We start from the raw sequence: 144,179 nt of genomic DNA, 5'->3' as shown, positions 1-144,179 counted from the left end.
CATAGTCCATCGAACCTTCCTTCTGGAAAAAAAAACCTCTTTCCAACCCCGCCCCCGCATAAATGCGCAGACTCGTTCTCCAGAAGAACAGCCCATGCCTTAAAGCCCCACATGAACACATGAAAGAAAATACATGCATCTACATATTGAACATAAACCGTCTTTAGACTTGTTACAGAAAGTTACAAATGATTTCTATTTCAAATAAATGCTGTTCTTTTGAACTTTTTATTAATCAAAGAATCTTTTAATACACTGTTTTCAACATTGATAATAATAAGAAATGGTTCTTGAGCAGCAAATCAGCATATTAGAATGATTTCTGAAGGGTCATGTGACACTGAAGACTATAATAAAAGTAATGACAGTTGGAAATTCAGCTTTGCAACAGAAAAAACACATTACGCAACTATAAGGAAATATATTAAAGGGCCCCTATTATGGATTTTTTAAAATGACCTTTCATGTAGTGTGTAACATAGCTCTAAGTGAATGAAAACATCCTGCTAAGTTTTAAATCTGAAAGTGCACCGTATATAAAGTTATTGTCTTTCAAAAGAAACTGTCGACTTGGAGTCAATGAAATTAATCGTTTTTCAAACGAGTCATAAGCTGTTTCGTTGACATCAATACAAAACATTAGCATACTGTCCGTCCACTTATTGCGCGCGCAGACACCAGGGAAACTTGAAACCCCCTCAAACCGGCAGCTGATTCCTGTGGATACTGGATAGCATCATGCCGAGAAGATGCTGTGCTCTACAATGTGACGGTAGAGCCAGTTTTTTTCACTGCCCAAGGACGAGCATGTGAAGAATCAGTGGTTAAAATTCTTTACAGCCATATAATCCTACACTTTTGCTGTGTTCCCTTTATTTTACTGGCGACTGCTTCTCAAATCTCATAGTTCAATGCAGGATTCGCAAACCGCTTACTCTTGAAAGATTTTGTTCAAAATACTTAGTTTTGAGTTTTATATTGTGTAGGTCTCCAGCTAACTGGTTAACTCACATTATTACTGTCTTGGTGAATCTGTCCTGCTGATCAGTTGTGGGGCACTATTACCTAAAACTGAAGGATTGATTTGTTTTACCAACGTTTATGTTACATGAGTCATTCACGCTAGAGCTCGGCTAATGTATACATTACATACAAGCACTGTTATTGATACAGTTTCCTCATGTTCACTGCAATATATTAGAAAAATACTCAGAAAATAAATTATTACAAGTAAAATAATCGGTTTGTTGACATGCATTTGTTAATGCTGATGCTGAGGAATTACAGTTGCAACATCTCATAATTTACCTCAAACTAAATAGTGTATCACTGAGAAACGTCCTGCTCGAGTCGTCCTTGCGATGGAGGTTCAGGTTGAATAACTAGTTCTTCCTAACTGTTTTATGATCGTGCTCGCATTGATATGGTAAAACCGACGTCATTGTTCATTACTTTGTTTAGTTTATGGTGTAGGAAGCCTCAGGACATGCAGAGCTGACATTATGGCAATGGGCGTTTTTGTACACACACGCACGTTTGAGAATCATTGAAAATGTGTTGATGTGCAAATGTATATTATGAGAAAATTAAACAGTTTTTTTTACCTTTGATGCATGTAAACCTGTTGTAGGAGACTCCAAAACAACATTAGGAAACTTTAAAAAAGCATAATAGGAGCACTTTAAAATAGAAAACAGTTATTTTGGTGGGTAACATTTTATTTTAAGGTGACGTATAGTTACACGTTACTACATGTACTAGTCATAACAGTAACTACAAGTAACTAACCTTAAACTAAACCCTAACTCTATAGCAAGTACATGTTAATGTAATATTACAAAGTACTTATTTGTACTGTACATCTCCGATGCCCTTAAGAACAAACTAGATCAAGGCATTTATGTAGACATGTTGTTATGCAAACATTTGGACCTACATTGATGCCGTCCTATCTCTGCTTACCTGTAAAAGGCAGCATTTGTTTTATATTTGAGAGCGCATGGTTGAAGCACAACCTCCACTGAGGCCTAACACACTCTGCAGCACAATCACAAAAGCAGGTTCATGGAGCTGAACTAACGCCATGTTAACGTGTGTCCTGGATTATGCAAGAGAAGGGGGCGAGTTCGAACTGAAGCACTGGTGGCTGGCAGCTCTCTCTGTTAATGAGTTTGAGGAAGGAGAGGGGAGAGGCCGCATTCTGGAGGCTGAAGTTCACCTAGAGACTATCTGGAGGTGAAAGATAGGAGAGAAGCCCAACTCTTGGCTATCAAGGACAGAAATACACTGCCTAAAGAAGGTAGGCAACATTCTCTGGCAATTACAGTATTTTGAACTATAAAAACAGAACAACTATTCATTTCACGGACTTTTGATAGAGTTTAGATGGTTTATAATGTATAAACGGCATGCTTTATCTATGCAAGAGCTTGTGCAACTCCTTTGTGGTGCCATTTTATGGTGGAATGTTCATTTTGGGCTAAGGGAAGTCAAATTAGAAAATCCACAGCAATTTCACTCTCAATTTGCCCTGTTTCCCATGCATCCTTCATTATTTCATTCACAAAGGCTCTACTGTTGGGTCAAACAGAGCACAACAAACCGTGCTGACTGTAGTAGACTAACAGTGAGCCACTGTACATCTCAGTAATAAACTCACACTTTTTATGGTCTATTTAACTCTCGAAAGATCCAGCCAGCTCATTGCTGCCAGGGCCTTCTGTAACCTATACTTCACTTGCCAAATAAACCCAGAAAAGATGGTCTGTATTGATGCTACAGGCAACATCAACGCACTGAAGGAACTTGCTGAGATACCAAGGAGGTTCCATGACCAAAGAGGCTTTAACTAGATCATAGCACAGGAAACATTTAACATAATTGCTGCACATTTATTTTTAAACCTTTTGTGCAATTGTCACTGCATACTTGATTCATTCGGTAATTATGCATGGACTTTGGAATTGTAGTAAGATAAACTAACTGTCAAAAGTTTGGACACACCTACTCATTATTTATGATTACCCTTTTCCACATTTTATTATTAAAGTAAAAATATCAAACCTATAAAAAAATCACACAAATGTAAATATGGAATTATGATGCCAAAAATGTTTAACAAATCAAAATCAAGCTAGATATTATTGTATCTTCTTTTAAACCATGCTGGGATGCTTTTTAAACATTAATGTTGACATGCTTTTCGTTCTCTATCTGCTCCAATACATCCATTTAAAAATGAACTACTAGTTTTGTACAGCAATTATGTGTAGGCAACTTGCCTATAAAAGTAAATTCAAGTATTTCAGCATTAGACTTGGTCAAAAGGTTTATAACATCTTGAGAAATATAAATTACGTCAATTGTTTCCAGACTTTGACTGGTTATTAGTTGCATGTAATACCACAAAAGCGAAAGAGTTAAACAGTAATACATTCCAGTCCAGATTAGAGCATGTTTTTCTAGCTCTTTGAATTTAAGCTTCAAATCAGGGTTATTTTGGTTGGAGATTTCTTTGTTGTTGTCTGGAATTCCTGTTAGAAAAGGGCTTGTAGTATTAGCATAACAACTCCATGACAGTTCTCTAGTTTATTTTTCACTCAAAATTTTAATCCTGTCATCATTTACTCACCCTCATATTACAAACCTTGACAAAAAAACATCATCAAAATTACATGACGACAGGGTTTTCTCTGACAGGTGAAATATCCTTTAAAATTCCACAATCATACAAGCTGACTCATCTTACTAATTGCCAATATCTCATAGGTAGATATTACCTCAGGCTTTGGAGCCTCTTCTTCTCGTTAAATATATATACTGTATATGGTGAGCAGATTAGATATGCAGTATGCAGAGCTAAAGTGTAACTGATGAATTTCTAAAAAGGTCTTATTCTTGGCGGAATACAATTCTATCTGCTCCAGCGAAGAAATACAGACTTCGCTTGGTAAACTTAGCAGGAAAAAAAATCAGGCAACAGACATGGAATTCAACAGACCCTGGAAAATATAGAAATAAGCGCATTTTAAAACCAAATGAAATTTAAAGACAGACCAGAATTGTTTTAAATAAATAATCGTATAGTGTTCTTTATATATAACCCCTGAAAAACAATAGTAAAAGAATATGGAATTCCCTGGTATATCAGTTGATTTTTAAGTTTTAATATAAATAAAGCCATTAAACATCATGCCTGGAAAATTTTATATGGTGCTTATAATTTTTTATTAAATAAAAATGTTTTTTATTGAGTGAAAAAAACCCGACTCATTGGTCAGAAGGAAGAATTGGTCAGTATACAGTCCACAGTCATGTCAACACATCAAAGTAAAATGCAAAGGACAAGTATGTGCAGCAGCAGATGGGCTGGGGGTGAAGAGGTAAACAATACATCTGTTTCGCTTTATAGCTCAGAATTCATCAACTGGGGAGGGGTGTGAGATAGACACATCATGCATGTAACTACAGATATGACACACCTGTATGCATATCACCTGCTCCTGCCATATATGGCTCTGAGTGAATGAACATAGAGAGAGATAAAAGTGCAAGGGTTGTAAAGTAGAGAGAAAGGGAGTAGTGCAGTCTCCACCACTTTCTGTAAACCAGCAGCACCTTTGCCTGTCTGCGTCCTTCTCGATTGCTCTGGTGGCAGGTGAGTTCCTCTTTCTCTCAATCTTTCCACTGCAGAAAAGACCTTTAGCTTTGACGATGCTCATTAAAGTGATTCATTAGCCAAGCAGACTGTAAAAGTTGACCCTGCAAAAGAAGAAAAAAGGAAAACCAACTGTAAATTTGGTGAATAATACAACATTGCTTCTTATTTAGAATATAAGTTTATTCAGATTTTTATTAACCATTATTTTTAATAACCCTTTAATATTAGCTGCAAAATATATTCCTGTCTTAGAACATTAAATATATTTCATAATATCTATTGGGCTACACTTTATTTTACAGTATGTGTACTTACAGTGTACTAACCCAAGAAAGTACTGGTAATATACGGCAACTACATGGGTTAAGGTTAGGTTTACCTAGTTATTACCCAGTTTCTATAATAAGTGCGTAGTATGTACATGCGGAACAGGACTGTAAAATAAAGTGCTACCATCTATTGAATCAATTAACTGATTCATTTGAAGCATTTGACATATAGGGACAACACATACATATACATTTAAATGTAAAATATTCTCAAAAAGTTTAAGTCAATGTCTCAATGAATATCTGATGGAGACCAAAAGCGTCCATTGTATATGCTGGATTTATGCTTGAATAACTTGACAACATGCTATTTTTGCCTATATTACATTGTTACTCTCGTGTAATGGAAATCATGTTCATTATAATTTTGTATTGCATAATCTGATGTGCTTTGGACTGAAGGTTGGATTGGCCGTGGTGGGCAGTTTACAGGAAGAATATTAATCAAGGTTATAGGGAAGGAGGTGGAGATGAGACATGTACACAGCACTGTCAGGCCTGATCAAACATCGGGCAGTTACATAAAAACTCTGCACACTTTCCTGTTTGTTCTGACACACCGCATCTAATACTGGAGGGCAGATAATTCATAATATGCTGTTGTAATTGTAACAGCAGAGAGGAGCCATTATTGCACTAATGACATAACTTCAAGATTTAGTTAGGAAATATGAACCTTTGCACTGAGCAGAGGGTTTGTGATCAGTGCAATCTGCTTACGCTAGAAACAACTATACAATCCCTAATAAAACCCAACCATCCAATCAAACAAGGGAGATTGAGTCATCTGTATTATCACATCATATCAACATCTGCAAGGTATCAGGGAAACATAAAAAGATGTAGATAAGAAAGCTCATAAATTTGGGATATGCAAACAGAAAATGATCCTTTAGGGTGTGTGCGTAGATACATAAAGGGTGTATACTGTATGTATGAATGCATGTATATTATTTGTATATCAACAATAACCGACTCTCTGTACACAATCTGACTTTTTTACATCAGTTTGGTCCTGGAGGACTAGATCTGCTATGCTGCTGCTGTTGATTATTGTTGCTGCTGCAGAGTAATTATGGAATTGCTACTGCTAATATATATGTAAGATATCTTGCTGCAGCATAAATAGAAATATATAAATCATGTAGCAAATTTAGGCAGGTGGAGCTGAGGGAGGTGGAGGGTTTCTGATAGCAACCCTAACTCTAACTCTGATAGCGTGCTGCTGTGGACTAGCCTACAGCAAACACTAAACCAGATTTAAATGTTGAGCAAGCAATCTTATTGGCTGTAGGATCAGCAGAGGCCAATCAGCTTGTGCCATGTGGTAATAATGTGATTGCTTGCAGATGACTGAACTATACACTGTATGATTGATGAATACACATTAGATTGGCTGAAAGACATCATTAAATTACAATAGCTTCTCATGTAAGAGCTGTTATCAGGTGTGATGACCCCACATGATCTGATAGTAGCTTCCTGCCTCATTTGTTAAACACAACAGAACAGAAATTCAGTTGTCCGAAAATAGATGATAGCGATCAAGCATTAGCAAGGTTTTTTTTTTTTTTTTTTTTTTTTTTTTTATCATTACGGAACCAGGATGTGGAAATCAAATCAAATCAAATCAAATCAAATCAAATCCTTTTATTGTCACACAACCATATACACAAGTGCAACAGTGGGTGAAATTCTTAGGTGCAGTTCCGAGCAACATAGCAGTATGACACGATGTGACGAAAACAATTACAGCAAACATCAGATTACATAGATTACACATCTAATGTGCGCACAATTACTCACAGTACCATATACACTAACAGAACAATAAATAATATACAATGTACAATATACAACAGTTTACAATATACAACAATATACAATATACAACAATTTACAATATACAACAGTATACAAAAATACAAAAAGAGGTAATTATACATAGAATAGATACTCGTAAGGTGCAAATATATATATATATATATATATTATGTAAATGCAGTAGGTTATGTTGTGCTGTGTTGACAGTTAGAATGTTTATGGTTATTGATCATGAGGGATCAAGAGTTTAGAAATCTAATTGCTTGTGGGAAGAAGCTGTCATGGAGTCGGCTGGTGTGTGTCCTGATGCTGCGGTACCGCCGGCCTGAGGGTAGCAGTGAGAGCAGCCCATGGCTCGGGTGGCTAGAGTCTCTGATGATCCTCCGAGCTTTCTTCACACACCGCCTGGCATATATATCCTGGAGGGAGGGAAGCTCACCTCCGATGATACGGCTGGCAGTGCGCACCACCCTTCGCAAGGCTTTGCGGTTACGGCTGGTAGTATTGCCAAACCAGGCAGTGATGCAGCCAGTCAGGATGCTCTCGACGGTGCTGGTGTAGAACTGTGTGAGGATGTGGCGGTTCATTCCAAACTTCCTCAGCCGTCTCAGGAAGAAGAGGCGCTGATGAGCCTTCTTCACGACGGCCTCAGTGTGGACGGACCATGTGAGTTCCTCTGTGATGTGGACACCGAGGAACTTGAAGCTGCTGACTCTCTCCACCGGTGCTCCATTGATGGTGATGGGGCTGTGTTCTCTGTCGTTCTTCCTGAAGTCGACCACTAGCTCCTTGGTTTTGCTGATGTTGAGGGAGAGGTTGTTCCTCTGACACCAGTGCGTCAGAGTGAGCACCTCCTCTCTGTAGGCCGTTTCATCGTTGTCGGTGATCAGACCTACGACCGTAGTATCATCAGCAAACTTGATGATGGAATTAGAGCTGTGAGTTGCCACGCAGTCATATGTGTACAAGGAGTACAAGAGTGGGCTGAGAACACAGCCCTGTGGGGCTCCAGTGTTGAGGGTCAGTGATGAGGAGATGTTGCTGCCTATTCTAACCACCTGGCGTCTGTTTGACAGGAAGTCCAGGATCCAGCTGCACAGCAAGCTGTTTAAGCCCAGAGCCCGGAGTTTCACATCAAGCAAGGAGGGCACTATGGTATTGAATGCTGAGCTGTAGTCTACAACCAGCATTCTCACATATGTGTTCCTCTTTTCCAGGTGGGAGAGAGCAGTGTGTATTGTAGATGCAATAGCATCATCAGTGGAGCGGTTATTGCGGTATGCAAACTGCAGTGGGTCCAGTGAGGAAGGTAGAACAGAGCAGATGTAATCTCTGACTAGTCTCTCAAAGCATTTACTGATGATGGGGGTCAGAGCAACAGGGCGCCAGTCATTTAAGCAGGTGATGTTGGTTTGCTTCGGTACAGGTACGATGATGGACGTTTTGAAGCATGTGGGGACTACAGACAAGGAGAGGGACCAATTGAAAATGTCCGTAAAAACACCAGCTAGTTGGTTCGCGCACTTTCTGATGACGCGGCCCGGAATACCGTCTGGACCCGCGGCTTTACGGATGTTCACCCGACGGAAAGATCGGGTTACATCCGCTACAGAGACGGAGAGTGTACTAACCTCTGTAGCTTCAGCCGCGAGAACTCTCTCCGCGAGGGGGATGTTAGTTCCCTCAAATCGAGCATAAAAAGTGTTCAGCTCATCTGGGAGAGAGGCAGTGTTGTTCACTGTGGGGTTTATGTTTCCTTTATAGTCCGTAATGCTATTAATTCCCTTCCACATGCTTCTAGAGTCGGTGGTGTTGAACTGTCCTTCAATCTTGTCCCTGAATTGGCGTTTTGCTGCTCTGATAGTTTTTCGGAGGGCATAACTTGCTTGTTTTTGCTCCTCCGCACTCCCGGAGTTAAAAGCGGAGGTCCGCGCGTTGAGTGCTGCACGAACATCGCCATTAATCCATGGTTTCTGGTTCGGGTAAATCCGTATTGTTTTGATCGGAACAACGTCTTCTACGCACTTCCTGATGAAACATGTTACGCTGTCAGCATAAGCCTCGATGTCGTCATCAGAGGCCGACCGGAACATCTCCCAGTCCGCGTGATCAAAACAGTCCTGAAGCATAGAGTCTGATTGGTCCGACCAGCACTGGATCGTTTTGAGGGCGGGTGTTTCCTGTTTCAGTATCTGCCTGTAAGCGGGCAGAAGGAGAACGGAAGAGTGATCCGATTTGCCAAAAGGTGGGCGGGGGAGGGATTTGTAGCCATCCCGGAAAGGGGAGTAGCAATGATCCAAAACCCGGTCCCCTCGTGTGTTAAAGTTTATGTGTTGGTGGTATTTAGGTGCTATTTTCTTGAAGTTGGCTTTGTTAAAGTCCCCGGACACAATGAACGCGGCCTCAGGGTGCGCGGTTTCCTGCTCGCTTATTTCCCCATACAGTTCCTTTAGTGCCCGGTCTGTGTCGGCTTGTGGGGGAATGTACACAGCCGTGATAATGACCGCTGTGAATTCCCTCGGTAGCCAGAATGGTCGACACAGAAGCATGAGAAATTCCAGGTCAGGAGAGCAGAAAGACTTGATAGAATGTACGTGCCTCTGATCACACCAGGATTTGTTGATCATAAAACATACACCCCCACCTCTGCTTTTACCTGAGAGGTCTTTAACTCTATCCGCTCGGTGCACTGAGAACCCCGCGGTTTCGATGGCCGAGTCTGGAATCTCAGCAGACATCCAAGTTTCTGTAAGGCAGATAATGCAGCAGTCCCTCGTCTCCCGTTGGAAAGAGATCCGCGCTCTGAACTCACAGAGCTTGTTGTCTAGAGACTGAACGTTTGCTAGCAGAATACTGGGAAGCGGGGGTCGATTTGCACGCCGTCTTACTCTGACGAGAACGCCGGCTCTTCTTCCCCTTCTCCGGCTGCGTTTCCGCGGCCAAGCTGCCCATACAAAGGGCTCCGCTGCCGTGTTTGTAAACAGCGGGGCATCACTGAAGAAATGAAAGTCCGGTTTTCGGTGTTCGATTGCGGAACCAATGTCCAAAATGAGGACAGAGATAGTGAAAGGGAGGATAGGATGGAAAGGATTTGGTTGATACTTTAGCATGAAAAGCAATGTCTTTGAAACAGACACTATCCCTCACTAGCCACATAGTTTGCAGTATATTTAAACAGAGGGGTAGTATACAACAAAGTCAAAGTAAACGCAATATAATAAAAATTTTATAGTCCCCTGACTATCATAAACCATGTACAACTTCTTTTAGAACATTATAATCGTGTGTTACCTGGGCCAATGTAAAAAAATCTTCATATAATAAATAAAAAAAGTGGACTGGATAACACTTTTTCTAAAAAGTAGAATCTTTATTGTTAAATTATGAAAATCTGTGCTGATTAAATCAATATATAGTTCGGTCCAAAAAATAGGTATTTTGAATGTTTTTCAGTAAAATATTTAAATATAGATATTTAAATAAGATATATTCGTTTGAAAACCAAAAATATACATTTAGATTTGTTATCAGATAATCTATTATTAAAGTTAAAAATAAATAAATGAATTAAAATTAAATAAATATTTTACATAAAAATTAAGCCTATTTTAGGAAGATTTTTAAATTTTGATATTTTTTTATTACAATTAAGAACCTTTTATTCACCAAGAATATATCTTGAATTAAGTTTTTCATACAACATTTCATGTATAAATGTCGCAAAACAAATCTAAATATATTTAGTGAGGTTTATACTTTAAAAAATAAAAAGAAAGAAAACATGGGGGGAAAAAGAAAAAGACTAAAAGAGAATAAAGAGCGTCCTCAAAATAAACTAAAAAGATATGGCATTTAAAACAATTTCCTTCTCAAGTAAATGTATCTTGTTATAAGGATGTTTATGGAAAACAAAACAGACATACTGGTTGAGAAAAAAATATTTGCAGTCAACAGGGTTCGAAGTATGTGTTCACTTCAGCAGATAAAGTGAAGTATTGTAGGTCTTGATCACACTCGGACATCTCAGCCACACTTAAAGATAGCTGCTCTAGATGTGGGGGTGTATTTTACTACACATTTGCATGATATATGACATGAGGCTTTTATTTCCTTTCCTGTGGGCGGCTAACTATTTTTCTTCTGCTAGTAAGGTTTCAAATAGCTTTAGGGTCTGGGTTTACTAATGCATGATAAACTGAAGAGAAAATGCATGAAACTTTAGGCCGCACCCTCTTTTGCCTTTGAATGACACTGAAGAAGCCTAACAAAAAATAAATCATTAAGCAAGCATTTATAGAGACCATGGCCATAAACAACAACGCCATATTAAAGCTTTGTGGGATTCACATATTTCATTATTAGTTCATAAGTTTCATTGGGAATCTTTGCTTTCCCTTGCAAGTCTATGTACTGTAATATATATATATATATATTTAATGCATAAAGAGTAAATAATAATGTTCTTTTTATTGAAAACTGTAACTTTTACTATAGCATATACTTTGATATACGGTGAGGTCAGATCAAGGAAATTGGGTAGATACAAGAAAATGGGTATGTAAACAGCTTGTAGCTTTGTATTAGAGAATCCTACTTGTGTAAATTTGTCAATTTCACACAAGCATTTATCAGGAAATCATTCATGCTATGTAACTCTAGGAAACATTTTGTCTCACTGAATTCAAGTAATTCCTATCCAACCCTTCCTTTTTCACTCTTCCAGGTATTTCGCTGAGACTTTAAGCTGGCACCATGCCACAGGACCAAGTCAAGACCAATGTTCCCAAAGTCCTCAATAAAACCACACCAGGACTTCAGATATGGAGAGTGGAGGTAAGCAGGAATGATAGACAGCACAGCTACTTTGTCAAATCAGTGCATTCAGACACTGACATCTTTAGCAAATTACTAATCAGTCTTCTGTTTAATCAATGGTCAGAACATGGAGCTCGTGCCCTGTCCATCTAAAACATATGGACAGTTTTTTGAAGGAGACAGCTATATAATACTCTACGTAAGTACCAGTGCTAAGAGCCCTATAATTAACTCAAGTGCTTTTGAGCTGACAACCTTACGGGTCAATGAACGAATGATTGCACTAAAAAAATAAAAAATCTCATTTTCAGACTCACAAGACCAGCAACCACTTCTCCTATGACATTCATTATTGGCTGGGCAAGTCCACCTCCCAGGATGAGCAGGGAGCAGCAGCGATATACACCACGCAGATGGATGACCACCTAGGGGGTGCTGCTGTGCAGCATCGTGAGGCCCAGGGCCACGAAAGCGCCACCTTCCAAGGATACTTCAAACAAGGCATCATGTAAGCCATCTTGGATTACCTTGGATGAATATAATCAAAACATGTAAACATCACACTTCACCCCAAAATCAAAAACAAAACAAAAAATAATAAGGATTAGTAATAAGAAGACATTTTATTTTTGATCAAATAAGTTTAAGACCAATTCATGGCAAATAAATAAAAATAACATTTTGCAAAAACAAATAAAGCCAATTTTTTAGAAAGATTTTGTATTTTGACATCAAAGGGTTAGTTCACCTAAACATGAAAATGTCATTATTATAATCTTTTTGATAAAATCAGAGCTTTCTGTCCCTCCATTGACAGTCTATGTAACTACCACTTTCAAGCCCCAGAAAGGTAGTAAAGTGTGACCACCCTACATATGGTTAAGGTTTCTATCTTGATTTATTTTATTTACTTATTTATTGTGATTTGATCCAAGTATCTATTATGTATTTCAACGTATTTATGAATCCTGTGATTCAGTGTCTTAATGACTCTGAAGTACAATGTTCATTAAAAGACAACAAAGAGGACCTATTAAGCAACCACTAACTATTGTCTCTCTCTCTCCTCTCTCTCTCTCTCTCTCTCTCTCTCTCTCTCTCTCTCTCTCTCTCTCTCTCTCTCTCTCTCTAATTTACTGCTAAGATCTTTAACTGCTTACAGTCCTCCCGACTGCCCTGGGACCTGAAACAAAAGATATAATAAAAGTAATCCATGTGACACCAGTTATTTACTAGTGAGTACTTTGTTTGCCTAAAAAAACATAATTGACCACTTTCTTTACAAAATATGAATCTACATGCACGTTGTGTTGACGCAAGAGCATACTCGTTGGTGATTACTATTTTGTAAAGAAAGTGGGTTGTTAATTATGGGTCGTTGTTTTTTTGCGCAAATAAAGTACACGCGTCACTTCATCAAATTGAGGTTAAAGGGACAGAAAGCTCACACATTTCATCTAAAAGATCTTCATTTGTGTTCCGAAGACAAACGAAAGTCTTACAGGTTTGAAAAGACATTTTAATAATAAAAAAAGACAATAAAGCACTGTCAAAATGCGAAAAACTTTAACGTTCCTAAAAATACCATTCATTTATCTCTAATTTATTTTATACTTATTTTTGTGGAGAAATCTGACCCTAACATGTTCTTGTCAGGAGTCATTCCTTACTGTAGTTTATGGTGTATAAATGACGTTTTCAAGGGGAGTTCCAAATAATCATGTGACTCACACAGTGTATATATTTTCCTTCAATAAGTTCCGCAAACAAGCTTCTTTATTTTAAGGTGCTTTGGATAAGTAAATTACTTTAGAATGCTTCTCTTCTTTTAGTCACGAAGAATAAAAAAATGGGGAAGATTACAAAAATAGACTTCTTCCATTCAGTTTCCAGTAAGTGATAAACTTTGAGTGAGTAATGAGTTACAATTGATCACGCTGTTAATCTCATTATTCTAGATACAAAAAAGGTGGAGTCGCATCTGGGATGAAACAAGTGGAGACAAACACGTACAACATTCGCAGACTGCTGCATGTGAAGGGAAATAAGCATGTGGTTGCGGGAGAGGTAAGAATAGCCCCAGTCAGATCACAATAGAGGAACTCAGACCCACTACATCAATACATGCAGTGGTGTAAAGAGTCTCCATCTAGATCATGTGACTTTTCTTCAAAAACCAACCACCAACATCATGCCTAAAATATTAACACCCACTTAGGAAAGGTTTAAAATCATCCAGTCCATGTTGATTTTAAACACATTTAAGTGCCTCCACATGCCATGCATTGTTTTATTTACTAATTTCAAGATGAAGAGGAATGGAATAACATGGGCAAACTTACATCATTTATATAATATCTAAATGACTTCAGGAATAAAATCTGTATAAATATTAACATAATATGCATGCACATAATGAATTATTAAATGAATTGTATAAATGTATAAGTATTACATAAAGATTATGTCTCCTGTACCACCCTGAGAGGCAGTTATAAGCAGTGTTGGAAAGTTACTTTTAAAAGTAATGCGTTACTCCTTAAAAAAGTAACTAGTTGCCTTAGTTACTTTTTATGTAAAGAAATGTTATGTTACTTTTGTGTTACATTTTCTCTACTGGGCTGGGCTTGCTTGTTTGTTTGTTTTTTATCTACTTCTGGATTGCACAAGAATAGGACGCAGGAGAAGAAAGTTCAGTGAAATATTAAATGTGAAGTCATCATTGCTTATTAGTATGGTTACAGTTGAAGGTATTTTACAAACAGAAAGTCTTTAAAGGGATAGTTCACCCAAAAATGAAAATTCTGTCAGTAATTACTCACCCTCATGTTGTTCCAACCCCGTAAGACCTTCGTTCATCTCCGGAACACAAATTAAGATATTTTTGATTAAATCTGAGAGCTGTCTCACTCCTCCATAGGCTTCTTAGGGATTGAAACTTGTTCCCTGAAAAGTTATTAAAGACATCGTTAAAATAGTCTGAGTGAGTACAGTGGCTCAATCTTAAGTTTATCAAGCGACAAGAATACTTTTTGTGTGCAAAAAACAAACAAAAATAACGACTATTTCAACTATTCATCTCCTTCTCTGTGGGCCTCTAGTCAGTTCACGTAGTGTGATAGCGTAGAGCTTCTTTGTTGTACGTCACACGTAGGCTCACTTTTGGCCGACGCTGGTCAAAGTAATCTGATTACATAACTTGTGTTACCTGTAATCCCCCAAAAGTGTAAATAATGAGGCTCAATCCCTCTGTGTTCAGGTGGAAATGAACTGGAACAGTTTTAATAAAGGTGATGTGTTCCTGCTGGACCTGGGGAGCCTGATCATTCAGTGGAATGGGCCCAAGAGTAACCGAATGGAGAGGTTAAGGGTAAACCATTAGAACTGATTTCCTATGCAAAAAAGCCTAATTTAGCAATGTAAAGAATCACATTCTTGATGCTGAAGGTTTATATTACCATATATGCACAGTAAGCATACTGAAGGCTTTTTATAGGGAATGAACCTAGCGAAGGACATCCGTGACCGAGAGAGAGGTGGACGAGCACAAGTGACGGTAGTGGAAGGAGATGACGAGAAATCTTCAGAGGATGCCATGAAAATGATGAAGCAGGCATTGGGGGAGAGAAAAGAGATCAAAGATGCCATCCCAGATCAGATCGTTGATGAGAAACTGAAGACCGCCATTAAACTTTTTCAGTGAGTTAAATTTGAACCTGTTTTAAGTATAGTCTTGCTGCAATATTTTGTTAAAAAAATATGCGCTGCAACTAAAATAATCTTGTGTGAAAAGTATTTCAGATGCTGAGGGGAACCTTGTAGTGCAGGAGGTGGCAGTGAAACCGCTCACACAAGACCTACTAAAAACTGAGGTATGACTAACCCTGACCTTTCAACCAACCTACACACCACAGCATAAAACAATTCTGTACAAAGGCCAAGTTGATAGCATAAGATTCAGTGATGTATAATGTCACACTTACACCTATGTCAAAGTGTACAGTTGCATTTCACTGATCACAGCTGGGAGGGACAGATGTGATGAAATAGTCTGGGTCATAAAATAGTGAGCCAAGGATGGAGTAGTTAGAGGAAATGGGCTGAAAAGAAAGAGGAATTTATGACGTCAACTGATTTTTTTTTGTTTCAGATGCAAGTTATTACACTATCGTGTTTTGATACAAGATTATGAAGACAAACTTATTTTTTTCTTAAAATAGCATGCACCAATGAATTGTGCACAATAAGACCAAGAACATGACTTCAAAAAGTAAATAGAATCAAATCTGATTTCATAACTGGAAATGAAGTAGAAAAAAAAAGAAGACAAAAAGGAGAAGAAACAAGCAAGTTGTACTGTATGCAAGATGAACAGCTATTCAAATGCAAATTGAGTGTATAATTGTTATTTTGGTACACAAGAGGCATGGTTGTTGTTACATAGCATAAAGACACTGCTAAGTAGCACGCATTATAAATGTATGCCAAGCGAAATCTGATTCCTGTTGCAGGACTGCTATCTGCTGGATCAAGGCGGAATAAAGATCTTTGTCTGGAAGGGCAAAAAGGCATCAAAAACTGAAAGGGCAGAGTCTCTGAAGAAAGCAGAGGTGAGTCCAGACCATTCAAAAACACCAATGAAGCACCAATCAAATATTTTTTTTTACAATGGGCCTCATTCACCTACTGTGTATATAGACGTATTTGTGCGTAAAAACTTGTGTGAATAACGTCAAGCAGAAATTATGATTTATCGTCAACTAGTTGATCGTACAAGTCCTTAAAAGCCAAGTCTTTAAGTTATACAATTTGTAGATGATAAATTAGCTTGGTTCGGGATTTAATTGAATTTTTTTTTTTTTTTTTTTTTTGCTTGGGAACCATTTATGCGCACATTAGAACAATTCTACAGTTATTAGTGAATAATGCCAAATATTTCTAATCTTAGCATAGTTTTTTGCACCAAATATTAATGTAATCACATAGCAAATTATTGTGAAAGACACACTTCATCTTCTATTGTTCTAGGCCTACATAAAGGCAAAAGCATATCCTGCATCCACCTATGTAGAGACTGTGAGCGAAGGAGCAGAATCAGCAGTGTTCAAGCAACTCTTCCAGAAGTGGACAGACAAGGGACAGACAGTTGGAATTGGAAGCACACACAGCCCAGGGAAAATAGGTGAGCATGGTGTACTAGTGTAAAGACAGACACTAAAGAACACTACTACAGCAGCAGAAGCACTGGTAAAAACAGATCTCCAGGAAATAAAAAGAGACAACGGTTCAGGAGCTTGTAAAAATAGTGAAATATGTGTTATCTTTGTAATAGTTAAAAAGGACAAAACAAAAAACAGTTCTGCAATGCCGTGTTTGGGAAGTTACTTTAAAGCTCTTAGCTTGTCCAGCTAGAGATTAAGTTTAAATACAGTCAAGGTCATCCTTTGAAATAGTTGTTATAGCTATACTACAATTTGCAAACGAAAAGTAGCTAACCATATGTATGTGTGTTTTTAAAACAGCTTAAAATTGTCCACTACTGCATAGCTACTTTTAGTTGTCATCTTTTCAACACTGCTGAAATGACAAATACTATGCAGAAGAACTTCTATTTTTAGAATTAGGCAGTGTTCATAAAGGCTCTCATGTTTAAAAAAAACAGCTGTGGTGAGACGCTAATTAAAAAAAAAAAACAGTCCTCTACCCTGTGTACATAGGCCAATCATAAAAAAATAGCACAGACAAAACACAAGAATGCATCCTGCATAAACACCACCCATGTATTCTACATGACTCTGACTTTATTCATTTTATGATTGATTTCTGTAGCCAAGGTTGAGCAAGTCAAATTTGACGCCACCTCTATGCATGCAAGACCTGACTTGGCTGCCCAGCAGAAAATGGTGGATGATGGGTCAGGTGAAGCCGAGGTCAGTGAGATGACCTTTCATTGCCTTTCATGCGTCTTAGTTAACAGAAGTCATTACATAAGTGTGTTCATCCCTCAGGTGTGGAGGCTTGAGGACAATGAGCTTGTCCCTGTGGAAAGGAAGTGGCTCGGCCACTTCTACGGGGGGGACTGTTACCTTATTCTCTACAAATATGAAGTCAGCAGAAAAATATACTACATTCTGTACATGTGGCAAGTAGGTGTATCTTCCTCCCTCATTTTCTCACTTCCTGTACACTACCTTACAAAAGTTTGGGGTCGGTACATTTTTTTAATGTTAACCAAGGCAACATTATTTAAATTGGAATATTATTAGAATAATTTAAGGTAACTATTTTCTATTTCAAAATGTTTAGGGGCGCCATGCAAGCACAGCAGAGCTAACAGCCTCTGCATATCAGGCTGTGATTCTGGACCAGAAGTACAATGGAGAACCGGTGCAGGTCCGCGTTCCCATGGGAAAGGAGCCCATGCACCTAATGGCCATTTTCAAGGGCAAAATGATTGTTTATGAGGTAGGTCTGTCAAACTGTTCCTCTCTATAAGAAACACTTGGGCATATCATCTGTTGTAACAATGGAAACCCAAAACAAAAACACACTTCCTGTTTTAGGAGTGATTATTTCTGTCCTTAAAAACACTATCAGAAAATAAATAAATAAATAATAAATTATATATATATATATATATATACACATATACACATACATACCAATATTTACCTTTGACAGTCCCACCTCAATTGTTTTGAAGGCACCACACATTTTACGCTTTTCAGGAAGGTAGGCTGTAATAAGTGCAATGTACAAAAAAAAAAGCTTGTCATTGAACCAATATCCAAAGCTGTTGCACTTCTTACTTTTTGCTATATACTGTGTGTGTGTGTGTGTGTGTGTGTGTGTGTGTGTGTGTGTGTGTGTGTGTGTACAGTGCTGTTGCACTTCTTACTTTTTGCTATATACTGTGTGTGTGTGTGTGTGTGTGTGTGTGTGTGTGTGTGTGTGTGTGTGTGTGTGTGTGTGTGTGTGTGTGTGTGTGTGTGTGTGTGTGTGTGTGTGTGTGTGTGTACAGTGCTGGTCAGAATTATTTGCCCCCTTTTATTAAGTAATTTTTGCAACCTCCTTTTTCCAAGCTAACAGCTCTGAGTTTTCTCCTATAATGCCTGATGAGTTTGGAGAACACCTGACAAGAGATCAGAGACCATTCCTCCATACAGAATCTTTCAGATTCACAGATCCATATTTGTGCTTTTTCTCTTCAGTTCACTGTCCTGGTTGCAAAAAGTATTTAATAAAAAGGGGCAAATAATTGTTCCCAACGTGTTTTGGAGAAAAACATTTATTTCATTATGTGATTTCCCCCAAATTTCAATTATTTTACTTCAATGAAAATTTAGATTTTTGCTAATTTTTCAAATAAAATTTCAAAAGGATTAACAATGCAGATTTATTTTTTACAGCCATCTTTGATCATATTTACCAAGGGGGCAAATAATTCTGACCAGCACTGTATATATACAAACACACACACACACAAACACACACACGCACACGCACACGCACACACACACACACACACACACACACACACACACACACACACACACACACACACACACACACACACACACACACACACAGTATATAGCAAAAAATAAGAAGTGCCACCAGGTTGCCTCCTTAAAGATAGAACTTTGTCCCATATCAAATCAAGGTGCATATTAGGACCTAAGGGGGTCATATTATTGTCTTAAGACACTAATATGCACCCTTTAAGGGTAGATAATGATATGATGCAAAAGTGTACTTCTGAGGATGTTGGTTCAGTGACAAGCTAATTTTTTTTTGCACATTGCACTTATTACAGCCTAACTTCCTGAAAAGCGTAAAATGTGTGGTGCCTTCAAAACAATTGAGGTGGGACTGTCAAAGCTTAATATGGAGAAGTAGGAGTGTTTTGGAAATAATTGTTGCTGCTAGAGGTGCAGAAAAGACCCACTTATCATACATTTCTCACAGTGCATGCTAACTCATTTGTTGTTGTAATTGAATACCAGGAAGGAAGTTCCAGAGAAGGCTCTTCCTCTTCTCAGCCACCAGTAAGATTGTTTCACGTCCATGGAACGAATGAGTTCAACACACGTGCCACTGAGGTGCCTCCACGTTCATCTTCTCTGAACTCCAATGATGTATTTGTGCTCAGCACAGATAAGTGCTGCTACCTGTGGTATGGCAAGGTCGGTAGAGTTTAATGCTAAAAACATCTAAAATATTTAAAAAGATATTTCTGAAAAAGTATACGGGAGCACCAGTAATGTCTTACCTGTCTGTCCTAAATACTTGACTTTAACATTACCATGCAGGGCTGCAGTGGAGATGAGAGAGAGATGGCCAAATCACTGGCAGATATCATCTCCAAAAGGGAGAAAAATGTTATTGCAGAGGGTCAGGAACCAGCTGACTTCTGGGTAAACCTTGGTGGAAAGTCCCAGTATGCCAACAGCAAAAGGTACAGCAACAATTGCTCAATGCACACATGTTAATGCACACAATAGTATGGCTCTGTTCCAAAATCTGTTGAGCTGTTAATTGAAAAAAATATATATTTCTCCATCGGTTATGTCATTCCCAATGCTTCATGGGATTATAGTTCAGTGAAATGGAAAAAATACTTCCGGAACCAATGCCACAGAAAAAGTTGGCGGGCACTGTTGCACTCTATAGCACTCCTCACGTGATGAACAAAAGAGACTGGACAGTTGATTTCAATAGGGTTTAGCATTATGGCATGCATTTTGCCATTGCTTTCATTGCAAAGGAAAATATATTTATGTGATTCCACGTAGACAGTTTTGGGACACAGCCAATAAGTTTCTCCCATTCTCAGACTTCAGGAAGAGAACAATAGTGTTACGCCCCGGTTGTTTGAGTGCTCCAACCAGACGGGTCGCTTTATAGCGACAGAGATTACAAACTTCAACCAAGATGACCTGGATGAGGATGATGTGATGTTGCTGGACATCTGGGATCAGGTGAATGTCAGGGTGGTTGTCTCTCTGTGCAATTGTTCATATCTTTTCCATACCACTAGAAATCACAGCACAATTATGTTCTGTTAGGTGTATCTGTGGATCGGCAAAGGTGCCAATGACAAGGAGAAGCAGGAAGCAGTGGTTACAGCACAGGAATATCTGAAGTCCCATCCTGCAGGGCGTGACCTGGAGACACCTATCCTAGTGGTCAAGCAAGGGTTTGAGCCACCTACCTTTACAGGCTGGTTCCATGCCTGGGACCCACAAAAGTGGAGTGTAAGTAGCTGACATGAGTTTACTTTCTTTCGGCATGACAACTTATTTTAACAAGTGTATGGTACAGGTGATGAATGTTTTTTTATTGTCTTTTAGGGTGGGAAATCCTACGACCAGCTTAAATCAGAGCTTGGAGATGCAACTGATCTTATCAAAATTACTGTGGTAAGTTCTTAATAGTTTTTATGGGCTTAAATGGTAAAGCGTGACGCTAGCAACGTCAAAGTCCTAGGTTGAATTACCTAGGGAATGCAGGAACTGATACAAATGTACAGTAGCCTATAACTTGAATGCTCTTTAAATTGCTTAGGGGCAACCAGTGCCTGCAAAATGCATAAATGTGAGATGTGAAGATATTTTGACAACTTGTGCACAGGATCTGACCCAACCAACCTCAAACCAAACCAACTCAAGTAACTCAACTCAAGGAGGTTTGATACCCCGTCCTGTCACGCAAACCTTCCCTCCAGAGAAGCTGGTGAACACTCAGACAGAAGACCTGCCTGAAGGAGTCGACCCCACAAGAAAAGAGGTAAACTCGAGTTTAATTTGTTGTTAATGAGGTCTGATATATGTTATGAGTGCCGAGAATTTTTACGTGAACAAACACATAGATCCGGATAATTGATGTGTGTAGCCTAATGGCCTACTGGTAGAACCTATGCCAATCGTGTCAGAGGTTCGGGTTTTTTTTCTCTCATCAAAACCGAATATGTTCATCAGTGGTTGTATATCAAGCAGGTACACCTTTGTATCCATTTTGTTTAGTGATTTCACCGGAACGAATAGAGAGTCTCCGCAACGGATTGAATCAGAAACAACAAGCCAAAAAGACAAGAGGACAGGCCCTGTCTTTGAAAACAATGAAAATGTAACATAAAATAAAATGGGTGGATTGGGGGGATGTGTAAAAAAAACAAAAAACTTGCATCACAATAAGTGTATTGTGATTGTCAAATTATTTGGTAACTAAACATGATTTTATTAAGTTTACTGGTATGCTACTGTTTTTATTATTGCTTAACACAAATTTCACAATTTCAATTCAATTCTTGTGATTTGATTCTGATCTTGATTCAATATAAATTCCTTTGGATAAATAGGTAGCCTACAGTAGATACGTTGTGTTAATTGTTCTCCCAAAAAAAGTAATAAAAAAAATCACCTAATGCTGTAAACATACAGAAAGCCCTGTCAGCTGGTATTATTAAAGGTTAAAACCAACTCAAATTAAATATAATGCGTTTTTTTATTTTATAATGCGTCTAACTAACATGCGTGCTATGGGTCATTAAAAGGCATCCTGAGGTAAATGTAACGTTACGTGACATATGTTGTTCTCCAGCTGTTTTATGGACATCTTTCCGCGGTTGAAAAACACTGATCGATCGATTTTATTACATCTCGGTAAGTTTGTAGTAAAGAGTAACAGATGTTCGGTTCACGTGCCGCTTGAACTGAGATCTGCCAGCATTCTTTCACGTCACATTTACAAGCGCCAAAACGTTGTTTATTGTTTGAATTTTGTAATAAAATTGACAGAATCTGAGACCTGAGAATCTGTTTCATATCGATAGTAACCTGCTCTGTCTTGTCTGTCGGTGTCAGTGTCCTCTTTGCTTCGCGATTTTTCTCTGCGTGCGAAAATGGATGTGTGGCGTGAGAGCGTGTAAAAAGTGACAGAATTGTGTCTCTCACAGTGAACTCGTGAGAGTTGGCAGACCTGCAGATTCAGCTTGTAGCCTAAATGTTTTCGGCGGGTGTGCTTCTGCTGCCGCGGTTTTGCTCATTTGCCATGTTGTTTGTGTGTCTCTATCATGGCCAGCGCTGAGCCCGGTCGGAACTACGGGAGCCCAGATGGGAGCGTCGGCGGTTGTTAAAGAGAAAAATCGATTTTCATTCAAAAAAATCGGCGTAAACTACACATTCGAGTTAATCGATAAAATCGGTTTATCGCCCAGCCCTAGCCGTGAGATGTTTCAAAAAGTGGTGGGGACAATATCGACCCTGGCTGAAAGTGGTGGGGACATGTGTCTCACCCGCAAAATACGCCTATGGTATAAGAACATTTTATTAGTAAATAAATAAACACTATAAATGTGAATACTATCTTTTTGGAGAATGACAAAACCGTCAAGAATATGTCTGGGCCATATTGCACCTAAGAAAGAAAAAAAATAATTATATATATGTATATACAGACATACAACGGTATATATTATACATTTTTGCTAAATTTTTTGAGTGAAATGTGACCTGAACATGTTTTGGTAAGAATGATCTATTGATAAAACTAACACACACCTCTATCATCTATACAGGACTATCTCTCAAACGAAGACTTCGCCCTGATCATGGGGGTTTCTCGGATGGATTTCTATGCTATGCCGTCCTGGAAGCAACTGAACGTGAAGAAACAAAAGGGCCTGTTTTAGGATGGAAAATATGGTACAGATTGTACACAAATACAATCCTGTGCTACAAAACAGACTTCCTCTTGCTAGACTGTATGAATGCTAGTAGTGGTGCCATGCGAAAACACTACAGTCAGGATAATTTCTTTTTTAGAGTTTTTAGATTTATATGTTTACATAATTACTTTATTTAAATATATTTTTGCACATGCAAATTGATTTATTTGAAATTGCTGTATTTGAAGTTAATGTTATAAAGCAGAATTAATTAGTACCAATAATTTAACAACATGCAGAAAATATAGCTAGGAGATATGGGAAAATGAAGTTCGTAGGTCTTTTTTACACAGCGATTATTGAAGCTGCTTTGTGAACTTCGATTTTAATCTTTCGTTAATGCATCTCAATGGGATACCTTCAAGCACTGACTAAGAGCTGCTTTTTACACAAGTGGCTTAAGCATTACAATAAAATGTAATATATTTGAGCCAAGATAAATGTTTTTATGTGAGGTTAATCATGTATAGTGTTAATTATTGGAGGAGAATGTATACTGTCTAATGTGTAATTTCCATTGGTATTAATCATTTACTGTATACAAGAGGCACACCACCTGTCTAATGGAAAAGTCAATAAACAGAAAAAGACCTCATTGAAATGGAAAATCTTTTGTTGTCTCTTTGCTAATGCAAATATTATACATGAACTCATTCACTTATGTCAATAAGGCAACGCAAAAACCTTTTTGTGGCCCCGAGCAAACCATTTGCATTTTAATCTAACAAAACAGCAAAACTTGTAACAAGTACAGTACTTATTTAAATAGCATAGAGATCAAAGCTTGAGAATGGTAGTCAAATTATGACAGTTACTCAGGAAAGCTATCCTGCTTGAAAACCTCTCTAAAACCAGCAAATGATCTCAGGCTGCTTTAAGTTGTTATGGGATTGTAGTTAATGCAAAGAGTTTAATCAGGGACGTAACTTGAAAAGCCTTTGAAAAACATAGGCAATCAATGATAGAATTACCTCAGACACCTCGTAGTACAGCAGAACAATGATTAAAAATAAAAATAATAATAATACGTTTTATTTATATAGCGCCTTTCCAGGGCTCAAGGATGCTTCACAATAAACAAGCAACAATAAAGGCAATCGACAAATACAGCAGACAAAACAACAGTAGATGAACGTGCAAGTAATAGAATACAATCAGAGATAAAAAAAAAAGTAAGAATTATGACATTCAGAAAATAAGTGAGTTTTGAGCATGGATTTAAATTCAGAAATAACTATTAGATTAAATATATAAATAAACATTCTAACATAAACTAACATATGATTCATAAATACGTATATCAGGCCTGTCAACTCTCATGCAATTGACACTGTTCCCATGCCACAAATCCATTTCTTTGTGCAGTGAAAAATCGTAAGTCAAAGAGGACACTGACAAACAGACAAGACAGAGCAGGTTACTTTTGATATGAAAAACTCTCAGCTTTCAAATTCTATCAATTTTATTACGGAATTCAAACAATAAATACAATAAAATAGCGTTTTGGTGCTCTTAAATGTAAATGCTCGCTGTTCATGCACATGAACCGATCATCTTCTTTTTACTACTCATTAATCGTTAATAAAAAGGAATGAACATTAGAAGGTGTTGAAATACAGTAAAACTTAACGAAATGTCTCAGGTAATTGATCATTCAGTGTTTCATTCAACTACGGAAAGATGTCAATAAAACAGCTTGAGATGTCACATGCTACATTAACCTAAAGCCTTGATCATTTAGGTTGCTAGAAAAATAGAGAGGAGTATTTGGCTAAATATATGCACTATATTCCATATTTATTATATTTTTACTCATTATAAACACATTATTAACGTTATTATTATAAAAAACTGCATAATATTATAATTTGAGTTGTCAATTTTAACCTTTAATAATAATATCAGCAAAGTTATACATGAATTTTGAGCACTTCCCATTCTTGTCTTAGGACAACTAGAATTAACTTTTTTGATCCACTTCAAATGTTGACTACTGTGCATAATAATGAGAACACTATTTTAATAAAACGTTGTGAATTCTTTGGGTTTAGTTGCTGTGTTTCAGTGCGTTGTTACAGGAAGAGCGCATCCACAACAGGAGTTGCTAAATTCACTACGTACATTGACTATGTAACTTAGTTCAAGTTAATCTGTGCGTGATTTTGTGGAAATATAAGTCGATTTATTATGTTTATTTTGTATTTATATGATTTATCTTATATAGGATGCGTTCCATTTAGCTAATTAACCTTCTAGCAAAACGCTTCAGTTTTTCATCAGCTCTTCAGCTTCAGCGTGTGCAGCTTTTACAGCAATTATGTTATTTGAAACAGTAAGATCAAGAGTTTACTGTAATATTAAAAATGTTTAATATTTTTTTCAAAAATATTGATGCGTTATTATTAATAACTAGCACCTTTATTGTTCTCTTATTCTTTACCAACAATATTGTTTGATTCAAATAATTTCCTTATTGTCCGTGTAGAGGCTAATCCATTGTATTTATCCATGCCACATGCATTTTGTTTCTAGCCTGTCACACATGTGGCTTCCTCAGGTACAGACTGAAGACTCTGATTATAGATACAAACTCAAACTTTAATATTAGTATTCTGGAACAAGCTGACAGGCAGGGAAAACACACATAAAAGCAACGGAGATTGTACAAAGACTGAAAGAAAGGGTGCATCTTAAATAGCAAACAGAAACAAAGCAAACAGATAATTAACCAGGCGGGAAAAGAACAAAGGAAAACAGGAACCAAAGAAACCAATCAAAACACAAACTGAAAGTCCAAAGATGCATTGACACTTGACATAGCCTAAATAATATTTTATTTTATTTTATTGTAAATATGTTTTTTGGTAACGCTTTACAATAAGGTCTCATTTGTTAATGCATTAAATAACATGAACTAACAGAGAGCAATAACCTTTGTTAATAGTATTTAATAAAATATGTGCGCTCATATTAGTTCACAGTACATTATAATGTTAACAGATATAACTAAAAAGGTCTAACTACAGTTTCCGATAAGCAGATGAAGGTTTACAGCGCGTTCGGTCTTTTCAGCTTGGCAAAGTAATTTAATTCCAATTTAACTTTTATCTGACTCCATTTTATCTCAACCTCGTATTTAGAATGGCAATTGGTTATTTTCATTCATATAATAGTTTAGCTATGCATTTGATTATTCCATTTAACTCTTTAGTCTTCTTGTACTCGTTCATTTGAGTGTCAAAGTCGCACAGGGTACTCATACCGGCAGTTCATTTTAAATGCGGGCCCACAGTCACAAACTCACCAGTCTAGGTCACTAGACAGAGGTAATTTACTATACGGTTTAGAAGGACCCCTTCATGCTTGCTCTATCTATAAGTATTTTGTTTATTCCCCATAGATCTGTATACACTTGAGTTAAAGTAACACTATCACTAGATAGAGGTCATGACCACCACTACAGATTTAAGCCAGCCAACGTTACTTCTCCGATAGTAGCTTTGGTTTGGTCATGCCATGGTTTCCCACTTAAACTTAGCTAGAGTAACATTACATTAAAAACAGGCAAGGTTCACCCATCATTGGAAACTGTCGTTGGACCGATTGTGTAACTTTGGATCTTAAATGTAGTGAGATAACATTAACTAAGATTAATAAATCCTGTAGAAGTATTGTTCATTCATTGTTTTAATGCTAACAAAGTGAAACCTTATTGTAATGAGTTACCTTTTGTTTATAAAGAACGTTGGCCATAGGGGAGTCAAATTAATTGAATAAGTTAAGGAATCTTACACTGGTTCAGATTAGGCTACTGTATTGTATACTTTTGATTTGTGTTGACGTGTTTGGGATATGGCTTTTAATGGTGAGCCTTTTGCTTTTGTAATCAGGCTCTCAAAGTAAATAAAATTTTGATTTAGATTTATCGGCCAATATTATCGGCTATTGGCTTTCAAATACAAAGAATTATCGGATATCGGTATCGGCCAAAAATTTCATTTCGGTGCATCCTTATCAGAATCAAATCACAAGCTTATGAATTGAAATTGTGATACTGTTTTGCTAAGCACTAATAAAAACCTTGGCCAACCAATCATTGTACCATGTAAAATGTATAACATGTTGATACTAAACTAAATATTTTTAACTAAATTCTGTTATATTAAAGGTTTTGACATTCACAATACACGTATTGTGCTGCAAGTTTTTTTTTTTTTTTTTTACAAACCCCCCTATCCAACCAATAACACCCACCACTTTCCATAATTGTCACTCCAAGCTAAACTCAAAAGTACAGGCGATATGTATAATCCCTGTTGTGATTGTTTGGCTTATTTTCGTTCAATCATTTCTCTTTTTTTGTTGGTTTGTCTGTTCGGAGATGGATTCGTTGTTTGGAGGTTTGTTTGGGCGAAGCCACTTTTACCTCATGATGCACAAGTGGCCAAAGATTAGTTTAACTGCGTCAGCTTCTGCATGAGCAGAATTATTGTGATCTGAATTTTATCCAAAAGAACTGCATTAAAAAAAGTCTAGCATAATGTCTCTTAAAAGGCTAACGTTTGGAGTTTTCCATTAAAGTCTTCAATTCAGGGCATGTTTACATGTGACAAATTGTAAAAATATATTAAAAGGTGTGTAGGCCTACTCAGAAATAGTTCCCTCATTCATAAAAGCTTTAGCACTAAATAAATAATTACAACAATCAGTCTGTTTATTGGGATGACCGTTTCATAGAAATAAGACAGAAAAAAGTATTATTTTATATAAGCATATATTTATTAATTTATTTTTAGTAATAATAATAATAATAATAATTCTAATAATAATCCTATTGTTTTCCTAAGGATTATTATTAGGGCCCAAGCCCTGAAAGGGCGCAGAGCCCTATTGTTTTCCTAAGGATTCTTCTTCTTCTTCTTCTTTTTATTATTATTATTTTACTGACTTTTGGGCACTTTTGGGGCCCTTAACATGCTCGAAAACTCTTGAAACTTTGCACACGTGTCAGAACCCGCGGCCGTCAGGGCCGGGCTGAAGCTGGTACTCGGGCGTGGCAAGGGGGCTTGACAGCGACCCCTGGAATGGGTTTTGAACACTTGTCCATATATCAAACACGCTTGCTTATAGCGCCACCATCTGGCAGCAGGAGGTGTGTCACTTTCAAAATGCTTTTAAATCACCCTCTTATTTTTACCCGATTTTCTTCAAACTTTATGTGTATAATGTAAACACACGCCAGATGTAGACCTGTGAAAGGATTATTGATATCTTAAATAATGTTACCATGGCAACGCATCAAACTTTAATATTCTTTTTGGATGCTTTTGAGACTCTTAACATTCTTCAAATTGCATGAAACTCGACAGACACATCTCATTTATTACCTAGTAGACATGTGCAAAGTTTCAGAAACGGGCGTGGTAAAGGGGCTCAGTAGTGCCACCTTTTGACAAAAGTGGGGGGGGTTAGTTTTATCTACAGTAGCAAAACTCGGTATGTATATTGTACTCTTCAAGCCGGACAACTTTCTAATTTAAAGTCATTAGCTCCGACCAACAGGAAGTCAGATGTTTTGCTTTGAATGTGGATTTTTCAAGCATTTTCTCTCCCTCTCTGTCTCTCTCCGTCTCTGCCTCTGCGTCTCTGTGTGTGTGCGTTAGATTTGCTTTTATTCTTGTTTTTCAAGGTTTCGGGGACTTTTGGGGCCCTTAACGTGCTTGAAAACTCTTGAAACTTTGCACACAGGTCGGAGCCCACGGCCATCAGGACCGGGCTGAAGTACCCGGGCTTGAACGGGGTCTGAAAAATTGGTCCATATATCTGTAAGGCAGTGTATTTCCTTGTCCACAAGATGTCCCCATAACGCTATTATATTAAAACCGATTCAGGTGCCTTTAGCGCTATTTGTGCCTCTTGAGATGCCGTAGCGTTGATACGTGAGTAGTGCGTCATTTTTTTCCTCAGTTCATGTTGTCAACGCTATAGGTAAGCCATTCTCAAGGTCGGACATCCGGGACTTTTACTCCCATAATGCACTGCGCGTGCATAGCAACGCGGCGAAGGGTAAAACAAACAAGCGCCCGCCATTAAGCAACACGAAAGCGGAAGATAAAAGCGCCGAGAATCATGCCTAAAAACTGCTGTGTTGTTAGTTGCACAAACAACAGCGTTTCATTGAGGTCTTTTTATACATGGACATTTCACATCTAGGAGAGTGACAATAGACCAGAGCAAAAACACTGACAAATTGCAAGTAAATGATACAAATGCTTTCATGTCAATCTTCACGCCTTTTAGTATTTCACAACTTATACAATGTCTAAGAAACAATTTCTCATTACAAATGTTAAAGTCTAGCTGTTGTCGTTAGACACTACATTCAATAAAATTTAATCTGATGACTGGTTAATGCAAAAAGTGAATATAGGGTATGCACATACCATTTTACTTTAAATCTAAATACAAATGTAATTTAAACATGACTGCAAGTGTAGGACACATGGTATGTACACATGGTGTTCATACCAGGGGATTTGATGAGGTAATTATATATATCTGGATACTCGAGCCTGGGCCATGCCTTTGGGTTGTTCTCCCAGGACTCAGCTGGATGCCGATAGGGACAAGATTGCAATTCTAAACCTACAAGCGACAGCTTTCTGTGGTACCTTGTCAATGCAGGCGCTAGCAGACTGTCTATATATTGATAAGACATTCTGTAATAGAAGAAGAAAATCTGTATTCATATAGCTGCTAGCGCCTTTCACAGACATGTAACGTTAGCTAGTCACAAAGCGCGTTACGTGAGTGTTTTATTACATTCACTTCAGTTCTCACAACCGACATACATTCGCATACACAGATATCATTCATCAATAATACAAAGTAGTCCGTTAGTATCCATAACTGACATAATCCACAGCAAAACTTCTGTGAATAGATACCTTTTTGATTTTCCTCTGGCTTTGCCTTAGGTTTGTTTTACCCTTCGCGGCTTGTTGCTATGCAGGTCACATGATTTGTGACGTAACGCCGACCAAGAGAATGTTAATGGTAGTGGGAAAAAGCTATGTAAAATATATTTGTTATTATCACACTAAAGTTCAGTGTCCTGGGATATTTTGTGTTTTAAACTACTAAAGACCTAAATTTAGAGTAATGAAGAGAGTTAAAATGTTTTGTTTTTCCTTTTAAATGTGATCAATGCATAGTGGCTAATGCAAAGCTATGTATGATAATATAAGCAGCACAAGCCTGCAGTTGAATTGCATGTGCATTGAAAGGTACTTTGCTAGTTTAAAACTTAAACTGAGTTCATGTTGTCAACGCTATAGACACCGTGGTGTGGAATAAACGGTCAAGCCACGATCCTGAACCTCTCTGAGTCCCCGCCTTCTACCACCACCCACGAACATTCATAAACACAACGCAGAGCAGCAGCGGAGGTGCTAGAGGCCAGTGAGCACGCAGAGAGAGAGAAAGAGGGTTACATCTTTGGTGCCGCGGCCCGGATTGTGGCACTGCTAGACCGAAGAGGAAGATAATTCTACAGCCAGTGGTTTGAATGCTGAACTATATTTTATGAACAAACTGGAATTCTTTACTGAACTGGTGCTTTTGGGGATTTATATCTGCCATCACAGTTATATCCTTTAAAGTCTGCTGGGAATCTTAACTGTTATTGAACTGTTTTAATTTCAGTAACTAGCTGTGATGTAAAATATATTTGGTAGGTTTATGGAAAAAAAATTATATATATATATTTTTAATATATATATATTTTGAGATTTGTGAAATTTATCTAGGATTACTGTGCATCTGCTTGATACTCAGTAAGATTTAAGTTCTAACTGACAAGCCATTTTAGTTGATGAGTTAATGAGTTAAGTTTTTGGAATAAGTGGGTTTAATTTTTCATTTGGCTGATCTCACTGAAACGCATAGCTTATTTTTGGACACTTTTATTTGTCTAGGACTGTATCATTTTACATATATTCAGCACCTCCACATAATTTAATTACACTGCAATTTAACCTGCTTGCACACAGTAAATACAGTTGGATTTTAAGATGTCACAGACCTATGCAACTCACCACAAGACATACAGTGCTCCTCCGCCAGTGCATCTAGTCTCCTAACGCCAGCGGGGCATGTCACCATTGGCCCGCCAGCCCCTACGAACTTGCCCTATGCTGACCAGTATGTGACGCCAGCCCATGCACGAAGGCTGCCAGGCCCTGGGGCCTCAGGGCAGGTACCACCACTTTGCTTCGACAACAGCCCCGATGCAAGACCAGGTGGCCAGATAGATAGGACGGTTGATGCCTCTGTTCGCAAACGTAGTAGACATGGGCCCTCAGAAGCTATGACATGGCAAAATTCTTCACATCATGTCTTTGTTGAGATGCCAGTTATGCAGCAGTCGCTCAAACCCTATCCAGTTGCCGCGCCCCACCCAGCCCAGCCTATTAGGCCTGCCCCCCAGGTTTACCCTAGTTATCCGTATCCTCCTCCTGTGCCTGTGTCGAGTCTTCAGAGCCCACCAGTGATGAATACTACAGTTAAGCACGCAGCTGCTGAGCAGGCCTTTCAAGTGCGTTCCCTCGAGGGCACATTTCTCCCCGCTCCAGGTCCAGGCTATAGTGGAGCCACTCCGTCACTCCCATCTGCTTATGCATGGGCTCCCAACATAACTCTACACAGCCCTCAGGTAGCGTTAGACCAGGCAGCCGCTGATGCTCCTACGGAGCTGTCTCCTCAACAGACGCTGATCCCAGCTTCCCATATCAACATGCATGCTGACGCTCGTTTTCCAGCCCCCCCTCCGCCTGCACCTGCTAGCCAGTCCGCCCACCTACACATGACACAATTCAGGCCTCCTGATCGGGCAGTAGCAAACCACATCCTTCCTATGACAGCCTATGGGGGTTTCATGCAAACGCATCAAGTGAAAAATGTCCAAGTCTTCACTGGAAATCCAGACTGTAAGATATTGGTGGAAGACTAGATTCGCGACATGCAATATCTCTTGGAGGCAATAGAACTCCCAATGCACCTTCGCTTCTCCACTGTTGTGCGGCACCTGGGGGGTGAAGCCCGAAATCTCATCCTTAACCTACCTTCACATGATCAGACCCCAGAGAAAGCACTGGAGGAACTGAGGGCCGAATACAGCGACACGCGAGGCTCCTTAGACCCTCTGGCTGACTTCTATGAGCGGAACCAGTATTCAGGGGAGTCTGCCTGTTCTTATGCTATAGCACTGGAGGCAAAGTTGAGAACAGTAGAGGAGAAGCAAAGAGGTGGTAAGCACTTCCTGGATCGAGATAGCAAACTAACAAGGCAGTTCATGAGAGGCCTTTCCGACGAGGAGGTGTACACCAGAATCGCACCAATGGCACCCAGGCTCTTGGGCTTCCGAGAGCTGCAGGCAGAGCTGCGAAGTCTAACTAGAGAAACTAAGAAGTTCCAGACGCGGAGTACAGCAAAGAAAACGTATGCTCAGGTGCATGTAACATCGGCAGGTGGTGGAAACACCAAGATAGATAGCCCAAAACACACATCTGAATTATCCGAGCCGACGGAAATGGTAAAGAAATTAGCCCTCGTTCAGGAAGAACAAGTGGCTAAGCTGTCACAACTAGAGTTGAGAATGACCTCTCCTCCCCTTTCCTCCCCAGTAGCTGTCCAACCAGCAAAGGGAAGAACCGGCCAGAATCCAAGCTTTGTCTGTTACCGGTGTGGGGAGCCAGGCCACACGGCCAGAGTATGCCGAGCAGTGCTTCCGGATCCAAGCCTAGCTGGAGCCCAGCATCCTAAGGTTCCTGCTGACGGACACATGCACTCTGCTCAACATTTAAACGCTTAGTACCCATGGCAGCTGGGGCGTCCATGGGTACACAGCAAGGGCCCCACCCACCGGTCGAGAGGAGTTCCACTGAAGGAGGGGAAACACCCCTAGTGGGACCCAGGAACGAAGGAGATGTAGAAGTCAATGGAAAGGCATGCAGGGCTCTAATTGACTCTGGCTCACAGATCACCAGTATTACGCACAGCTACTGGCAGAGCCACCCAGCTCTACAGAAGAAAAAGCTACGGCCTTCTAAAATACCAATAGAGGGTGCAGCAGGTCAGACCGTGCCCTACCATGGTGTTCTACACATCGACCTGAAAGTACTGGGGAAAGAGCTCAAGGCCGTACCTGCCTTTGTTGTTCCTGATTCCGACTATCGCTCTTCAGTCCCTCTGTTGGTGGGAACCAATGTCATTCGAGCCTCCCGAGACCATCTCCGAACAGCCTATGGCCCGCAGTTTCTGTACCAGGTCAAAGAGAAGCATTCAGGGTGGTACACAGCTTTACTGGAGTTGGGGAGTGCCGAGCAAAGTGAAATGCATAACGTTGTAGGTCCGGCGGTTTACAATGGTCGCACAATAAACATCCCTGGTGGAAAAGAGATGGATTTAATGTGTAGGATTAAAGAGGGCCCCCAAAGGAAGGTTTATACAGCCCTGATAGAAGGCCATCCCTCCTTACAGCTCCCCCGGGACATCCTGGTGGCTAAAGTGCTTGCAAATGTGAAAAGAGGTTGTGCTCCAGTTAGAGTGATGAATCTTTCCCAGCAAGTCGTTACAATCAAACGACACACAAATCTGGCCAGCGCAGTTCTGGTGGACAAGGTGGTGGAGTTCCCAGACAAAAAGCATGGTGAAGCTGGGAACAGAGGTGCATGTCTCAGCCTGGACCAAGTGGTGACTAGCTGTGGGGTTGACCTAAGTAAAGCCGCGGTGGAAAGTGAGGACCAACGTGCTCTACTTAAGGATCTGCTGGACAAAAATGCAGATGTGTTCTCCCAGCATCCCCTGGACTATGGTCACACCACAACTGTACAGCATGAGATTCCCCTGGTTGACCCGAGGCCTTTCCGACTGCCATACCGCAAAATACCTCCCTCCCAGTGGCAAGATGTGAGGCGGTTATTAATGGAGATGGAGGCAGCAGGAGTCGTTCGCCCCAGTAAAAGTCCGTATGCATCCCCCGTGGTGGTTGTGACCAAGAAGGATGGTTCACTTCGATTGTGTATCGACTACCGGAAGCTCAACGCCTGCAGCACCCGGGACGCATTCCCTCTGCCAAGGATAGAAGAGGCTCTAGAGGCGTTAGGGCAGGCAAAATACTTCTCCCCCCTTGACCTTACATCGGGATACTGGCAGGTAGAGGTCGCGGAACATGACAAGTACAAGACAGCATTCAGCACTCCCATGGGTCTGTTTGAGGCCAATAGAATGCCGTTTGGGCTGCAAAACGCGCCCTCTACCTTTCAAAGGCTGATGACCTCCTGTTTTGGGGACTTAAATTTCACCCATCTACTTATTTATCTTGACGATATTATTATTTTCTCAAAGTCCTTTAATGAACATCTAGAGAGGCTCCAGCTGGCTTTTGATAGGCTTAGGGAGCATGGTTTAAACCGAAACCCTCCAAGTGCCAGCTTGTAAGGAAGGAGGTGCAGTACTTAGGTCACTGGGTGTCTGCAGAGGGCATCAGGACAGACCCAGAGAAGATCAGTAAGGTTAAGGATTTGGAGAGACGTACTAATCGTATGGAAGTGCTGCGGTTTTTGGGGTTTGCGGGTTACTATAGGAGGTATGTTAAGGGCTATGCTAACTTGGCTGCTCCGTTATACCGCCTTACCTCCGGTGACCCTAAAAAAAAGAAAAGAGGGATCCAGAAACGCCTAGGCCCTGAACTGCCATTTCTGTGGACTGCCGACTGTGAGGAGGCTTTTCAGTCTATAAAAGATAAGCTGATAAGTGCGCCAGTGCTTGGTTATCCAGACTACAGTCAACCCTTTCTGCTGCAGACCGATGCTTCAGGGATGGGGCTTGGTGCTGTGCTAGTGCAGGTACAAGATGGGGTGGAAAGGGTAATTGCGTATGCGAGCAGAGGCCTGAGCCCACCTGAAACGAGGTATCCCGCACATAAGCTTGAGTTCCTCGCTCTCAAGTGGGCCGTGACGGATAAGTTCCATGACCACCTCTATGGGCGCAAGTTCTCTGTTCTAACAGACAACAACCCTCTGAAATATGTAATGACCTCAGCCAAACTCGACGCCACAGGTCAGTGATGGGTTTCTCATCTGTCCATATTTGACTTTGACATCCAGTATCGGAGGGGACAGGACAACACCAATGCGGACACCCTCTCGCGTATGTCCAATCAGGAAGTGGCGGAGACCCTGCAGTCATGCCCGCAGCAGGTGAGGACGGGTGGACCGAGACACGAGGAGGCACAAACCATCCAGGAGCCTGGGGAGGTCTCAGGCAAGGAAACAGCGGTCACAGAGGAGTCTACAAGCGGTCAGTCCCTGGAGCCCAGTGAGGCGTATGTGGATGTGGGGATGGAGGCCCTGTCTGCTATGACCACACAGGAGCTTCGAGCGGGACAGAAGGAGGACACAGTTATCGGTCCTATCCTCCACTTTAAGAGCAGGAATCACAAGCCGAGCCACAGCGAGATGATGAAAGTGGGCGCCACTGGGAGTCTCCTCTTAAAAGAGTGGAGGAGGTTAGTGGTAAGAAAAGGGAACCTGTATCGCAGCTTCAGAGACTGCCATAAAGGGGTGGTGGAGCAACTAATACTGCCAGAGAGGCTGCGTGAAACCGTCATAACAGCCCTTCACAATGACTCAGGGCATCTGGGATTTGAGAGGACACTACAGATGATAAGGGAAAGATTTTACTGGCCAAGAATGTTTCAGGAAATCAAGGCGTGGTGCGAACAGTGTGAGAGATGCTGCCTTAGAAAAACTCCCACGGTCGACGTCAGGGCCCCCCTTGTCAGTATCCATACCAGTGCACCCATGGAACTGGTTTGTGTGGACTTTTTGAAGTTGGAGAAGTCCAAGGGTGGTATGGAGAATGTACTCATTGTTACAGATCACTTTTCTCGCTACGCACAGGCCTACCCCACCAGGGACCAAAAGGCAGGCACAGTTGCCAGGGTCTTGTGGAGGAATTTGTTCTGCCGTTTTGGTTTCCCTGCTAAATTACACACAGATCAAGGGCGTAACTTTGAAAGTGCAATAGTGAAGGAGCTATGCAAGTGTATTGGCACCACTAAAACCCACACCACACCCTACCATCCCCAGGGCAACGGGACTACCGAAAGATTCAACCGTACCCTGATGAACATGCTGGGAACACTAGAGCTGCACCTGAAGCCCCGGTGGCATGAGCATGTGGATTCCATGACACACGCATATAACTGCTCGCAACATGACTCCACTGGATATAGCCCGTACTACCTTATGTTTGGTAGACACCCAGGCTCCCAGTGGACCTCATCTTTGGGTCCCCCACAACAAACCAGCCTTGTGAATACAGCGAATATGTCCAGACCCTGCATGACTCCCTGTCGCAGGCCTATGCCCTGGCTAATCAGACATCTCAGCTGGCAAAAGGACAGCAGAAAAAGTATTATGACAAGAGAGCTAAGGGTGAAGACTTTAGTTCAGGGGATAGGGTCTTAGTCAAGGTCTGTCATGTAGATGGGAGGCAGAAGTTGGGAGATCGATGGGAGAGATGGCCATATGTTGTGGTAAAGAAGCAACCTGGTTTGCCTGTGTACGTGGTGCGACGAGAGAATGGGGGAGCGGAGAGGGTGGTTCATAGGAACCTTTTGACGCAGTGTATGTTTCTCCCAGTGGAACGAGACGAAGGAGCGATCGTAGAAGGAAGCGTGATGGTGAGATATGTGGGACAGGAATTGAATCAGAGGCAGAAGAGGGAACAAGGGGTGACTGTTCAGAGGAGGTCCTGGACAGAGTCCTAGTTGGAACACCAGATAAAGAGGAGGAGCAAATGAGCACAGAGGAGGTTGACATGTGGACAGAAGAAACAAGTAGCGGGGAGGGAGTGCTTGCGACTGGTAGTGATGCCACCCGCACTCAAGGGCCCAACCCCCCAAGAAGAAACCCGAGAAGGAGCCGGCATTCCCCAAATAAGCTCTCACTCGAGACCCAAGTGGTGAATCCAGAGAGTGACCACCAAAAGATAGAAAGAGGGAGAAAGTTGTGGCTAAAGTCCAGAAATAAGAGGAGCAACAGGGCACACGTGGAGCCATACTGCATGTACCCTGACAATAGTTAGCTACCCACGCTTATTACACACATCATGTGCTATACATTCACTTACAACACATTTATTGTTTTGATTGTCATAGATTAGACCACCTTGAGTTTTGGTTAATTAGATGGCTGGGACGCCATCAATTACAGAAGGGGCGGATGTAAGGCAGTGTATTTCCTTGTCCACAAGATGTCCCCATAACGCTATTATATTAAAACCGATTCAGGTGCCTTTAGCGCTATTTGTGCCTCTTGAGATGCCGTAGCGTTGATACGTGAGTAGTGCGTCATTTTTTCCTCAGTTCATGTTGTCAACGCTATAGGTAAGCCATGTTAATGGTAGTTGGAAAAAGCTATGTAAAATATATTTGTTATTATCACACTAAAGTTCAGTGTACTAGGATATTTTGTGTTTTAAACTGCTAAAGACCTAAATTCAGAGTAATGAAGAGAGTTAAAATGTTTTGTTTTTCCTTTTAAATGTGATCAATGCATAGTGGCTAATGCAAAGCTATGTATGATAATATAAGCAGCACAAGCCTGCAGTTGAATTGCATGTGCATTGAAAGGTACTTTGCTAGTTTAAAACTTAAACTGAGTTCATGTTGTCAACGCTATAGACACCGTGCTGTGGAATAAACGGTCAAGCCATGATCCCGAACCTCTCTGTGTCTGAGTCCCCGCCTTCTACCACCACCCACGAACATTCATAAACACAACGCAGAGCAGCAGCGGAGGTGCTAGAGGCCAGTGAGCGCGCAGAGAGAGAGAAAGAGGGTTACATATCAAAAACGCTTGCATGAATTAATATGAAACTCAGTACACACATAGATCTCATTGGGCCGAACAACTTTCCCTCGTTTTTACGCCAGCCCAACAGGAAGTCGGCTATTATGGGTTGTTTGGAGAACGCTTGCTCTGGAATTTTAACTTCTCCTCCAAGGCAATTCATTCAATTGTCACCAAACTCGGTCAGCGTGAAGTCAAGACATTGAGGATGCTAAATTGCGGACGGATTTTTAATATCTCGAACGGTTTGGCCGTGGCAAGGAAATGAATTTATGACTATAAAAGAACACATAAAGTGTGTTATAACTTAGTTAGTTTTACCTACAGTTACAAAACATGGCGTGTATAATGTTCTCGTCAAACCGAACAACTTTCTAATTTACAGTCATTAGCTCCGACCAACATGAAGTCAGATATTTTGGTTTGAATGTGGATTCTGAGCATTTTCTCTCCCTCTGTCTCCCTCTCTGACAGAGAGAATGCACCCTGCCATTCTGGGTGTGTGTGTGTGTGGGGGGGGGGGGGGGGTGGGTGTTTGGGGGGGGGGGGGCTCTTCGAGTGATAGTTTAGTTTAAACACAAAATCATACATAGGGCCATACTGCCCTCTTGTGTCCAACATTATATTTACATATACATATATTTGGTATGTGACTGAGGATATATTCCCACCGGTAAATTGACGTGTGACACCAGCGAGAGCTTTTAAAAACGGACGTCCACACGGACATTGATAATGGTGGCGCGTGCAGAGCGCTCGATGGAATTCCTTTAGAAGTAGGAATGAACTAAAAAACTTTCGCTCTCCTCTGCTCGCTCATCGCCGTGGACGCGCACCGTTATGAATGCCCGTGCAGCCGTTAGTTTCATTTCAAAATTAGCGCCTTTTCTGGGGCTGATTGCTTGAATTGTGAGTTCAATAGCCTATTATTCTTCATGGAAAACACAACAACAAAAGAGTATAATGACAGATTCGCTTAAATAGGCGCTTTTACACAAAATATTCCTTCATCTATTCAGTCTAAATAGCGATACATTTCGCTCTATTCGCGTTTGGTGTGAACGCAGCATAGTGAACAGGCTGTGATGTCAAGATTGCAGAGCTGTAGTGTGTGTGTGCGCGCACGCGCGGCGCGATCGGAATGTGTGTGTGTGTGTGTGTGTGTGTGAGAGAGAGAGAGAGAGAGAGAGAGAGAGAGAGAGAGAGAGAGAGAGAGAGAGAGAGAGAGAGAGAGAGAGAGGCACCGGCGCGATCGAACTGTGTGTGAGTGAGAGAGAGAGAGACGCGGGCGCGATCGAACAGTGGAAACAAATACATACTCCGTCATTTGGTTCATACAGGACATCATTCAAACTGCAAATTGTTTACTTATATTTGTGTACACTCGCAATAAAACACAACATTGTGCTTTTGTCACACTCTAAACTCTTGTCAAACTGTAACCTACAACTGTCACCCAACCAAAAACACACACGCACACTGTTTTAAAAGCAAAACATATTTATCCAACCCCATTTCAAAACAATAATCTTAAGATATTATATTGTATGCTATGTGTTGTGAATACACCCATGTTAAACATTACAATTTACTTCCATTGCATATCATAGAACACATAATCGTAAAATAAAATTACATTAATAAACCTGTACAAAGACCTCCAGATAAATACTGGGCTTCTATATTTACACATTTAAGTGCTGCAAAACATATTGAGCTATGACATCCTAAGACATTAAAAATTATTCTATATTTAAATTATCTCATATATGTTGCTATTCACGATCATAGGCCTAGTCCCAAATGGCACACTTCATATGAATTTTCGGTCTTGTGTAGTTATTTCATGTGTCCGTTAAATCCATGAGACTGTAGGGTGTCTCATTTTTCATTTTAGGTTTTAGAAGGTTTGTCATGCATACTTTGTGGTTGATATATGCCCTCGATGCGCACTTTTGCAGAGCCCACACTGATGCAAGCTCTACAGTACACTTCTTTTCGACAGTCAAAGCAGGGTTACGTTTTTGCACGTCGTGCACAATGACCCTAAAGGCACCAGGGTGGCGGCTTGTTTATATATATATATATATATATATATATAGCTGCGAGCAGCGATGAAGGGCCAAAGCCGGCATAGGTAACTAAAGGCACCGGGGTTGCGGTGCCACCGGCTTGGGCCCGTAATCGCTGCTCGCAGCTATATTTGTTTGTTTGTTTTTGTTTAAAATGTCCTTTTAAAGATGCATTTAATATTTAAAAAATTTAATGAATTATCTTTTTCTACAGTACGCAGACATTTCTTTAGAATTTTCTCTTTGATAAACGTAAATGTCATTACCATCAAGGCAGGAGTATAAAAACAAGAATTTGTTCATTCATGTTTTTATGGGCAGCAAATCAATTTAAGTATCATATAGCCTCCAAAGTGCAAACGAGATGAGGTCATATGCTGCAAGCTTTGGGATTTAAATCTGTATTTGCCATTGGACGTCCCATGACCACCTGATCTCTATGTAAACAATGATACATGTATTGTATGGATTACAAAGTTCAGGTTTTACAGGTGTTACAGGTGTTTAAGCACTGAACACTCCTTTAAGGAATAAAGGACACTGAACACTTTAAGGAACACTCCTTTAACTACACCCATTTCATCTGTACTCTCTGTTATTTGCTATTATTGCTGAGCAAGAGTTGCTTTTTGTTCTTACTGCTACATTTACATTTCCTACTTTTCTCTCTAAACAGCTCAACAAAGCAGCAAGAATGAGTACTTGTTCGGGCCCAGAAAATGCCAAAGTTGTAGTGGTAGGTTCAGGTTTTGCGGGTTTGGCTGCTGCAGCCAAGTTAGTGGAGGCAGGATTTGAAAATGTCCTGGTTCTTGAGGCAAAGGAAAGAGTTGGAGGTCGAGCGCACACCACTAAACCGTTCAGCGAGAATGTCATTGAAGTTGGAGCTAACTGGATCCACGGGCAGAAAGGAAACCCTCTGTTCAAGATTGCGAAAGAGGAGAACCTGCTATCTGAGGGACCTTCTGAACGCAAAAACATGTGTCAGCCTCGTTCTGTAACTCCTCAAGATTACTTTTTCAAAGAAGATGGGAAGCAGGTCTCCACAAAAGTTGTAGATCAGGTGAGTTCGTGCTTCAGCAAGCTCACCGACAAAGCTGTTGATGATGAACTCAAGAGCAGGCACAGGAATCTAACTCTAGGTGCTTATCTGGATGATGCCTTTAGTGAAGCTCCTTTAGCGGCAACAGAAGATGGCCGGCAAGTTTTTGAATGGTGCAAGAGGAATGAATGTACAGATGAGGCTTGCTCTAGCCTCTATGAGGTTTCTGCATCTCAGCTTAGCAATTACACTGCTCTAGAGGGAGAGTTTTTTAATACATTGGGACCTGGTGGCTATCAAGCAATCTTGGATGTTCTCCTGAAAGATCTGCCTTCGGGAACTGTCCAGTGTAGTGCACCGGTCAAGAGCATCCATTGGGACTTGGTCAAAAAAGGCAGTGATGAAGATCAAAGGTATCCTGTTAAGATCGTCTGTGAAAATGGACAGAGCTTTGAGGCAGATCATGTGATTGTCACCGTATCTCTGGGGGTTCTCAAAGACAAAGTGACAACCATGTTCGAACCGTCCTTACCGGAAAAAAAGCTGGCTGCAATTGAGAATCTAGGCTTTGGGATAGTGGACAAAATTTTTCTGTTTTTTGAGGAAAGTTTCTGGCCAGACGACTGTTCCGGGGTTCAGCTGGTGTGGAAAGAAGGGCCTGAAGATAAAGATGTTTATGAGTCTCTGTCTGAAGGAGAAACCTGGAAAAAGACATGGTTCAAGAAGATCACTGGTTTTGATTCAGTGGCTCGTCATCCTACGGCTCTGTGTGGCTGGATCACAGGTAGAGAAGCTCTATATATGGAGAATCTTCAGGACAGTGAAATCGGAGCTATCTGTGTGAGGTATGGTGACATAAATGATGGATTATATGGTATATGATCGTTTACTATGGTCAAATATCATGCCTTTCTCCATATATAACAAACTCTGTTTTGTCTTTAAAGGTTGCTCAGGTCTTTCACAGGCTGGTCAGTGCCAGAAGTCTCAAAGACACTGATCACCAGATGGGGTTCTGATTCCCACGTCCGTGGCTCCTATACATTTATTCCTGATGGAGTCAATGGAGTGAAAGCACACAAGGCATTAGCGTCACCTCTTCCCCCTAAATATAAATGCAGAGGCAGAAAGGTATCTCTTAATGTCTTGTATAAGTGTTATTTGGGTTATATATGCATATATTTAGTATGAGCCAGTGTTATTTTAGTATTGTTTATTTACTATCCTTGTATTTGCAAAATTTAATATTTAAATTTTATAATAATGTTTTCACTTTTTTAGATTTTTTGTTTTGATCTTTTCTTTTGTTTTTTAATATTTTTTGTCATTTTACATGTTAGTGATTTTAGTACTTCAACTTATTGTACATCAATTATTATAATTTCCCTTTGTTTTATTACAGCTTTATTTCAATGAACATAAATAATTTTTAATTTTTAATTCAACAAAATTATTTTATTTCTCTCTGTTCTTGAAGAACCTTCAGGTGTTGTTTGCTGGAGAAGCTACACATGATAAATTCTACACCACGACCCATGGAGCGTACCTCACAGGCGTCAGAGAAGCAGAAAGACTCATAAGCTATTACGCTGACTGAATACAGTACCAAAATGAAAAGAACATACACTTTGGTTTCATGAAGATAACATTTTACGATCATATAACATTTTATAGACTTCTTCTCACACCCTTTAACACTTCCACATGTTCTGTGTTTAAATGACCCATAGGTAGTTTATAACTGCCTGACACACAGATTCATAAATCCGAATGCTTACATCCAACTGATCACATTCTACATGTATGCATATCTCTGTCTGGTTAAATGTTATTACTCCAACATTTGTTAATTCTGGTCATTTGTTTAACTGTTATTTCCCACACACCAAGCAATGTTAAATCATTTTCTAAAACATGTTTTTAATTATTTAAGTATATTAATTAAATGAAGTAAATTAGTGGTTCTCAAACTGTGATGCATATACAGTAGGCCTACCCTTGGGTGGTATGCAGCATGATCCTGGAAATTTACACTATTTAAAAAATCTTTCTAAAATTGCTTTGAATATATTTTGGGGGTAAAAGTTGCTCAATATAAAAGGACTTTTGCAATGAGACAGCGCCTTGATTAAAATAAATTGTTACACTGGGAAGCACAGGAAATGGAAATCAAAATCTCAGGCAATATTATAATCGTCACATCAGATACACGCAATTATTGCATATTAGGCTATAAAATACGCTATATATTAGGCTATTATATGATATTTTTATTTCTTATGCATCTGTTGTGATCATTTAATCATTATTTTAAATCCTTTTATTTAAAGCATTTTAAATTATCATTGTGTATGAAATATGCTATATAAACTTGCTTTCCCTTGCAATCACAGTCAAACTTTGTATCCAAATGCTGTTAATTTGATAAACTTTTGTAAACCCAGACACTATAGTCGCAATGGAAACATCCATTGCGAAATAAAATATACACATGTGTGTGCATCCATCACAGTTCATAGAGATCAAAAAGAATTGATAATGGTAGTCAAATTATGCCAGCCTATAGTTACTCGGGAAAGATATATAGAGTCGCTTAACAAATATGCCTCGATTATTGAAGGAAAAAGTGCCTTATTTGTAATTTAAAATGATGGTGCTGATGATTTTTAGAGCCCCCACAGGTGTAGGATTTTACTGCTTTCATGGGAGCTCATACTCTCTCTCTGGGAGCTCAGCTCCCACTGGCTCCCACGTAATTCGAACCATGGGATTCGTTGTTTGGGGGGGGGGGGGGGGGGGGGGGGTTGGCGTACAGGTAATTTCATAAACAGTTGATCTTAAGTTTGGGCGAAGTCACTTTACCTCAGGACGCACTTGACAAGTGGCCAAAAATAATAGTTCACTAGCGCCATCTTCTGCATGAGTCGAGAATCTGTATTTCATTCGGGGGGGGATCGTGTCATGAATATTTTATTAATTTATTTTTGTTTGTTTGGGGGTTGGACCAAGTGTCTTTTTAAAAATGTATTTAGTTTTATGTTTTATTTTCCTACAAAGACATTTAATTTTAAATTTGTTTTGAAAAAAATATTCGTTAATGTCGCCGTCTTCACACTGTCATTACCAAGGAGTCATAAGAAAACAAATGTTCGTTCATGTAGTTTTACCAGAGAATGTCTAATAAGGGGAGAATTGGCACTGTCTGGTTACTTCCGGTTTCTGGATGGGATGCAGTAACCATAGACTGTAAAAAAATAGGCAGTAACACGTCTCTGTCCATTCGCAGGCGAGTGCAGAATGAATGTGAGTCTATGGGGTTTCACCCCCAGAAATCCACTTTTCTCAGGATGTAATTTTTTGTCAAGTAATTTGAAAGTTGCATTCAAAAGGGGGGGGGGGGGGGGGGGGGGGGGGGGTGGGGGGGGCTAAGATAACACACTCAGCTGAAAATTTCATTTTTAAGTTCACTTATCTGTTCTAAAAATCCGTTCAAATATGCGATGACGTCACATAATAGCAGAATGCTAGCTGTTCCAGCCAACAACGACCTAACCTGTAAGCAACCGAAAGGACATAAGTACTCGTTCATTCGACTTTTGGTCTATAATCTATATTGAACTTGCGGAATCAACAATAAAATCTACGTTGATTCAACGACAAGCATGCCGAGTTCTGTAAAAGTACATTGTAATTAACGTAGATTTCGCATTGTTTGTAACGTTAATTTCTTGTTTACTCAATAATAACTACAATTTCCGAGTTGGATCAGTTTGTTTGTGTTTCATATTAATATAACATTATGTAAAACGTCCAACTGTTTACGAATCAAAATCCGGACATACTGTGATGCATGTTTGAATTATCATGTTAGACAAAGTTAGTAATGTAATAGCCTCTATAGACCCCGAATTTGCTTTTATATTAGTTAACCTTGTTTACGTCACTTTACGACCTGCAACATATCATGACTGCACACATATAACGCTACTTTACTGTAAATCAAAGATTTGACGATGGATTATGTGGGAAGTAGATGTCTATGGGAAGTAGTAGTCTACCTCCTACCGTGGCGATTATACTCTCAGCAATGGTGAGATCTTGTCGGATCCCTAAGCAATACCTGACAATCTTTGGATTTTGGATGACAAGAAGTGGCCAGCAATTGTATGGCCTGATATATATATATATATATATATATATATATATATATATATATATATATATATATATATATATATATATATATATATATAATTGTGTAATTCAGACACCAAGTGTGTATACAAGAGAAATGATTAGAGCGTAAAAATCCCTTGATGCATACAACTACGTGCTATGTGGGCGTGTGCAGCGCGTCAAATACTTTGATGCTGCACCCGATTTTTGCGTGTTGAGGTCAGATGTGCTCCCTAGTCAAAGGCAAGGCATTAAAGCCAAGCCTTATGATGCCTGGGTGTATGTCCATAAGGGCCTTGGTTACATCCTTACGGCTAACTGCAAATGCATGGCAGGGTACGTCTATCAAAATGTATTTGCCATCAGAAACCCTTTACTCCGGTACGAAGACAGCGGTTATTTTGCCCCCTGGCTGCGTGTGCAATCAGTGATGACGTCACCGAGTAATCCATGTGAATTTATTTAAACATAGCAACGAATGCCCTAAGGATTTTCTTTAGATGTAATTTTTTAAGTTTTTTTTTTTTTTCATTTTGTGTACTTGTTCATTTTTAACATAAAGAGGGCTTTTCTGTGTAGGACACGTTTGGTCCCTTATCTCAAGATTCAGTTACTACAAAGGTCAGGTGTTACAGGTGTTTAAGCACTGGCACATAAAGGAAACTCCTTTAGAGCATAGTGCACTACACTCATATACCTGTACGCTCTGTTATTTGATACTTACTGCTGTGCTGAGCAAGAGTTGCTTTTCATTCTTACGACTACATATCCTGCTTTTCGCTCTCTAAACAGCTCAACAAAGCAGCAAGAATGAGTACTTGTCCGGGACCAGCAAATGCCAAAGTTGTAGTGGTAGGTTCAGGTTTCGCGGGTTTGGCTGCTGCAGCCAAGTTAGTGGAGGCAGGATTTGAAAATGTCCTGGTTCTTGAGGCAAAGGAAAGAGTTGGAGGTCGAGCGCACACCACTAAACCGTTCAGCGAGAATGTCATTGAAGTTGGAGCTAACTGGATCCACGGGCAGAAAGGAAACCCTCTGTTCAAGATTGCGAAAGAGGAGAACCTGCTATCTGAGGGACCTTCTACGTGCAAAAACATGTGCCAGCCTCGTTCTGTAACTCCTCAAGATTACTTTTTCAAAGAAGATGGGAAGCAGGTCTCCACAAAAGTTGTAGATCAGGTGAGTTCGTGCTTCAGCAAGCTCACCGACAAAGCTTTTGATGATGAACTCAAGAGCAGGCACAGGAATCTGACTCTAGGTGCTTATCTGGATGATGCCTTTAGTGAAGCTCCTTTAGCGGCGACAGAAGATGGACGGCAAGTTTTTGAATGGTGCAAGAGAATCGAATGCACAGACGAGGCTTGCTCTAGCCTCTATGAGGTTTCTGCATCTCAGCTTAGCAATTACACTGCTCTAGAGGGAGGATTTTTTAATACATTGGGACCTGGTGGCTATCAAGCAATCTTGGATGTTCTCCTGAAAGATCTGCCTTCGGGAACTGTCCAGTGTAGTGCACCGGTCAAGAGCATCCATTGGGACTTGGTCAAAAAAGGCAGTGATGAAGATCAAAGGTATCCTGTTAAGGTCGTCTGTGAAAATGGACAGAGCTTTGAGGCAGATCATGTGATTGTCACCGTATCTCTGGGGGTTCTCAAAGACAAAGCGACAACCATGTTCGAACCATCCTTACCGGAAAAAAAGCTGACTGCAATTGGGAATCTAGGCTTTGGGATAGTGGACAAAATTTTCCTGTTTTTTGAGGAAAGTTTCTGGCCAGACGACTGTTCCGGGGTTCAGCTGGTGTGGAAAGAAGGGCCTGAAGATAAAGATGTTTATGAGTCTCTGTCTGAAGGAGAAACCTGGAAAAAGACGTGGTTCAAGAAGATCACTGGTTTTGATTCAGTGGCTCGTCATCCTACGGCTCTGTGTGGCTGGATCACAGGTAGAGAAGCTCTGTATATGGAGAATCTTCAGGACAGTGAAATCGGAGCTATCTGTGTGAGGTATGATGACATAAATGATGGAATATATGGTGTATGATCGTTTTACCATGGTCAAATATCATGCCTCTCTCCATTTATAACAAACTCTGTTTTATCTTTAAAGGTTGCTCAGGTCTTTCACAGGCTGGTCAGTGCCAGAAGTCTCAAAGACACTGATCACCAGATGGGGTTCTGATTCCCACGTCCGTGGCTCCTATACATTTATTCCTGATGGAGTCAATGGAGTGAAAGCACACAAGGCATTAGCGTCACCTCTTCCCCCTAAATATAAATGCAGAGGCAGAAAGGTAATATTTTGATATTACTCTTAATATCTTGTATAAGTGTTCGATTATTTAGTTTATATATGTATCAAATATATATATATATATATATATATATATATATATATATATATACGTATATTTAATTGTTATCTACACAACCTTAAGTAGAGTTTGATATCTCATAAAGTTCTTCATAACCATTAAACTGTTATATATCTGCCTGTGTTATTTTACTATTCTAGCATATATATTTTATTTTATTTCAACTTTATTTCAGTTAATAAAATAAGTAAATAAGGGAAATTATATTTATAGCCTTAGTTTCAGTCAACAATAACAATACTCATATCCACATACTCTGCTATTCAATTGCAATAGTGTAAAAGATAGGAAGCAGATTGCATTTTCCAAAATTAAGCAGTGATGAAGTTATCAACAAAATTATTTTATTTCTCTCTGTTTTTGAAGCACCTTCAGGTGTTGTTTGCTGGTGAAGCTACACATGTGAACTTCTACACCACGACCCATGGAGCGTACCTCACAGGCGTCAGAGAAGCAGAAAGACTCATAAGCTATTACGCTGATTGAACATACAGTACCAAAGAGAGAGCGTTTCATGAAGATTACATTTTATGAGTGCATAACATTTTATAGACTTGCTCTCACACCCTATAGACTTGGATCCTACATCCATGTGATCACTGAACTAAGCATATCTCAGTCTGGTTAATTGTTAAACTCCAACGTGTTGTACGTGTAATACTGATGTAGAAATATTCTTTCCCACACGTCAAACAATGTTAAATAATATATTTTTTTAATTAATTCAAGTAAATACTGTAATATATAACAAATATTAAAAAATACTTCACATACTGCAGCACAAATAAAGTGCCCTCGAGTGGTATGCTGCATGATTCTGGAAATTTACACTTGAATTGTTTTAAAATTGCCAAAAAAAAAATCGATCAATATACAATATGGGCGGACTTTTGCAATGCCACAGTGCCTTAAATTAATTATTTCACCGGGAATATCTCTGTTTGGTCATTTAAAATAATAAGCCATCGTTAGTCAAACGTTTGCAGATTCCTACTTATTCCTTATTATTAATATCTACCCTTTTATTTATTATTGTTTAGAATAATACTAAAGTCATCAAAACTATGAAATACCACAGAATATGACATTTCAGAATATGGTAATATTTGAAAATACGCAGTGATCAATAAAGTTTCTTTAAAAAAACATTTACCTTATATTTGAGCTTCTTTATCTAGATTCCAGCTCTGTGTTTAAATTGTGTTAATTCTCTCAACCAATTTCATGAGGTGCATCCTGGGATATTTTAATTTTCTCCTAAACTATCTACTCCAAATGACCCATTCTGATTTTAGTTATTGTAAAATGTACACAGTTTATAGTTGTCTACAAAACTAATTTCAAGTATTTAAGCATAAAACCTTTAGATCAACAACTGGCTGTCTGGTGCAGTCATAATAACCTAGAGCTGAACATGCTCAAAACTGTGAAGATGATTGTGAGAAACACCCCAGCATTACCCCCACTCACCATAAGGAGCAGCACTGTGGAAGTAGTGGAGTCATTTGTGAGAAAAATCACATTGGCTAAATCCGAAATCACCCCCTATATCCTCAAATAGGGTATTATTTTAGGTAACACCATTTGTAATGGTGTTTGAAACTATAGTGGATGTTATCGAATGCACTCATTGTATCCCACATTGCACCACAATAACGAGTGTGTATACAGCCGATGTACACTTAACGGCTGTCCAAATTCACTCACTCGTTCAAGTGAACTGTATTAGTGGACTAACGTTGAGGATTTAGAGGGCGATTTCGGATTCAGCCATTGACTCCATTGTGAAAGGCCCAGCAGAGGTTGTACTTCCTTCGCCAGCTGAGGAAGTACAACCTGCCACAGGAGCTGCTGAAACAGTTGTTCTCAGCTCAGCCATCATTGAGTCTGTTCTATGCACTTCTATAACTGTCTGGTTTGGTTCAGCTACCAAAATCAGACAAAGACTACAACACAGTCCGGACTGCTGAGAGGATTATACCCCCCCCCCCCTCCCCCCCCCCCCTCCCCCCCCCTCCCCCCCCCTCCCCCCTCCAGGACCTGTACTCTTCCAGAGTGTGAAAGAGGGCAGGTAAAAATAACACAGACTCCACTCCCCCTGAACAACACCTGTTTGAACTGTTGCCGTCTGGTGATTCAGATCACTGGGTACTAGAACATCTAGGCACAGGAACAGCTTCTTCCCACAGGCCATTTCCTTTGTAAACTCAGTTGATATGTATTCATATTATTCATAATATTGTAATGTTCATAATCTTATTATGACTAAACCTGATTGTGTCTTTATACATTTAGATTGTATTCTTATTTTTTTATTAATGTTTCTTGTTGTTGTATTTGTATGTGTGCACTGGATGCTTCAGTACCAAAAAAAAATGTATTGTGTGTGCAAGCACACTTGGCAATAAAGCTCTTTCTGATTCTGATATTGATCACATCTTTTATTTTGAAAAAAATACGTACTTCCGGGGGTTTGTTATTCTCTTTCGGCCGCTTGCTTCACACTGCTGCAATCACACCGGTTACTCGGTAATTCGGCGAATAAGATCATGCATTAGGGCAGAACTGGTGGAGTAATAAAGAGCATTTAAGAACAGGTGAGACAATACACATTGTATCGGAATACAGGTGCTAATGTTACTTACATTTATCTCGAGGAGTCACTTGTGTCTTTTGATCAAAAGTTTAGGACTGGAATGCGGTTAGCCTGCTGATGATCCAACAGCTTCTGTAATCTCACATCAGCATTCACTAACACACAAAAATGAATTAAAACCATTTAAGTATGGATCTAAATGTGAACTGTTGTACTATACCGACTAGTCTCATACTAGTTTGCAGCTTTAGCTTTGCATAACGTTACCTAACCACAGCTGATCACTACACACTCCTAAAGCTTAAATTTACTGATTGTAACGTTAAATGAGTTTCAGACAACGGCGATTAAAATATTATGTTTGTAATATACGTTATATATTATATATGTTTCATGACTGCTGTTTATATGTATGTATTAAGTTGTAAACAATATCATTGTAGTATTGGTTGAACTGCCTTTCATTATTATGTATAGTGTTTTATTATTACAGTAATGATAATTGAGATTGAGATATTTTATTTAATAATGATGTAATGGTATTTATATATATATATAAAGAATGGTTAGAGTGATGTGAATTATTTCAGATAGCATGAGAAAGTTGCTCCGCCCTCTGTAAACACCTAGGCTACGTGTTCATTTGAGATCTTTTCTCTTTCTACTTCACTCTCACTTACAAGGTGTATCAATTCAGGATGATCATCACACTCCTGTAAGCAGTTCTCCAACCTTGAAACACTGAAGATCTGCATCAACAACAACTCTCAACAATGGAGTCATTCCAAAATAATGTGAGACCTTCGAGGAAATCGTTGCTGTTTGCCTTCATCGCAGTGTGGCTTTTCGTTTCCATTTCCTCCGATGAAGATTACTACAAGTTGTTAGGTATCTCGAGAGAGGCCAGTACGCGTGAGATTCGGCAGGCTTTCAAAAAGCTTGCTCTCACAATGCATCCAGATAAAAACCCCGTGAGTAGCTTTATTATGGCATGCCAACCAGACTGTGTCCTCCTTTCTTGTGACACTCTGAGAACGCTGCTATTGTCTTTTTAGAATGATGAAACGGCCCACGACAATTTCTTGAAGATCAATCGTGCCTATGAGGTGTTGAAGGACGAGGACTTGAGGAAGAAATACGACAAGTATGGAGAGAAGGGCCTGCAAGATGAACAGCAAGGAGGAAGATATGAAAGCTGGAACTATTACAGATATGATTTTGGTAATTTAGTTCTCTACATTATGTTCTATGTTAAGTCATAGTGTTACAATACAAAAGTAATTGTGTAGTAATATGACGTACTTGTCTCTATATTGGAGAAAAACCACAAAGTTGTGTTTTTCAGGAATTTATGATGATGATCCAGAAATTACTACACTAGACAGAGGGGACTTTGGTAAGTGATCTGATCATCTTAAATCACGCTGATTACTCGGTTGTATTGCATTTCTATGCAAATGGAAAAAGTGATTCAAAACTGAATCTCATGAAAAAATGACCAGGTTATTCATATTTCACCCCAAAATCAAAAGATAAAAAATTTATGATATTTTTAAAGACAATTACGAATTTCTGCAGTGTGACAATATCTCCATGACATTTCCCAGTTTTTCAAATTTTGCATCCAGACATTTACTTTATATTTTCATTTGTGCAATTTTCATTATTGTTAATGATGATTGTCAGTGATCACTGACAATCACAATATTGTTAATGGTGATCACTAATAATCTTTTAATGTATTACAGAAAAAATATTTAATTTAGCACAAATTCAATGCTGTTAAAATTTATATTTCACATTGTATTAATGAGTTTGAGTTTTTTTTATTACTTGAAGAATTGGAAAGGTGTCATGTTTAAAAAATAATACAGAAAAGGCTAAAAAATAGACTATTTTCTTTATACAAAATTAGTTTTTTATTTTGAATTTGGGGAGAGATTTGAGATAAAAATTTCTTGTCAGTTCTTTTTTAAATTCTCTCTTCATTTCTTTTCAGCTGATCTTGTGATATTCAAATAGAAGTCTAACCTGTTTTTGCAAATGGCAGTGTTGTGACCAGTTTTGTCTTTTTCCACAGATGCAGCTGTAAATTCTGGAGAGGTCTGGTTTGTGAATTTCTATTTCCCACGCTGCTCGCACTGTCACGAGCTTGCCCCCACGGTACGTAACTTTATTTTCTCCTCTTAGTCACGTCCTCCTTAGAGCACACATTTCAGAATTGTTCTGGGTACTGTAGTTCATTTGACTGACAAGTGAACGCACCCCACAGTGGCGGGAGTTTGCTAAGGAAATGGACGGTGTGATTCGGATCGCTGCCGTGAACTGCGGTGATAATGGCATGTTGTGCCGTAGCAAAGGCATCAGCAGCTACCCCAGCCTCTATGTGTTCAGGACGGGAATGGTGAGGACATTCTGTCTCTATTAGTATGTAATACATAAGATGTGTATAATGTAAAATATAAATGTAATTATGCCAACAGAATCCAGAGAAATACTATGGCGACAGAACAAAATCAAGCCTCACCAAATTTGCAATGCAGTTTGTGAAGAGCAAAGTGACGGAACTATGGCAAGGTCTTCCATTTTTTAAATTATTATTATTATTATTATTATAAATGTATGTTAAAGGGGTCATGAGATCAGAAATCAAATGCCTTGATCTTTTGACAAATAAGAGGTCTTTGTTCCATTAAAACATCCTGCAATTTAATAGCGTAAATTGCATCCTCCTAAATTTTGACATATGCGTAGCTTAAGCTTAGATGAGAATGGATGCCTCCTGTGAAAATAAAATTTTAAATATGGATTTTTTCTTACAATAACCAATCGCTTCACTTCAGAAGGCATTTGTTACCCACATGAGTGGTATGGATTACTTTTATGACGGATGGATGAGCTTTTTGGAGCTTCAAAAACTTGTGCGCTATTAAATGCCATTACAAAGCTGAGAAGAGTCGGAATATTATTTAATATAATTCTGATTGTATTTGGCTGAAGAAGAAAGTAAAATAAGATGGCTTGAGGGTGAGTAAATTATAGGATATTTTTCATTTTTGGGTGAATTATTCCTTTAGAAAATGGATCTTTCAAACAGGGTCAGAAAAAGGGTTGAAAATAATAGTTTTCCCACTTTTCTATCTCTGTTTTTTTTTGTGCAAAAAACTTACTGGAACACCTCATGGAACACATTAAAATAATTTTTAATAATCCATGTCGTGACCCCTTTAATACTTTTCCTTTTTGTGCAATTTGGTGTGTTTAGATACCTTTTCAATCGGTATTTACTACTGTTTATCCTTAAATTCAAACGAAAAAATAAGAAATTATATTGTGTTTAAAGAAAATGGGTTCCTATTTTTGCCTTTTTTCCATTGTGCAATTATTTTAAGAAAATGTAAGCAAGTTTCCTCCCACTTCCTGTTACAGTAATGCAAAAAAAACCTCTTATATTCGTTAAAGTAATATGAAATATATTGTTGTAAAGTATTAATATAACATTAAGTTTATATAGTATTTTATGTTGTACTGCCTGTACTGATTTATGCTGAAAATGTTATGTTTTATTTTCATTTTCAGGGAACATTTCCAATGAGATTGATCGGGCATTTGCTGAAAGAATCGGCTGGTTGATAAGTTTCTGTGCAGACACTGGGGGTGAGACAGCTACTAAAACTTAAGGTTAAAAATGCATATTCAAAACCTTGTTTTCTTAAAATATCACTAAAATGACACATTTTTTTTCACAGATTGTCTGGAACCTCAGACAAGACGGAAGCTAGCTGGAATGTTGGTAAGCGTTGAGCGGATCATGTTTAACCAGATTCAATTCAAGTATCACATATTGTAAACAAAGCATTTAATAAAGTATGTTATTGTCTCGTGAGCATGAATGAACATGTTTGTCTCTGCAGGACGGTCTGGTCAATGTAGGATGGATGGATTGCTCCAAACAGGCAGATTTGTGTGAGAGCTTTGAGATCACCACTAGCACAACGGCCCTCTTTCCCCCGGGCAGTTCCCTTGCTCAGAAAGGCAGCGTATTGGTAGGGAACTTCTTTCTAAGGGGGTGTTTACATGACACTTTAAAACTAAAAACAGAAAAAAAATTATGCTTTTTGGCCATTCATTAACACAACAACAGTTTTTGGGATCTGAAAATGAAAATGGGTTCCAAAGTGCACGTTTTTGAAAACAATACCATTATTGTCTCTGTGTAAACTACAAAAACGCAAGTTTGTGGAAACGGTCACGTCATGCGCGCGTGTATTACGTGTTCAGTGAGGTTTATTTACGCTTCTCCAGCAAAGTGTAGATTTACTGTTTGTATTCACCGCTCTGTAGAAGAATGCATCTGTGCGCAGGCGTGTAGTGTTTCTTTACAAAGTGACATCCCCAACTACTGACCTGTGGCATGCATACAGTATTTTTAGTCGTTTTTGTGGATCCGTGTGAACGGAGACGTCTGTACACTAAACATTTCAAACATATTTCCGTTTTTACTGCATTGTTGTTGTGTAAATATTCCCTAAATATTGCATCCTGTCCAGTTGTAGTAGTTCTTAATTGAGACAATCTGATGGGCTGGTTTTCATTTTGATTTTATTAACCTTGCAGTTTATCCAGAGTTTGGATACTAGAGATATATATGCACAAGTGTTGCAGCATCTGCCTGACCTGGAGATTCTTACAAAGAGCAGCTTCGAGGTAAGAGTGCAAGTGTCTTTTAATGAAAATCATAAGAACAAGGAAAAGCTGTACAAAAAGAGTTGTTTGCACTGAACTGAACGTAGTCCTGTACCGCACCCTGAACCACCTGCAGTATCACTGTTTACACAGTAACTGACGTGCTGGATTGCGTGGCATAATTATGTGCATCTGTTTGGAAATGTCATGAAAGATACCCTACTAATGATCAGGGTTTTTTTTTTTTTGATTTTGTCATTTCAGCATAAATTGGCTCATCATCGATGGCTCATCAGTTTCTCCTTTGGAAACAACAATTTGGCAACACATGAGTATAAAAAACTAAAGGCTCTTCTTAAGGACTCCAACATACAGGTTCTTGATTTCTTTTTTTTCTTGACGTTCCTGATTTTATTTAGAGTTCACTTAAAAAAATGTAATTATTTCTTCTGCTCATGTTGTTCCAAACCCATATGACTGACTTTGTCCATGAAACACGAAAATAGTCATTTTGAAGAGCGATCATGCTGCTTGTTACCATATAAAGCTGCAAAAGGATCCAAAAAGCAGCATAAAGCAGCAGTCGTTTGTATGACTTATTCACAATATAATCCTAGTGTTTTGAAGCCAAGATTCAGTCTGTTTCTCACATGAAGCTATTGTATGGCTTTGAACAACTTCAGGTAAATCGTATGGACTACTATATACTGTAGTACTTTCGCCTATTTTTTTAGGCAGAAAATCGTACAGGTTTAGAACAACATGAGAGCGAGTAAATGGTGACAGAACATTTTCTGTTTTTACTGTTGTTTTATGCAGTACATGGGTCATGAGTTCTGGTATATGGTGCTGTTGTGTTGGATAAATTGCGTTCATCTGTTTGCACAGGTGGGGAAGGTGGACTGCGTCTCAGATTTAGAGCTGTGTGCTTCTCTGTATGTACAGAAGCCCTGTGTGGCTGTTTTTAAAGGGGTTGGAATTCATGATTTTGAGATTTACCATGGTGAGTTTTAGTAAGACTTAATATTCTGGTTCTAAATAACAAAAACAAGTGGTTTTTTTAGCCCTCTGATGCATTCATTATTCAAGTAAATATTGTGTTACACTTTATTTTAAGGTGAAATACTGTAGTTACATTGCACTTACTCAAATAAGTACTAAGTGATATTACTTAACTAAATGTACTTACCATAGAGTCATGGTTAGGGTTTGGTTTAGGGTTAGTTACTTGTAATTATGCATAATTTACTGTTATTACTATAGTAGGTACAGCACATGTAGTAATGTGCAACTATGTCACCTTAAAATAAAGTGTTACCAAATATTTCAATGCTTGCTTATACACTAAAACAAAAATATAATCACTCCAAATCTCTTTATTTGTATTTTGAGTTACACACACACACAGTTTTCTATTTTCTACATTAATATATATTGAAAAGCTGAATTTTCAGCATCATTACTCCTGTCTTCAGTGTCACATGATCCTTCAGAAATCATGATTTGCTGCTTAAGAAACATTTATCATCAGTGTTGAAAACAGATGTGATTCTTAATATTTTTGTGGAAACAGTGATAAATTTTTTTAGTATTCTTCGATGAATAGAAATTTCAAAAGAGCAGCATTTATTTGAAATATATTTTTTTGTAACATACATTTCTTTACTGTCAGTTTTGATCCTTGCTGAATTAAAGTATTAATTTCTTTAAAAAAATTCTAACCCCCAAACGTAAACAGTAATGTAGTTAGTAAAGGTCAAATGTGGTTTGGAAGTAACTACACTCACTGAATGGCTAAAAATGTGTCTCCTGTATCAGAGGGTTAAAAGGCATTAAAACCTTTAAACATTCATCCAAATTGGTAAAATTTAGTTTGGTATTGGTTTAAAATGTTTGTGATTTGTACTTTGTGTTAAATCTCCAGGTAAGGATGCCCTTTACAACGTTGTGGCCTTTGCAAAAGAGAGCGTGAATGCCCATGTCACCACCCTCAGGCCTGAGAACTTCCCCAGCCACGAGAAGGAGCCCTGGCTGGTTGATTTCTTCGCTCCTGTGAGTTATTACATCTAAACCTCTTCTGAAGCCTCCATTTGAACACTAATGATTATCTGCTAAGCACATACTTGGATTACCATGGTAACTTCCTTGATACATCAAACTCAGTAGGGTGAGAAATGATTTGCGGAGGCAGTGAACATTACTGACACAGTGTGAAATCATCATTTGGATTTGTGTTTGAAATGTAGCTTCTTTATTATGCGTAATTATTCTGTCCTACAGTGGTGTCCGCCATGTCGAGCTCTTCTCCCTGAGTTGAGAAAAGCCTCCATCCAGCTCTTTGGACAGCTGAAGTTTGGGACTCTAGACTGTACCGTGCACGAGGGGCTCTGCAACATGGTACTGAGATACTCGCCTTCGCTCAAACAGTGCAGAATTTGACAGTTGATTGGGCATGATGGATTATGTGCTCAGTATCTCTAGCATAATAATGTGGTTTCCTGCAGAGCATGTACTTTATGAGTGATTGAGATTCTCGTTGGCTTCCCGTCTTAGTTAACAGATCTGTTTGTAGAATCATCGTAATACCTTCTTAATCTTTGCCACAGGAAACCACAGCATTTGACGTATGTGTTACTTTCTCTTCATATTGCTTAAAATTGAAGGGTGTCATTTCTGTACCACTAGCAGCTAAATCACAAAACATTTTATAATGAATAGTTTTTTATATGGTAAAATTGCAAAAATTTTACTAGTAATAATTTATTTTTATCATTATTGTTATTGATTATATTAGTAATTATTAATATATTGTATATATTATAATTGGTAATAAGAACCTATTTAAATTTGATTATAATTGTTGTTCCTGTTATATTTTTTGAACCAGTTTCAAACACTCCCTATCTTCCTGCACTGACAGAGATATAGCTGCCTCGCATTGCCTTTGTTTATATTTCATTTATATTTATATTTATTTTACCTGAGTATGAAGCTTCAGGTGACAGCTGGTTCTCATCTCTTCATCTTTCCCTTCTTCAGTACAACATTCATGCATATCCAACAACTGTAATCTTCAACAAGTCCAGCATTCATGAGTATGAGGGCCATCACTCTGCAGACGGCATCCTGGAGTTCATAGAGGTGAGATAGAGCTGAGGCACAGATTACAGTTACACTTCTTCATACTATTTCATAATTCATACACGCATCGGTTTAGATGAAATAGATTGTGTCTATTGCAGGACCTTGTGAACCCTGTAGTGGTGACTTTGACCCCAGAGTCATTCCAAGAGCTGGTGAAGAGACGTAAGTCCTCAGAGACATGGATGGTGGATTTCTACGCGCCGTGGTGTGGCCCTTGCCAGGCCCTGCTGCCTGAGTGGAGGAGAATGGCACGGGTATCTGCCCTCATATATAACACTGGCGGTTACACTTTTTTTACTTTTTATTACCATTTTTTGCAGTTGTATATGATCTCGATGTGAAAGCCCTTTAAAGCACCTGTCCACAAATGTTTGAATTAATCATGATTTGTGATAACCACAATCATTGTGCACTTGCCATTTATTTTTAACATTTTCACAAAATGTCATGTAAATACTAGAAATCCCATGCACTTTCACTCATTTGTGTAACTATCTGTGTAAAGAACAGATTTTGTCCAAAAAGTAAAAAAATTAAAATAATCAAAATACAAACAAAAACTAAAAGGTCTTCCTTCATCTTAAGTTTAAAAGCACAGTCTTAAAATCCTGAATGTTCATATGAAGTCTAGTTTATTTTAAGTTTACTATTATTAACTATACTATTATATTTAATGTTAAATGCCAATTAAAACATGATCATTATTATTATTATTATTATTATACTGAAAACCAAAGTGACATTTCAGAGAAAAAAAGATAAAATAAAAACTTAATATAACCTAACTGCATAAGTATGCACACCCCTGAATACATTAATATTTATTATAGTTGAATCACCCCTTGATTTTATTACAGCACTCCATCTGTTTGGATAGTAATGTACTGGATTTAAAAATCTTAGTCAAATTGGCTTAAAATATTTGTTTCTTTATTTTTTAATGTTAAGATATTTTATATTATTATTTAAATTTAAGAATTTATATTTAATTGTATATACATTTTTAGTATTTCAAATATTACTCATATAATTTTAATCTGTGCAATATTTGTTTTGCAAAGCCTCGAAGGTAGTCATTTTAAATATTCCGCTAAAGTTCCGTGCGACTTTCTTAAGGTGTATCCGTTTTAAGCATATACTGTACGTGAATAAAAAAAGACAAATAATTGATTGCAGTCATTTGACAATTAATTGCTTGCAAAAATGTCATGATCATAACTACCCTTTTGCTGTGTCTGTTCTAGATGCTGAGTGGGATTGTAAACGTGGGAACAGTCGACTGCCAGAGAGACCACTCGTTCTGCCAGAGCGAGAGTGTCCGAGCTTACCCAGAGATCCGCCTGTTCCCTCAGAACAGCAACCGCAGAGACCAGTACCAGTGCGTGTACTTTACATTCCCTACCTCATATACAATTACACCTCAGTTCAACAAGTTCTGCGTTTCTCTCCCATTGTTAACAGGAGCTACAATGGATGGCACCGGGATGCCTTTTCACTCAAGTCTTGGGCCTTGAGGTGAGCCGGATTAATTCTCACAAAATATCCATAAATTCGCCAGCGTTTTAATCAGCTTATACTATTTGATTAATAGTTTTTGGTAAGCATGCGAGAGACTTGATTAAATTATTTGCAGTACAACTTTAGCTTGTAGCTTTTATAACAACATGATATGATAAGCCAATTTTTTTTTTAAATTAGCTTTGCTATTGTTATACGCAGTGCATTGTTTCATTATCTTAGCAACATGCTAACGTAAAACTCTACTGAATTAAAGTCGCTGCCCAACTACAGAGTTACAAACCAGTCACTTTTGGTTCATTTCTGTTTGGATGCTGTCTATGTAGGCAGAGCTATATTACATAACCTCTAACCCATGGTGTCTTCTGTCCGTAGCTCGCTGCCTCGTGCCTCAGTGGATCTGTCACCTGAGGAATTTAAGAAAAAGGTTTTAGGAGGGAAGGATCACTGGGTGTTGGATTTCTACGCCCCATGGTGTGGCCCATGCCAGCAGTTTGCCCCTGAGTTTGAAGTTCTTGCCAGGGTAAGACTTTTCAAGACAAAATTGTGAAGTAATCTGATATAGAACATTTACCTCCTCGTAAAGTGAGAATCATATTTAAAATATTATGCTTTTCTTTTCACAATTAAACTCTAAAAACTTAACATAAAAACTGTAACTTCATACTTTTTGACAAAGTTTATTTTTATATATATATATATATATATTAGTGGTGGGCCGTTATTGGCGTTAACGTGCTGCGTTAACGTGAGACTCTTATCGGGCGATAAAAAAAATATCGCCGTTAATCTATTCTCAATGTTGGGTTGGGATCATAAAATAGCTTTTTCGAATATCGTTATATTTTCCCGCAAATCGCGCAGCAGGGTATTTTCCTGTCAGGGACACAAGGTGTATACTTTTACATGTTACGTTGGGCGACCGTTCCTCTCGTTACTTTACATGTTGTTAAATGAGTTTATTCCAAGCGCGTTGTATCTTTTTTATGGGCATGAGCGATGCTCAATTTACAAATGAATCACTCTTTTGGTTCGCTTCTGTTCAAAGATTTCATCAAACAAGTTGGCAGATCTGTCTAAATCGGTTCGCGAATCAGTTCTGTTCAGTTCCTCACGCACTGAATCGTCTGAAGCGCGTTCAATCACACTCGACACGGAGTCGTAACAGGAAGATTTAAGAACATCAAGAGCTACAGTTTAGTCTAGTGAAAGCAAATCTGCAAATGCATCATATTTTTGCCAGCGATCAAGATCTTTATTAGTTGAACATCTTCGTATGCTGTCTGTGAATGAATGATACCACAGGACGATACATTCGATTTCATTTCATTCAGGTAATACATTTTACAACCAAACAGATTATTACGCCACGATAGTACTACTAAAAAGTATGACATTATCCGTTGGACATATACATTAATTTATAGGCTAAAAAAAAAAAAAAAAAACGCTTCAGAGCGTCGGCGCACTGGTAAAGGTTAACAAGTTAAATAAGCTACCATTGTGTACAGTTTATGAAATGAACACCCGCCATCCCGCGGTAATGTGTGTGTATTGCGCAGGGCTATGCTGTTCATTTGTAAATGCTGTTCATTTGTACTTTCTATTCATCAAATAATTCTGAAAACAATTGTACACAACTGTTTTCAACATTGAAAATAATAATGAATGTTTTTTTAGCATAAAATCAGCATATTAGAATGATTTCTGAAGGATCATGTGACATGACGACTGGAGTAATGATGCTGAAAATTCAGCTTTCATCAGAGGAATCAATTACATTTTAAATATATTAAAGGTGCTCCAAGCGATGTCACGCGTTTTTTTAGACCAAAACATTTTTTGTCACATACAGCAAACATCTCCTCACTATCCGCTAGCTGCCTGTCCCCTGAACACACTGTAAAAAAACGCGGTCTCTGCAGACACCCCAGGCTCAACAAACAACAGCAACAAAAACAAACTGGGCTAACCCGCGCCACGAAACATAACAAACTGTTCCAGCCAATAACCGACAAGAAGGATTTGGGAGGTTAGTGTGCGGATGAGGAGGAGGGAGGGTCTAGCTAGCCTCCGTTTTGTTTGACAATACTTTAAACGTCAACAAGAAGTGACGTCACCCGACATTGCTCAGAGCACCTTTTAAATAGAAAACAGTCATTTTAAATTGTCATAATATTTCACAATATTACTTTTTTATTTATTTATTTTTTTAATCAAATAAATGCAGCCTTGGTGAGCAGAAGAGATTTCTTTTAAAAACATAAAAAATCTTATCGATCTTAAACTTTTGACCAGTTGTGTATATATATATATAAATGTGTTCAATCAGTGCAGGTGCTCTGATCGTGAATAATTCAAAGCATCAGTCATCTATTCCTCCCGTCTGCAGATGATGAAGGGAACTGTGCGAGCTGGTAAAGTGGACTGCCAGGCACACTACCAGACCTGCCAGAGCGCTGGGATCAAGGCTTACCCCACTGTCCGATTCTACCCCCACCTAGGCACCACACGGGTACGGCACAAGCACTGGCATTCGTATTGTTCCAGGGGCTTTCTGGGTTATTTCTGTACCTACTCAAACCTCTCTATCTTTGTGCCCCAAACTGTTGTAGCGAGATCATGGAGGAGAGCATATTAACAGCAAAGATGCCACCGTCATCGTAGACGTTCTCCGACAGAGACTCCAGCAACTAGCGTTACAGGGAAAGTCATCCAAACTTAAAGTAAGATACTCGCTTCCTATTGGCTCTCACTACTTTTGGTTTAGGAATAATTTTGCTATGATCCGATCTGAATAATTTGACATGGAGAAAATACAAAACGCAAGGTTAAAATTAAACTGTTAAATTAAAATGAATTGTGCTGTGACAATCCAGTTTATTGTTATTATTATTATTATTATTATTATTCCAAATAGGGCTGCTGAATTATGGCAAAACATAATCACAATTATTTTGGTCAGTATTGAGATCACAATGAACATGATTACTCATTGATTAAAAAATATTTTTAAAGAAACTTTAACAGTGGATTTCCTTGAACTTTAAATATGATTATACTGACAAACAATTAAAAAATAAATGTAAAAGGTGAGAAAATAAATTAATATATTTATTGAGTTAAACTAAAATGCCAAATCACAACACATTTCTACTGACTGACTATGATATATACCCCTTCAATCACTGGCCATTTGTTACAAAATCCCGCCCATTTGAGAGCTCGACCAATCGCCATTCAGAGAAGCAAGCCTCTAGGCAGGAAGTAAAGTTATTAAAAGCCCAATGTCCAATGAATACGCGGATTTTTCCCAAATGTAGCTCAAATGTCGTTAATTTCATCTCAATTATCCTGTTTTCATAATCGTTGAAAGCCATAATCATATTTTTTTTAAACACAATTAAATCCCGCAGCCCTTTTTTAAAAAAAGTCAACGTTTTTATTCAAAGCATCTTTTTCATTTCCTTTCCTACAGGATGAACTATAGGACACATCTTGCGATCCACAGAAGCTGTTGTATGTGGCATGGTGAGAGTGATTGAAGAAAACGCACACTCATGAACTCACTTTGATGAGCGCAAGAGATTTGTTTGAGTTTTTTGACTGCCAAATGGACTGTAGAAGGGAGCGGCCCACCTCGACTGCTTCAGAGAAGGGTTTCAGGAGGGAATCGCAATTCTAAATGTGTTACTGATTCAAGGAGAGGTCACCACAGTGCAATTATTTATGATCCTCTGTAATCTATGAATGTACTATCAAAAAATGTCTTCATTTCCTTACAGAGACTGTATTTATGTCTGTAACAATAGATGTATTTTCTCACAGCTTCTCCGTTTTCAATTGGATTTCTGTGATTAAACGGTCTGGTAAAATGTAAAGAATTTTAAGAGAGTTGTATTTTACTTGGTATTTCTGAACAATTTTAGAAGAGTTTTATCTGAATGTGCTTCTAGAACTGAGTTTGATGTTAAACCAAATTTTTGTAGAAAGCATAACACTACACTGGCGATAGATATGTTCTGTTTTATTTGTTCTTTTTACCATTTTAGTTTCTAGCAGCTATATTTGTTTAAAGAGAATCTTTGTAGAATACACCTCCCCCCTTTTTTTTTACTTTGTTTACTGATATTTCTGTATTAAAGGTGTGTGAATGTTTTCCAGGTGGCCACTAGGAGGCAGTGATTTAACATCAAGTTCTCAAAGGCCTTTTAAATTGAACGTTTGCATTTATTCTGAGGGATATTCACTATTGTTTTGTAGAAACAACAGCTTATTAAACATGACACAATGCCCTGTTTATGTTAAATAGTTATTTCTGATATTTTGTTTCTGGCTGTTTTGTCTGAGTTACAATGTTGTTTTTCAATATAGGGGTTTAATTAAGTTCTGTATAGCACATATTAACTATATTTCAAATATTTGCTGAGAAATGGTTAAATATTGTCCCAAATTTCTAAAGATTTTTAAGTTGTACGTGAAGTGGGTCCCTTTATGTTACCAGTAATGTAATGTTTTAATAACCATTGTTTTAATTCCCAACTCTTTGAATCATACAGGCTTTATCCCCCTTCTATTTGCACATATTCCATTATGATTTATGTAAATGGTTTATTAATGATGAATGAGCACCAGGTTCAAGGTTTTGCTGGTTATCATGGTCTGCTGGTACATGTTACACCTACAGAATAATGGGGCCAAAAATCAAGCTTTTTCATGGTTTAACTTTATTTCAATAGTCCACTGTAGACATTCTACTAACTATTAGTAACTGTAACTACATGTCAACATTAGAGTATTAGTAGAGACCGTTGGGTTATGGTTAGTAGAATAAGTTGACATTTACTTGCAAATTACTTCCAGTCAGTAGAATGTCTGTTTGGGAACCATCAAAATATAGTGTTAGATATTAAGCAGACAGTCTAATAATACTCTAATGACTGATGATAGTTTTGACATGTAGTTGCAAAGTTACTTATAGTCAGTAGTATTCACAAACAGAATAACTATAAGATGGGGACCATAAAAATAAAGTGTTAGCAGATATCTCTACTAATTTTCTACTGAATGGTAGTTGACATAGTCGCAAGGTTACTTATAGTTGGTAAAATGGACATTGGCAGCTATTCAAAAGTACCTATGTAATCTGAAGAAAAAATAATCAACAATTTTTTTTTTTTTAAATAAAAATAGTAGAGGTTTTGCCAGTGCCTGAATAATTTGAGACTGAGGACTTTCTTTTTTCCCTGTCTGCTAGCTTTGCTACTAGCTCACGGTAGTTGCTAGTCTATGATGTCCGTGTAGTCATGATGGCTCTGCCAGAGCAAGAGCAAAGATGGCATCAAGCAGCTCATGCACTGTCCAAGGAATGGGAATGCTAAGGGTTATTTATGTCCAGGTATTATAGACCTTGAAAACGGCACCTCTCTATTTGTTCTTCCATCTCTACAGGGACATTTTTAGGGTTAAGTTCATCAAGTTCATGGGAGAAGAGAAAGGACTTGTGCAAAGGGCTTGGCGGCAGATGTTCGTAGGATGAAATGTCCAGGGGCTGTGGCAACACATCAAACTCTTTTCTTCCCCTTGTCAGTGAGGAGCTCCCATCACAGTGCGCAGTGTGTGTCCTGGCATGGGTGCTGGAACAGGGCTCACCCCCGCGCGGACACCAAGGACACGCTGCTTACCTTGGATGAAAGCTCGCACGGGCCTCTCGCATGCGGGCGCTGGAAGAAAATCCCTCAGCGGCATGACCCCAGCGTACCCCACTAACCGACGGGTCCCATCCAGCGCTTATGAAATCATAGGTAACACACAGGGTGGGGAGAAGCCCATAAAAAAGTAGCACGCCCCAAATTAAAGCAAGGTTCAGTAATAATTGTTCAAGGTCGTTTTGACCATTAGAGAACATTGGAAAGGAATCATGGGAAGCGTGTGAACGTCCTGCCCAGGTGAGGCAGTGTTCCCAGAGCTGCGGTTGCCCTGGTGATTCCCGGGGAACTGGGCGACCCTGCGGGATCGCTACGTGTTTATTTTCTTTCATTCTGAGGTGGAAAAATCCCACCTGGGGCCGCTGGACAGGCTCTCTCAGCTGGCAGCGCTTTTCCCAGTTCTGGCGTCAGCGCGTTGTAGCACCTTGTAACCACAGTGTGGTTTTTAACGAGAGGAACACTAGAGTTCACGGAAAACACACACCTAGGCTATATGATTTTAAAAACCAACGTAATTTTGGACAATCGTAAAAATGAGTTGTGAAATTTATAACCTGATTAAAATTTAATAGTTTTTTTAAATAAAAATATCACACCAAAATAATTTTTTTAATTGACTTTCAGTTCATGTAGTCTTTTATTTTGCTGCAGTTGACGTTCTCACACATCGAGGTCAAGGTTTTATGAAGCCCAAGTGGCAAGTGTAATGATTTTTCTCCATCAGGTGCACAACTCAACTAAAATGACTATAAAGCTCCCTGATGACTATAAATTCAGATGCAGATATTGACAAGGGGGAAGTCTTGCAGATGTTGATGACTTGATTTTTCATACGTATTTTTATTTATTTATTGCATCTATTAAGTTACAGTATTCCGAAAATTCACACAGACAAGGACATAAATGCACCTCTTTTATGGTAAATATGCTTGAATTATGAGTCATTTTGATGTGAAGTAATTTATTCAAAGTGTAAGGAAAATATTTATACATTACTTTACAGTAAAGTAGTTTAACAGTAGAGTATATATGGTGCATGTGTTTTAAACTACATTTTTTAAATTTCTTTGACATTCTTATTTGACACTGATCCACAAGCTAAAATTTTGCCCAAATTAATAACACATTTTAAAAGCTGAATCTTCCGCTTTGGGAAATAAACAAGAACTCTAAGGCCTGGTTTCACAGCAGGGCTTAGATTAAGCCAGGGATAGGCTTTAGTTAAATTCGGACATTTAAGTATAGCTTTTTTAAACGTGCCTTAAAAAAAAAACATTACTAGATCGCATCTTGTGACAAAACAATAGAATATAAGACAGTTCAAGCGCATTTCAAACGCAAATGCATTTTAGCCTGGGACTAGCAGGTAGGCTATATATACACCTAATATATAGGCCTACCATTACCAATAATTGTGTCTGTGTGTGTGTGTGTGTGTGTGTGTGTGTGTGTGTGTGTGTGTGTGTGTGTGTGTGTGTGTGTGTGTGTGTGTGTGTGTGTGTGTCTGTGTGTGTGTGTGTGTGTGTGTGTGTGTGTGTGTGTGTGTGTGTGTGTGTGTCTGTGTGTGTGTGTGTGTGTGTGTGTGTGTGTGTGTTTGTGTGTGTGTGTGTGTGTGTGTGTGTTCTGTTTGATGTGAAAAAGTCTTTGATGCTAATGATAAGGTAAATAAAATGCCCAACATGTAAAGCAACTATTTGTCCAGACAATATAGACGTGATAATTGGGGCTTTGTGAACAGCTCTACAGTACGTCTGATTGGCTTTACAGAACCTCCAAAAACAGCATGCGGCTGCTTATCATTGCAGAGATCTTATCATAACGGATTCGTCTGTAAGCGTATGCAGTCCTCTAAACCTCACGGCAGGTTGTACCTGAGCAATTAGCATTGACTTTTCCCTTGAGAGGAAAAAAGCATCTTTTCAAGTAATGAATCAATTAGTGAACAAAGTTCGCAAAACAAAGCATAATAGCTCTGAAGAATGGAATTGTGGAAGTTTTGGATAATGTGGTGGTGCTCAGAGGGAATCTAGTGTGAAGAGAATCACTGCTGCATGAAGCATGACAAAGTCCTTTTGACATGGGAGTTAGACCGCTTTACTAGATGATGCTTATAAGTGAATGTCTGTTTTACACACAAAGCTGTCATATGACTTCAGAAGGCTTTAAGGCTCACAAGGCCTTAAATATATATAAAGCATAATATTACATATTTAAATACATATATGTTTATATAATTTCTTATATTATTATTTATTAATTTGATTTATATTAATTAATATATTATTTTTATATTAATATATATATGAATGGATATTAATCAAATGAATAAAAATAATATAAGAAATTATATATACATATTTAAAATTTTTTTTAAATTGTATAATTATTTATTTTATTTACTTTGATTTGCTTATCTTCAAGCTGTTCCAAACCTGATGACTTTTTTCTTCTTTACCACAAAAGAATACATTTTGAGTAGTAGTTTTGGTGCGTTTGTGTCCACTGTAATTAAAGCTCGAAATTCTCCATTCATTGCATTTGTATAAAAGCGCAAAATTTCTCCTTTTGTTTTCACGCAAGCAATAAAGTCCTAGAGGTTTGGAACAACACAAAGGTGAGTAAATTATATCAAAAATGCTTAAACTAACCGTTTAAGACTAACTACTGTCTGCACACCACATAGGTGCTGTTCACGTTTTGACATTCTCCTCCTGTAAGTGCCCACACAGGGCTCAGGAAGCCTCCACTTGTCTTTGGCCTCATTAAAGGGCAGAGTTGTTTTTCTGTGGCAGAGGGAAAAGAAAATAAGCCGTAAATGTGAGCTGTACAGATGTTTTAACGTTCTGCAACAGCAACAGTGAGGCAGACTAAATCAGACATCTGCAATGCATTTGAGCTGGATCTCTAGCCTTCAGACAAACCTTCATCACCCACCGCTTTGCACCTGTGGAGGAGACTCACGCATATACACAGACCTGTGTGGGTGCATAATATAAATGATAACATGCAGTTGCAGTAAGTGTTACTGATTCTGTGTGACGGATTTCTTTTGATGCTTAATTGGAAACAACAGGCTTGATTTCAACAAAATAGTGCAGCGCTGCTCTGTTCTGCATTGTGCAATAGGCCTATTCATGTTCCCGAAAGAAGGGTGATCAGAACGAGGCCGATCACACAGCTGAGCTCCAGGCACATATGAAAGTGCTTTGAGTCAGTTATCTATACGGCCACATGGAATAAGAACTCCAAAGAAAGTTCCACAGATTTCCAAAGATTTGGAATTCCTGGCAAATATCTGCACATACTCATATCTTTGTGTGTTTGTTTATTAAAGAGTCTGGCTAATTTTATCATGCTTTAAGCTATACCAAACTGAATGTAGTCCTCTCAGCTCTGTAGGCTATATAACATTTAACGTTACCATATTTAAACATATCCAATGAAATGGCTTGACGAGCCCAGTTTTCTTTCCCATCAATAATTATTATTCATCTGCAGGTGGCCATCTGATAAATCTACAATAATATAACAAAATATTTGCAATTATAATATGCAATTATAATATTAATAATTATGAATATTATATGCTTTTTCTTTTACCTCAGTAAAGTTCAAGCCTCGACTAGTAGTGAATAATTGAGCCATGCTAACCAGAGTGTTGTATTGATGTATTTCCTATTGAAAAAAAAGAAATCTGAATGAGACATATCGATTAAAAATAGCTAATAGCCACTAGCTTTGAGTTCAGATAGATAGATAGATAGATAGATAGATAGATAGATAGATAGATAGATAGATAGATAGATAGATAGATAGATAGATAGATAGATAGATAGATAGATAGATAGATAGATAGATAGATAGATAGATAGGAGTTAAGAAAAAAGCTCTCAGCTTTTTTAGCATCCTAGCTACACCCTACCTTTCAAATGAGGTAAAATTTCTCAATATCTAAAGTATCTAAAAAAAATTCCCAAACGTACTAATTGTGTGATTGTAAGTTCATAACAGAAAATAAAAGCAAATTACTATTAAAAACTTAACAAAACTTACCAAAGTCTGTGTTCTGCTGTTAAACTCACTCACAGCAGGTGAAACCATAGACAGTAAAAGAAACAATAGCAAAGAGGACCTTCTTCAGTGACAGCTGAATTTGTGTTTTGCCTGATTTTTAAAATGTTTTTAGAAATTTCTGGCAGTGGTGAACAAAAGTAGGAACATATGTGAAACCTTTTTTACGTTTATAAAATTAACCTCTTCCTTCTGTAAAGGCACAAAAGTATTTTTTCTTTTAAAGTGTTTTTATTTTATTTTAATATTAGTAGTAGTATTAAGTGGTCTGAAGACAGATTAGATTCTAGGGATCATCTCAAAGTAGAAATGTTAATATTTTCAAACCTACTTTGTGCCGTCAATGTCTGAAAATATATATTATGTAAAGGGGATACTGAGTCCCGAAATGTGTTAAATATAAAATAAGGGTTTCCTCTGCTGTAAAAGCGCAAATTATGTATAAGCATAACTGTTGCCTTGTTTGAGAAAGGTTATTGCTCAGTGACTCTTGGCTTTGCTGTGCCCATTCATTCCCTTTGCGTGCAAAACTTAATTAGCATTGGAATATCTTTTTCCCTGTTAACACTGAAGAAACAGAAACCAGAAGAAAATATCAAGGAGCAGTTTAAAGGTGCACTCAGTACTTTTTTTCCTCATTAAAAATGTTTTACACATAAGGGCATGAATAATACTTTTGATTACTACTATTATAATGACGTTCACTCATATGAGATATGAATCATGTGGACGTAGGCCTATATATACATACATTATATATATACTTCAATTAAAATATTTTAACATCCCAAAAATTACACACTTCAGCTTTAAAGAATGACAAAATGAATGAAAAGGTATGTTTGTTAATCAGTTAATTTGGTTTAATGTAGAATAAAAAATATTAAGTTAGTATGGCAGTAACTCATTTGCACATAGCCAAAAAAAAAAAAAAAAGATTAAATTGACAAAATTATCATTATATGTGAATGACTGTGACCTTGAAATATTATCAGCATGTAATTGCGACTTGGACTGCACACCTCAAATTTGAAACATTTCCCAGATTTTTCACACACGTGTTTCTGATCACAGTTCATATTCATGAAGGCAGACCCTACGGTGTGACAGGAAATGTCTAAAAAGGGAAAAAGAGACCCAAAAGGCCAGTTTCTCTTGTCAGCAGTTCTTAATGGTGTGATATATGGAGGTCAGTAAGTCTTTGATACTTTCTCACCATTCAGAACTGCAGGGAGGTCCCGTCGAAGGGTCCGGGGACCGTTCTTATTGTCAGCGGTTCTGGACAGACTGCCCACATCAAATAGGCTTAGATCAATTTTAAGAGTTGTTCTGCTCAGCAATGTTCCCTAATTTTTTTTTTCTTGCTGAGCAAATCATATTTTTATTGGTACTCTTCTAAGTACCAGACCCAAGCAGTGTGTGCTGTGCCAACTAAAGACTTTTGGAGAGTTTCGTAGCAATAACTTTTGTAACAAGATCTCAAATATATATATATAGGCCTATACTTGTATATTATTGTGTAGATGTGTATTATTTAATAACTAATTATATGAGAAATTCTATATATTTAATATTTGTATATTTTACTTATATTTGTATAACATAATAGGCTATATAGTATATATCTGAGATCTTATTTTTTAAGTTATTGCTGCTATATGTGTATTTATACTATATATAAATAATTACACACACAATATATAAATATTCTTGTAATTTTTTATATAATGTTAAAGTATTTTATTTATATTTGTATAATGTTTTTTGTTGGAATTAGACCCAAAACATACTCTATGCAACTTAGTGTGGGAAAGCAAATGCTTTCTTTCAAGTTTAATTTGGTCTATTGAGGCAGACCACCATTCATAATGCAGTGCAAGTTTACTTTCTATATATATATATATATATATATATATATATATATTTAATTGTAGACATGGTAAACATATCGCTCTATCGCCCCCTCGAGTAACAATATGTTAAAACCAGAAGCATAGAGTAGAGTATAGAGTATGTTTTGTAGATTATGTTTTGGGCCACAAGTGTTGCGTGTCTCCACATAAGACTTCTCACAGCTTCAATTCTATACTCAGAATTTAATTGAGAACAACAGAATTCTATACCCGCCTCGCACGAGCAGAAGTGTGCCAGAATGGGCGTGGCTACTGACTATATAAGAGGCCCATTTCGCCATAGGAATCAGGTTAAATCGACTGAAGCAACAGTACCCGAACGTGAATCTTAATAGCACGGCTGGCTACGCAATACTCGTTCCCTACTCTCAGGGAACCGAGGTTAAATTAGCAACCGATTACGTTCCCTTTCGAGAACGTTAACTTCGTATTGCGTAGCTACTTGCTATGGGAGCCCATTTTGAAACGCCGTGCTATTAGCTGACGACTTTGCTTTGAGCTATTGTCTAGGGCTGAGCAGTCCGAGGTTTATAGTAGAACTAAAGTCAGAGCCCAACGGGGACCAGACAATGTCGGAGCCCGCGAAGGGATACCTAGAGGTTTTTGGGCCCTTCACGGGCCAAGACATCTTTTCAAATAGAAAGAACTCTTGCCTACAGTGCTGGCACTTCTAAATTATAAAATCTTACATACGAAGACCAGCCGGCCACCGCACTAATGTCTTCAATTGGCACATCAATGGACCAAGCCCATGAAGAGGCCATGCCCCTAGTCTAATGGAATGAGCCCTGACGCCTATGGGACATTGAAGGCCCATAGAAGCGTAGGCTAGAGAGATAGCGTCCACTATTTATCGTGATAATCTCTGCTTCGTGGCCGGAAACCCTTTGGTACAACCACCGAAGCATACAAAGAGCTCTTCCGACTGTCTGAATGGGGCAGAACGCTCCAGATAGATTATGAGATGCCTAACTGGGGGGAGTAGACCTAATTCTCTATCGTCTTCCAGTAAGGGAAGCGCCGATAGCGAAATGACCTGTGTACATTGGGTACATAACCATGTCTTGGTCTGAGGATGACTTTGGAGTCGTTGGGCCCGAACTCGAGACATGGGCGTTCATAGAGAGAGCTTGTAAGTCGCAAACTCGCTTGACCGATGCTAGGGCTAGCAGGAATGCGGTCTTGAGCAAAAGAGGCTTTCAGTCAGCAGACTGAAGCGGCTGAAACGTGGGTGTTCCCTTAAGGGCCCTGAGGACCATAGATAGGTCCCAGGCAGGTATAGAGGGAGGTCGAGGCGGGATAAGCCTCCTGTCCCCTTTAAGGAAGCGCATGACCAGGTCATTCCTTCCCAGTGACTGGCCGGCCACAGGAGCATGGAAGGCTGCTATGGCCACCACGTATACTTTGAGTGTGAAGGGGGTTCGACCCACATCCAGCAGTTCTTGAAGAAAAGAAAGCACCAATGGTAATATTTAAATATTTTGAGAAGTGGAAACTTGGCAAGCTTTAACTTGTTAATTCAGTAATTGCTAATTAGCTAATTGGTAACAATGCTTTGATAGCATTAGCATAGCATAGCAATTGCTTCAGGATAGAATATATATATATATATATATATATATATATATATGTTCCCAACCCAAGCTCATGCTCCACTTGTCACATGATGGTAACCCCCCAAAAAACACCACATAACAACTCCATTACCATAGCAAAACATTAAATACTATAAATCTCCCACTTAACATTAATCTTGCACAAAAAAACATTATATAACACTTAATTTTAGCATTTACTCTCCCTTCAATGTGTCATGGCAAAGCATGCTGGGAAATACTGTACAAACCCAAGCCTAATTTCAGTTCAATTTAAGTTTGTCTAAATTAAAATAAACAAGTTCATAAAACTCAAAACAATGAAACAATTCAGATCACCTAAGGATCAGCTTTGTGAACTCAAAAGAAAAAGAAAGTTCTAAGTACTCATAAAAGGTAATTTGACTAAACTAATTTGTTTAATTTAAGTTTACCCTTCTCAAACCAAATAATTATTTTGAGCATTAGGGTTTACAGTGAATTTAAATCCTGTCTATCCATTCAGAACTAGATTTTACACAAAGTTGTGTCTCCTTGCTGTGCAGATTTTCTTTTGGTCTATAATATGAAAGCAACATCAGGTCATCAACTAAGAGGGATCACTTTTGCTCATCCTCGTAAAATGAATATATCAGCAATTCTTTCCCTTCTCATGAATAATGGATGTCAAACTGCTCAGCGATGGCGCGTAAGCTGATTTTAAATGGAGAAACTGTAGTCAGGCCTCACTGAAGTGCTCCTCTGGTAGTCATTACAGGACTGTTTTGTGAAGTCAGTGATATGTTTTGGGGAAATTGGCCATTGGTTTGACGCAGGGCCAGATGCTGAATGAGCAGAGACGTGCCCCCCCTCCCCCTCACCCCCCTCCCGGCAGCTCTAGAGAAACGGAAACAGGAGATTTACATTGCCGCTATGTTGTTTGATGACTCCCACATGTCGCATAATTTCAACAAGTTAAAATATGAGGGCAGCAGGACAGACTGATTATGGGAGCATTTCATTAGCCCCGGTTACAGTGGCTCTTACCATAAGATCCACAAGCCAAGACAGGCTGGTCAATTTATGTCACAATAAATAATCCATTTCATGTTAATTCTCCCATAAACCCCCTGCCTGTGACTCCGAAGACCCTTCACGTACATAAATTTGTTGCAGAGTAAGTTTTCTTTGGCCAGCAGCATCCGACAGCATGACGTAACATGGGTCAGCGCTCACTGGATGGATGGCCTATAGCAGTGGCTCTCAAACGATGGGTCACATGGTCTGTTCTGAGAAAGTCAAGGACAGCAGGGAAAATAAAAAAATGTTCAATTTGTGATTAATACATCTAACCATATAACCATGCATAGGATTGATGTTGTTGACATCAACGATGCATCCAATCAAAGCTAACATGGACAGGTGTGACAGGCCCTCAACCACAAAAGCCATTAACAAAGCTATGCAAGGTAAAATGATACGACCTAGAATATGTTATGTTATTTATTTAAAAAGTAAACAAAATGTCCTTTAAATCAAAATGTGATATTACAGGGTTCCCACTCTAAACCAAATGTCAAATTCCCTGACTTTTCCCTGACTTTCACTGACTAAAAAGATGAATTTCCATGACCTATAATATGGAAGTAAAATAACGCCAAATGTTTTTGAAACAAAAAGCCTGTTGAATTGCAGATGGAAATTAGCCTAAGGCTATAATCTGACATATTTACATTTGTGAAAATGTTCATTAATATGTATTGTCCCTTTTGTTTTCTCAAAAAAATCCAAAAATAAATAAATTGTACTACTTGAAAAAAATATGCATTGCATTAACCCTGCTTGTATTTTAATGCATTTTATTTTTAGGGCTTGCATTTTTATGGGCTGAAATTTAGCATGGTTGAATATTTAAGCTGTGAATATTTAAATTCAAAACATTTCAAACACATTTTCATTAGTAAAATTTCAATAATCCATATTCACCTTTCATATTTCACTTCCACAATATTCAAACTGATTAAAAATACAACCTATAATATTCAACAGGCGGTTTTCGGTCCATTTTATTTCGCTTTGCAAATTCACTTCCACAAATTCAGTGGTTCAAATTCGACAGTAAATTCAACGTTGACATCCAGGAACTGCAGGAAAAGCAGTAGATTACCGAGCATAATCTCCATCTGCTGTTAGTCGAACCTCACCAGCAGGGGGTGCAAGGGCGTGTTGTTGACGAAGACCAGAGCAACTGTTAGAGCAAGCCATTCATTCATAAAAACTCATTTACAACAATGTAAGTGTATCTGTGAATGATTATTATGTTTTATGTGAAATTCAGTGTCTTCACGATTACTTTTCCTGTGTAGCCTACATGCATCTCTACCGTGAACGAGATTATAATGTTATTCCCCCTATTCGGATGTATACAGATCCAATGTTACATTTGAGTTTGACATATCTATTGGTTGTTTAGTTGCCTCAACCTTATATTGCGGGGATTGTGCTGCATGCAGTAGCTACTAAGGTTTCCCTCAATATGTCAGCATTCCCCTGCTGGACATATAAAACGCTTAACGTAGCTTAATGGACTCATACAGTGATATAAAAGACCAAACTCGCAGGCAAGCAGAAGGACTCAGAATATGAACTTAACGCGCAAAGTTTAAAGCTGGGCGTTTCTCAGTGATACTGGCATAAATTGGCTTGACATTGGACATTCGCACATTTAGGGACCATCTCTAAAGTTACATACGACATTGGTATACACGTTTCTAACTTCAATAGCATTTGAAGAGAACGACTTGCAGTCATAAAACCAACTGTAAAGTGTTCATGTAGGTGTCAGGCATAATGCGCAATTTATTCAGATAAATTTAAGTTTGCTATTGAAGTTAGAAACGTTTAGGCCTATAGGACTACCAATGTTACTTTAGAGACGGTCCCTAAATGTGCGAATGTCAAGCCAATTTTACATTTAGTCTTTTAGCAGACGCTTTTATCCAAAGCGACATAAGTTATAGTTAAACTAACAATATAGGACAACAATATGAAAGTGCTATGACCCTTCCCAGATTAATCATGTATGTAGGAATATTAACATGTATCTTATACTATAGATCATGTATGTGAGTTATTATGAATGAATGGCTTGCTCTAACTGTAGCTCTGGTCTACGTCAACAACACGCGCTTGCACCCCCTGCTGGTGAGAATCGGTATAGAAAAATTACATTTTGATAAATGGAAACTAAAATTTAAAGCAACAAACTAAATTCCCTGATATTCCATGACTTGGACAAAAAATATATAAAATTCCCTGACTTTCAATGTCTGGAATAGACCTTTTAAAATTCCATGACATTCCAGAAATTCCATGACCCGTGGGAACCCTGATATTATAATAATTAATATTAATATAATTAATAATTACTTAATATTATTTATTTGTAATATATTTTAAAATATATTATTTTATATTAACAAAATATAATTTTAACCGGCAGAGGCTGAGAAAGTCATAAAAGTCACGATGAAACGGAAGTTGCGATAGATCTTTTCTTCCATATTGTTATGTGTACCGAGTTTAACAGATTATTGAAAAAAGTAAGGGCGGGGACTTGGTTTTATGTGTCAGTTATTGATTGGATGTTGAAATATGGGGGAAGATGAACATTAAAGATTAAGATTAAAAGTCCTGCATTAGTCACAAGAGATAACTATTTTATATTTTGATTAAACATTACTAGGTCAATAAATAAATAAATGAATAAATAAATAGAAACTAAAACATTTGAATGGGTGATTTTTTCACTGTAAAATCAATAACATGCATTTAGAAAATATAAAAACAGAATAAAGTGGAATTTCATTTAATGCCGACCAATGTTATTTCATTGATTTATATCTTTTCATTGTCATTTTTGATACTGTTTTTTTTCTTAAATATGTTAAAATATAATTTATTTTTATATTTCAGTTGAATTCTAGTTAAAGCTTTAACTGATTTTGTTGTGTTTGTGTCATTTTTACTGTTTTTTAAAAATATATCTAAATAGTTTTTATTAATCAGTCTTAGTTTATTTAGTTTAAGTATCACGATTAATCATCTAATATTAATCTCAAATTAATCACATCTAACATAAAAGTTTGTAATTTACACGTGTGTGTGTGTGTGTTTGTGTGTTACAAACTTTAAAAATGGTAAAGACTACAAAGTTACGTTTGAATAACGGGCACTGATGAATCATGCACAATAAGAGCAGGAACATGCATTACAAAAAGTAAACGGTGTCAAATACATTTCATGTTCCTTTAAAACTCTCGTTTTTGTGGTATTTGTGGGCACTAAACGTGCTATGTTGCAGTGTATACCTGTCCTGGTGGACGTTGGGTCAGCACCAGCAGCTCTCAGGAGGAAGTCTGTAGGACTCTATTACTGTAGATTATATACTGACCCACAGCATTGAGAAGCATAAACAGAGACTCTCTCTCTTTCCCTGACAGCAGGAATGCTCCACAAAACTAGTTTGGACTGGCTCCAGGTCTGCTCTCTATCCAGGGACCAATGGCCAAAGGAAGATGAGGGGAGTTTTCAGGTCAGGAAACCCACTTGAAAACAGTCATTGTCTTTTTGCAATTCCCAAATCGTTGTAGAAATGACACATTTTAACCTTAAATAAGTAAATATGGTCAGTTTTGATTTCAGAGCAGTTCGCAACCTCTTAATAAGGATGCTGAAATAAATATGACACTTACGTGTAAATAAAAATAAATACATGTCACACTCGCATAAGATTAAACATTTTTACTTGAACTGAAATACAGTGAAGAATTGTTCTCGTTTGTATTGGAAGACAGAATGTCTGTTTACAGATCATTAACAATGCATACACATATAACATGGTCATGTCATCAGCCAGATGTGTTTAACAACAGAGTTATATTCTGAATAATGGACTCTCAAGCATTATGTACAGTTTGTACAATTATAGCCATTTCCATTGCATGACACTTTAAATGCAACGTCTTCCCAAAAGCATATCTAAGAGAGAACAGAACTACAGGAATTATCATGTAAAATGCTTTATCTTTTTTTTTTTTAAATGAACATCAATCAGAAAGCCCAACAGCTTGTTTTCATCGTCCACGATAATGTTACACTCCTAGTCTCGGATCATCTTGATGTCTTTGTGCTTCTGCCAAAAGGATTCTCTCTCTCTCTCTTTCTTTCTCTCTCTCTCTCTCTCTCTCTCTCTCTCTCTCGCTCTCTCTCTCTCCGACCACACTGTTCATTGTTCTTCGCTTAAACCTCCTGAGGGGGAAATTCAGCGGAGCTGCTGTTCGTGATGAGAGTGTGTTTGTTGCCTTTGTACGCAGAGCTCAATGTAGCGCTGCATCATGTCAAAGCACACTGGCTTCTCCGTGGCTCTCCACCTCTACGGCGCTAGAATAATATCCCTCCCTCCCATTCATCCCTTCCCACTTTGATGGGCAAACGCTGCCCGTCATTCGCCAATGCTTTCCCAACAAGTATACAAAGCAATGTCAAACCAACATTTTGTTTGTGCAAAGGCAACATTTTGTTTATGAGAATAGAACAACAATAAAACTTAAAGCAACAACTGAAAAAAACAGTCTCAGCCAAAAAAAAAAAAAAAAAAAAAAGTACAATAGTGCAATTTTTCAGATTCATGACCCTCTTCTCTCCTCCTCGGGCTTGTCCGTGTGGTTTTTCCAAGGACAGTTAGTGGCGGCTCCGTCTCGTGTTGCTCCTGCCTGGGTTTGCTCGGCTCTGCTCACGCAAAAGCTGGTCCCAGCGCTGGCAAACACATAAAACATTAGTCACTCACTTCCCATTGCCCTCTGCATCAGGGGCCTCTTTCCATACGCTCATTCAAAGACTCTACAGTGTTATAGTTTATGTCAGCTGGTCAAGAACCCAGAAATTAACAATACTTTATTCCATGCCAAAGTTTGCAAAATAAAAACATATGTCCTTACTATAGACATTATGTCAAAAAACAAACAAACAAACAAACAAATATATATGTATATATATATATATATATATATATATATATATATATATATATATTTGGACACTTAAAAATATATAAATGTTGTTATATTAGATTCACATAAAGAAGTTTGTTATTTTTGAATTGGAAAAAAGAAGAAGAAAATATATATTTACAGTACATGCGAGATATTACGTCCACAAAAACTGCATATATGTAATACTTTTTTGTATGTAGGTATGTATTTTTATGTATGTATTCATATATATGTATTAATTATATAGATTCAAGAAAAAAAATATATATACACAGTATATTTACATACTTTTCAAAATGAAATCAAAGATTGCAGAAGAAAAACATTTCCTTTCTAGATTTTGTGACCATATATATAGTATTTGGACACTTAAAATATATTATAGTCTATTTATTATATAAAAAAATAAGTTTGTTAGGTTTGAAATTATAAAAGTATTTTGATATTTTTTGGGATATTTTCTGGTTGTGAAATCTCTATACCTGTGGTTACTTTCTTAGGATACTTGAGTGAACTTGAGAAAAACTGACTTCACTCATCCGCTAAAAAGAACCTTCAGGCCGGTTGATTAAAATGTATTGAGCAAAACTGGTTTATAAAAGTATCATCAAGCATCATTTGATTGCAGACCCTACTTGATTTTATATTTTGCATGTCATGCAATGACATTTAGATATTTCAAACTTAAGTATCTACATTATTTTTGGGCCGCTCTGCAGCGTATGTTATTTCCATGCGTTCATGCTGTACCTTCACTTTCCGTCCCATTTTGTCTTTCCACTTCTGTGCAATGGATCCATCAATGAGCAGCAGTCTGTTGGAGAAATGATTGATTATGAGAGCAGGAATATAATCCACAATATCCGATCAATCAAATCAATCAAGCTTTACCTGGACCTTTCCTCGTTTTCATAACCCATGATGATGTATTCCTCATTGGCTGCTAGTGGAGGACACAGACACCCAGAGTTATAATAAAGAGTGACGGTGTCTCGAGGGATGTTGACCAGAGAAGACTTCAGAACGTCTTTGACCTCCACGATGGCGCTCAGGTCATGATTTCTAGTCTTTATTTCTTTCACTCTGGCCCGGATGACTGCAAAGAGAAACAGTGAAAGCGTGTCCAGTTTTTAGCATTACAAAAAGCACTTTCAGTTTTAACTCGCTGTTAAGGAAAGAAAGAGAATAGAAATACAAAGCAAAAAACAAAACAAAAAAACAGACAAAGCAGTTTGAGACTTTCGAGAACTTTACACAAGGAACAATTGCAAAAATACCATCCAGGCCTTACCATAATTATAATTGTTCTTTGAATATGTCTTTTGACCAAGTCTCACAGACTTGCATTTGCACCGATCTGTAAAAGTAAAGATATTATAAATATATATATATTTTTAAATTAATTTTATATCTAAAGAGCAAAATATACTATAAAACACGTATATGCTATCTAATATTCGTTCTGAATTATGCTCTAAAACAAAAAAAAAATATGCATAGAAATACTGTAAACAGTAATGATGCTTAAATAGTATACCAATAGCTCCTTTGCAGTTGGCATTGTGTGAATCCATCGGGAAGTCTGGGTTTCCCTCTGTACAAGAACCAGAACCGAGTTTAATGTTTAACTTTCATTTCATTATTTTCTTGATCTAAACTATCTAGTTTCTAGATATTTATTCTAAAATAAACCTCTTTGAATCTGCAAAATTAAACTAATTTTAAAAACAAAATATCAAAATAATTCTTACCAGGATTACATTTTGAAGGGTCTTGATAGTAAGGATTATCTTTAGGGAATAAATGTTCATGGATTATTTTCACAGAATTTCACTGATGATAATGATTACAGATATTAGAAACAATAATACAGTGAATATTATAAACTATGCATACAATTAATAATCACTCAATTATTTGAATATAGGGTGAATCCATGTAAATTGAGCTACTCTGGAGACTGAGATGATTGTTAAAAGTGCTCAAATCCCCTTTCAATATACCATATAATATAATAAAGTAAAGTATATAAATATAATATAAACTGGTCCACTTTTTGACATTGAAACTATAAACAAATGTGTTCCAATTTACCTGAGATCATCCTATATAATAATAATAATAACAATTATCATAATATTTACACATTACATACTATGCATTCAATAAAATCTGTAGCTACATTATATAAGTACATTTATATAGGATACATTTGATGACTGTCAAAAGAATCCCAATTTACCTGAATTTTTCGTATATAAAAATAATAATACATAGAATAAATAAATAGCATAAATCATAAATGACCTGGCCCCTCTGCCTTGACTATGGCCTCAGGTGAGATGCAGACTCCTCGGTCGTATACGGGCAGCTCCTCGCAGGCCAGACTCTCTGGCCACGTATGGTTGTACTTCTTCATGACCGGCTCGCAGCCGCACTTGGCCCGCTCGCACACGGACTTGCAGGGCTTAATGGGGTCGTGCTGGAAATCGATGGTGCATATGGGCGCGTACATGGCGCAAAGGAAGAACAGCAGGTCCTGGCTGCACTGGGTGCCTAGGAGCCCTTCAAACTGCTCGATGGCGAGCACGGCGTTGGCCTGCGTGCTGTGATGAAGGTGGTTGGGCATCTTGGTCATGTTCCACGGCATGGACCTGCACATGGGGATGCGGATGGGCTCGCAGGACGCGGCCGAGGTGCCTCGGGGGATCTCCAGAAGACAGGCGATAGCCAGGACGCAGATGAACATCTCGTAGGAAAACATCTTTGTGTGTGTGATAAAAAACAACAACAACAAAAAAAAAATGTTGAGAGAAGAAGCTAGTTATGATTCACCAAAGACATGCGGAGATCTTCTGGAGAGCTGGAGACTCTTGCGCGTAAAAGCTCCCCAAAACAAAAGTTTCTCAAACTAACTTAACCATAGTTATGTATTGTATCAAAAACACGGATAAGGGAATCTCATCGTTTTAAACTCTCGTTGAAATGGAGGTGAAAAAAAAAATTCTCTCGTGGAAATGGTGACGCGCGAGATGAGTCGAGCTACTGGATGAGTCGTTTGGTTCCTCGCTTCAGGAGCGCGCGCTGGTGAACTGATCTCTCCTCCAGCTCCTGCTGACAGAAAGCGACTGGAGGAGGAGGAATAAGAGGAAAGGAGAGGAGGTGGGCTGGGGACAAGAAGAAGCCCACCTCCTTCTCCATCACTTCAGTCTCCTGTTGCGCAATCAAACATAGTACGACTGTTGACTTACTGCTGCCGTAAATTACTTAGCCAAGATAAAAGCGCTATTTGAATAAGCAAAATCGTACACAAATAGAATTGTGGACATAAGGTGGAGTTAATTTAAAGGCAGACTTCTAATAAACACCGGGCTGTGTTTATTAGGGAACTACAATAAGGTAAAAGCAATTAGAACTCACACTTTGCATGTTCTTGTAGTCCATTTACAAAAGTACGAGCTGATAACGTTAGGCTAATGAACTGATGCTTTCGCACATTATAACCGATAGGAATTTTTGACAATAAAATGTGGAGACGTTTCTAAAGCGCCTTATTGCTAATAAAAATTGCATCATGATAAAAATATTAAGGGCAGAAATTTTCATTAAAATCTTATACATCCATTTAATCAACTCGTTGGCTATAGGCCTAAGTTACCTGAAGGCTAATTTGCCAAGCAATGTTTTTAGCAAAGCGGTTTTGATTTCTGAGTACAATGAGTGTGTTGCTAACGTGTTGTGATTGTTTAACATTCATGGCGCGTTTTATAACAAAGTACACATTCATAGCCTACCTCAGACATGATTTTTGAAAAATTCTAGTTGCTAGCAAGTTAGGCTACAACAGAAAAACTACAACTATACGTACATGATCAGACGTTCATAGTCTTTACAAGTGTTTAGCAGCATCTCTGTATATGATTGATGTTGCACAACAAAATGAGAAAGAATCTTCAAGAAATGTTAATTTACTAAAATCGAAAAACTGCTAAGCTAAAAAAAATAAATTAGAAACTCCCGAGTGAACTTTTTGCGCTAAAGTAACGTTACCCTGCTAATTCTCTTCTAGGATTTAGGATTGTAAAGAGCTCTACTAAGCAAATGAATGAAGTGATATCTATCCACCAGAAGATGATAACCCCTGACAGTGTCGCTGTGCACCAAATATATCAATATATTATGAGAGGGAGACATGAATCTAGAAAAGCTTTAGCAAATTGTTATGCATGCACAGCTTAATTAATTTTTTTACTGTCATCACACCCGAGGAAATATGATTTCCCCCCCATAATTTGGTTTTATCTCGACGCCAAAAAGGGTCACATACAATTTAAATGTGAATCTAAAAAGCCTTAATAAAAGGTGAAAACGAGTCCTTAAAAGTAAATATGCAGCCTTTTAAAACATCTGCACAAACCTTGTATCCTTTGGCTCAGTTTATGTGAGATTATTTAAATGTGCAGCCTGTGATCAACGAATTTCAGCAACGTTCTTACAGCTTGGACAAAAACAGAATAGTAAAATGCTGTTTTTAGAAGCCATTTTTCATTTTCCTGCATAATACGTCAAAATCACAGATGCAACCTGTTTCAGGGTTCCCACTCTGTTCCCACAGAAGAATTTGTTAAATAACTTAGAAAAGTATGCGAATTGGTTTGACCTAATTATTATAAAACGTATCGACTCAAAATAAAAATGTTCCTGATATTTCATCAGAACCCTGCTGCCGTTAATTATAATCTAAAAAAAATATTTTTTTATCGCTAAACAGCATTAAAGTGGACCAGTCAAACTGCATATGACCTGATGTTTATTCATGTTATGGAAGATACATTGTCATTTCCAAATAATCCAAAACATATAAAACCAGTTAAGGGAGAGGAAGGGGAAACAACTGATAAACATTCAATAAATATGTAAGAATGTTTATTATAGCTCACAGACAGGTACAATGGAGTGTCAATGAAAGTTAGTTAAAAAATTATACTATGCTTTGTACAAACAACACTAGGTTGCTTTAATAACATGTAGTTATGCACAATTCTGCCTTTTCAATCCAAATGAGATGTTTTACCTATTAATTTGGCAAGTATGTCAAAGGAACACAAAGTGTAATGAAAATCAATACAAATTCACAGGGAGGGAGAGAGAGAGAAAGCACGCAGTAACCCACACAGATTAGATCTAGAACAACATCAAAAAAAGAATCACTGTTTCATAGAGGCATCTGTCATCGTAACAAGCATTTAGCAAGATGTATGAGTTTTTAACAATTCACCCCTGCCCTCCCCCCACATCCCACCACACACAATTCACTATTTAATGTGTTTGTTTCCATGTTTAACCATTGCAAAATAAAACACAAACCAAAAAAAAAAAGAAGAAAAAAAAGAAAAGAAAAAAGGTAATTAGTGTCACTAGTCCCTGGGATCAAATTCGATTATTGTAGGTGGACAATAATCAAATAATTTTTTCCTTTTCCCCCCCTCTTAATTCAGTGTTATAAAAAATTTGATCCCATTTAAAGTCTTGAACTGGTAAGACTATAACATTGGAGAATCCTACAGAGGAATATGGAATGAGGGTTGAAGTATCCGCCCCTCAAGTGCTCTTCGCACAAGAACTCTTATGCGGAAGAAGACACAGACTGCTTGTATACGGCATGGTAGGCGTTCCGGAGCAGGACGTACGGGAAGCAGGATTCCAAGAGGTCCATGGTGAGGAATGGTGATTCTTGAACGATCTAGACAAAAACAATCACTTTCAGAACAGATGTCAGGGTGTTTGGGATGTTCTGCCGAAACTGACACATGTGAGCTCAGTCTGATAAAAAAAAAAAAACTCCTTGCTTTCCATTACAGCCTAATTCAGTGCATCCTGCAGATTACGCTTCAAAGAGTGAAGAATCCCACGGACAACTCCCACACAAGCCTTACAGATCAAAAGAGCTGCGTGACTCTCATATACAAACAACAGAAACAGTCCTTAGCACATTTTCCCAGTCATCAGATGCTTATGGACTTAAGATGGAAATATGGAGAAATAGAGTGCAACAAACTTGCTGCCCACTTTTTCAGTTGGCTTGGTTCTCTGAAGTATTTTTCCCCATTATTCTTTTCCATAGGGATTTCAAAACATTCTTTAGTTCTAAGCCTTGAACCAAACCAATTCACTGTGCGATCAATCATAATATTACAGCATTGGGTTCAAACTAACAAAGTATATGAAAACAAGACAAGACTGTACTTCATATCATTTCTGAGGGAATGAACTACTTATTGCATAAAGCACTGCAACGTTACGTCAGTGTCACATGATCATCCAGAAATCATTTTAATATGCTGATTTGCTGCTCAAGAAACATTTATTATTTCATTAATACTGAAAAAAGTTCTGGTACTTCATATTTTCCTGGAAACTGAGATACATTTTTCCAGGATTCTTTGATGAATAGAAAAAAACAGCGTTTATTTGAAATTGATTTTTTCCCCCCAAATGAATGTAGTCTGAAGTGTAGGGAAAACCGACTTAATCTCACAATTTGTCAGGCTGTGATTTCTGTTTAGTTGGTAACATAAATGGGTGCGTTTTTAGAAAGCATTATTAGCCAAATACGGTCGCAAGTTCTGTCGTTACAAACGGTTCAAGGATTTGCCATTTCTCAAAACCATAGCCTTGTTCCAACGAACATTCCCAAACCGTGTTACTACAGTTTCGGGAAACAGTTTTGACTAGATGCTAAGTTTCTTCAACATCTATGCATTTCTGCATCGTTCTATAGTAGTTCATCAGCGAGTTACATCGGAGAGTGGAATTCTCTTTAGGATTATGGCTAGTGTAATTCACCACCATCATTTGGCAATTAATTATAATTTTTTTTAACTACACAAGTATGTATCATAAATCATTGAAAACCTCAGAAAGTCTGTCTTGAAAGATTAATACATGTTCATTAAAAATTGATTTGAATGATTTTCACTTCTGCAACTCCACTGTTGCACACCATCATGAAGCGCTCTCTCTTTAGGATTCACTCACCATGTCCAGAAGCAGGTACACAGACTCCCTGTTTCGTGTAGTGGTTTTATCCGTCTCCTGTCCAATCTTCAGCAGGCTGGAGGAGGCGAGCTGGGGAAGAATTACAGGATTTTATTAAGCTGCAAAATCCCACAGTGAGAGTTGCATAAATGGAGTATTTTTTGTTGATATGTTAATGTAAATTGCATGTTGTAGAGTGAAAGTATTGAACAGAAAAACCTTTAAGCCAGGATTTAGGACAATTACAGCTAATACTGTTACTTACGGCAAGGAACTCTTTCAGGCGATCCTCTATGCTGCCCTTGTGGATCGTGAACAGAGCAGCGGCAATCTGGTTTATCGCTTTAGCCAGACAGTGAATGTTGTTGCAGTGACCTTAAAAGATTTATAGAGAGTTAACACGCACACGATAAATGTCATGCACATTAAAACGCGGTTTTTTAAACAGGCCGCAGTTCAAACAGCACAGATATAATCTGATTTCATTCGCAGCGGTTCAGCGCGAGTCTGAAATGCAAAAATTGGTACCTTCTATTGCGGGACTGTACTGTGACATCACGTTGCTGGCCAGGGTCGGCATGGAAACGGCCACGAAGACCATCAACAGGCAGGCGATCTTGTACTCTTCCTCTGGGCTAATATTTTCTGTTACAAACAAGAAGAATTGAGTTCATGAATTTTCCTGAAGGTAACTCCGAGAAGTACTGATGCATTGCCATTGTGAGACAGCAGGGAAATTGCAGCGATTACATTTCTCTCTTTGGACAGTGTCTGAAAATCTCTGTGAAAAGCCAAGACAAACGTCACTAATGTCCAAAAATGAACTCTTATTTATGTTATTAGCGCAACAGCATTTGGGAGGGTTTCAATTAAGTTTAGTTTTAGTTGACTCGCTATTTAGATAGTAAACAGAAGACGTTTGGATTTAACCATCAGGGGAATAGAACAAAAACATCGGAGCTGGCCAAGAGGCCCTGGAGGGTCTGGGCTGCTCTGAGAAAATGAAAGCTGTTCACCGGAGAGCTTTGCTCAATTCGAGAGAACTGCTGTGCGGTATGAGGTGTTTAAAGTGCACAAGGCTCTTCTCAGGAAGCTGATTCCTCGAATGGGCTCTAATGCCTGATGAAGGTTTGATAAGCAATGCTGGACAAATGCATCTAAAAAGAGCAGTGTGACATGAAGCTACTTGACAATATGACAAGATCATATTAAGAATAACATAATATATAATAAGTTTAATGACAACATGAAATGAAATGTTATTTTATTTCGAGCAATATAGTTACATATAACAAAGACAATAAAGCATTTGATTAGATCTATACAACAAGGTAAATTCACCTTACTTTAAAAACAAATCAATCAGTTGCTCGAAACGGAGTGGAAAGAAGCCAAGACTTATTTAGACCCACCCCGGTCTGTTACAATTAAAAAGAAAAACAAAGGTAGCTGCTTCCTTAATTGTTAACGTTATCATAACTCTCAATTACATATTTATATATACACAGATATGGAAAAACACAAGCATATCTTAAAGGGGTCATGACAAGAGAAACCAAATTTGCCTTGATCTTTTGGTATATAAGAGATCTATGTACTATTAAAACTTCTTGCAAGTTTCATAGCTTAAGACGTCCTCCCCATTATAAACGAAGCATTTATTTAATCAAGCTCTAAATACAGCTCGTTCTAGGTCCATGGTATGAAGTGACGTCACGGTGCGAAGTGACGTACCAGTCGTTTGCATATGACCGCCTCCAGCGCAAGACAACTACGCCTCATTTCGCATCATCGCATGCGTTGTCGTGCAGCGAGTGGGTCTGTATACAAGATGACTTCGATGCTACGCAGATGTGCTGTTCCTGTTTGAGTCTTTGAATACGCTGCCGAACGATCCAGACGTCAGGGAAAATAGTCGGATGCAGTTTATTTGCAGCATATGCAGCCCGCCAAAGCTTAATTTGAACGGTGAGTGATCAGATGAGTGTGACAGGGCATGTTACTGAAGAACGAGCAGAGAGAGAGAGAGCCCCGGCCGCGCGCGCGCGCCTTCAAACTCTCTCTCTCTCTCTCGCTCTCTCACTCCCTTCCTCCCTCGCGCATTTGAATCAAAATCACTTGAGAATTGACACGATGGTAAAAGATCGGAAGACCGAAGTTTCACGTGGTGGAGCATTGTGTAGTCTACGTGTGATACAAAATACTAAACGTTAATAATTTATGCATAAGCAGCACTGACGTTAGCCAATCATAACAGTGGGCGTTAACACTGAACTCTTAAAGGGGAAACACCTCCAAAACAGACTGTTTGAATCAGAGGTGAGAAACAGGGTGGGGAAAGGTCATAAATCACTATATTTTTTAAGTTTTTTTGTACAAAAAACTATAGTAATACTATAATTGCACCTAAGGGAACATAATAAAACAAAACAAAAAACCATGTCATGACCCCTTTAATTCACCTCATATATTACCGCAGGTAACAATTATAGTAATACCAACAATGGTAATCAGAATACCTACAAGGTAAGATAACACAGCCTATGAATATAGGAATACATCATCAGACGATTAAGCCCCGCCCTCCTTGTACTGTGACAAGAACTTCTGTTTATAGAGTGCTTTAAACTGGTGAATGCGTTGACATAGTTTGTGTTCGAGCCCTGGACCATCCCATAGTTTAACCCTGCATACAGACACAAAGAAACTCCTCCTGATGGTTTTGACCGTTGGTACTGAAAGTTCCCATAGCTCCTCAAACTGTACAGCTGCTCTCTCTGTGTGAATAATTTTTGTATGTAAGCAGGTAATAGGTTGTGAAATGCTTTGAATAAGAATTGTGCCGTGTTGAATTTAACAAGGTCCTGTATTTTTAATAACTTTGATTTTGAGAAAAAGTGGATGCGTTTTCAAGATATTCAGCCTTGTGTATGGATAAGATGAGGAGTGAATGTATTGGGTTATTATAATTATTTCCCCATACTTCAACACAGTAAGTTAAGTACGGAAGAATCAGGGAACAATACAGGGTACGGAGTGTCTTGTAATCAAGGACATGTTTGGCTTTATTTATTATTGCAAGGCTTTTGGAGACTTTGGTTTTTATGTGTCTGATTTGAGTTTCCCAAGTTAGTTTATTATCTATTGTTACTCCTAAAAAAATTATTTCAGAGACAATTTCAATCTCAATCATCTTTTCAGGTTTTGTTTTATGATTACCAAATAATATGGCTTTAGTTTCATTTAAGTTTAAAGATAATTTATTGCTATCCATCCATTTTTATTCCTTACTTCAGTATTTACAACATTAATAACCTAATCATAATTGTCTGCACATTAGAAAATGTTGGTGTCATCTGCAAACAAAACACACTTAAGTAATTGTTAATATAGTGCAATTTAATTTAACATTTGCTCATATTCAAAAGTTTGGGGTTGGTAAGATTTTATAAAAAAATAAAAATAAAAAATAAATACATTTTACATTTTATTGTTATTTGATCAAAAATACAGTAAAAAAATGCAATATTGTGAATTATTATTAGAATTTAAAACTAAAACTGTTGTCTATTCATGTGATTCAAAGCTGAATTTTCAGCATCATTACTCCAGTTTTCAGTGTCACATGATGCTTCAGAAATCATACTAATATGCTGATTTCTTATTATTATCATCGATGATGGCTTGTGCTGCTTGATATTTTTGTGTAAACCGTAAAACTGTGTTTTTTTCCAGCTTTGATGAATAGAAAGTTCAAAAGAATTTATTTGAGATACAAATCATTTTGTAAAGTTATAAATGACTAAAGTGTCACTTTTGTTCAATTTAATGCATCCTTGCTAAATAAAACTATTAATATTAATAAAATTACTAATTAATTAAAAAATATTACTGATCCTGAACTTCCGAACGGTAGTGCATACTAATACCTTTTTGTACAAATTAATAATAGTTCATAGGGTTCCTACAGATTTTCCATTTCAAAATTCCATACTTTTCCAGACTCAAATTTTCAGACCTCTCTGTAGATTTTCAGACCATATTCAAACAAAGTGCCCCTATTACTGTATGCTTTTCAAATATTCCCTTTCATGCAATTTGTAATGCAGCTATCTGCAGTTATGAAGAGGAAAGAGCATGCGATAAATAAATTTGTTTCTCAAAAGAATTCGAATCCCACTTCCGTGACGGCTACACATCACTGTATGTGTAGAAAACCAACTGCACATTAGTATATTTACACAAAATAAACTAACAAAAACATCCTAATTCATAGAACTGAGTCAAAAACAGTTACAGACAGCAGCATTTACCTAAATATTTCCCATTAAACAACGAATCAATATTTTTTTATGAACCAGTTCACTGAATGAACCGATTAAAAGCCGATTAAAAAATGTAAAAATGTTTAAGTATCGCCTCAGTTTGCTTGGCTGTAAAGCTGCATTAGTAAACCAAAAAACACAAGTGATGTAGCAGTTTGTGTCACATTACATTTTTACACAAAAAAGTAGCGGTATTGGCAAAGTGACATATTTTTGCACAGATATTTTTTTAATTATTTTTAACTCTTGAGGTTGTGGTTAAGATAGGGCTGGCCATGTGAGGTTTTAAACTTTCTTGTGAAATCATTCACCACAGAAATAATAAGACATGGTGAACTGATACTGTGACCAAAGTGAACATGGGTGTGGATGTAATGCATGTTTTTGAGTGTGTATTATAGTGTGAGGTTACACCGTAATCACAGTGCAAGCGAGCATCCTAACGCTGAAGTACTTGACCAGATTGATATAAAGCATGTGATACCACTTAACGTTTCAGCACAAACCAAACCTTTTTTTTCTTTCTTTTTTTTACAGCCAGCTAGCTTGCATCCAAAGTCTTAATACAGGGATTTCTGGTAAATCATTTGGAATAAAATGATCTTTAGATGTGAGCACCAAAGTGCACTTTGGAAAAAGAATTCCCGTTCAACTTTTCTTTCAAGTGTGAACAAACCGACGTCACACTTTGGTAATTACGTATTTTGTAGCAAATGCTGATGAAAGGAGCAATCCAGAAGTGGACGTTCACTGTTCTAACAAATCTAGAGCAAAAACACCTGATGCATATCTACACTTTCTTAGGAGGCCAAAACCAAAGAACTTCCCTTGGTAAAGGGATTTAACAGTTGCATCTGGGATAAAAATGGCCTGATGTGCATTGCCATTATGAATGGTCTGAAATAAATTATTTGTGCTCTATATTCAAAGTAGTGAATAATAATAATTATGAAAATGATTAAAAAAAAAATAGTTGACCTTTTTTCCATGACTAAGAAGAGAAGACACCAACGTCATTAAACGAAAACTGTGACAATATCAACATGCAATATCGTTGTCGAAAAAAGCCGTGACTAAAATGTAGTTAAAAATAAAAATTTGATCAAAATCACTTAGTTTTTGTCAAATAAAAGAGATGACAAAACATCACAGACTGTTTTTAACAAGCCGCTACGAGCTTTCATGCTCACTGTGCGTTCACACCGCCGCCGGCGAGAGCGTCAAAGTGGCCGGAAGTCATTCATTGTCAATGAGAGCCGGCGGCGAGCTCCGGCGAGAGCGGCGCGGCGCGTCTTGGACGGTGAGAGCGGCGAGGAGAGTTGAAGTCAGGTCAACTTTATGGTAATAAGCAATGACGCGGTTCGGCGGCAACTGGCGGCAACCAATCGGAATATGGAGGTGCTCCGTTTGAGAGGAGTCCAGAGAACGCAGTCCTGTAAACTTTGGTTCCGACCACATTAGTTCCCAAGCAAAATTGAGGAGGTTGATCATTTGAATTTGATAAGGCGCGCAACACTAGTATTTATAGGCAATATTTTCGCGCTAGAACGCTTTTTTTTCAGCGGGAATGCAAATTATAATAGCACTTAACCATGAACACAAAAGCCACACCACAAAAATGGCTTTTAATTTGTTTATTTCATTAGCAAACATGTCATTATAATTTTTTTTCCATCGATCAAATTTCTGCAAAAATAACGATCGACATGCTTGTTTGCTTTGTGGCCCCTTTAAATACAGTTGTAAAAAAGACCACGCGTTTGATCTACGTCAGAGCATCAGAGCGTCCACGAATCTTTCCACGGCGTCGCTGGCAGGGCGGCGAGAGCAAATTTTGCCGCTCTCGCCGGCGGCGGTGTGAACGTACAGTTACGGTTGCCAGATTTCAAGTATTTAAATCCCCCAATCAGAGCTTTTTTATTAAAAGAACACGTTTTCACCCAGTGTTTTAATTAATATTTGCAATCTGGCAACCATGCACACGCTCTCTTCCTACACTGCGAAAAGAAGCATGGATGATCTGAAAACACAGACCAGTAAGCTGCTTTTAGCAAGCTCCAATTAATATTTTCAGCTTAAATGAAACCTATAAGTGACAATAGAAAGTCTTTTTTGCTGTTGTTATAATAGAAAAACATTAACATAATTTGGAACTATTGGACTACTAGGAGATTCACTGTTTTAATTTTTGAGAGAAGTTTCTTATTTTACCAGTAGGCCTATAGCTTATGAAAAATAGCCTATAATAAATCAGGAAACTAGATGAGGCCAAATAAACGATGCATATGGGTTGACATTCTCTTGATTTGTGCTTATAGGTGAGTGCAATACTCCTTATGAAATGTAAAAATATATTTCTCTTTATTATAATAGATTATAATTTTGAGCAAAATTATTGGGATTATCAATTTAAACATTATGCAGCTTGACGAAATTGACTAAGATTATAGTGACTAAAACTAGACTAAAACGTTCAGACATTTAGTCAACTAAAACTTGACTAAACAAAAACAGGACAAGGTTGACTAAATATGATAAAAACTAAATAAGTGACACATGACTTAAGACTAAATTGAAAATAGCTGACAAAATTAACACTAATTCCCAGCCTTCTAAAGCGATATGATATACATGAACATATGATTGTGTGAGTAAATGAGTAAATGAGTTGAAATTTCAATTATCATTCACTGAGAATAATCTTTCACATAAAAATTCTTACTGACACCTAACTTTTGAAAGCTAGTGTTTTTATTTTGATGCAAAAAAAGAAAAAAAAAGAAAAAAGGATTGCCAAAAACAGTTGCATCTAGGATCAAAATGGCCTGATGTGCATTGCCATTTCAAATGGTCTTAAACAACTTACCAGACTTCTGGGAAGACAGAGCCACTACAAGAGCAGGGTCGATCTCACAGGGAAGGCCTGCGGCAGAAGACAGCTCATACACGTTCATGGCAACCTGAGAAAAAGGAGAATTTCAGGTCCAGCGGCCCATTGTTACTGCCAACAGCAAGCCTGAAAGTCACCTACCTTCATGTCAGTTTCACGAGGAATGTGATCTTTGAAGTCTTCCACGGAGCTCACCAGGAAGGGAATGTGGCAGGACAGCACCTGGAGAAAAGGACACATCTGTGATTAGACCTCATTTGTGCAACAACCTTTCCAAACAAAGGAATAGTTAACTGTCAACCTCAACCTCATTCCAATGCCATATTACTGTCTTTCTTCCTTCAAACACAAAAGTAAGGAGAATGTCTGAGCTGCTTGTATCCTTAAAATAAAAGTTGACAGTGATTTATGCCACCAAGCTCCAAAAACATTAATTATAGTCTATATTACTATATTCTTCTAAAACCATATGATATATATACGCATTTGATTGTAAATAGGCAAAAAAATCATTCATTAACATGTCATTGATTCAAACTTCAAATTCAAACTTGTCATGTGACAACCAAACCTGAGGCATCTTCAGGTGACATATTTGAATCGGTGTAATTTTAGCATAATTATACACTATTATAGTGTAATCTTAGCATAATTTATACACTAATCGTCATTTTTCATTTTAATTGAATTTTAGTTTTACATTTATTAATAATTATATTATGGACTTTAGAAATATATATTTATTAAAACGAATAAAATGTCTATTTTTCTTTAATTTATTTTATTTCAGTTTTTGTTTGTTTAAATGTAGTACTTTGACTTAAACGTTTATTTTAGTTTTATACATTTATACATTTCATTTTATTTCAGCTTTATTTATATGAACAAAAAAAATCTTTAATAGTGTTAGTTTAAGTTAATAACACTTATTTGAATATATAAGAATGCAAATGAGATTTTAGAACTACAGAAGCTCTGTTCATCACACAAAGACATCACATGACATCAAAAGACTTTGAATTTAGTCATATGGACTACTTGGAGTGTACTCCCACTAGGCACGGTTGTACCTCACCCCTCGCTGGCCAGCACTCACAAATGAATTAAATTAATTGAAAGTGTACTGTTCAAGTTGTAATAGAAGATGTTTGCTGTCGTAATGATGACAGTAGTGCACAGCTGTTGCGAGCTCTGTCGCTGTTAGCGATCACACTACATGGGTACCGCCCCCGAGCCCAACTGAACCGTGCTCTGATCGACCTCTTCCAAGGGGGCCAGGGAAGGTTAAATGAACCGCGGTTCAGATCACCTAGTGCGAGTACACCCTTATATACTGCTTTTTTGTCCTTTTTGGAGCTTGGTTGTACAAATCACTGCCTGCATTATGGAAAAATAGCAGCTTGACATTTTACCAAACATCTCCTTCTGTGTTTCATGGTAGAAAAGAGTAATACAGTTTTGGAATTAGCAAGATCTCAGCTATGAGATGTACACCATCCCTCCGTTGAATTGAAGTGTTGCCCATGTGAGTGTGAGAGAAAAGAGACGAGACATCTGCATAAAAACTCACATCTCTGAGAGCTTCCTGAGCCAGAGAGCGGAACGACAAAATCACACCGATGATGGTCATCCGTTTCAGCACGCTGTCAACCGCTACAGAAATAGAAGACAAGTCTTATTAATAACTTCCAAAAATAGGACATTTTTCGGCCTTTAGAACCACTAAAAATAGGTCTGCAGGTGGTGTGTATATGGGCCACATTCCTTAGACGGGATTTTTAAATTCCTGCTCACACTTGAGCTTAGTAATACATGATTGTATGAGGATAAGACATAACAAATACCATAAATAGCTCTCTGTAGAGGGTCCTGTCTGCCATGGGGAGTGCTTGGTGAGTGTTATTACAAATCATACCATGAAGATCCAAACAGCTATTGTCTAATACATGTACAAATTTTAAAATATAATAATAAAAATGCCCCTTTTTTTAAATTTTATTTCTGAACTTGCCTCACAATATTATGACTCTAAAACTATGTAAAAATGTAAGTCTTCTCTCATTAAAGCTAATTCTGGCCAAAAACTTCCACTTTGACAGAAAGAAAGTGACATACAGGGGGTGTGGGGGAGGAATTTAGTTTATATACTATTGCATTTAGTGCATTTATATTAAAAAATGTGATGTGATGCATTTTTTTCAGGATGCTTTTATTTCCACTTTTGACCAATTTATTGCATCCTTGCTGAATAAAAGTATGAATTAAAAAACAATGTTACTGACCCTAAGCTTTTGAAGTTAGTGTATATAATTAAAAGTCCCACAATGGATACTCACATGAGAGCCGCTTAAAGAGTGCTGCCATATGGTCCGGCTTGTCGAAACTAGTCCTCATCTGGGTCAGAACCTCCACATTGTCCACCACAAGTTTCTGTAATGGCAACAAATGACATATGATGAAATAAGCAGGAAAAAAGTCTGTACATCCTTCCATGGAATCTTTAAAGGTATTACAATCCAACAACAGCATTTATGACAATGTTGATTACCAGAAAATATTTTTAATGTGATAGTTGGCACAAACTGTCGATTGAACTTAACTTTGAACCCAGAACATTACTTTTAACACCAAAGTCGAACAATTTTGAACAGTAGTCGCATGAAATCGCCTGAGATGGGAACTGTGAAGAAATGCAAAGGCACGAGTTTGCATGTCAACAAACGATTTTCGTAATTTGAGCTTTAAGAGAAAACATATTCCACGTTAAAGTCCTTTGGTGAACATGGCGCAGAATAGAAATGCAAAATAAACCATTTCGCTCCCCAGCTGATTGTGGGTCAGATAGGAAACTTGGTTCTTATTCCTCCAAATTACTTTCAGCTGAGGGAGAGAAGTTTGTAAGTTAAAAGCCTGTGTTCACACACTTTGGTTGGCTCTTGTTTCTCAAGAAACTTTTATAAATGCACAAGGCTGTTTCAAATACATACATGCATGCATTTGCAAACCTGCTACCATTATTGAAGAAAATATATTAAAGAAAAAAACACCCAGGGCTTTACATGCAGATGCTCTGGCTGAGAGAGAAAAAAAACTCAGTTCATTCCTACATCATTATGTCAGGGAGTGCAAACAATACACCATTCATACTTAATGAGGAAGGATTTGCCTTCAATGTAATCAAAGTAGGATTTGGTTCAGGTTTGATCATAGTTGCCGTTAATCTATCATTGCTGACAGTTCTTAGTTGTCGTTGTCTAAATGTTATCCAATAACTGAGGGGAAGTGCTACCTAAACACTGTTCCCGGTAAGCAGGCCTACATGGAATCTGTGGCTGCAGAAATCCACAGAAAGCTCTTCAGATTTATGTAATATTGGAACGTCCATCATTCACAAAGATCAACACAACATGTGTCATCATGTAAATGTACTACTCTCAGCCCTGTTCTAAGGTCATGTCATGCTGCCATCTTTACTCATGTGAGGAACTATCTTTTATGTATGACGAATAAAACCATTATTTTTGCGGCTTCAACACATTAGACCAGGGGTCGGCAACCTATCGCTGCCACGTGAGCAAAAGCAAGAGAGGTGTTTGTATTTCATTCAGATAAAGTACCTCATACAGATCTATATTTTGAGGTAATCATTCCTCATAGTAACACAGCTTGTTATATTAAAGTAGGAGTTATACATACTATTAAAGTGAGAGAATTAAATTGCGCAGCTCTTGATACACGATTAGCGCGACTGCGCATCAAGTGCACACTAACTGACAGTTTACAGTTTGTTCTGCAGTACATAGTCAATGCTATAAATTTCAGAGATATTCAACCAAGTATACGGAGTCCTATTATATATTCCATATACATCGAATTGACTGTGATGCATGTGGAAACACCATTCATGTGTAGCTGGTCACTTCATGTGTTTTCTCTGATTGGATAAAAAAATTTTCACATTCCAGATGAAATTTTACAAAATGCATCTGGTTTTTGAAGCCACAAATGTAGATTTTCCTCCTCCTCCTAAATGGTAAAAGCTAAACATGTGAGAGCTGTTGTAATGGCTCCCGGTACCCAGATATGACAGCGCTACTGCAGCACACATCGCCCTAGAGGAATAGCCAAGCATCTCTTCAGCAAACAACGTGCAAACTGCCGCAAAATAAAATGAAAGTTCAGTGTTACATTCTGAAGCTCAACACACAGTCGTCTTCATCAAAAGTAGCACACTAAATCTTACCAATGCTGATGCCTCTCTCTCTGTCCAATCCTGGTCTTTGATTTTAAATTAGCTGATGATAAATAAAATTAAAGCTCATTTCTTTCTTTATTTGACATGAAATGTTAAATCTGCATATAGCGTGGGAATTGAAGATTAGGTTTATATTAATTTCACAGACACACAAGTTACGTTGCCTAATGTAAATGGCAAAACACATGAATGAACAGGTGTAAATAGGCCCATTGGAAATCTGTTCTTCAAAGTCTAATTTAAACCTAAAAACAAACTATAGAATTTTGAAAAAAGTTAAACAAATTTTATGAAAAATTGCTTCAGAAATATTTAAGGCTCAGCACTGTTTCTATGTTAGCCATTATGAATATTTAAAATATATTTATGTGGGACGTGGGGTTGTGGCACTCTTATTATAGTTATTATATTAGTTGTGATCAACTCTTAAAAATGGCACTTCATGACAAAAAAATAAAATTCCATAAATTCAGTCTGGACTTGCCAGTGAGTCAAAGTGACTGTGGGAATCACTGTTTAACATGTTGTTGAAAAGAGGATCACGCACACTTTAACAGAGAACTGTGTTTCTGAATACTTTAAGAGGAAGGCAAACAAGTTGGAACTGTGACAAGCCTACCGATGTGACCTTTCATCTCAGAGACCCCTATCGCTCACCTTGAGTTCGGCCACCTGAGAGGAGATGTGCCACATCAGGCTCTCGCTGAGAAACTTCATCCCGTATGGACCCAGAAGCTCAGACAGTGAGCGCATTTCTGAGACACAAAGTCAAGAACATTTAGATGCGCTATGGCAGTTAGAGTGTGAAAATAATTACGTCCATCTGAAGAAATTTCATTGTGGAATTTTTCTAAACAAGGAAATATTTTATTCAATGTGTCTTCGTGGCATGCTTTTTCCCCCTCACCAGATATGTCGGAATACTCCTCTGCATTGAAGGTGAGCTCATTCTCTGTGGGCAAGTTGACGAAGGCCTTCATGGCAGGAAAGTAAGCGATGTGACCGTTGCTAACCTGCCGCAGCAGAGTCTCCAGATACCTGTTCACAGATTAAGACCAAACCAATGTTTCACTTTAAGGTAGTGGTCTCACACTCAGCTCTTGAGAGGGCCACTGTCCTGTAGAGTTTAGCTCCAATGCTAATTAAACACACCTGAACCAGCTAATCAAGGTCTGCAGGATTACTAGAAACTTTCAGGCAGGGGAGCTGGAGCTGGTTGGAGCTGAAAGGCCTGATACACTCACAGCCAAGTTCTTTTTTGTTCTTCATTTAAGGGTAAAAAGTTGTTCAAAATACCTTTGCAGCTGTATACTGTTAGAGAACATTCTAACGCTGCCCACGCTGCTGAGAGCGGCGTTTAGATGAATTTGTAAATATGTGCGGGCGTGCTTTCGCCACAATAACCAAATAAACACACAACAAAAATGACAGCAGTGAGAGAACAGCAGTTAAGAAAACATCTGATCATAGATGCCTGCACAAGCTCTGTAATTTGGCACTCCAGTCAAGTAAAGTCATGTTTATTTATATGGCACCTAATACAATAGATTGCTTTAAACCAAACAGCTTTACAGTATTAAACATGAAACGAACCAGAAAAGATTTCCACATCAAAGAAGGCGGAGCCCCAAAGCGTTTTGGGGTAACCGATTACGTAATCCCCACGGACCAATGGTAGTTCGAAGGTGTTTACCAGTCAGAGCAATCTTTTCCGGAAAGATCACTTTGGCAAGCCGCTTCGAACTCCCGAAACTAACTCAAAACGAACTTCGTTTTGGCCTGATTTTGTTCGAAATGACGTCACACCAGTTCACTCTTCGACTTCGCTTGAAGTATATCGGGGCCTTGGGTTCTGACCTCGACGGACTGAACGAGGAGCCCAAGAGCATGCCTATTTATTACTTGATCGCCACGGGCCAATGGTATTTACCAACCAGAGCGTTTTTTTCCAGAAATTTCGATTTGACAAGTCATTTCAAACTCCCGAAACAAACTTTGTTTTGGCCTAATTTTGTTAGAAAATTTCACTTGAAGTATATTGGGGCCCTTTAGAGCATCATGTTGTTAGCTTGACAACATGCTAATGCCAAATTTCTATTCAAATTAAGTTAAAGCATTGAGTTAGGGGTGCCATTTGTTGCTGCCTATGTAGAGTGCTCTAAATCGGTCACTTAAGAGGGTCTATTTCAGTCAAGATGCTGTATAAGCAGCAGCCTATGTAGGCAGTATACTTTGTTTTGGAACAGAGCCATTCATCCTAAAAGCAAAAGTAAAGCTCTGAATTAACTGTGGCTATTCTAGCATTGACATATAGAGTCTCACCAGTTGGTGTAGAGGCTGGTGATGGTTGGTTCTCCATGGCTGTCCAGGTGTTGAGTCTGCTGCAGCAGCACGTTGTTGAACACTCTGGTGATGTCAATCTGCACATAATTCTCAATGGACTGCAACACTGTCATGTAGGCTCGCACGCTGGTGAGTAGCTCTGATGGTTTGGCGATCTCCTGTGTGGCCTGGTTGTACATGGTCATCCCAACTATGGACCTGAGCGACAATTACAGAGACAGAACGAAAGACAATTAATCGATGCATGTACTTATTAAGAGAACAAACACTTTGTTCCTTTAGGTTTTATCAAAACCTATCATGCGTCGGAAACAACATTAATGCTGATGTATACAAGACCAAGCAGAAAGAAAACAAAATAATAGCCTAATAATAATAATTTAAAAACAATAATCAATAAAATCGAATAAACAATCAAATAATAAAGAAAACACAATGGATAAAATCCTGCTTTAAATAATGTCCTACTAAATATGCAGTTATAAATAATAAACAATAATACTACATTAGTAGAATATTATACATACAACAATACAACAAAACATTTACATTTATTCATTTAGCTGACGCTTTTATCCAAAGCGACTTACAATGTCTATATTTCAGAGGTCGCACGCCTCTGGAGGAACTAGGGGTTAAGTGTCTTGCTCAGGGACACATTGGTGTCTCACAGTGGATTTGAACCCGGGTCTCTCACACCAAAGGCATGTGTCTTATCCACTGCACACCACCACCCGCAAAACAGGATATTATATTAGAAAAAAATTAAAAAAAAGAAAAAGATAGGAAATCTGTGACAGCTGGTTTCTTTGGAATAACATGCACCAATTAATCATGCGCAGTAAGACCTGGAATATACTGTATGTTAAGAAAGTAAACGGGGTCAATTTGGACTTGGTTATGTGGTGTTGTTCGGAGAGCAATGATGGCCATGGCCACCATAAACAGATCCATAAAAACAACAACATATTCTTTTAATGCTTTGACCTCAATCAAGGCTATTTACCCAATCAGATGGAAATGGGTAATAACAGCACATGGTTGGGTGGTGAGATCTGCAAACAGGGCCTCTCATTGCTGAGAAGCACAGCCACATGAGGGGTTCACAGCCCGGGGGAGAAGGGCCAGCCAATGCATCAGCGTCAGAGTTTTGAGTCCAACAGTGGAAAATACCTGTTATCCCTCTGCCCAATGTTTATTTAGTTGGACAAGCTCTATTCTGGAACAGTGTCAAATATCATGCTAAACCAGAACTCTCACCGCTAGTCCAATAAATTACACGAATCGAACAATAAACCCAGGAGGCTCTTTAAGCCGTTGAGTTCTCAGCTTAATTAATAAGGGAGAGTTGGAAGACAATTTTCCCTCACATAAAACGCAACAGTAACTCTCCCCTATGAGGCAAATCAATATGATTGATGCTAGTGTGGAACGAGTGTGGACAGACATCATCGCGAAGGGTTGACTGTGGGTTACATAATAGATAAAACAAGTAGTGATGTGTTTATGTAGGTAGCAGCCAAATTCAGTTCAGGCTGTTGTGATCTTTAAACCCACACGATTCAGAAAAAATATTGATCAGAAATCAGCATTATAGAATCTAATATTGCAAGAGAATTTAAGTAAAGTACTTAAAGAAAAAAAAAGAAGAAAAAAAATATGCATACCGTATATATAAACACACATACACACACACCATTTGATATATTTTAACACATAATTCCTCAGTTGATTTAATATTAATCATTTTGTGGAAACAGTGATACATAACCATTCAAACCATTCAGTTTGGGGTAAGTAAGGTTTTTTATTTCTAAAGAATTGAATACTTCTATTCTAAAGGGATGCATTCAATTGATCAAAAGTGGTTTGTTGTCTGAACCATCAAGAAAGTCTGACTTACTTGGTGAAGCGGATCTCCAGGTGGGAGGTCAGGTACTCGCGTGGGGTGAAGGTGTGCTCCCAGACCATCATGTTAGGGACGTAGTTGATGGAGAAGCAGAGCTCTGAGAGAGCAGTGTGCAGTTTGTCCAGACTGTAAAAACCAGACGACAGCCTTAAAAACTAATTTCCTTCAGATTATACAGTCAATCAGCTAAAGCTTAACCAGCACAACAGTACTGCTCACCATGGGGCCGCACCGCTCCCATACTGTTACTACTGCTCATGTGTGTCCATATCAGGCTTTAGGATAAATCCATTTTATATTATACGGAGGATCTGTCTGAATGTCTGCCGTATGGGAGGATAATAGGTAAAAGCCTCCAGCTGGGTTTTGTTCAACACAGTGATTCTCTACTGGTGAGTTCTAATAGGGACGCAGACATGCCCTCATCGACAAAAACCATCAATTACTAAAACTAGAATAAAGTAAAATACAACATGACCCAGACAACATTAAATACAGTATGAGCAACAAGGATTGACTCAGTTTGTGCTGACTAGATATAGAAGAAGAGTAAGTTTCGTCCTTACTTGGTGACCAGGAGTCTGTTCTTCCTCATGCTCTCAACACCAGGTTTCTCTCTCTCCGGTTCACCTTTCTTCCCCGTCTGCTTTTTCGACTTCTTGTTCACGGCCTGACTGATGGTTTTGGCACAATGTTTTGGCAGTAGCTGCACAGAAGAACAACAGGAAAAAGCCCCTTTTTAAAGTCAACATGAAATCAAGATTGACTCTACTTTCTTTCCCAATACAAGTTCCTGGTCATATTGTGCATCAGTGCAGGTTATTTAAAATAATAAAAAATAAGTGTGCATAGACGGGAATTGTTAAAATTTTCTTAAAACACAACAACCAAATGATTTATGACATAATAAAATTCACCACCACGGCAAAAGAAATTCTGAGCTTGAGTTGTGAGCTTGCAGCCTGAACTGGATGTAATGAAAGATTATGTGTAATGCATTATCCTTGCTGGTTGCATACAATAACATGCAGCATTGCCAGTATAGTCCATCTCATGCACAAATTACTCAAGACAATCACTCAAGTCTCAAACTCATGGGATTTTCAGAATAAATGAATTTGTCACCAATGTTCTTAACTGACTTACTGAACCACTTGTCTTGAGATTAACTGAGAACCGTTTCTTTGACGTGCATATTTGTTTGATATATAAAACAGTTTTGTATATTGTAAAAAAAATTATAATAATTAAATGTATATATATATATATATATATATATATATAAAGAAAGAACAATAACTCAAATTATGTCAGAGGCACAACATGTTATTGAATTTATTCTTCTTTTAATTGACACAAATCCAAATTCCTCTTACTTTTCAACACCACTCCTCCAACCACCATTTTTCACCATTCAATCAATTCCTGATTAATAAAATCAAGTCCGACCCCAAGTCTTTGCCAAATAAATATCTTTGTTTCACTTAGAGATATGTCAGATTAGAGAAGTAAAATAGGTTTCATGTTGACCTTAAGACTGTAATTCCTTAAGACAAATGTGCCTTCTGCAGCCCAGACATGAGCAAAGCGGGAAGTTACTTATGAGCTGCTGTCCTGTTTGCTTACAACATGACAGTTACATTCACCAGAGGGGGGTGAAAATAAGTTTATTAATTAAAGCTGACTGTATGTGTTCGAATCAGTGCTGCCAACTGTGTCCAGCGAATCAATCACAGTTTAATTTCATTGCGATCATATTGCAACGGAATGGAACATTCCTGGTGAATTTGCAGAACTCTTTGTAAACCCAGTTAAGTTTCTTAAAATCCCAGATATGACATGGAAAATTCCAGAACTCCCAAAAGTCCCTCTGTGTTTTGGCAGCGCTGAAAGCATGTGTGCGTCACTGACCTGGTCGCTCAGGGTGCACTGCTCTGTGCATATGTCTGTGATGAGGTTGCGGGCTTGCTTGGCCATCTCGTCCAGGAACATGTTGCAAAGGGACAGGCTGCGGTCTCCGATGTGGTGCCTCTGCAGGGAGGGACAGACATGGAGACATTAGTGGAGACTTCCCTCAGCACAACACGAATGTTAAGCGAGACATTTGATTTTCAGCATAAAGTGCGTTCTACTCTGTAGCATTCATTTAGTGCTTAATACAGGTGTAAAGAGTCATTTTTGTACCAAATGGAATTGCAATTCTATCTGGTTCTGCTATAGGCACAGGAAATACATCCTTAACCTTTATTATCAACAGGAAATAATTTGGCTCAGCTGGTCACCTGGAAAAACCATCTGTGAACAGGGCCTAATACTGGCCAAGAACCATCCAATAATACGGGACGGGGCCAACCAATGGATGTATAAAGGGACCAGCCACAGTTTTTAAGTGGCGTTTAGTGACATTTTAATCAAATAAATGCAGCCTAGGTGAGTATAAGAGACCTTAGAAAAAGAAAATTGATCCCAAAGTTATACCCATATATTAATTTTAATAAATGAATTAACTAAAATTAATTGGACCAGGGTGGAAAAACACCTTATTTCTCACCATGCCATTAACAGGCATGAATTTATCTGAAAATGGTCCTGTCAGAGGCTGAAACTACTCCAACATAAGCTGCTCAGGTGGATTTGGCTAACAGTGAGGTGCTGTTTGTGACTGGTCCATGTGTAAGTGAGGCTTTTTGTTACGGCCCAGCTGGTCTTGTCTCCTCAACTTCCTCCCTAGAGCAAACAGTGCATACTCTCTGAATTACTAATGCAAAACAACCTTTGCCCCTGTGCGTTTTGACGAAACCCATACAAGATGATGGAGGCCGGTCATTCGTTGTGACAAACAAAGAGTGTCAGTTAAAGCTTTGTTGGTTCAACTCCGATTTGACGAGGACCAAATATTCTACCTCGCTCCTCATGGGCATCTGAGGGCAGAGTCTGAGACGGTGCAGGTTGGAAATAACACATCTATCCGACGTGATGCAGAGGCTAACCTCTGCTGAAGCGCCGTGATCTTTTGTTGTTTCTCTAAACCGCTGTAAAAAGTTTTCTGTGCGAGGATGGAAATATTCTTGGAAACTTTTAGTGCTTTTCCAACATAAATAAAGCTTGCAGCTGTCCAAAGCTGTGTGGAGTGGACATAGGAGGAAGACCATTTCAGAGACATGCTGAGAGAGGGAGTTTCATGTTTAAATAAGGGAAACCCAAGCCTTCTATGGCTCAATAAATCTCTTTTATTCCTCTAAGTGCTCTCAGACAGCTCAATGTTCAGGCCCTGCAATGACATGAGAACTCTCATTGTGCTGTTTGTTTGGGTGCCGTTTGTCCACCAATTAGGAGTGAAAATGTGGGTTTATTTACCAAATTAAATTGGATATTGGAGGGCACGCTGTTTGGCAGGAACAAACACTTGGTGAATGTGCTGGCCATATACCGGCGGGGGGGGGGAACAGGAATCTGTTGTGCTCCTCGTGTGTGCGGAGGGGCTTCCATATGCCCCCGGGGAGCCTGGGTAGCTGCACTGGTGTATGGTTCAATTACAGATTTAATAAATCATGCTTTTCAGCATTTGGTTTTCTGTACACATCCTGATACATGGACCACAGTGCTCAATGCTGCGTGTTGGGACATTCCAGCTCTAGTCAACTCATGGAGCTTTCCGGATTCACAGTACGACTCCATCCTGAACCCTCGCATGGGTCGCGGCTAAGCCGTGGCGAGACCCGACAGAGAAAAGAAAGATCTTTTCCAAACTCCTTTTCTCAAAAGTAACACTGGCCATATTCACTAGGGGACATTCGCAGACACATAAAACACAGAGTCTGCATTTAGGCTAAACCAGAGATTTTAGGACAAGTCAAATGGAATATATAATCTGACCAAATTAAATAAATTAGGTGTCAACTGATTTATAATAGTCAGTGAAAGCAAGTACATGAGGCTAAAATAATCATTTTATTACAGACAAGGGCTGGATGATATACTGAAAATTCACAAAATATTTGTGATGATATTACTGATTGTTTAAATTAACCTTCATGAATATCACAATGACAAAAGTTAAGAACGTCTGATTTATACTTCAATATCAAAAGCTGGTAACCTATACCTGGTAAGTTTAATTTATTTGAATGAATTTTTTGAAACGATTTACGATTCACTTAAGTGATCACTGCAAAAATGTTGAATCTACAAAAGGCCATTTCAGAGAAAAATAAATACATTTAAAGATAACAATCATATAATCATTTCAAAAATACAAATTCACAATACTACTCTCAATGATACCTACAAAAAATGTCATAAAGCACTGTTTTCAGATAAGGTTACTGAATTCAGGGTTCGTACAGATTTTTAAGAGTGAAATTCAAGCACTTTTCAAGCAATTTTAAGCAGTGGAAGCAGTGCTTTACAAGGGTGGGTACAGGTGAATTATCAAGGGTTCAGTAAATATAATGGGGTGTACATTATATGCTAAGAAGCTGAGAAGTAAACTACAGTAGGAACTACTATATAAATGGGAGAATATAGGGAATATGTTTGTGTTTCCATTTGCTCCAACAGCAATAGGAAAAAGATTTTTAAATAACCAATTGCTTTCCATTTCCAAAAGAAGAAATTATACAATATACAAATATACGACATACAATAATCAATTGCAAAACATTGTTACACGAAGATCAAAACGAATATGAAACAAATTCTGAATCTGAACGAGACAAAAAGCCGTACAGTACATGAACGCAACCTTCAGCTGCGCTGCCAATCAGGATATTAAAACTAAAGAACGTAGGAAAAGCAATTTCTAGAGCTGTGAATCTTCACTTGCCACATGATTCGATTACGATTCAGAGGGCAACAATTTGATTATAAAATGATTCCAATGCATTATGATGCATCATTTCCACTAATTCCTTATATTAATAATAATTACTATATTAACAATCACAATATAGTCATTTTTGTTATAACTATATTATATAGTTAAAAATTAACAAACAGTAGAAAAAAATACAATATAAGAAATAAACAAACGAAATTAACAATACTTTACTATTTTTAACAGAAGCATTCAAGTAAGAAATAATACAGAAATTAATAATCAAATCTAAAAATAATCACTGCATAATCTTTAGTGTAATAATTGCAAATAAACTGATTAATATTAAAGCTAAAAAAAGTTATTCAGTCAAGAGCAATGAGAGATTCCCACTTTTCTTTTGTTGTTTGATTAACAATAATAGCAGCAGGTTTATTAAGACTAATGCCCAGGTCTAACATAATGTTACCCATTAGATTTATGTTACGCCCCAAATGTTTTCATCCACTTAAGACATAACCGACTGCTTTTACGAGAATACTTGTATCTCGTATCTCGTATCTACTCGTACAAAGAATCTGACAGTTCAAATGCAATATGCCACTAACTGTATTTGGGAACGCATGCTCGCGTGACAAACGCAAATGATCCACGACTCTATCTTTAAAGGTTATTTTTCAGGGCAGTTTTCTTTCTTTTTTATCGAGATGTTCTAAGAAAAAATACCAAGCCTTTTTAAGGATGATAATCAAAATTCAAGCACATTTCAAACGGTTAAAATCAAGCATTTTTCAAACTTTCAAAACTCTGTACGAACCCTGTGAAGTGAATCTGACATTTGTGCTCCTCTTGGGGCCTGTTGGACTGATTCCAGGTCAGTGCGACTCACCTCTTCAGGGCAGAGCTCATGGGTACAGCTCATAAAGTGGGTGCAGAGCAGTGGGAAGGAGATGGAGTATCGAGACTGGGACGGCAGTTCGAGACACTGCTGGAACATCTTTTCAAAGGCGCGGCTGTAAAAGCTATCAAAGAGAGAGAAAATGAGTTGCAAGTTCATTTCACCGTCTGGTACAGTCATATCTAATCAGTTGAAACACCCCTGTCCGCTTTCCACCAAGCATGAAAAAGAAATATCTAAAAACAAGAGGGACAACAGACAGTTGCTATGGGATTCTGAGAACAGATATGGCTTCTGCCAATTGTGGAGCTGGCGTTAAGCAGTGTTTCCTGTGCCACTGCTGAATTAACAAAGTCACGGCAAAAAGGAATCATATCACAAGTTGTGAGCTTGCAGTGTCTTAAAATGTAGTTCGTAAAAAAGGCAGGGTACAGCAAAATAAATAAATTTTGCATTGTCTTTGCTGGCTACAATAGACAATTAAATTAAGAAAATACACAAATAAATTAAAATATATTGGTCAAAAAAATTCAAACTCATGTTTGAATGCAAACAACAGATCATTCAATGATCCTGTCAGAGCAACTGCAGAATTAACTGACTCACAAAGAATTGCAAGTCAACATTTTTATTAATTTTCGGAAATGTTAATGTCTAAAGGCACTTTTTTTCTATTCAGTGTTCTACTCTACACATTAATGTAATTTCTTTGATTGACCTTTTCTTTGATGTGAGGTCATACCAGAATATGGAAAGGTCAGAAGTCTCCACAAGCATCTCCACCAGAGAGTCCACCATCTTGGTGTGGAAGATGATGGTGTTCATCATCTTTCCCAACTCCCTGTGATCTGCCAGTCCTAGTGAGGCCTTGGACACGCTGGTGTAAGCCTAAGCACAGAGAAAAACAACATCATTAGAGTTAATCTGAAACCAAATGAAAGTGCATTAATTATTTTGACAACTTTTCTCAAAGGCTAAGCTTGGTGGGCTTGATTTCCATGAGCAAATCCTCAGGCAAATGAAGAGCAACGAATCAGATTGGAAACTGGACCAGGGCAGAGTCTGAAGAAAAGTGTGGTTTGATGTTTTATCATAACTTCTGAGAAGGCTTTCTGGGAAATATTTTTGTAAACTTGATACTTTTGAACCAGACAATGTCCAACCAACACAATTTCCTCTCTAGCATACATGATCAAATGAAGACTGTATGCAAAACAGATTCTCTTTGGTGTTTAACTCAAAACCCCTCTTTCCCCCCCAGCGAAACAGCTGTGCCAGCCAGTGCGATCAACTCAAACATAAGAAGTGTGAGAAAACTCAACCAAAACACGGATTGCACACGCCCTGCGCTGGCTTTCATCATCTAAAGATCGGCCAATTCAAAGAGCGCGGCATGCCAGGATGATGCCACATGACATTCAGCAGGTGCTAAACTCACAAAGCTTGTGGTTATGGAGTCCGGGGGAAAGACAATAAACATATCGTACAGCACTGAAGTCCACTGTGGAGCAGAAAAAGTATTGAAAAACAGGGCTTATTTTTAGATGAACATTTGCAGACTGCTGCTGGTAGTTTAATCGGCCATAGCGATAAAAAGGACCGCACCTTTGGAAACGAAGAGGCCAAATGCAGACGAGCAGACATGAACTGAGTGAACCGTTAGTTGTTATATACTGGCAAATGTTAGCTCAACAACAGGTCCATTAAACAAGAAGAAAGCATGCTAAATTTAAGGAGAGAACAGGGCATCCCTGCTTAGAGAGCAGAGTCAGGGCAGCTCTTTAGAGTAACTCGCTGCTGTCAAACTCTGTGTAGTGACTGATTCTAGTGCATACAGAGAGACTTTTTCTACACATCTGTGACATTTTAGTCTGCTTGGTTTCATTCACCAAAACAGTCACAATTAAGTTTCCATGACCAGTTACCCATCTCTTTTTTCTTGCTACTATACTTTTATGACACTACCGTCATTTTTTTGTTGTAAATCTTTAAAAAAAACGTCTCATGCTTACCAAGGCTGCATTCATTTGATCAAAAATACAGTAAAAACAACATTATCGGGAATTATTATTACAATTTAAAATAACATTGCATCTTTTTTAATAAATGTCTTTACTGGCACTATGGAACAATTTAATGCGTACTCTCTGAATAAACGTATTAATTTCTCATTCTCAAAAAATGTATTACAATAATACAGTAAAAAAAATCAACTAAATTACAGCAATAAGAATCTAAAATAACAGAATAATGTAATTATTAAAATTATATAATTTAATTAAAAAAATATTTCTGATTCCTTTCTTCCGGTTTTGGGGTAAGGCCTACCCCAGTTTTCACACACGCATATTTTCGTGCAAGTCACCTACATAGCTGAACATACACATCCACACACCCACAACGGTCAACGGCCTCAAACACACTCCGCTGCTCTATAGCTGACATTTTAAATCCTTGAATTTGCTTTGTCCTGGCAAACTGAGAGCAGTCAGAGCTCAAGGCTGCGCAGTGAATAAACGCTGCTGTTATTGGGGCCGATTTGTTTTTGTGGCCATGTGAAAGAGAGGACTCTGGCTGAGAAAAGAGCGATGGAGAGTGGGAAAAGGTCCAAACACAGAAAACAGTTGTTCAGCTGTGAGAAATGTTCACATTCCACTGATAGCAGCTTCTCCTGCTGAAGAGGTGAACTGAAAACCTCCTGCGTAAAGTTGAGGCCTGCTCTTGAAGGTTCTGGGTTCGATGCAAATAAGTTGTTTTTGTGGAATTTGTGGCATTACTGTCAGATAAGGCAAAAAATGTGGTAACTGCAAAATGGAAGAACAGTAAACACACTGATTCAATCATATGAGATGGAGTGAGACAAAATCATTTGCTGACCATGTTTGTGTAAAGTTCTTTGCAATTGTAGTTTTTGAAAACATTTTTTATACTTATTCCATTTTTTCATGACCACATAACGTCGCTAAACCAGGTAACTTTAACATGACATGGTTATCAGAAAGGAACTATTCAAATAGAGCAAATTCCACCGACAGAAATTACATCAGTAATTCACAACAAATTCATCCAATTCATTTGTCATTCCTAAGTATAGATAATCACAGCAATCATAGACAGCAATTTAATAAGAAAAATATATATTCACTTCTATAAAAATGCCAAGATTTCCAACAAATCTCAAACTTATTTATATAGCATTTCAATATTGTTTAAAAGCAGCTTTACAGGAAATCATGTTAATGTTTATAATATCTTAATATCTTCATGCCTTAGTCGCATTTAGCAGATTAGAGCAGGATAATAGTGTTTACATTTTGCAATGATACAAACAATCAACCAGTTGACATGATTTATAGTATATATTGCCCTACGTGAGTATACTGTATGTTAATTGAGTATACTGTATGTATACTGCAAATCATAATTTTGAAATTTTGATATTTTCAGGTTTTCCATGGTCATGAAGACCCTGAATATAAGTGCTTTAACTACAACTGTCACATACAAGGCCCATAGGGGGAAAAAAATTCCGTGGTATCATGGTTTCATATCAAAATCATGCCTCAAATTCTGTTGATAAAGTTTTTGAACCCAGAACATTCTTTTAGGGAAGAGGTCAAATGGCTTCTCTCTTGTGGGATTGGGCAGGCCAACACACAGGAAACACGCATTTGAGAGCAGACTGGACAATCCCAAAGACTGCAATCCAGATCCATGGGCTTTTGAGGTCCACGCACATTCACACAGATCCTCAGAAACACATGAACAAGCTTGTCTCTCCATCTCTGCTTCCATTTACACCCACCCGCATGAACTGTTACTTGATGAAAAAAATGTGCTTTATTCCACAGGGACGAAGTCTGATTTATTTGAGCCTGGATGAAAGGCGCAGGCTCTTCTTGAATAATCAGAGCTTCAAAAGAAAAGCATGCATTGTGGTTCATTTCTAAATAATTCAAAATTAAGTCATTTGTCATACAGCATGTAAAAAATATTGGTTTCATTCGAAAAGACAAAGGATAAGCACATTTCTGCAAGAAACATTTGTCAGCATGAAACTTTTTGTTGCGCTGTATCTCAAACTGTGAGAGCATTAGTTGCGTTACGTTAACCAGCATCTGCTAATTAGTAAGGGGGAAGCAAAGATAAGAGCTGTAAATTATGCCTGATTAGGATCAGAGGAAACAAACACCATGTATTGACCCGGCTCAGACGACTGAGATCATCTTACCTGCAGTCTAAACCAGTCTAGCCTCATCCCTCTGAAATCAAACACTTCACCATCTTCAACTGCAACACACACCCATACAAAGTTAGTTATTTTGAGACAGAGTACAAACAACAAGAGACAATATTATATCACAAAATAAAAGATAAATAATAAGTACATCAGTCCCAGTGTCATACTACAGGAAACTTTGAATATATAAAATATAATTATATGATGAGAAGCTGTTTTTGCATGATGCCAGTCAGACTTACTTTTATTATTTTATCTTTTAATTTGCGTCCATAACGTTGAAGTATGCATTACTTTTGATATGTATAGCACTGAATTTTATTTTGCTGGATTATGCAAAATTTTGCCACTGACCATGATTATTTAATATACAAAACATTTATGTTGAATTTTCAGCAAAAATTGTGATCCATGCTCTTACCATGAATACAATTACATGATCCACATATATTACAGTTTATAAAACAAACCAATGAATCTGATAAATAAGAGCAGGCAATTTGATTTAATGATGTCTTTTTAGCACAATACAAATTAAGAAGAGAGTTTCTCTACCTTGTTTAACACTGAGAGAGGTCATAGTGTTTACGAAAGATGACATAATTATGGACTCGTCCTCTGGGCAGACGGACAGGTTCTACAAGAGAAGACATGATTATTTTACCAATTGTGTGTGCATCTTAAAATTAAAACACCATGACGAGCAAGTCTCGCTGCTGATTGCAGTCTCAGAACTGAATGACAATACTAGTTCTCCATCTAGTGGTGAAGTTCATGTATTGAACCTCATGTTCTTCTAGACGCCCTATGTGAGATCCTGTGAATGATTCATAATATGACTAATGTTCATGTCTGAACTACCCAACTGCACATGACTGATCCTCATCTCATGAGAGCACTACAAATAGCAATTGCTCTCCAAAGGCGGTGTAACTGATCTGTGTCCTTTTAGTGCAGTAGAAAGGAAAACTGGATCCATAGAGCAGATAGTCTCACCTGCACAAGCTCATTGAGCACCACAGCGTCAAAGCCAGACAGGTACTGCACGTAGTATCTCTGCATCACCGGGCCGTACTTCCGTACGTGTGCCCTCAACTCTTCCATGTAAAAGATCAGCTCTGCAATGTGCCTGAGAAAACGAGGAATGAATTAAAATATAAATATTAGATGAAAAAACTTTGGCAACTGAAATGTTTAAAGTAATAAAAATACTATAACTGAAATTAATTTACAAAATAAAAATGACTAAATATATTAAAGCTGAATAGAAATATTAAAAAAACTAATAAAAATAAGAACAACAAAAGAACTAAAAAAATAATGAAAATATAAAAAAAATAACTAATTCAAAACATGAATAAATTCTATACCAGTAAATACATAATACTGAAATAACATGTGTAATGCAATATGGGAACAAATTGCAGTAAATCACACAAAAAATAACTGAATCACGGAATATTTTGGTGAAATTTAAAAATACAAAAGCGTAGCATGAGGCCTCTTTAAAGCCTACATTTAAAAAAATATCAAAAATGAGTGTTGAGGTGGAAGAATTGGATTTACTTGTCAATGAAGTCATCTGTGCTTTTCTTCTGGATGTTGTCGGCATGTCTGAGCAGCCAAATGATTTCGTCACGGGCGAAGGAGAGAGCCATGAACACAAACAGAGCCTTGGGACCCAGTAAACCTGGCTGATCCGCTAGAACTGTGGCGAGCTCTTTTAAGGCAGATCTCAAGAACTTGCGACGCTCTCTGTGCATGGAGCCCCTGGAGCAAATGATAAAAATATAGATATTGCAAATAAAAGGCAACACTGCTGCTGCTGTACACTCAATTTACTAACTGGGCTGTGAGCTTAGCAACATGCTAGCATCAATCTACTGGAGTCAATAGAGAGTATCTTCAGAAGTACCAAGAGTCCACTTACGCATGCGACAGTGCAGACTCTTTGCATTCACGGATGTCATTGACACGTTTGTTGTAACTGTAGAAGATAGAGAAAACAAACAAAAACACAATCAACAACAAAATATATATCTACACAACACAAAGACACGCTATGTATGCATGAACCACATTATGATCATTTTAATATTTTATATAAACGCTACACACAACATTCAAATTAATTACAGAAAACTTGAGAACGTGTGTGCCAGTAGAAATTGCTGACCCGCGAATGTTTACAAAGAGATCCTCGGCAGCTTTGTGAATGTGGAAGACCTCATCCCTGAACAGACAGAGACAGGAACTGCTCTGAAGAGCCAACTTCCACAAACTGAGAGCCGCAGGGTCAGTGTTTAGAGCTGCATGACACAAGATGAACCCAACTAGGACACAGAACAGAGAGAGAGACTGTTACAAACCACATACACTCCTGTTACATTTGTAAAAACCCTGGCCCATAGAGGATATGTGTTCACCAATTTCGACAACTGGAAAGAGTGTCGTTTATATAAATATTTTGGTTTATTTGATGATGCTTTTCCACAGAGAATCAAGTGTTCTCAGATTAACACCTTTCACCAAATTTAAATACATTATGCAGATTCCTCAAAATAAGCACAGAAAGTGTGTGGAAAAAAAGCACTTCATCTGGACCTGCTAAATATTAAACCACACCATGTAAATGGTATACTACTATACAAAAAAGACTAGAAAATAATAAAACAAATGTTCAAACAATTATCAGTATTGGTTCTCTCAATCTGAGGCATAACTGACGGCATTAAAACGGCATTCACAAGAAATGTAACAATGTATTATAAAGAAAAGTCATTTCAGAGGTTCTGATGTTAATTTAAGAAAAATATATATTTTTTTAATAAAGTGCAATAAAGATTCATACACTGTACAAATAGGTACATTTATTAAGTAAGAAAAAAATAAATTTCATGTTGTCTTTAATAACACACTTACAGACGATCCATTTCTCCATGGCGTCCAAGGATAGATATTCACAGGGCATCTGAAATATACAGGTCAACAAATTATATTTGGTCAAATGTACAATGTTCTCATGCTCCTGCCTATGAGGAATATACAGTATGATAAAAATTATATATCTTTTATATCAATACAGTTAATTTTGCTGGAATGTTCAATTAAATAAACCTAATGTATTAAATAACCATGTGTTAATGCCTGTAGTTGGGCAATCAATAATCTACTATGAGCAATGATTGTTTACACTTTGTTCTTACAGCCTTGTGCCAGTGCTATTTTAGTATTATTGATCTAGTCAAGTCAAGTCAAGTCAATTTATTTATAGAGCACAACATAAACACAACATTAGTTGATCCAAAGTGCTTTACAGACGGTCAAAAATAAAAATTAAAAATTAATAAAGAAAACTATTAATAATAATAAACGAATAAAAGAACATTTCTACATACATTTACACAGTGTACCATACACAGCGTCACTCAAATGCAAGAGTATAAAAATGAGTCTTTAGGCTAGATTTAAAAGCATTGAGCGATGGAGAGGCCCTGATATTAAAGGGTAAGCTGTTCCAAAGTTTAGGTGCAGCAACCGCGAAAGCTCTGTCGCCTTTTGATTTGCAACGTGAACGAGGAACTGATAAAAGAAGCTGGTTACAGGATCTTAATGACCTAGAGGTTGTATGTGGCTGGATAAGTTCATAGAGATAATCCGGGGTTGATTTTTGGAGAGCCTTATATACAAAAAGAAGGACCTTAAAATCAACTCTAAACTTGACAGGGAGCCAGTGCAATGAAACAAGAACAGGAGTAATATGCTCCCGTTTTTTTGTTCCTGTCAGCAGTCTGGCTGCCGCATTTTGGACCATCTGAAGCCGAGATAGAGTGCTTTGTGGAAGACCGACATATAGAGAATTACAATAGTCCAGTCTAGAAGAGATTAGTGCATGGATGACAATTTCAAGATCTTTTTGAGAAAGAAAATGTTTTACCTTCGCAACAGATCTGAGGTGGAAGAAGCTACTCTTTACAACCGTGTTCACCTGTTTGTCGAATTGTAGTGAAGGGTCAAAATAGACCCCTAGATTTTTTACATAGGGTTGTAAGCTATCACTGAGGGAGCCTAACCTACTTGTCAGAGTAGTATTGAGTGCAGTGGGGCCTAGCAGAAGCACCTCAGTTTTGTCAGTGTTTAGTTGCAGGAAATTGTTCGCCATCCAAATTTTCACTTCATCAAGACATGATAAAAGGAGTTGTATAGAGAAATCATTTTCAAGTTTGATTGGAAGGTAAAGTTGTAGGTCATCGGCGTAGCAGTGATAGTTTATGCCATGTTTCTGGAGAATGGAGCCCAGGGGAAGCATGTAGAGTGAAAACAACAAAGGGCCAAGAATAGAACCCTGGGGAACACCATAAGTGACGGGTGCAGTAGGTGAGGTAAACGACCCGATATTTACTGAAAACGTCCTACCCTTTAAATAAGAGTTGAACCATTGTAATGCCGTGCCTTGAACCCCTACTGTATATTGAAGTCGTTTCAAGAGGATGTCATGGTCAATCGTGTCAAAAGCTGCACTCAGATCTAGCAGTAACAGAATGACAGATGACCCTGAATCAGTAGACAACAATAGATCATTTGTAACTTTAAGCAAGGCTGACTCTGTACTGTGAAGTGCTCTAAAACCAGATTGTAACTTATCCAAAATGTTAAAGGCATCTAAGTAAGAAGTAAACTGTGAGAGCACTGCTTTCTCTAAAACCTTTGAAATGAATGGGAGTTTAGAAATTGGCCGGTAGTTAGTATTCTTATCTATTATAAGAATATTTATTACAATTTTTAATTAACATTTTTATATTTCAGTTTATTTTATTTGAGTTTTGTTTTAAGTCATTTTAGTAGTTCAACTTATTTCTGTTAGATGCAAAGGCAATATTTTTTCATCTAATATTTATATTTTATTTAAACTATAATTTCAATTACTGAAATTACTTTTATTATTTTTGGAAAACTTGTAACCCTTATTTTTATGCATGATAAAACGCTCCCAATGTAGAGGCTCTTTTAAACAGTTTGAGGATACCTATGATGCAACCTATGACTAAAAGAATTAGTGTGTACCAAATGGTAGTATGTTAAAATGCGTATTCCAAAGATACCCGGATGATCTATTATTTCCGGATAGGATCCGAAGTGCAGATCCGTGCACACTCTTTGGCTAATATTGCCCACAACCCATTGCACGTCTAACTAGGATTCAATTAGAACTACAAACAACCATAAAAGTGTTAGAAAATACAAATATAGCAGATGTGCGAGACTGGCGTTTAAGTAGAGCAGTTTAGAAAAATGGATTCGACAGATTAATAATCAGCATCTAACCAGATGAAAAATATTTACTGAATGTTATCCACATTATTTCATCTACAACAACATTGTGAACTATTATAAAGATACATTTGGTCATTAACTGTTAAATGCACCATCATGCAAACACATGAGGAGAGTTCTCCACATGAAAGACCCACAATATGGTAGGAAAATCAATAAAGTGAAATGTGGAGGATGTTAACTGTGATGAGATGATTGTCAGGGCAGTTTAAACTGTCATGATGAACGTAACTAAGCGACAGACTGGAAGACACAATTATGATGTAGTAGTATGTCCCACAGCTTCCCAATTATTCAGCTATACACTCAAAGGTACATACTTTTTCTTTACAATAAAAAGCACATACTTTTAGGGCATAGTACAAGTAGGTGAACTGGGATGCAGGGCTAGTTTTTGCCAAAATAAAAGGCAACACTGCTGCTGCAGTACACTTACTTGCTAACTGGGTTGTGAGCTTAGCAACATGCTAACATCAATCTACTGAAGTCAACGGAGAGCATAATTTAAACTTGTGTGCTTCATGTGAGGAGAGTCATTTGTGTGGTGTGCATGAGTGACTGTTAGCGGACTGGCTACTGCTATAAAGAGAGTTTCAAATTATTCTTTTATAAGGTGCCCTGACAGTTAGCATTCTGCCTTAAAAGGTAACTGTGTATGATGACAGAGTTCACAAAAATAATTAAAGACTATAGCGAAGCCTGACCGTGTCAGATTGAGCCGGGTTGAGCATGGTACTAGGAGCACTAATCAAACTGAGCAGCTGAGCGTTCCTCCACTGATCTGCAGACAGATTCCGGCGTGGGTAGACCATCTGCAGGGAGACCAGTGCATCTGACAGCGACTGCCATAGCCGTGAGAGAAAGGGAAGAGAAAAACAAATGTCAGAGAGCTCAGATTAAACCATGTTCTCCTTATGAGATGAGAAACAGAGTAATAGGATTTTCTGATCTCAATGTAACATGCAGATATTACTTTTCCATGAGGGACAAACTCCTCCATCATCTTTTTCAACGGATTCTCATAGTCCACAATCATCTGTCCAAGCCTGGGGTATTCTCGATCACTGAACACAAAAACATTACACAATCATGACCCCAGACACATCTCTGTCATTGGTAATATCCACACTATAATAGAATGAAACCGTACAGTGTGTGGCTCTAGGTAAGATATACAGTATATTACCTCATATATGCATTACCTTGAACCGTGTGTCATTTCGTGGGCATAGTTGTAGAGGCCGATTATCGCTTTGCGCTCCTCAATTCGAGAAAGCAGCATCATCAGAGTAGTGTACGTCACCACCAAGTCCAGGTAGTTCTTTGTGAGGTCAAAATTTACAGTCTGCATTGTGGGAAAAAAAGACACTTTGTTATACATCTGCCATTTCATTGAACTAACATCAATAATTCAAAGACATTCTATATATTGCCATTATTTCAACTTACAATGTCAAAGAAAACTTGACAGACGTCAATAGTGTTCAGCAGTTCACAGACATGGTCCTGGAAGAACAGAAAATCATAAAAATATTGCTTTTTAAAAAGACCATCAATTTGTATTTTACCAATACAAAAAAAAATATTTTTAATTATGTATTTTATATTATGTATTATTTTACAGTATGCTTAATATTAAATAATATTATGAAATCACATATTAGAGTTATTATTGAAATTAAAACTAACTATTACAAATAATTTGTTAATTGAAAAAGATTAAATACAATAAAATATTAGACATTAGAATATTAGATAATAAACTTAAATTTGGCAACAAACTGAAATGTTAGTTAAGTTAACCTTGAAGTACTAAAATAACTGAAAATGTTCTACATAAAATGACAAAAAAAGGATTAAAGCTAAATAGAAATGGTTAAAAAAAACAAGAACATTTTAAATAAGTTAAACTATAACAGTACATTAATAACAATAAAATACTACAATAAGTAAATAAAACAATTTACATAAAAATGATATTATGAACAATTTACATTCAATCATTCTGTTGGTGTTTCATGACTGAGGCCCATAGAGTGGGACTGCTCTCATACCTTAAATTCCATAACGTCCACAAAGGTGAAGTAATATAGAGCTAAATTCTTCAGTATTTCTGACTTTTCTTTTTGTAGTTGTGCAAGCTGTTGCTGTAATGTAAAAGACAAGTGCATAAATTAAACATATCACATTAAACAAGGTCACATAACTGTGATATCTGACCAGGAAACTTATCAGCAGGGTTCACGTTAGATCATTTATGGCTGAGAACTATACTATTATATTAATTCTAATAACCGCAGTAACAGGCATGTGAAAGGAGTTATAAATTCCATTTGTGCCCTAAACTCTGTAAGCTTGACTAAAACAGAATCTTAGGGTAGAGGTCTGACGCAGGAAACCTTTTGAAATATCAAGTGCGGGTGTGGAAATAAGAAATCACTCAAATTTAAATATCTAAAAGTTACTACAATTAAGGCCAATTCGAGAAAAATATTTGTCAATGATTTCGCAAATGCTTTGTGTTCTGACGAGAAACTTTGCGTTCCATCGCAAAATAGTTCACGTTCCGCCGAGAAACTTTGCGTTTGCTCGCAAAGAGCTCAAAAGGTTTTGTGAGGGAACGCAAAGTTTCTCGGGTAACGCAAAACTTTTTGGGGGGTACGTTTAAACAGCCTTTACATGAAACCGATACCCGTTCACATAGTTCCGCCAAAATGATTAAAAACCGCTGTATTATTCATGCCAACCCAGTAGTTGGCGATGTCACTTTGTAAAGAAACACTATGCATCTAAAAACTGTACACGTAATAGGCTATATATGCGCATGACGTCACAAATTCACGTTTTTGTAGTTTACACAAAGACAATAACAGTATCGTTTTTAAAAACATGCACTTTGAAACCAATTTTCTAAAGTTCGCCCTTTCAGTAAAAAAGTTTTTCAGTTTTTGCCATTGTCGTGTAAATAAATGGCCAAACAGTGCTGTCTAAATGCCCCCCTAAAAAAAATCTATTGATCTCTACCTGTGGGATTTTTTGGGTAAGAGTGGGAAGAAAAATAACTTATTTTTAGCGGTAGCGGGAGCAGACCTCTTAGTGTAACAAAACAAAGTTCAGAAACGGGCTAAAATTGGTCAAAATACCCACTAAACACAAAATAAAACATCTCAGAGCAGGGATCAACAATAAGGATGTGAGAGAACTCATTACATTTGACTGAATTGTCTTACTCTATCAGGCTAGTTCTGCACGGTCACTTATGTTCACTGATCATGTACATCTATTTTAATCCTGGCAAACTTCAACATTTGAATCTCAATGATGCATTGCTGCTGTCAATTGTGTCAATTAGCTAAGTTGATTGTATATCAATGAGAATTTGTTGAAATGTTTAAAGTATAATAATGACCTGAAAGACAATGACCTAATCGTGTAAATAATAGTATGGGTTGAATAAAATTCAGCAAATAATGTTTGCTGTATATGCCACTGTTATCAAGCAAACTTGTGTTTATGAATATATACATTTCTGTCATGGAGCTACATCATGTATATAAAAAATATATGAATATATAAAATGTTGACAGGACAAGTAAAACAAACCAGTGCAGCAGAAATAATCCTTATTGTTGAGCATGTTCAAAGAGAGCATTTCTCAGATTTTATTTTTGACAGTCAAACTAGTGAATGAACCCTGCATCAAGTCCTGACACGCACGCCCTTTGGTCGTCTTTACAGTATTTGCAACTCTAGAGCAAAAATGCATTACCGCTGCACCTGGGAAGTATTCTGACCTCATTTCAGGCAAGCATACCTCTATTAGATTTCATTCATGATGTGCCACTAATATAATTGTCTTTCAGTAATGTTTGAATAATATTGCATACTTGTTCAAAAGAGCAACAATTCAATTCAAATAGGACTTCATGGAAAAACTGCATGATTTGAGAAGACTTGTCGTTTCAGCAGTTTTAGAGCGAAGGGTAGTGCAAATGTGCTCTAGAATTAAGTTAGTGACAGAATTCTTAACATCTATCAAGATTTCCAGAAAACCAGGTTAGAGCTAATAGAGTTAATGATGCACTGAAGATACCCATAAAGCCCAGTATCAGAGAAACTACATACAGGCAGAAAACACAAATTCCATTAAACCACACCATCCCCACCTTACATACTTTATATTCACCTCATATCCTACTAAAGTATATAAATCCACAAGCTCAAAAGAATAAATGTAATTGATCATACTCTATATGAGTTAAAGATGATATCATGAAAAACAGCAGAGAGGGAGATTAAACTGTGATAAATGTAAGATCTTACAAAAACATGTTTAGGCCACATTTCACTTCAAAAGCAAAAGATAAAAAAGAGGGGAAATTTGAATCTGCATAAAGAAAATGAAGCCATTTTTAGGACTACTAAGGTTTTTGGTATCTTGACAATATTTTTACTCTATCAGAAATGGGTATTTCCTTTCACTTTTTTAGTTTTTTATTTAGACTTATATATTCCCATTATTAAGTAGATTATTTTTTGTACCTATAAAACGTATTTCAATTCAATTATTTTGTATAATGCTTAACTCTTTATCAATTCAAATAAACCCAGTAGAACAAATAATATTATAATATACCATTGTGCCCCTCTCCCCTTCTCTCACTCCCGCAGACAATATTAATGGATTACAGTCATGAGGATTGGAGGAAAAAGTCCTTAATTGTCATAAAAATAATATTACAAAACCAAAATAGGCTTTATTTCCTTTAATCCAATATATATAGGCCTATATTTTTTATTATTCCGGGGTACTACAACCTGGACATGTTCTTGCAGGTTTCATGAGATCCTTCCACAAAACTAAGCGAACTGTATATATCAAAGATACATCTTTTTAAAAATTGGCATAGTTTGAATTTCAAAACGTTCCCTGATCACCATCTCCGCTCTTTTCAAATGAAAATGTGTTGGGCAAAACTATGTGATGCTGTGCCCAACGGGCTCAACCTCATTATATATATATATATAATTTTTTTTTTTTTTTTTTATAGAGTGGATAAATATACTGAAGAAAGCATGTAACCATGCAGTAACAGAATGAAAGGAAGCTCAGAGCACATCCCAATCAGTAGTCAAATATACATCACAGCTTCTCAAAATGAACATTCACAGGCTTTGCATTTTAAGAGTTATTTGAAGGGCACATCTGAGATTCCTTTTGTCCATATAGGTTACTGAAATACTGACATAAACATGTGAGTACAACTGAAATGTTAAACTACATATACATAAGAGCAGGAACTAAATAAAGCAAATAGGACTCCACATGGAGTCCAAACTTACCAAAAGAATAATCCAGAAAATAGCCATGTTAAGCATGCAAAAAATGCAAAAAAGGAAAAAGGAAATATAAAACAACACTAAAAGGCAACTCAAACACAGTTAAACATGACACAGCTCCACATCATTGCGAGAAGCAGTTAAACATCTTTAACACAAAGTAGAAGGCAAAGCAGCATCTGAAATATACAACACTTCAAAAGGACATGGTGGTTGGTTATTACAGTGGGACCAAAATGAATAAAACGGACACAAAACACACTTGACATGAAATGCATATATAAAAATAATATTTAATAGCACACATGAAAAATTGTTTGGTTAATTTGTTATGAGACAAGCCCATTAAATAAGTTAAGGCAAATGATCAATGTCATGATGCTGATGATTTTCCTCTGTTTTCCCCAAAACATCTTTACTTTCCGGCTTATAAACAAAAATCCAGGCTAAATGTAATCTTAACCTCTTTTCCTCCAAAATTGTGCTGGCTGTAAAGATCTTGCACTCAGGACAAGCACGAATTTCCATTTACTTGAGTGTCAATCTATAATGTATCTGATCTGTCTTTACCATCACACACTTTGATTTAGCATCAAATGTTATGTAAATATAAAACATATTTCTTAGCACTCAATTAACACAAATTATTTTTTAATTAAGGTTTAAATTTTTTAACTGAATGTTCATCAAGAAGCAACAATTGGGTGATTTCAATGTATGCAACTTTGTGGATTATAATACGAGTGGTATAGTTTTGTGTTTTAAAAAGAGTACTTATTATTATTATCCCACTCCCTATGTTCTAATATTAGTGGTCAAGATCATCAGGGTTAAAGGAGCAAATTTTCCAATGTGCAGAATTGTGTCAGAATACACACTGGCTCTGGGACCAGAATTGCAGGACCAAAACCAGTAGAGGTGTGAAACTACGACACACCTACATTCCAAAAGCAAAATGGGCTGAACGGATATCATTTCCTGATCTGATAAACACCAACAAAGAAATGGTGACTGCATCTCCTCTCTGGGTTATATAAATTGATCCACACAAAAATTATTCCATATTAAGAATAAATCATATTTGTAGTGTTGTAGTCAAGTTAAGTGTGGCCAAAGGTTCGTGGAAAGAAATACAGATCTGGGAAAGCCCCTCTTATGCGGACATCACAACATGTTCGATTACTTAATTAATCTGACACAATATCAAGCCTTTGAAAAATAAAAAAAAATTGGGCTGCATGACAAAACATAGTGTTTTACAATGACCTCAAACTAAACCTCCATATTCCACGACCATAAGGAGTGATGTTTGAATCAATCTCTGATAGTTGAGGAATGAGCACAATGGGAATCCATGAACCAAGCATGGTAAACATGCTTCAGAGATGATCAGGGTTGTGGCAATAGCAACAAAGCATTAAAGAAAGGACTAGGCTTGGTGACTGGTGTTGGAGGGAATATGATGGTAATCAGAAGGGAGACTAAAAGTGTTGAAACAGAAAACAAAATATTGAGCATTTATTTCACTACTACAGCACCATCTCCACTTAATATCAGCTCAGAAGATGTTTACCAAGCTGTATATTTGCTGAAACATTCTATAGTCAATATACAGAACAGTAGTTCTCAACCAGAGGGGCTGGGGCCCACTTGGCAGCCTCAGCAAACTTCCAAGGGGAGAGAAGGATGATTTAGAAGTAATTTAATTATATATTTATTAGGGATAGAACAACTTTGGATTTTTTTTAAATCGGCATTTATGAGATTAAAGTTGAGTCAACGTCGACTAGTCACTGTTGACGCCATTAATGTACAAACAAGCCAGAACATCAAGGTTGCCTTGTGCACAGCTATGTTATGTGAGACAGCGCTGCCCACAAGGCTATCGCTCCTACATAACAGCTTATTTTTATCAGTTCTTTTGTCTTTGGGTCGCCATATTTCTCACAGATTTCTGCTCGTTCTAAATCAGATACAGATAAAGTAGCACAGTAAAGATGATATTTATATAAATGCATTAGTGAGAGAGTGATTGTATGTGAATTAATTCTACCAGTCTAAGCAGCATCTCTCTACTAATAGTATGAAGCTGTGGGTTTTAGTTCCTAAGAAATACTGTTAATGCTAGAACTTTTCAGTTTCTAAGCCATTTAATTCATAAATCACAGAACAGTGTTGACAATATGTTTCTGCGCTACTGAATGTTTCGCTGTGCGCGCGATCTGCTTGTTATATGTGAGCTACTGTCAGTATGTTTGTGCGTAACAATGCAGCAGCGCATTAGTTTACAATGCGATTGAATTACCTGTACAATAAGCTGTGTAAAACGTGCATTCACCCGATCAATTTTGAGCATCCAGATCTCTGAGTGTGCATTTATTTGTCATTTTAACTGTTGGAAACGGAGTGTAAAAGTGGACTTCAAAGATTTCTTATCCTGTTGCAACCTCTATAGGCCATGATCAGCGACTAGTCAACTTCAAGCTTAAAGGATCATGGCAGAGCATTAAAGTTGATATGTATACTAGGAAATATAATTAGGATCAATTACATATTTTTTTAAATATTATATATTAAAGTAATCCAGCTCTAATTTACATTAAATGCTAAAAAATAAACACATGGTGAGTTGAGAACCATTAATAAGTGGAACTGTTCTACAAGTTTGCTGTTGAACAACCACTAACATCAGATACAGTAAATATGTACTTCTATAATCAAACTATTCAAAATCAGAGTTTATTTCCATTACAGAACCCCTACAGGGTCCTACGCAATAGCTGATGTGATCCGGGCCATGGCACCAGATTTAAATAGAGGGGTATATTCTGATCCGATGTAATGACAGAAATTATGGAGGGGGAAAAAACGTTTTGCTGATTGCTGAAACACTGGATGTTCCTTGGTAAACCTGGTTATCAAAACCTCATTTACTGATGCACCACTGGAAACAGGAGAAAACATGCAGTGTTATCTCTCGACAAATATCTTGCCTGATTAAAGCTGTTGTAAATGGTTTTAGCCATTTTGCCAAGAGCAAAAAAAACAACAACAACAACAAAAAGCAAAACCACTCGCAGCACCTTTAAACATTAAACATTGGTATTATAGATGATATATTAGATGAGTAAAACATTATATCAGCATAAACATCATAACATTCACTCAGTCATTACAAAATACTTGATTCATAATATGAAACTTACGTTGTTGTTACGCGTCTCAACGGCTGGGAATTTTCTTACGATGAATTTTACAGCTGACTCCAGGTTTTTGTCAATTAGGTAGGAAGGTTTTGCCTTGGGATCTCCACAGGCCTACAATGAACAGGAAAAAAAAACATCACTGCTAAAAGTGCAACAGTTTGAACAGCACCACTGTGAACGTGCAGACAACTATTTGATAATCCACTGATCATGAAACAAAGATTCAAACCGTTTGAGACAGATCAGAGAGGAAGAACAGTGAGGTAAAGTGCAGGGATTTGATCACAGTTAGAAAACGCAGTGGATGGAAAAAAAAGAAAAGAGAAAAGGCCAGAATGTTGAAGAGACTGAAAGAGAATAAAGGACAGAAAGAATGGAAGGTAGGAATGGGAATCGTAAGGGGAATCGATGATCGATTAATTGTTGATGGTAATTTCATTGAAAAACCTTTCGATTGTCAATCAAACACGCAAGGTGTAGGGCTGGGCGATATGACCAAAATCTCATATCACGATATAGGTCATCTTATATCCCGATAACGATAAATATATTACGATATAGTACCTTTTCTGTAAATTCAATCAATTATTAGTTTATTTATTAAATATATATATATATATATATATATTTTTTTTTTGAGTATATATTGAGTATATACTCAAATGTACTCATTCATGAGTGATTATTTTTCCTACTTTTATTTAGAACTCCTGGGCAAATTTTTTTTTTAAAGATAACAGGGCCAACATAAAATATTGCTATATAAAATAGCAAATGTAAACATTGTACTTTCAAGTTTAAAATGTAGAAGCAATCAGGGCTCCGAACCTGTTCAATGAACAAAAACAAACGAACGAAATTTTGACAGGAACATAACCAGAAACAAAATCAAATATAATCGTTCTGAACAGACATGCTTATTTGAAATTAACCGGTTAATAACGTTATTTTATCGTTCTGTAAAATATTTTAATTTGCCAGTCAACCAATCACGAATTCAAATAGAACAGACTGTGCAAATGTGATAATAATTTACATGAACGCATAGCCTATCCAACGTGAGTGAAATGCCTACGCTCACCTGTCAAGTCATCATAGGTAAATCGCAATGGCAATACACTGGTGTTAGTTTTCCCAAGGATATACTGTGTATACTGTCAAATAATTAGGCCTACATTTCAGTGAAAATTAATAGCAGGTAATTATGCAACTATTTGTTTTTTGAAACCAGTGAAAATAGTGTAGAACATGGATTCCCACAACGTCAAATCACGCACTTAAAGCGCTTCTGTGAACGGAGAAAACAAAATAAAACTAAATATATATAATTGTTATAGCCTATACGTGAAATATAGGCTATTTCCCTTAAATAATTACAGATTAACAAAATGAAAGTAAATTTTTTGCTGAGCTTCGGTTCATGTGACGGGGTCACAAAAAGGAAACCGAGATGACAGAAAACAGCATCGTGCTCGTTTTCTGTATTTTACAAAAGCTTTACAGTTTTGAATCAATTCTTGCTTCTTTCCGTATGACCATAAATTACGGAGTAACAGGTTCCTAAGAAGGACAAAAATTCCTGTGATCGCGCCGACGCCTCACGCGCACACGTTCTAGCATTGCTAACTTGACATCGCAGCATGTTCTTTATCTAAATAAAATAGTCAACCAAACATATAGAAATTTAACCAAACCATGTTCATGCTACAGAGGTAGCCTCTAGTTTAGGAACGAGCTCCTCGGTTTGTTCTGGCTGGTCCTGTTCGGAGCCACCCGGTTCTGTCACCCCTTCACTCTCCATGTTATTCACGTTTCTGCCTGCATCCCCATGGCGGCGTGTAAGATTGCAGTCATCCAAATGATGAAACAGTTTTGCCTTAAATAATGTTTTTTTGCAACACCACGATATAAACGATAGAGCATAATATGAAACGATAGTCTTTTTATATCGTCCATCCGATATATATCGTCATATTGCACAGCCCTAGTCATGCGCATGCGTTAGGGATGGGACGGTATGAAAATTTCATATCACGATTATAGTGACCGAAATTATCGTGATTATCAATATTATCACGGTTTTGTTAAAACAAGATGAAAGTGTTAAAAAAGAACTGATGCTCACACTGAAAACATTTCAACAAGTTTTATATTTAAGAATCAACAAACAACAAATAAAATAAGCAGCTCTATGCACTTTTTAAAGCAAGATTCTATTATGTGGCATTTCCTTCCCTATAATGACCGTCGTCAATAGCAACGCATTATAACTCAGCACATCCATATATCACAACGGACGCACGCTCTCATTTCATTCAAATACAACTTGTCATCTTGCGTCTCCGTTATTGATTGTATTGAAAATGAAATCGGAGTTGATTTATTGTTTACAGAATTTGATAATATTGTTGTGATCATCTTGTCTGGACGAGTTTTGTACGCTGCACAAAATGGATTTAACAGGTAAGAATAGAGATTAATCTCTATTCAATATGTCCCCGTAATAATGCGGTAAAAAGAAATCAGTGTTATAAGTGTACAATGAATATACATTATTATCTCTTAAATGTCATTCTTAATAGTCTTGTTTGAACTTGTTCGTTCGTCTTTGGCTCAAAGCCACTTGCTGCGAACTTTTCTTAGCAGAAGCTTCAAGTTTATTTCAAGTGAGTGAGATAAAATATTTCAACTCAAAACAACATTTTGTGCCCAATTATTTCCCAGATGTAGTTTTAGTATTGAGATCAAAGTTAACTTGCCTTGCGTTCGCTACAACAGTGGATGATGGTCACACAAGACGACTCGGCAGATTTGAAGTGTTTACCTCTATCACTGCGACTTTTTTTTGAGCATGTTCTGCAGACAGAGTGACCATCCTCGATTAAGTTTCCCTCAGGATTTTTGTAAATGCCAAAATACGACCACACCTCAGATTTGGTCCTCTTAAAAGGCTGAAAAATCTCCCGAACACGGTCACCGCCTTCCGCCACTCCTTCTCGAATAAAAAAAACCCAACATTGCGCGCCTGCGTCAGACTGTTGCTGGCTGGACAGGATTTATAGTGAGTTATTAAAATCGCGAAAATCAAACACGGTTTTAATGATAATTGAATTTTAAACGATAATACTAACCGTCAGCACATTTTATCGTGGTTTATAGTGAAACCGGTAATCGTCCCATCCCTAGCATGCGTGCTGCTCAAACGCGAAACACAAAGCAGACACGAGGAAAAATTAATGTTTGGGACCATTTTATGTTAAAAGGCAAGAGTTACACCTTCATGACTACACGTTTGCGTGTGCATTCGCAGCCTTGTTGTTTTGTGCAAATGTAGGTTGGAATATTGTGTTTATTTTTTGTGTAGACCTATATATGATTATCTCAAATATGCTTTTGGTTAACAATTAAAGCAGTAGTAAAACACACCGGTGGTCAGATTCAGTGCGTGTAGCTCAAACAGCAATGCAATGCAATGATAACTGTGATTGGGACTGTCATGTTACATAACTTTATTTATTATTTATATTTATTATTTGAGTTTAGTTGCCCTGTTTCTGTGCATTGCTCCAGGAAGTTCTCAACACGAGTCACACAATCTGAATAGAACGTAACTTAGGTCAAGTTCACTTGTACATTTGCATCAGTTTTGTGCAGATAACTTGTAATATTATGTTTATTTATATCTGATTAATCTCATATAGGAGGATGCGTTTTCGTTGAGGTAAATAACCCGCCATCAAAGCTTTTCAGTTTACCGGTGTTCATTCAGAGCTTCAGCTTCAGACAGCAATTCACGAGTAATAATAACTATAATTGTGACTGTCCTATAACATAACATTATAATGAGAACACTATTTTAATAAATCATTGTGAATTCATTGGCTTTAGTTACAGTGTAGTTCCAGGAAGAGCACATCACCAGGAGTTACATATCCTGACTAGCACGCATCTGAGGCGGCGTTGGTGACATGTTGTATTAGTTGTTATATTTGATTATTAAATAAGTAATTTAATTAAATGATCAATCAGATTGACTCATTTTACAATCCTACTAGCCCTTTTTAGACTAAAAACCCTTCTCATTCATTTGGCGAGGAACATGGCATTTTGAGCAGCATTTGCACACATATTGCAGTATTATGGGTAACTAGTAGGGCTGGGTAAAAAATATCGATTTCTCGATTTTAATCGATTCTCATTTTTACGAACCGATATCGATTCTTAAATCCCAAGAATCGATTAGTCATCGTGTTTTCCGTTGATGAATGAATGAAACATTGTAGCGCGCATCCCATCCAATAAACGCAATAATCTTTGTGCTTTGTTACTATTGATATGAAACAAAGTCTCAGATTTCAAATTACGTCCATTTTCTTAAACATAAATACCGTTTTGGCGCTGTGGCGTGAGATCGCTCTGGCGCAGCTCAAGAGAAGCAGCAGCGCCGAGCACACATAATCTTCTCTTCCGCCTTAATATTACCAGTTACAGCGTGAAATAAACATGAATGAGCATCTGAAAGTGTGTTAAAAGATAGAGTATAACTTATCGAAATCCTTGTTGTCACATTGAATCGCTCAATCATTGTTTCAACCGAGGAAAGACGTCAGTGAAACAGCTTGTAAACAATGTCATGTAACGTCACATTTACCTCAGAAAAACCATATCCAGTGACCATGAACTCGTTAGTCAGCTAGAAAAATTAACTCTAGAGAGGAGCATTTTGCTAAATATATGCACCATATTACATATGCATTTTATGTTATTTTATAATTATTTTATGTTTTTCAATATTTAATGCATGTTTGAATAAATCTGGCAAGTTTTTATGACAGCCACCATTTAAATATTTATATTTCATATAACTTTATTATTAGAAAAATAAATAAAAGTGTAATTGTTTGAATACAAATCAGTAAATCTTTACCTTTAATATTAGGCTATAGTAGACTAATGAAACAATTTTAATGATACAACTGACTCCCATAGTTTACAGCATTGGTTAAGAGATTTGTTTTCCTTGAGAAAATTTGCCATCTATTGTACCTGATATCCAAAATAATCAATATTGAATCGAATCGTAATCGAAATCGAATTGCAAGCTTGTGAATCGAAATCGAATCGAATTGTGAAATTTGTGTCAATACCCAGCCCTAGTAACTAGTGATTAATCAATTAATTGATCGTTAATTTAAACGACGATAGATCATGGGAATTTGTGTAAATTGACATCCCTCCCTACTAACTAATATACATATATACACAGCTCTAGAATAAATTTAAGAGACCACTGCAAAATTATCAGTTTCTCTGGTTTTACTATTTATAGGCATGTGTTTGGGTAAAATTAAAATTTTAGTTTTATTCTATAAATTACTGACAACATTTCTCCCAAATTCCAAATAAAAATATTGTCATTTAGAGGATTTATTTGCAGAAAACGACAACTGGTCAAAATAACGAAAAATTACTGTAGTGTTTTCAGACCTTGAATAATGGAAAGAAAATAAGTTCATATTCATTTTTAAACAACACAATACTAATGTTTTAACTTAGGAAGAGTTCAGAAATCAACATTTGGTGGAATAACCATGATTTTCAATCACAGCTTTCATGCGTCTTGGCATCCTGTCCACCAGTCTTTCACATTGATGTTGCGTGAATTTATGCCACTCCTGGTGCAAAAATTCAAGCAGCTCGGGTTTGATGGCTTGTGACCATCCATCTTAGTCTTGATCACATTCCAGAGATTTTTAATGGAGTTCAGGTCTGGAGATTGGACTGGCCATGACAGGGTCTTGATCTGGTGGTCCTCCATCCACACCTTGATTGACCTGGCTGTGTGGCATGGAGCATTGTCCTGCTGGAAAAAACAATCCTCAGAGTTGGGGAACATTGTCAGAGCAGAAGGAAGCAAGTTTTCTTCCAGGACAACCCTCTTATTCCACCAACTATTGATTTCCTAACCCTTCCTAAGTTAAAACACTAGTATTGTGTTTTTTAAAAATGAATATGAACTTATTTCCATTTTTTATTTCCAACTTTCCATTTTTCGAGGTCTGACAACACTGCACTTTTTTTTTCATTTTGACCAGTTGTCGTTTTCTGCAAATAAATGCTCTAAATGACAATATTTTTATTTGGAATTTGGGTGAAATAGTCTTCTAGCATCTGAGACTCGCATCTGAAAAGAAAACATCCCGGGCTCTCCTACCTCAAAACAAGTAGACGGCAGTGTAAGTATTTGGATTATTATATTGAATTTTTTACACAGCACTAGAATAGGGTTGTAAGTCCCATATTAGGTGCTTAAAGACACACCATGCCGACATCAAAGAACTAGCAGCGACGAAGGTTGACTGTGTTGTTGCCTCTCTTCGGCTGCGTTCTGGCCAAAAAGCTGCGCTTGAACACACCAAAAGGACTGAAGGCGACTGTGAACTAGTATGTGCGTTCTGCGCCTGCGTGTAAGTAAATATCTGTCTATGTCAGCAGGTAGTCTATTAGTCTATTTTCGTCATTCAAAAAGGGAAACCAAAACTAGGACTGCAGATATACAAACCATAAAATATGTTATACAAAGTAGACCTTGCTTACCATTTAGATTATCAATCTGATCTCTTTCTTTATTTGTGCATTCAAATGGTAAAATAGCATAAAATTATAACAGCCTTCTCTCTGTACCGTCTTGACTTCTTTGCTCACTTTTATCACTTTCGCTTTTACTCTTGTGCACGGACTCGTTCGTTATGCTGAACAGCCAATCAGAGTTCTCTCTCTCACCAACGGCCCGACGTGGATTCAACATGTTGAATCGGCCCAAAAAACCCAACGGCGTCCGACTAGAGGCAACTGTGCGGAACACACCAAACAAATAAGCTGGCCGACCGTCGGCTTGGTGTGTTCTGGCCTTAATACGGCTACGTTCATACAGCATTCAGTTTTATACAAACTGCAGTGGGTGTAAGGCTGCGAGACACGCGGCTCAAACATACTCTCAGCAACCGGATACAAAGCAATTAACGCTGTTGTTAGTTATTTAAAATATTTAATTTATTTAATAACGTGCTGTCAGTCATTGTAAAACTTTTAGCAGGGTTTTAAGGACACTATCATGTTTGATACCATCGCTATGGTTAGTTAGAATGCGGTTGTGACTTAAGCTATTTGATCATACAGCAGCTACTTTAATATCCTAAATGAACAAAACATATCAGGATTCACACTTGTGAGCAACTGCTGTGCTAAATACCAAAATGTGACTGTGAAAGCAGGTCTAGTAAACACCTTTCCTAATTTGTACTGTTTGTATGCAATTATAGTTACGGTTATTATTTATTGGTAAATTTTATTTTTTGAAAAGAAACAGTAGATTAAACGGTAAAAATAATCATTAGTTTAATAACAATAGTAATAGATACATTAATCGATTGAAAAAATGTTAGTTCCAGCCCTAGATTCAACTGTCCAAGAAAAAACAAGTAGAAAAGAGTTCGAACACAACCAGTATGACGCAACAGAAAAAATTAGTGTCGATTTATTTTTGTATCGTATCATTTCATTGAGCATAGTCTTTCTCATCACATTCAATAAATAAAAATAAATTAAATTAAAAACACACTTTAGGTGCAGCCATGTATTTTAGTACATTGTTCCAGTTTTGTTTTAAAAATGATACCAGTTCTGGATTCCCAACCCTAATGGAAGGACAAACAAAAAAGGGAAAAGAGAGAGGACAGATTTGAAAATGCTCTTCAAATGGACAAGGTGCTGCGTGAGAAGTTGGAGAGCAGTTAGTGGAACACAGACAGCAGTGTATGATCAGAAACAGTCCTAGAGAGAGAGAGAGAAAGAGAGAGAGAGAGAGAGAGAGAGAGAGAGAGAGAGAGAGAGAGAGACACACACAGAGAGAGAGAGAGCAACAGAGAGATGGTGGGTTTGCTGGACAGGGAGTCTGATTGGCTGGCTGTTCTGTAAGAGGTGAGTGTCTTACAGAGTGAAGGAGCTGGAACGCGTCAGTGGACGTGCAGCTGAGGCAGGGCAGTGTATATGGTCACATGACACGTTACATGATGCTTTACATGCACCTACAGCTAACACAGCATCAAACCTCAAGACCATTCCAGTGTGCACAGCAACACACAGAGGCTCTGGGTGCTGTAAGACAATATGTGTTTTTATACAAAGCCCATTAGGTCGTTCCCAAAAAAAGACACCGCATGGCTAGCAAACTGACGGGAGTTACACGCAGGCCCTGGAAATGATGCAAACCGGCAATCAGCTCGAAACCCACTAACATTAAATTTACATTAGCTAAATTACTCCTGTGCCCACTGATAATTTAACACAGCCAATCACAGAGGAGTAAATAAATAAACCCACAGAGAATCTATACTATGCTTCAAAAATGGCTGGCTATGTCTGGTTTCGTTCTTCTTTATTTATCAGACTACTGACATCCAACTTGTGCTTTGCAGTTAAAAGCAAACTTGCTGAAAATAAAGAGGATGGTAAAAATAAAACAAACAAATAGGGCAAAAAATGGAAAATTAAAATAAGCCTCATGCATTAATAATATTTATTACCCTAACAAATGTAAGGAAAAGATTGTAACATACTTGGCTGGGCGATATTCGTGAATCGGCCTGTATTAGTGATTTTTATTGGATTTGATTTGAATCGGCACATTACTTTTGCTGTCAAATAGTGCTAAATCGAATGAATAGTGCTAGAAAACAGCAAAGATTTACCACTTTTTAGAGCACGATTTCTTAAAGGGTGACTGACTATCTATTCAAACTTTTCGTAAACCAATCATCTAAATCACAATGTCTCAATATTTTATATTGTATATTATGATGCCTAAAGAAATTTGTGCATCATAAACAGTGTTGGATGTAACTTTCCCCTTGAGAAAATAAATTAAGGGAATACTCTTAATTTACAGTTACTTCTGATGTAATTGCATTAAATACTGTATAGACTATAGAACAATTCTATGTTAAAACTATAGTGGATTTAACATTAAAATTTAAAGTCTAAAGTCAAAATGTATGCTTTAAACGTAACCTTCTCATTTTAAAATACTTTGGTCATTTCAAGAATAATTTATGGCATTTTATATTTTTTATTTGAAAGAATTAAAAGAGCAGTTTCAAGTCTATACTTGTATTGTTCAACTGGTTGAGGTTAATAATAATAATAAATAATAAGAATAATAAGAATAATTTGTTACATTTATATAGCTCTTTTTCTGGGACCTCAAAGCACTTCACATATAAGGGGGAATCTCCTCAACCACCACCAATGTGCAGCATATACCTGGATGATGCGACGGCAGCTATATTGCGCCAGAACGCCCACCACACACCAGCTTACTGGTGGAGAGGAGACAGTGATAAAGCCAATCAGTATATGGGGATGATTAGGAGGCCTTGATGGACAGAGGCCAAGGGGCAAATTTGGCCAGGATGCCAGGGTTACATCCCTACTCTTTATCGAAGGACATCCTGGGATATTTTATGACCACAGAGAGTCAGTACCTCGGTTTAACGTCTCATCCGAAGGACGGATTAATAAGGGATTTAGAAACTAGTAAGTAATGCAATACATTTTAGAGAGTAATTAGTACAGTAATCTAATTAGACGGTTGAAGACGTAATCAGTAGCTAGTAATTAATTACTTACTCAACACTGATTATAACATAAAAATGTAAAGTAAAAATATGGATAAACATTAATTGATTTGACATACAAATACTATTGATTGTTGTTTCCAATCTGTATTTTACTAATTGCAATAACATTTTTGAATCTATGAAGGGAATGGCTGTCAGAATGATGGCTCCTCTGTTCACAAAAAAAATTAAGCCATTTCAGAACACATCCATAAATATAAACATGTGAAAATGCAGCTAAAAATATTAAGATATAATTGAGAATTATTCGATTTTTGTTTACCGCCCAGCTCTAACCCCTCAACATCTGTAAGACTGGCATAAATTTAGGTTCGCAAAACAACAATCAAAACTCACTCCGCTGAAGAAACAGAATAAATCTGTTAAAAGAATGATTAAACAGAAGAGTCCTGCTGGTGCTACAGTTTGGGAAGGGCCTTTTTTTGTGAGTTGCGTACAGAAAGATCATGGGACATGAGACTGGTAGGAGAGCGGGGGGAAGGGGGGGAAACTGAGATTTTAGGAAGGTGAAAAGCTGTGCAAACCTTCCAAACTTGTCCTTGCTGGGGGAAGCATTGTAACAGAAAGAGAGAAAATTACACATAAACACAGGTTCCAATGTCTACCATGCATGTTCACTTCAAAACAAATTAGCTTTGGGAACTAATTGTAAGTCGTTCCAGTTAGTGTGTTGTTTCGGGTCCTAAGGAGGGACGCAAGGGGTCAGTTGGGTCACACAGTGCAGTCGTTCCCAGAGCTAACATTGACACCATGCAGATTCACTTCTCCGGGAGCAGGAACACTGTGGGCTGAGTTCAGAATTCACGTCCATGTTCAAGAAAAGACTAGGAAGTTTGTGATTAGTCAAAGAAACATAATCCATGCAAGTAAAAGGGAACCAAGGTCAACATGTTCACAAAATGACTGAAAACAGATCTGAACTCAAAGAATGACGAACAGAATCACACTGCAAACATAGAGCGAGCAAACAAACAAAACAGACAAACAAACAAACAAAAATGTCATTATTATCTGCTCACTTGCATCAAATCATCTCATGCACAGAATTATAAAAGCAAAGAGCCAATTACAGCTGACTGTCACTGATCTCAGAATGAATCCATTCTGGTGAACTTTGACTATCCATGTCATTTCAATCAGAAGCAATATCAGGTACGAGTACTAGACGGTATAGCACTTCATCGAGTAGTGCACTATTGCCTCATTTCCACAGAGCTGTACAGGAATGTACAGTACAGTTCAGTACGATTCGGGAAGATAATCCCTGATACGCTTTGCGTTTCCACCGACAATATACCCTTGATAGGCGGGGTGTATGCCGGAAAGTAGCTTTCAATGTCATTCTCACGTGAAGAAGAAATCTTGTTCTCGCTTCTTGGCATGTGTCATTCCCCTTGTGGCACGCGCAAGTGCCGATTCTCTGTCAACCAATCAACGTTCAGCAGAGAGTCTAGCTCCACCCTTTAGTACTGGACTACTGTGCTTGGTACCCCAACTGAAGAGTCCCCATAAAGTGTACGGTATACAGTTCGGAATTAGGGTACCATTCACAACTTTTGACAATGGAAACAACAAAAATTGTGCCCCTTACTGATCTGTACTGTACCCTACTGCTCGGTGGAGACGAGGCATAAATGTGCTTGATCATTTGAACTCAGTTAAACTGTTATTTCAAGAGGTGTAGCTTTAAAAGAGGTTGTAGCTTTATATTGTCTCTTACCCCTTTTTCCACCAAAATGACTTTACTCCGTAAAGTAGGAAAGTGTTGAAAATACTGATTTCTCGATTTTAATCGATTCTCATTTTTGATTAAACGATACTGATTCTTAAATCCCACAGAACAATCTTATAGTCTATGCTGTTTTCAGCTGATGCGAGAAAACTAAACATTATTTGAAGCGCCTTAACTTGCAATAAGCTTTAATACTTTTGATATGAGCTAAGTTTCAGCTTTCAAATTCAGCTAGAAAAACTCTGAAAGGAGCATTTTGATAAATATACTTACTCATTTATATTTTTACTTAACCTGTGGTTCAATTTTTCTTGAATGTTTGAATAAATCAATCATGAAAACAAGTTAAGCAGCCACAATTTAAGTGTTTTATTTTAGAAATGCACCGGTCGACTGCCAATAAATCTAAAACAGTTTTTAGATTTATTTTGGCAGATAACGGAGACGAGACACACCAAAGACAGACGCAAAGAGGAGAACCGAGTCGTGCTTTTCCTCTTACCTCTATATAAAGCAAGTGCAGCGATGCTTTGGTTACAGCGGGAACCAAGACAAGGCTATATCGCTGCTGTTCCATAAGCACCACCTACTGTCGAAAAACTAGTCCTGTCTGAATAGGGCTTTTGTTTGCATCATGAATGCAGTGGTTGCCTTTAATTTCAAATGGCTATAGATATTTTTGTGAAAGGCCAGTTTGGCCTGTAATAGAGCAAATAAACAACAAATAAATATACTTAAAGAAAAAAGAAAAATCAGCAACCGGATTTGGAATTGGCCAAGAAAATCCCTATTACATTTCAAAAAACGAATTGAGAGTATAAACACAATTGTGTCATTAAAAAGTTATTATTATATCATAATTATAATAAAAAAACTGTGTAATTTAAATTTTATGTATAAATAATTGGTTAATTTTAACCTTCAATAGTATAGTAATGTACCAATTATATATTATATTATAGTAATGTAGTAAGAGAAAGCATGGGGTCTTAATAATAATAATTATTTTTGATTTTTACATGCAAAATCGAACATGTAAAACTCTTGGTGGGATGCAAAAGATGTTAAATTTAGTGGTTAAAATTTTGAAAACTATGCCTAGGTTAAATTAAAGGTTAAATAGGTTAAATTCCTGCTGTGGAACCCATTTGTCCTGCTTTCGGTGGAAGTGTACAGAATTGCTACTGGTTTGGGAACTGGCTTTGACACCAGCACTATTTTGGTGAAAAAGGGGTCTCTGATGATTTCACGTCGAGCTAAACGCTTTGAGATAAGAGCGCACTTCCTGAGGTTGTTTCCATGGAAGGATTCTGCTGTCGTTTCCTGTGACACAGTTTTGCTATGAACCTATGCTACTGGCAGCAAAATCCAACAAATTCCAAACTGCATTTAGCACAACTTGTGTTTAAAACAAAGTCAGTGTCAGTTATTATTCCATGCTTAAATTGCACAAGCACAGGATAGATTGGATGGTCAAGTATGTCTACTTAAGGTTTAAACTTATATGAAAAACAAGCATCAAATCCTATAATTGGCTTAGATAGTAAACATTACAAAGCAGAAAGAACAACAGAATGTCAGTTTCAGGAATTCGGAATCAAATCAGCATCAAATTCTATCTAAAATCTTAACTCCCTCTCTGTAACCACCAGAACGCAACGTAGATCTTACAGCACTCAATGCAATGCCTGCCAGTTGCTAAGCAACAGGACTACCAAAAGCATGTATTCCAATTTCTAGTCATGTGGAAAAGCAATCCCTCAACTAAATTTGACCAAAAAAATGGTATATAAAATAATGGGCAATAAAACTGTACTGGTTCAGTCAAGTTTCCCACAGTGCACTCGACTGTGTTTTATTCCGAATGGATATGGTGCATGGGGCTACACAAGAATATGACAGAATATGACTAATATTGGGTTGACCCCCGGTGACTTGTCTGAATGAGTGAGGTCAGACATACATAAGAGTGACATCAGTGGGCATGGAGAGACAGGCGGCACTCCAGAGACCTTCTGGCGCTCTAAAAGGGCATCACACACACTGATGAATTCACATCCCATATCTGAGCGAGTTCACAGCCAGAGGGAGGAAAAAAATGCTAACTGCGATGTTCCTCCACTAGCCCACTTTCTGCGGTGATCTGGACTGCTGCCATTACGGCTAGCATCAATGCAAAGCCTCTCTCAAAAACCTTAGAAGTGGCTTTATTGGCAAAGGTTAAGAAAAAAACGACTAGAATTGATAGGCTTTACTTTGTGTGATGCTAGCACGATTCAAGATATTTCAAGCCCTCTGATTGCTGAAAGTGTAATATGGGAGGATCTCAGGAAAACATGTCCAGCTCACATTTCAAACCAATACAAAGAGAAAAAATATATTGCTTACCGAAAATAAAGACCTTTATTTCATGACATTTAAGCACTTCCCTGTAATAATCACAATAGTGTGATTTGTCTCTGGACAGACATTTTACTTACTAGTGGTAGGATTTTTTTAGTGGTAGGCCAATATACCAGCCAGACAAATTAATAATTTGGCTTTATTCAGATTATCAGCATCAGTTTGTTTGTTTATCAGACATGTTATCTGTCAAAATCTATTGCCTGTGCTTTTTTCATAGATCTTTTCCCCCAGTAAATATTATGTTAGAGTCCCCCTGTGGATGAAAATCAAGTTTTTATTGTTGTTTATATTTCTATGTAGTGTTTTTAATATGCTTTAAAGTATGCTTGTTATAGACAAACCATGTGCTAAGTCACAAGTCAACACCATTCCTGAGTATTTTCTCCCTTAAACTGCAGTGAAAAAAGACGGTTTGAAAAAGACGGTCGCTGGTGTTTCAGACGTCACAAACTACCTTGTAACCAATCACGTCAACGTGCCAGCGGGCTTTAGCAAATTAACTATGCTGTGAAGCAGGGGAGTCTCAAGAGAAGCCGGGATATCCCAGCATATTTTTCTGTTGATGAAAAATCAGGCATATTTAACAATATAGCGGGTGAATTATGTACATGATGTATATTACGATGAACAATATGCCCTTCGCCACTGGCAATCAAAGTTGTTCAAACCATTCTTCTAAGGTTTCTGATTTTCAGAAGGCAGCTGTCTGACTCTTAGATGGTGAATGGAAATTTGTGTAACATTATTAACTGTTTGACAACATAGTCAAGCAAAAGGCTAATCATATTAACTACCATTATGTGTCTGACGTTGTAGAGAGCGATACATAAAACGCATTGCCATTCTGATGCATCGACTTGAGATGTTGAGTAGATTTCTGAGCTGATGTGATTGAATGGAGGCGGGGTTAATTTGCATATTAATGATCCATGTATACTAAATGAAGTAAGGGTGTGGTTACATTCAAGCTATTTTAAGACGTGAATTAAAAAAAATTCACAGGAAAAAACATTTAAATATGTAATTTTGGTGATCAAAGATGAGTTAAGGGATTCAATTATTGACTACAAGGGGACTTTTAATAAGCACTCAAATTTAATTCACAATCAAATTTTTTTGTCATTAAGTTTTTCACAAATTCACAAATTGCTTGTCACTAAAATCTAACCTAGTTATGAAACAATGTTACAATTAAAGATACTGCAATATATATATTTTAAATCAGAATTAAATCATTTAAACAATGCTATCATTATGTAAATCACTTAAATTATACATATAAATGGGTCAAAACACTATACTGGTCTCAGCTTGTTGGAAACATATTAATAACAAGCCGAGACCTAATTGCGAGTCAAAAGTAGGGATGCTCCGATTGATTTGCCGCAGATCGGTATCAGGTCAGCAGATAATCACATTCTATGACTCGATCAGGAGTCACTAAAATAAGCAGATCTCACCAAACGATCGCATATTGATGACGCCAGACTTCAATGCGCAGTCATCATGTCAGTGTGCAGTTATTACGCGGTATCAAGAAACATGTTCAGCTGTAATTATGTTCAGTTTGACATTAAGTCTTTAGGCTCTTTAATAAGCCAGAGTATCCTAATATGGATGTTTTGAATAAGCCCTGTTTTTAAAGGCCTATTAAAATAATTATTTGTAAAATAAATATTTTTTTTGCTTAATCTGCTTATTTATTTGATTCTCAATTAAAACAACAATTTATAGCATTATTGTAAATAACATCTGTAAGATCATCTGGTATTACTTATCTGAAAGAAAAAAAAAACACTGACATTCAACAGAGAGCTTAAATATTAGGCTACTTGTATAAAGATTGAATGATAGGGACCGGTATCGGCCGATCATGACAAAAAATCTGTAATGGGTATTGGCTGCAAAAATCCTGATCGGAGCATCACTAGTCAGAAGTGGAATATTTTTATTCTAACACTTTTGGCCCATTTATATAGGCATTTACTGCTTAATTGCCATGAAAATAATGTCACAAAAGATTTTTAAGCAAAATATCCTTTTGATTTTGGGATGAAATGTGACACAGAAATGTTCTTGAGTGGTTCTGTGATATTTTTATCCAAATATGTTTATGAGTCATCTAATAATCTTTTCAAACTGATTTAAAAAAATTACAACTAATTCTATTTTTTTTATTAAAATAGACAGCAACTAACATTTTGTCAGAACCTCTTGTAAATAACATGTTACTGTTTAGTTGTCTATTCAGATTCTTGATCGTTCAGCTCAAATCCCTAGATAGGCATAACCAATTTGTGCCTTTGATTCTTAAATCATGGATCAATTATTTCTTATTACAGCTCAGCAAAATCAAACAACTACTTTTACAATTAAATTCACATTTTGATAAAGGGAAATTATGAAAGATCAATACTGCAGGACACAACTGTCTAACCACCACTTCAGAATCCTACAGATGACATGTGTCAAACATTCTCTGGACTTCAGGTATGACAGATGAACGATTGAAAGGGCTTGGATTTGATCATTTCAACACACCCACTGAGATATCAAACTGGAAAGATATCAAGATATCAAATTCTGATAGAAATTGACCAGGGCTGCCAAACTGCTACCAACTACCCACAATTAGATATTTGTAGAAACTACAGCTTTCAGGGCTGTGATGCCTGGATTGGATTATCCTCTTCTATAGATGGGTCATTATCATTGCTTTAAAAGCTGGGTCACGATGAGGTTCTAGTCTGGACACACAATGTTCACAGGCCCTCTCAATCACAGCTTTGTGCACTTAACCCTGAGTACACAGTGTCAGTAACGTTATATGCTAGCATGATATCTGCTTTAAAATCGTAGGGGGTGTAAAACTAGAACATTAGCCACCCTCATCCTAATCTCACCATTATAATCATCGTTATTTTTATAGGTTAGATCGACCCCATAGAAATTCACTAACCTGTACTAAATCTCAATAAAATAAAACATTAATGCAGTATACAACGTAAACATTGATTTATGGCTGTGTCGCGCGCACACGTACTCACTCACTCACTCAATCAGGGCCTGGCCACACCAACCCCCCCGTGTGTGTGTGTGTGTGTGTGTGTGTGTGTATTTGTATGGGTTTACTGCAGTCCTCTGCTACACACATGCATGAAGCGCTTATTCTTACCTTCTTTATGTTGTAGATACGCGTGAGCATCCCGATGCCGCGGTCGTTGAGGATCGTCAGTTTCTCCGCCAGCTTCTGCTGGCTGGGCTGCAGCGCGCTCCGAGACATGGCTCAAACGACCGTTAAAACGAGCTAAATCTCAGCAGAACGGATTCCTCTTGTAGTGTTAAAAGGTAAAGTGCCAAAACAAGTTGGTTTTTAGTGTTAAAATTCGCCCATATTACGGGCTTCAGGCGCGTCGTCGGGATGTATTTTTTTTTCTAGGTGTTGCCCTGACGGCCAGAACGAGGCTGCTTCCGGCAACGTCACTGCGTCACGTGACTGGAGCACTCCGCAGGACCGCCGCCCCCATCATGCATGTAGTTGTTGGAAAAATGTGGTTACTGTCTGAATTCTTTTCTGTGGGTTTTATAGTTTTAAGCTTAAAATGTATTTGGTACATTTATACACATATGCACATATAAGCAGTTTTCCAATATTTTCAACAACAAAAAATGTATTTAATGCATCATAATTTTTTTAGATAAGGCCTAAACCAAGAGAAAGTTACCCCTGGTTTCACAGACAAGGCTTAGACTAAAATGCATGTTTGAGCTGTTGAGTCTCGCATCACTAATAACAGCATTTCTGAAACTTTAGTTATTCGACTCTTAGGCCTGGTTTCACAGACAGGGTTTAGATTGAGCCAGGATTAGACCGTAGTTCAATTAGGGCATTCAAGTAGCTTTTATAAATGTGTCTTAGAAAAAAAAAACATTAGCCTACTGGTGTGCATTCTTGCACTTTGCCATTGTTTTGTCTCAGAATGCACACCAGTAGGCTAATGTTTTTTTTTTCTAAGACACATTTATAAAAGCTACTTGAATGCCCTAATTGAACTACGGTCTAATCCTGGCTCAATCTAAACCCTGTCTGTGAAACCAGGCCTAAGAGTCGAATAACTAAAGTTTCAGAAATGCTGTTATTAGTGATGCGAGACTCTGAATAAATCGAACCAATTGCTTCGCAAAATATTTAAATTCAAAGTGCTTGAAACATCGCACTGTGAAATATGCGGGTCAAAGTTGTGCAAATCATCTGAAGCCATAAATGTTTTTATGAAAGTATAATCTACTAAATCTAATTACAAATAATTGAATACCCTTTAAAATGAATTATCTGCCTAATTGGTTCTTGTAGCCTATTATAATTTCCGTTTTATAGCCTATATGTTTTGGGCAGGTTTTGGTTTTTAGGCCAATTAGAAACAATAACGCTAACTATCACTCTCAATTTTCATTATATAGCCTACGCATGTTTATTAAAATGTATTAATTAAAATAATCATGACTTCATCAGATCATTGCTCTGTATCCACAAACAGGAGAAAAGGCGGAATTCAG

At 37.6% G+C, this 144,179-nt stretch overlaps 6 protein-coding genes across 10 annotated transcripts; 4 read left to right on the top strand and 2 right to left on the bottom strand.

Annotated features, from left to right (window-relative positions):
* Positions 1-2,160: 2,160 nt before the first annotated feature.
* On the top strand, positions 2,161-23,957 carry vil1 (villin 1). Of its 2 annotated transcripts, none has more exons than XM_077217119.1 (20): positions 2,161-2,299; positions 11,537-11,646; positions 11,753-11,827; positions 11,940-12,136; positions 13,587-13,695; positions 14,888-14,998; positions 15,125-15,327; positions 15,422-15,500; positions 16,140-16,238; positions 16,657-16,810; positions 17,458-17,558; positions 17,637-17,774; positions 17,935-18,093; positions 19,635-19,814; positions 19,941-20,086; positions 20,465-20,609; positions 20,697-20,885; positions 20,982-21,050; positions 21,262-21,417; positions 23,207-23,957. In XM_077217119.1, the coding sequence occupies exons 2-20, from the start codon at positions 11,566-11,568 to the stop codon at positions 23,318-23,320; spliced, it is 2,505 nt and encodes an 834-aa protein (XP_077073234.1). In that variant the 5' UTR covers positions 2,161-2,299; positions 11,537-11,565; the 3' UTR covers positions 23,321-23,957. The 2 variants fall into 2 exon arrangements, with proteins under 2 accessions (XP_077073234.1, XP_077073235.1); XM_077217120.1 differs by lacking the exon at positions 2,161-2,299 and adding an exon at positions 4,522-4,657.
* A 16,876-nt stretch (positions 23,958-40,833) lies between these two features.
* On the top strand, positions 40,834-43,891 carry LOC143723834 (spermine oxidase-like). The gene is made up of 3 exons (XM_077216640.1): positions 40,834-42,230; positions 42,333-42,516; positions 42,863-43,891. The coding sequence occupies exons 1-3, from the start codon at positions 41,041-41,043 to the stop codon at positions 42,980-42,982; spliced, it is 1,494 nt and encodes a 497-aa protein (XP_077072755.1). The 5' UTR covers positions 40,834-41,040; the 3' UTR covers positions 42,983-43,891.
* Positions 43,892-46,359: 2,468 nt separating this feature from the next.
* LOC143723313 (spermine oxidase-like) lies at positions 46,360-49,073 on the top strand. The gene is made up of 3 exons (XM_077215507.1): positions 46,360-47,561; positions 47,665-47,848; positions 48,296-49,073. The coding sequence occupies exons 1-3, from the start codon at positions 46,372-46,374 to the stop codon at positions 48,413-48,415; spliced, it is 1,494 nt and encodes a 497-aa protein (XP_077071622.1). The 5' UTR covers positions 46,360-46,371; the 3' UTR covers positions 48,416-49,073.
* A 1,315-nt stretch (positions 49,074-50,388) lies between these two features.
* Positions 50,389-64,182, top strand: dnajc10 (DnaJ (Hsp40) homolog, subfamily C, member 10). 2 transcript variants are annotated; one of them, XM_077216560.1, is made up of 23 exons: positions 50,389-50,526; positions 51,209-51,496; positions 51,581-51,746; positions 51,871-51,921; positions 52,606-52,688; positions 52,798-52,929; positions 53,009-53,102; positions 54,105-54,182; positions 54,275-54,318; positions 54,440-54,571; positions 55,143-55,232; positions 55,476-55,586; positions 56,100-56,214; positions 57,136-57,263; positions 57,492-57,608; positions 58,251-58,352; positions 58,454-58,609; positions 59,600-59,733; positions 59,817-59,870; positions 60,249-60,396; positions 62,266-62,388; positions 62,489-62,599; positions 63,352-64,182. In XM_077216560.1, exons 2-23 carry the CDS (start codon positions 51,299-51,301, stop codon positions 63,361-63,363), a joined length of 2,379 nt encoding a protein of 792 aa, XP_077072675.1. In that variant the 5' UTR covers positions 50,389-50,526; positions 51,209-51,298; the 3' UTR covers positions 63,364-64,182. The 2 variants fall into 2 exon arrangements, with proteins under 2 accessions (XP_077072675.1, XP_077072676.1); XM_077216561.1 differs by having other exon boundaries at positions 50,397-50,526; positions 51,223-51,496.
* A 13,745-nt stretch (positions 64,183-77,927) lies between these two features.
* frzb (frizzled related protein) lies at positions 77,928-82,330 on the bottom strand. 2 transcript variants are annotated; one of them, XR_013197065.1, is made up of 8 exons: positions 81,500-82,329; positions 80,944-80,982; positions 80,730-80,786; positions 80,484-80,549; positions 80,084-80,288; positions 79,943-80,006; positions 78,422-78,956; positions 77,928-78,387 (listed from the first exon to the last, which is right to left on the bottom strand). XR_013197065.1 is itself a non-coding variant. In XM_077215206.1 (7 exons), the coding sequence occupies exons 1-7, from the start codon at positions 81,954-81,956 to the stop codon at positions 78,882-78,884; spliced, it is 963 nt and encodes a 320-aa protein (XP_077071321.1). In that variant the 5' UTR covers positions 81,957-82,330; the 3' UTR covers positions 77,928-78,881. The 2 variants fall into 2 exon arrangements, 1 of the variants encoding a protein (XP_077071321.1); XM_077215206.1 differs by having other exon boundaries at positions 77,928-78,956; positions 81,500-82,330.
* Positions 82,331-83,985: 1,655 nt separating this feature from the next.
* On the bottom strand, positions 83,986-143,115 carry nckap1 (NCK-associated protein 1). Of its 2 annotated transcripts, none has more exons than XM_077215661.1 (30): positions 142,798-143,115; positions 125,787-125,897; positions 119,295-119,381; positions 118,690-118,746; positions 118,443-118,585; positions 118,214-118,304; positions 117,945-118,082; positions 114,829-114,877; positions 114,083-114,239; positions 113,837-113,893; positions 113,473-113,676; positions 112,903-113,035; positions 112,462-112,543; positions 111,898-111,956; positions 108,409-108,554; positions 107,658-107,790; positions 103,864-103,983; positions 102,519-102,658; positions 101,947-102,078; positions 100,023-100,241; positions 98,608-98,738; positions 98,358-98,455; positions 95,782-95,875; positions 95,016-95,098; positions 93,587-93,667; positions 93,422-93,515; positions 86,759-86,875; positions 86,496-86,605; positions 86,231-86,320; positions 83,986-84,935 (listed from the first exon to the last, which is right to left on the bottom strand). In XM_077215661.1, the coding sequence occupies exons 1-30, from the start codon at positions 142,903-142,905 to the stop codon at positions 84,819-84,821; spliced, it is 3,381 nt and encodes a 1,126-aa protein (XP_077071776.1). In that variant the 5' UTR covers positions 142,906-143,115; the 3' UTR covers positions 83,986-84,818. The 2 variants fall into 2 exon arrangements, with proteins under 2 accessions (XP_077071776.1, XP_077071775.1); XM_077215660.1 differs by having other exon boundaries at positions 119,295-119,387; positions 142,798-143,109.
* Positions 143,116-144,179: the final 1,064 nt, after the last annotated feature.

This window comes from Siphateles boraxobius, unplaced genomic scaffold, assembly GCF_051911475.1.
Source record: "Siphateles boraxobius isolate OS27281-9 unplaced genomic scaffold, OSU_SipBor_1 7, whole genome shotgun sequence".
Lineage (NCBI taxonomy): Eukaryota > Metazoa > Chordata > Actinopteri > Cypriniformes > Leuciscidae > Siphateles > Siphateles boraxobius.
Note: the sequence above shows the minus strand (reverse complement) of the source record. Positions and strands in the feature narration are given on the sequence as shown.

Excerpts from the sequence above, each read along its gene's own strand:
- vil1 (XM_077217119.1), top strand. The coding sequence starts at position 11,566 with ATGCCACAGGACCAAGTCAAGACCAATGTTCCCAAAGTCCTCAATAAA. Across the intron at positions 14,999-15,124 it reads ACCGAATGGAGAGGTTAAGG|GGAATGAACCTAGCGAAGGA; the intron begins GTAAACCATTAG and ends GGCTTTTTATAG. Across the intron at positions 16,811-17,457 it reads ACACAGCCCAGGGAAAATAG|CCAAGGTTGAGCAAGTCAAA; the intron begins GTGAGCATGGTG and ends TGATTTCTGTAG.
- LOC143723834 (XM_077216640.1), top strand. The coding sequence starts at position 41,041 with ATGAGTACTTGTTCGGGCCCAGAAAATGCCAAAGTTGTAGTGGTAGGT. Across the intron at positions 42,231-42,332 it reads ATCGGAGCTATCTGTGTGAG|GTTGCTCAGGTCTTTCACAG; the intron begins GTATGGTGACAT and ends TTGTCTTTAAAG. Across the intron at positions 42,517-42,862 it reads ATAAATGCAGAGGCAGAAAG|AACCTTCAGGTGTTGTTTGC; the intron begins GTATCTCTTAAT and ends CTGTTCTTGAAG.
- LOC143723313 (XM_077215507.1), top strand. The coding sequence starts at position 46,372 with ATGAGTACTTGTCCGGGACCAGCAAATGCCAAAGTTGTAGTGGTAGGT. Across the intron at positions 47,562-47,664 it reads ATCGGAGCTATCTGTGTGAG|GTTGCTCAGGTCTTTCACAG; the intron begins GTATGATGACAT and ends TTATCTTTAAAG. Across the intron at positions 47,849-48,295 it reads ATAAATGCAGAGGCAGAAAG|CACCTTCAGGTGTTGTTTGC; the intron begins GTAATATTTTGA and ends CTGTTTTTGAAG.
- dnajc10 (XM_077216560.1), top strand. The coding sequence starts at position 51,299 with ATGGAGTCATTCCAAAATAATGTGAGACCTTCGAGGAAATCGTTGCTG. Across the intron at positions 51,747-51,870 it reads CTATTACAGATATGATTTTG|GAATTTATGATGATGATCCA; the intron begins GTAATTTAGTTC and ends TGTGTTTTTCAG. Across the intron at positions 62,389-62,488 it reads CCCACCTAGGCACCACACGG|CGAGATCATGGAGGAGAGCA; the intron begins GTACGGCACAAG and ends AAACTGTTGTAG.
- frzb (XM_077215206.1), bottom strand. The coding sequence starts at position 81,956 with ATGTTTTCCTACGAGATGTTCATCTGCGTCCTGGCTATCGCCTGTCTT. Across the intron at positions 80,983-81,499 it reads AGTCAAGGCAGAGGGGCCAG|ATAATCCTTACTATCAAGAC; the intron begins GTCATTTATGAT and ends TATTCCCTAAAG. Across the intron at positions 80,289-80,483 it reads AAAGAACAATTATAATTATG|TCATCCGGGCCAGAGTGAAA; the intron begins GTAAGGCCTGGA and ends TTCTCTTTGCAG.
- nckap1 (XM_077215660.1), bottom strand. The coding sequence starts at position 142,905 with ATGTCTCGGAGCGCGCTGCAGCCCAGCCAGCAGAAGCTGGCGGAGAAA. Across the intron at positions 125,898-142,797 it reads GTATCTACAACATAAAGAAG|GCCTGTGGAGATCCCAAGGC; the intron begins GTAAGAATAAGC and ends TGTTCATTGTAG. Across the intron at positions 100,242-101,946 it reads CTGGAGATCCGCTTCACCAA|GTCCATAGTTGGGATGACCA; the intron begins GTAAGTCAGACT and ends ATTGTCGCTCAG.